Raw genomic sequence first — 107,930 nt, 5'->3', positions numbered from 1 at the left:
TTCATCCCTCAGGGTGGAAACACCCAGCTGGACAGATTCCCCAGAATTCTTCCTGGGTCCACAGTTTTCCTCAGAGTTCCATATGGGGGTGCGGGGGCTATAGGCCAGATTAAGTCACAGGGGTGTTTTAACTAGCTTTTGCAATGTCTTAAATCAATTGGTATTAGTTACCAACATTTTTACATCAAAAGAGATTTTATACTAAAATTCGGATTTGTGGATTCTCCTAAAAAGTCTGAACATCTGGCCACTTCGGTCCCATGTTCCCACTGGCCACACCAGCCCAGGTTGCTGGCTACTGGCCTTTTGCTGAAACAAGAATGTCCTGATTTGCCACTGCCCCCCTGGCCTGCTTACATACACCTCCCTCTCCCCCTGGCCCTGCAGGTGCTTCAGTCTGTGCAACTCATTTATGGAGTCAAGGGCGCTCTTTTCTGGAGGAAGGACACAAAAGGAGGGCTGGGCTTCATGTGGCATTTGGACATGAAAACCAAAGTTCTTTTTCCTCCATTACAACTGGTGCTGTAGCCACTGCTGACTACTGAGACTAAGCCCTGAAGCCTGGGTGCAGGTAGGAGCCCCTGTCCTGGAACAGACGCAAAGGTATGACAAAAGAAGGAGTTTTCATCCATCCGTGAAACTCTCTTTCTCCCAGCAGCTGCCCCTCAGATCCCTATCTGCTTTCCGGGGCCGAGAGCGGAGCAGCAGGCGTGTGTCAGTTTCCTGGATAGGGGCTATAATGGCATCATTGTGCGGAGAGGAACAAGAGAGGTTTTCATCCAGCGACCAGCACTGAGCAGACATTCGAGTAAGGGGTTTGGGGGCTTGCTCTGCACAAAGAAGCTTGGGAGAGGGGCCCTGAGGCGAGGAGAAGCCCCTTGGGCTGGGCTGCATGTCTACAGCAACGCGCAATGAGGGTGGAAAGCACAGAGGCATTGCTCCCAGAGCACCTTAATGCAAAATCATTTTCCTCTGCAAGTAAATAAGCAAACAAACAATCCTAGAGGGTAAATGACACCACCGCCCCCAATGACACATGAATTCACAGAAGCCTCCTGAATACTTGAGCATTTACACATGGGCTTACTCCACAAGACGTTACCACTTGCTAAGTGCCAGGCACTGCACGAAGGATCGAGCAGTAAGACACAGCACCTGCCCCTGCAGAGCTTGCAATCCAAGGGCCAGGGAGAGGCAAGGAGAGAAGTAAGGAAATTCTACATCGATGACCCAATGGAAGAACTGAGACTCACACAGCGACAGAGTCAGCTCAAAAATCCAGATTCGAACCCCCAACCTATGGTCTTCCAAGGTCTCCTGAGATCAATGTTTGTCTACTCGGAGGTTGGGGCTCAGTGAAGAAGGCACCCTAAATACCTAATAAGGAATGTGGACTCTACACTGAAGGCAAGCAGGAGCCACCACATATTTTAGGAAGAATCTAATTGGGATCATGGAATGATCACTCTAGTGGCCAGCATGGAAGCAGACCTGGGGACAAGGTGACAAGAGTATGTTTCTCTCACTGGGACAAAGAACCTTTAGCCTCCAAATATTCCTTTCCCATGGCTTCCCAGTTCTACCTGATAAGCTAAGAATGAGGCTGGAGAGTATCATTTGTTTTCACAAGACTGGCAGCATGAGGGAGTTGAAAGCTTTCTTCCTGGTATTGTTCCCGGGACCGAATTTGATATTGTTTTTTAACAGAGCTGAAGCTCTTCACCCAAAATTCTTTAGACAGCACCGGGCGAACCTGGAAGACTTGGTACTGAGCAAGAACGAAAAGGAAGGCATGAGGCAGATCCTAAAAATCCTTTCCAGGTAGTTGTACTCTTAACAGGGAACCGTGAAGGGGAGGCGAAAACCAGGCATTCACAGCCCCCCTCTCCACTCTCTCCCCAGTGCTTCCCACCCGACACCCCTCAGTCCAGCCAAACCAAATGGTTTGCAGATATAGCCTGCAGTTTTTCTATCTCTGTGTCTTTGCTCTTATGTTTTCTCTGCTTGTAATGTTATCTCTTCAGTGCAGACTCACCCAAGTCTGTCTTCCAATACTGTCACCACGATTAGTAAGAAATTCTTGCTTTGTTTTTATTAACTAAAAAGCACTTTATCTCTGCCCAGCCTGTGTGGAGAAGTGGTTGAGGATCAACCTATGAACCAGGAGGTCGCAGTTCAATTCCAGGTCAAGGCACATGTCCTGGTGATGGACTCAGTCCCCCCATATGGGGTGTGCAGGAGGCAGCTAATCAAAGATTCTCATCATTGATGTTTCTATCTCCCTCTCCCTTCTTCTCTCTGAAAATCAATTATAAAAACACCGTTTTTACAAAAGCACTCCATCCTACTCAGGTGATTTTCACATAATAATTTGTAATTAAATTATTTTGTACATATTTATTTCCTAGATTATAGATTACTTGAAGAGATTATTCCTACTTAGTATTAGTTCTCCCAATAGAAACCTACACAGAGGGCAATAAACATTCCTAAGTGAACTGATGATAAGTGAGTATAGCTGTAACTATAAAGTTCATTAAAGAAAAAAATATATATATATAGCCGAAACCGGTTTGGCTCAATGGACAGAGCATTGGCTTGGGGACTGAAAGGTCCCGGGTTCGATTCTGATCAAGGGCATGTACCTTGGTTGCGGGCATATCCCCAGTAGGGGGTGTGCAGGAGGCAGCTGATTGATGACTCTCTCATCAATGTTTCTAACTCTCTATCTCTCTCCCTTCCTCTCTGTACAAAATCAATAAAATATATTAACATATATATATATATATATATATATATATATATATATATGATTATTCCTTGCCAAAACCCACAAGCAGCCTCCTCATCCATCTCATTCCATTTTCCTGTCCACAACCAACCTGTAGTCAATTTAGTCAACACTGCCACCAAGTGGACATTAGTACCTAAACCAGACTACACCTTTTTGTTAATCCTTAGAAATGTGCACAAACCATGTTCTCCAGTTTTTTACACCTTTCCCAGACCAGAGTTCAATTAATTCATCACATAGATTCTCCTACAGATACAGAGAAATCCTTTTTAGCCCTTTAACTTTTCTTTCCAATTCTCTGATAAACCTCCAAAGACCCTAAAAGTTTCTCATTTCCCTCCTTGGCAAGTGTGGATACTCTTTCCAGACTTGTCTGGTGAGAACTGCTTTAATACCCAAGCCTCCATCTGTTTTTGCAATAGTGATGTTCTTTATTGTGAAATTATTTCAAGTGAAATAAATATTATGTTTTTAAAGTATTATCGGGCTAGTCTTAGAACTTTACAATTTATAGCCAAAACCAGTTTGCTCAGTGGATAGAGCGTTGGTCTGCGGACCAAAAGGTCCCAGGTTCAATTCCGGTTAAGGCCATGTACATTGGTTGCGGGCACATCCCCAGTGGGAGGTGTGCAAGAGGCAGCTGGCCGATGTTTCTCTCTCATCGATGTTTCTAGCCCTCTATCCCTCTCCCTTCCTCTCTGTAAAAAATCAATAATAAAATATATTTAAAAGAACTTTACAATTTATAACTCTAATTCCAAAAGTATCAGAGTTCAAGTACTGAACTTTTAGAACTTCATCCCCTTGTAAATTGTTGGTTGTCTGCTTTAGAATTTAAACTGACCTTTTCAAATTGGAAAAGTGGGCAGGAACAAAGAGGAAGTTGGAAACTAATAATGTGCACATTTTCATGGTTATTTATGGTTTAGAAAGTGGGCTTGTAGCATCATTTCATTTGCCTGCGAACAGTCTTATGAGGCCAGTATGAGGTTTCCTGCAGCACAGATGAGCAAGCAAGCCTCAAAGGCTGGATATTACACATTTAAAAAGTAGTGGAGTAAGACCTCACACACACGTTTGTTTCAGACTCAAATCCCATTGTTGTTTTTCACTACACCACATTTCCACCAAGTGCTCTCAGGCACACTAAACAAACTGCCCGGGCAATTTTGCAAAGCCAACATTAATTTCAACCTACCCATAAAAGCAATAAAGAAAAAGTCCCCAGTCCAGGAAAGGGCAGGATGCTCTTTCTCAGGCCCTTCCTCACTTCTCTGCCTCTGTACAAGGTATTGTTTTTCATTATTATTACTCCACTCCTCTTTCACACCCTTATGGACACTGGCATAGCACCTGCTCCACTGTCTGGCACTAGAAGTTGCTCAGGAAAGACTTGTCCACTGAAGATGATAAACCCAAAGCCAGGAAACGGATGCCGCCGCAGAGAGAGAGGTTTGGATTCCATGAGGGAGGCGGAGGCATGTCCTAACGCGCCTCAACAATCTGATGGGCTGGGAGATACGATAGTGAGCCCCCCATCGCTAATGGAGAACAAGCACCTCCTTGGTCCAGCGGACCGAAAACACAGCAACCGGAAAGCGAGTCCTCCGGGAGGGGCGGGGAGGGCTGCGGAAGGAGGGCGTGGCACGGGCGTGTGCGGGACAGGGGACACCACCGGCCCAGGGGGCGAGGCGTGCTCCGGCTATTCCAGGAGAGGCGTGGAGGGGCGGGCGGGTGCCGGGCAGGCATCCTGTCTGGGGGAGGGGACGCACGGAGGGCGCTCCCGCGGGGCGGACTGGAAAGTGCAGCCCGCCCGCCGCCAGCCCCGCCGGAGCCACCGCAGCCCGCACCGAGCGCCCAGGCCGCCCGGCGGCGATCACTGGCCGCGCCATGGACCGAGGCCGGGGTAAGAGGAGCCGCCAAGGCCGCATATGCTGCGCGGGGCGGGGAAGGGAGAACCGGGCGAACAGGAGGCCAGCGAGGAGGTGGGGGGAGAGGCACCGTGGGGCGGTGGGGCGGGCAGTGGGAGGCCGGGGGCTGCGTGTGCAGGTGCCTCCTGCTGTCCCCGGCAGCCCGGTTTCTGTCGGTCCTGGAGCTGAGTGGTCTCCTGTGTGTAAAACCAGTGTCTCGTGCACTCAGTCTTAACTTCTTAAAGGAATCCCCCACCAGATTCCCGAGTCCGGCGGGCTCTTCCACCCCATTTCCCTCAGGAGGGGTACACCAAGGTTGACAGGTTATAGTCCAGCAACACCCCACATGCAAGACCCCACTGTGCGCCTGGGGGAGGCCGGGGAGATGGAGCCCGCAGCTGCCCAGGGCACTGGGAGGGAAAGGGCAGGCGCTGGCTCTCTCCGTGGCTGAGCCCTGGCTCTGTTCCTGACACGCTGTGTGGCCTTAGCCCAATCCCTTCTGCTCTCTGGGCCGGTGCCAGAGGCTCCCAGACCCCTTCCTGCTTGAACTCTCAGATGAGTGTATTTGATAGCATTCTCATAGAAGTGGTCGGGGCTTGCAGAAATTAGAAGTGACCTGAGAAAAGAGAGTAGGGGCTGTGCTTAAGAAAAGGCCTGGACATCTCAAAGAGCATGAGGCTGTAAAGAGGTGGCCTGCTTGGACATAGGGACCGTGTCTGAGGCTAGGACACCAAGGTCCTAAACCCCCTGGGATCCAAAGAGACCGCCTGTGTGAATACACCTGATAAACTGGTGCGTGTGGGGCATTATTATTCTTGTTATTATGGTTAAATGGAAAATTCTTCCCCCTCCCTACAATCATCTTTCACACTTCCTCCGTCTTCCTGTGTGCTGTGCGGAGGCCATTAGGGGGGAAGGAGCGGCCAGGGGTGTGGAAGCAATTAGGAGGGCACTGGGGGCAGGGACCTGTGCATGGGCAGCCTCCCCTGCACTCGCATTACAGATAAAGCCAGAGTTCAGAGGGCTGCAGAGGACCCCTGGCTCCAGTTCAAGATTTATAAAGCAGTTCTCACCAGACAAGTCTGGATAGAGTAGCCACACTTGCAGGGGAGGAAAATGAGAAAGAGAAAAGACGCACCTCTGATGTCCCTCATTCCTTTGTCCCACCTCCCACATAACACATATAAAGCAGAACACAGCTCCCCCATCCAATTAGCTGTGCGCGCACACACACACACACACACACACACCCGCCGGCCAATTGTCAAATTCCACCCTGTCAGGCCCTGGTACAAAAATCCAGAATTACGGAAAGCAGACTATGTCTTCTTCAGACACACCAAGGGTGACAATAATTCACTTAGTTTTAATACTTAATAAACAATCGCTTCTCGGCCTTTTGGCTAAGATCAAGTGTAAGGACTTAATAACCGAGGCTTCACTTCAGAAGGCAGCCTCCGGAGCACACTCCCCAGGAAGCTGGACTTCCCGGGAATCTGTTAGGACTCAGAATGTTCCAAGGCTCTGACCCTCTCCCCCACTGCAGGCTTTCCAAGGCTAACTTTCCTTTTCCTTCCCAGTTCTCATCACAATGGGCCATAACTAAGTTATCCAACTACCTGTTAGCATGTACCTCCCCTGCCCCACTGTGAGCTTCTGGAAGGCTGGAAGTAGATGATACTCTGGCACACAGTAGGAGCTCACTAACAATGGTTCAGTTAGTTACATGAAACATAATTTACAGTGCACCTCAGGTTAACTGTAATGCTGATTTTTTTTAAAAGAGGATATTAATAAGTCCTCACATCAGAAAAGTTCTTTGTGACCTATAAAGGCTTTCTCAAAATGCCAGCAAAGTAGATGGGGCACACAGGCCCAGTTATTAGTTGTAATTGCCTGCCATGATAATTATTGCACTTTATCAGCAGAACATGACTAAGTATTAATTAGAATGCAAAATTTGTATGTGCTTTTAAGATAAAACATGAGACCTGAAAAATCATTCCAGCAAACATTTCTTGTGCCTCTGCCCCCAAGAGGGTGTGTGCGTACTCTTCCGTTCTCAAAAAGGTTTCAGAAGTGCAGGTCCAGTTTCAACCCCATACCTACATGTGGGGAGGAGGGCTATCATTGGCCAGGCTACTGTGAGGAAACCACACTTCTGTATTAACAACAATATCAACTGAAATCATCAAGCTCTTACTATGCACCAGGCACCACGCTCAGCTTTTTACATGGCTACTCTTGGAACAAGTGGTGGGATAGGCGCAATGATCAGGCTCTAATCATTATTCCCCCCGTCATAGGAAAGCAGGCTTGGCAGGTAAGGTATATTGGACAGCTAGGGTTGCCATAACAAAATGCCACAGGTTGGCTGGTTTAAACAGTTCAGGAGGTCAGAAGTCCAAGATCAGGATACTATCAGGTTTGATTTACGGTGAAACCTTTTTTCTGAGCTTGGAGACAAGTGCCTTCTCACTCTGTCCTCACATGGCCTCTTCTCTGCACACACCAGGGGTGGGGAACCTTTTTTCTGCCAAGAACCATTTGGATATTTATAACATCATTCGAGGGCCATACAAAATTATCAACTTAAAATCCTGCCTGCTATATTTGATCAAACATTTAATTAACTCAACCCTAATGGCTTGACAGGGCCAGACCAAATGTTTTCTCAGGCCTTACGGGTCCGCAGGCTGGATGTTCCCCACCCCTACTATCAACTAATACACCACCTTCTACTGGACAAGTAATTAACTTATCCTTATATAAGAATAAAATATGAATACTGATGATACCTATTTCTTGGGGTTGTTGTAGATATTAAGTGCATGGGAAATAACTTCAAACAATGCCTAGAACATGGGACCCACTCAGTAAATGCTGGCTCTTATGATAATTACAATCTTTTAAAATCAGATTTAACATAATAAGATTGCTTTACTTGGTCCCTCCACATGCTGGTCTGACTCTAATGACACTTTTTGAGTTCCTACTTTGGTCAGCTTTTGTATAACTCAGAGACTGGACCCATGTCATGAACTTCTCTGATTCTGGAGCCTCTTGGTGCTTGTCTCTTGCAAATCCAAGTTCAATAACTGGACCACTATTCAACTGACATTTCTGAGTGTCCATTTTCTCTTATTTATTCTACATATCCATACCTACTGACTGTGGTTGTGTCTTCACAATTTGCTTTTGTGAACTTTCCAGTGTTCTTAAGCCATCTTCTCTTTAAGATCTTTGGTCTAAATTTTTTCTGATTTTCCTTCTTAATGGCCAAGGTTTTTTTCTGATCTGCCTGGCTCATATAAAGTCATTGATTTCCCCAAGATTCTTTTCCTTTTCACTTCATACCTAGTTATTTTTCCGTTAATCAAATTCAACCCAAGATGGGAGGTTTTTTGCTGCATTCTATATCTTTTGGCAATCATATTGTCTACTGGGCAGTTCAAGAAATAATTTGATGCTGAAACCAGTTTGGCTCAGTGGATAGAGCGTCAGCTTGTGGACTGAAAGGTCCCAGGTTTGATTCCGGTCAAGAGCATGTACCTTGGTTGCAGGCACATCCCTAGTAGGGGGTGTGCAAGAGACAGCTAATCGATGATTCTCTCATCAATGTTTCTAACTCTCTATCCCTCTCTCTTCCTCTCTGTAAAAAATCAATAAAATATATTTTTTAAAAGAATTTACTCTAAAAGAAAAAAAAGAAAGAAATATTTTGAAGCTCTGCTTTTCATTAAGTAAAACTGTTATTGTTCAAGAGAAAATAGAAGACCATTCTAACTGTGTTTCGCCTTCTGTTGGATCAGCTTTGAGGTGATTAGGAAAGCCACATCTTCCCTATCCAAAGCTTCCATTGCCCCACCAGCCTGTAGCTACTCTATGATGAGCCTGTCCCCATGGCTGTGAATTCCCAAACCTCTTCCCTGACATCCGAGTTCAGTCCCTCCACCACTTCTATCAGTTACTGTCCTTCTGAAAGGCATACTCATCCAAACTCATCTTTTCCATCCAAACATCTGTGAGATCACCTTTAACAGCCTGGCAACTCAGTAGAACTGAGTGGGTCAGAGAATGGACAAACTAAGGTTTGAATGTGACTGCAACTTTTGACCTGTTTGATCTTGTATGAATTAGGTAAATTACTTAATTTCTATAAACTCCAGTTCCAATGCATTTGGAGTGTCATGAGAAAAGCTAGCACTTATGAAATATTCAATAAGTGATAGATGTTATATTTATCAAATATAATTATTGTACTTGTATTTTAGCCACCCTCTGCAATGGATATATCTGGTCACATGGCATTTAAGCTCACTCTCTTCCCTGTAAAGGCTTCTGCTGGTCATTGGGCACCACTTCCATTTCTTTGTCCCAGTCAGTCTTCCTAATGTTTGGCTTCTCCATTTTAGTCAGGATTTTTTCTGCCTCTCCCTCAAATATCAGTTTCAAGCACCCCTTCTCACATGGATGAGCACCCTGCCAAGTAAGTTCTTCCCTCCCTACCCTCTGCCAAAAGCATATCATTATTCCATTCTGATCTTTGGTTTGGAAAAACAATCTTGTTTTTGAATATCATAAGCTTCTCATACCCTTCTTACCCTTAAAAAAAAAAAAAAAACTTGCAACTACACAAAAAATCACACATACACACACACACACCACACACACACACCACACACACACACACACACACACACACACACACACATCCGCCACCCCTAAGCATTGTCTTCCTTCCTTTCTGGCCAAATTTCTCAAATAAATGATCACTCGTTGCTTCCTTCCTACACTCTTTCATTCCCTACCATCTCACTTCTAACCACACCTTCTGCTGAAAGCCCACTCTTAAGGGTTACAAATGATTTCTATTTTGTCTAACCTTAACCTATTCGAAGTCTCCTCTCCCGGATTTCTCTGTAGCTCTGCTGGCCCTCTACTTTTTTCTAAATGTATTCTCCAACTTTAAAGAGATGAGAAAAAGCATTGATTTGGGAATCAAATAAGTCTAGGTTAAATAGCCACTACTCTATCCCTCCAGGAAGCCTTTTCTGCCTTTACCATCCCCCAGTCCCAAGGTTATACCTGCTCATGGCCTCTGCCTCTCCTGCCCTAAGGCAAGTGACCCAACTAAGTATTGTTAAGCAATCTGTAAAGCAGCAAGAATGACACCCAGCACTAAGAGACTGAAATGTGGTAATATTTTCCCAGCACCAGTGTCTGGCCCATGCTGGGTGCTTACTCATAGTTATGTCCCATATTTCCCTCTGGCTCACTTGCTTTTTCTTCTTTGATGGCTCTTGCCCCTCTCTTTTCTTACCCCCCTTCCACCTCAGCTCACTCTCTACACTCACTTCTGTAGAAAACCAAGCCCTCTAAGAGGAGACTCTCAATGTCCATCTTCAGCCATGAGTTACTCCTGCATTACCTCCTGATTGTGGTACATTTCCATTCGGAGATCCCAACCCAACCTCCCAGTGACCCAATTTTGAACTCACTTTATTCACCACCAAATCAGATGACCCTTCCTGTTTCTCTTTTTCTGCTAACAACACAACCACGTGAGGAGCTACTGAAGGAAATGGAGCTGTTTGTGAATTACACTAAAATTGAAGGGGGGATCTAGGATCAGTCCTGTAGAGATCAGTCCTCCAGAAAGCTATTCAAGAAGTAAAACAGACGCTGAATTTGGGCTCGACCTAGGAGAAGCATACAAATGAAGAGTTATCAATAATAAATTGGAGTTGTTCAGGGACATCATGAAGCAGAGGTTGAATGGTCACAAATCAGAGAAGCCATAGAATGGCTCCTGTGGGACCACAGTAATATATAGTTCAAGAACACCTCTCAGTTAATATTCTTAGTGTTTCCATAGAGATGACCCTTTTGCAAATTATAGAGAACAGGACTTTGAGGAGTGTATACTTCAACCTAAAGCATTCATATTTTATTTAAATACTAGATGCCCAGTGCACAAAATTCATGCACAGGTAAGGTACCTAGGCCTGGCCAGTGATCATGGCCGATGGGGGCCTTCATTCCGCATCGCCCCCTGGTGGTCAGCACACATCATAGCAATTGATTGAGCTCCTGATCTCCCAAACTCCCAAGAGGACATTTTGCATATTAGCCTTTTATATACATAGAATAGAATACCTTATATCAGAGATTTTAATGGACTTATAAATTATCTCTGCTTGTGGATGTAATTTGGGAAGAGGAACTGATGCAATTTAAAACTATAGATCTGATCATGCTTAAACCTTCAGTAGTTTACCAATGTTCTTAAAAAATAGGTTACAATCCTTGTGGTGGCCCTCTAGGTTCTTCCCTGGCTGTCACAAACTTATTTGGGGGCCCTGTCCATCTCTTACTGTGGGCTCTCGACACTGGCCTTTGTACCTTCACCTGGTTAACTCCTATTTATCCTTAGTAATATGCTCAAACATTACTTCCTCAAGGCAATCTTTCCCAATCTCCAAAAACTACATCTCCCTTTCAAAGTGCTCTTAGCACCCTATTTTTCTCACTGGTTGCCATTTTCACAATCACAATTAATTGTGGGTTTGAATTAGCTGCTAATATGAGCTCTGTGAGGGCAGGACCTTTCTGACCAATCCACAGCTCTCTCCAGCACCTAGTTTAATGCTTGGCACATAGTAGGTACTAAAGAAATGTCTGTTGAGATGAATAAAAGAAACAAGGGGAGAAACAAAATTCACAGAATGGAATTGGATATGGCCCCTTTAAGCTCCAGGCTTCTTCTCCATTTCAATGATTCTCATTTTAGGGACAGAAACATAAACTTAATTATTATTCATCATTTCCTTTGCCTTCATCCTTTATACAATAAGACTCTGAATCCTACTGACTTTTATTGAAAAACATATCTTAGATGGCTTCTTCTCCTATATACTGTCATCTCCTATAGGAGCTTCCTCTTTCTACTCTGGTCTTCTCCAGCCTGCTTTAAGGACTACTCCTAATTTGTCTACAGCAGTGTTTCTCAAGTCCAGCTGGGCTCAGAATCATCTCCTATGAAGCCTACTGAAAATATATCTTACAATGGGTCTGATCAATGGAGGTTTGGGAATGTGCATTTTTTGCAAAGCTCCTAGGTGAGTCTGATTCCTTATTGTTCCAATACACTGTTTCTATCATGACCCTTGAACCTGATCAAACACCTATTGCTCACTCTAGCACTGCCTTTCACACTTTTCTACCAAGTGGGACTCTGGGGTCTGGGTCTGCTACACAAAGTAGCCTTCTGAAATGTCTCACTTCAACTTTAAAAATCCAAGCAAATTTTCTACTATAGTTCAGAATATAGGGTGCCCCAAAATATGAATGCACACATTTTGAATAATTATCAAGGCAGTGTTTATTAAAAATACATTTCATCTTCAAAACTGAGCCATCAGCTGCTAAAGTGTATATACATTTTGAGGGATACCCTGTGTATCTGAACACACTCCCACCCCAAAATCTTTGTGCAATGTTCCTCCAGAGATGCACTGTGTTTACCCAGAGGCTTCTCCTTCCCTACCTGCCCTGCCTCTGCCATGGACTCTGCCATAGGTAATATGAACTCTAGCTTGAGAAGACAAGCCCCCCACACCAATAAATATCCCAGCACACAGTGCCAGAAATGGACCTGGACTTGGAAGGAGAAATCCCACATCTTAGTCCTGGCTCATCCATGCCCTTCTGCAGTATGAGAACATACATTTTCATGAAGCTTTTAACTTTCAGAAGCATTTTCACATTTGCCAGTTCTGCCCATTTTGGCTAGTGTCAGGGGTGTGGAGCATCATAGCATGCTTCCTTCAGAGCCTGGCAACCTCTGGAGGTCACACATGCTCTCATTCAGTATTCATTCCCTGGGGGGTTGCTATGGGTAAGAAGGAACCTGGGCCGAAACCGGTTTGGCTCAGTGGATAGAGCGTCTGTCTGCGGACTGAAAGTTCCCAGGTTTGATTCTGATCAAGGGCATGTTCATTGGTTGCGGGCGCATCCCCAGTAGGGAGTGTGCAGAAGGCAGCTGATCGAAGATTCTCTCTCATCGATGTTTCTAACTCTCTATCCCTCTCTCTTAAATCAATAAAATATTTTTTTAAAAAAAATAAGGAACCTGGATGATAAGAGGAATTCACACAGAGAATTGACCACTAAAACCCTTCCTCTGGGGACCCTTCCAGCCCTTAACTTCTCCCCTGTGGCTTCTCTCAACTCGGCAAAAGTCCTGTGAAATGGACAGCTAAAGCATTCTTCCCATTGGACAAGAGTAAAAAATGAGGTTCAAAAAAATGATTCTGCTTCTCTGCCTCCCTGAAAGAGACTTCCTTGTGAAAACCCCCCTGCCACATACCCGCATTGACCTCTTCTCTGACTTTGGGTTACCTCCACCATCTTTTTTAAAAAATATATTTTTATTGATTTCAAAGAGGAAGGGAGAGGGAAAGAGAAACAAACATCAATGATGAGAGAGAATCATTGATCAGCTGTCTCCTGCACACACCCCACTGGGGACCGAGTCCACAACCCTGGCATGTGCCTAGACCAGGAATCGAACCTCGATTTCCTGGTTGATAGGTCAACACTCAACCACTGAGCCACAACAGCTGGGCCCTCTACCCTCTTTTAGAAGATTTCACTGCATTAAATGAAATGCATCCTCCATGTATATATGAGTCCTACGGTCTTAAACTGTCTTTCCATCTCATTTCCAGTGTCTAATACAGAGCAGATGTTTAATAATAATAGCCAATGAGTGTTCACAATGACTCAGGCAGTTTACATGTGTATGTAGAGCCATTTAATCCTCTCAACAAGCATGAAGTTGAAGCAATTTAGCCTTATGTCCATAAAATATGCCATTAATTTTATTGCAGGAGAAATTCCATCCAAAAATGCTGCATATTGCTATGAGTTCTGAGTGTCTGTACAATGTGTAGCTTCCATTTTCTAAAATCACAGATAGGGCGTGAGTATGAATTATCAATATACTAGAGGCCTGGTGCACAAAATTCGTGCATGGGTAGGGTCCTTAGGCCTGGCTGGCAATCAGGGCCAATCTGTGGGGCAATATGGGGCCCCCCCACTGGCTCCTGCTTTGGCAGCCCTGGCGCTGCCTGCTTGCTGACCCTGCCCCCTGCCGCCACCACCAGTTGCACCCCTCTGCCAGGCGACCAGCAGGGCCATCAGGGGCCCCTGCTGGTACCCATCTTGGCCAGCCTGGGGCCTGTGGGCTAGGGGAAGCTCCTGCGTTGAGCGTCTGCCCCCTGTTGGTCAGTACGCAATCATTCCACCAATCATTCCATCTTTCAGTCAATTTGTATATTAGGCTTTTATTATCTACTAGAGGCCCGATGTATGAAATTCGGCAAGAGTAGGCCTTCCTTCCCCCAGCTGTATGCACTGGCTTCCTTCTGGCACCTGGGACCCGGGCTTCCCTTGCAGCCTCAGCTTCGTCCAGAAGGTCATCCAGAAGGACATCTGGTCTAATTAGCATATTACACTTTTTTGCTGGAGGGAAGCCCGGGTCCAGGATGCCAGAGGGAAGCTGGTGCCAGCAGCCAGGGAAAGGAAGATCTACTCTTGCACGAATTTCATGCATTAGGCCTCTAGTCAATATATAAGCACAACTTTGTTTTAAATGTTATAGTTTTTGACAAAAATATGGTAGGCTAATGAGTACAGCCCCTATAGAGAGGTATTTATGGCTCATGTCAGTGTGTGAATACATAGACTATGATTAATATATTTATAATATTTTTTTCCTGCCATCCCCCCAAGGAAATTCAATGGAAATGTTTATCATGATTTTGTCCCCTCATGCACTTTCAAGTTATTTTCTGTTATTTATTTTCATTACATGATTATAAATACATTTTTTATATATAGTTATAAATTTAATTATATGTATATATTTCAATTTCCCCACTTTACAGATGAAGAAACTGGTGGTTAGAAAGGTTTATTTAACCACCCTGCCTACCCTAAGTCCTTTACATTCAAACTTAAGTCCTTTACCACTGCTTTCTATTGCTTCTCCATGAATGTTGAAGAGTCATTCCCAGGTCAGTATATGAAGGGCCTTTTAGAGAAACTGCAGGGACTTATCAGGTAAATATTTCAAGGCAGGGGCGGAAAGGCTGCCAAGAAACAGGGGAGAGAAAAGGGATCTAAACAATAGGGCCAGGCAGCTGCCAGTGAGATTTGATTTCTTAGCCTTCACATTACTGCTGTGGCCGTAGGAGTTCTGGTATTTAGAATTCAAGAAGCTCTGATCCTCCTGGAATTAACAATGAGACTGCCCCCAAAGGGTTTGTGCTCCGTCTAAAATTCCATTCAGGAATCCCAGCCGCACCCAGGTCAAGGTGGAGATGCAGAGCCAGCCAGGCAGGATTCATCTCCCTGACACAGTTGTCAGGCTACAGTGGGGGCAGAATGTGGCAGCATTGCAGTCATTCCAGCTCTGACAGCAGGTCCCACAGGAGGCGAGCTCCAGCTTTTTATAGCCCTCTAGGAACCAGGGAAAGCTGATCTCCTGAGAGGGAGAAGTGGGCACGTGCCTTTCCCAGGCACCATTCCCTCAGCTGTGTAGAACCAGGGTAGGAGTCACGGCTAAGTGAGCAATGCAGGGGCGAGGGAGCGACCTGCACTCACTGCCCGGGAGACGGGGATCCCAAACAAACCAGTTCCTTGAATCTCTTCCTTGCACTTCAGTTTCTTCACCTGTCAGGTCGAAGTATTATAGGGCAGGGATCTGCACACCTCAGGCCGTGAACCAACTCCAGCCTGCCACCTCTTTTTGTAAATGAAGTTTTATTGGAACACAGCCATGTCCATTCATTATGCACTGTCTATGGCTACTTTCTCACTACAATGGCAAAGTTGAATAGTTGTCATAGTGGTCATGTTTGGCCTGCAAAGCCTAAAATAAGGAAAAGTTTGCCAGTCTCTGGATTAGAATGTAGAGTTGGGCGTGTCTGTGTGAAGCACGTGGTGAGTAGGATTCTGAGGGTGTGTTCAGACTGAGGAATGAAGCATTGTCCTTAGACCATACAGGAGTTTGTATTTAAGAGTAGCATTGGCAGAAGGCCATTTACCAGTGCTTTTTGTACTACTTTTAGCCCCAGAATCCCTTTGCAAACAAAATCTTAAGCAATAGAGCTGCTTTGGGTGAAGTAGAAATGAGAACACTGAGTACAGCCCACGGCATCCCTCCTACTCCCGAGACAGCCCTTAAGGAAGCTACATAGATGCCACAGCTTCGTCAGAACAGCATTTGAAAACCACCTAATCCTAGGCCCCTCATTTTACAACTGGGGAAACCAAGGCCCAATGGGCAGCGTGTTGCCTAAGGTCACATGACCAGTTCCCAGTTGGCTTTCCATGGCACCACTAATGTGGTCATAAGGTATCAGTAGAGCGCAGACATATCTCTGTTGTGGAGAAAAAACCTGTCCACTGATATGCGGGCTCAGAGCTGCCACTAGTGCATGGATGGCCATGACATGCCCTCACTGACCCAGCAGCCCACAGGGATCCAGGGCTGGGACTTGGCCAGGACACATTGCCGATATCTGCTCTTGCTTCACAGTGGTTTGGTCAAGAGACCAACAGAGCCAAAAGAAAATAAAAATTGAATTGAACTATATTTTTTAAATTTCATTGATACCAAGACATATTTTTTTTAAATCAGAATATATCTGGTGCTCTCCCCCTCAGGAGCATGCTGGGGCCTTTCTCTTCCCTAGGCGTTTTGCCTTTGCCTTCCTCTCTCCTAAGCTTCTTTTTCTTCTGTAACTTGTTTCCTGAACCTGTGCAATACAGCTGACTCGCCCCTACTACCTCTATAATTTTCTAAATAAACCTTTCGCTTATCATTTGAAAACAAATCAGAACATAGCTTGTAAATGATATATTAATTTGTTCCTCTTTCTGTGTGTTTTCCCCAAAAAAGCAGTTTTTTAATATTATAGATAAGACATCTTAAAATCGGTGGCCTCTTAGAATGGAGAAATTATGATAATTTATACTAAAGCTTTCTTTTGAAGATGGAATCAGATTTATTCATTTGTAGAATAAATATTTATTCTTCCTGCCCATTCTTGTTGAAGGGTTTGCTGAGAGCAGATCCAGCTGATAAGAAACCGAAGGGGATTTTTTTTTTTTTTTAGCTCCACTTGAACCAAGAAGAAAACTGATCTAGGAGGGTGCTGGGAAGCCAGAGGCGGGTTGCATTTCCTCACCTCTCGCCAGCGACCAGGTGCAGCTCTGAGGGGTCACAGAGGAAAAATTCAGGGTCCCTGTACCCCAGAACCTGCTAGTGAGGCAGAGAAAGTAAGACTTGGTCACTAGTTTCTAGTCATGAACTCATACCTGGTCATTATCCATCAAAGAGAATATATTTTAAAAATAATAATAAAATAAAAAAACAGAGGGCTCAAGGGACACTTTCTAGCCATGAATCTCAGAGGTAGCACTGCAGGTGGAGGAAATGGCAGACTGGAAGGAAGGCACGGAAACGTGCTGAGGGTGCAAGCAGGGTCAGCGTACCTACAGTCTGGGGAAGCAGGGGCAGGTTAAATGGGACCTCTAAAGTCCTTCCCAAGAGAGGGACCGGATCCTCCAGGTCCTTAGCTTGGTGTGCCCCAGGCCCTGAGAGGCTGTGTTGCTCAGTGTGTAACTAATAATAGAGACTGCAGAGTGTGGGAGCTGAGTGCTCTGGCCCTGGTGTCAGGTTGCCTGGGTTTGAATCACAATTCTATTCCTTCCACTTAATCCTGAGTCTGAGTTTCTTCAACTAAAAATGAAGATGATAATCTCCTGCCTACCCAGGAGGATAACTGAATTCATGCAAGGAAAGTGCTCAGCACTAGGAAGCATTAAAAAAACAAAAAACAAAAAACTAATGCTTAAAATACAGCTTTGTAAATGATTGCCTTTCTTAACGAATTAGAATGGAATCCAAGTTCTTTCAGTAACACTTTCCCTCAGCTTCTGGCTTACCCCCAACTGCCCATCCAAAGGATGGGATTACAAAGGAGTTGGGATAAACCACAGGGATTGCACGCATGTGTGGAGCTCTTCACCTGTGTCACAGCGGAAACTGGTATCTGGCCCTAGGGAGTTCTTGCTGAGGTGTGAGCAGGTGGGGGTTATGCTAAGTGTTGCCATTTGGGGAAATAACTGAAGCCAGCAGTGAGCTCACTGCAGAGTAGACAGGGGGGAGCTTGGAAAGAGGTGACCCGTTAGGAGCTTCAGCAAATACTGCAGGTGAGCAGCAGACTATAAGAGTAACTGGCCTTCATGTTTCAGTTAAGAACAGGAGAGAGAAAACCTCAAACTCTGCCCATGTTCAATAGTGTCCACTGTGGAGAATGGTTGGTCTAATGAAGGCATTTGTCTGGGGCTCTTCAAGACTCAAGACATCCATTTCTAGGACCTTCAACCATCATTTTCTTGGTCCCCATCCCTAGTCCTGGAGGCAGGATTTGCCCCAGGATGGCTGGGCTCCCTAGGAACTGGATTCCTGGCTGCCTGGCCCAGACCAAATCCAGGGTTAGCAGTGGGAGGCTTTGGCAGGTGAGGGGACGGAAGGAAGAGAGGGACTTCTTACCTGGGCAGCAGTCAAGGTGGCCATTTTGAATCTGACCTTTAGCCTCCTACCTGGAACATTTAGGCTAGCCCTGGGTGACACTTGAATCCCCTGTGACTGCCAACATCAATAGTAACAACCAAACTTTTCAGAAGGACTCTTGTGCTTGGCACAATGCTTAACACTCTGTACATTATCTGAGGTGAGCAGAAGGGGAGATAATATATGTCAGCGCGCTGAGGTCAGGGCTCTCATTATCACAATTCTCATGTTAAAATGAGATTTTAACATGATTCTGGGTGTTTTTCACCCAGTCACCTAGTGCCTTAACTACCCACTGTTCTGATTAAATTCTTGGAAGGGACATCTGCTTCTTCTTAGTTCATATTTCTGCCCTCCAGTGCCCCCAGTGACCTAGTGCTCCACACTCCCCTTTTATCCCCTACACACATGAGCCCTTCTGCTCTTGGAGACAGTTGTCATAGGTAGGATTTATAGCCCCCTCCCTAGTCTTCGATTCTTTCTCTGAATTCAGGGTTGTCAATTAATCCCTCCCCAGTTGCCTGTTATATACTGTGCAGGCACTGGGTAGCAGTGGCAGGTATTAAATCAGACATCACCTCTGCCCTCATGGTTCACAGTTTAATGGAGGAGAACAAGTCATCTGCTCTGAAGGGTGTAACAGGATGACCTCACCTGTCCAGGAAAGCAGGATGGACCACCTGGAGCAGTGGTTCCCACAGGGGGGCAATTCAAGAATGAGTTATTAACAGGGAATTTTTTGCATTTCTTATGGTTCTAGGGGCCTCGTATACAGTTTGTAAGCATATATGGTGACACACTTATGTATTTCAGTTCTCTATTATATTTTGAAACTTTATTTGCTATTTTTTCATATCACTTCATATTATTATTATTAGGATTTTCTTAGTGATTTCTTCCTCAGTACTTCTACTGTCCTTTCATTCTTTTATTTTTCTCTTTTTTAGATGCCATGTTCTTTGGAAGCTTGTTTAGAACAAGTTAATGGACTTTTAGGCTTCCTCCATGTGAATAGAAATTCACTTTTTGAATAATTACATCACGGTGGTGGGGGGATCAAGATTTTGGAGATGCTTAGGTGGGGCATGGCCAAAAAGCGAGTGGGAACCATTGACCTGGGGAAAGTGGTATCAAAATCAACTCCCAAGGATGAGTTGGGAGTAGGAGAACATTTAAATAACAATAATAGTCTACTTGGTATGTATCGGAAACTGCTCTAAGCACTCTATATATTACCTTACTGAGTCCACATGACAACCCTATGAAGTATAGAGTTATTACTAACCCCATTTTACAGATGAGGAGACACGGAGAAGTTAAGCAACTTGCCCAAGCTAGTAGTGGATAACAGCTGAGAGCCATAGAGAGGAAATACTGTGAAAAAGAACAATGGGGTAGGTGGGGGTCTCAGATATTGAAAATAGATGAGAAAAACATAATTTTTAAAAAGACCCATCGAATATAATAAAGACAAATATATACTATGTTCCCTGAAGTATCTATGGATGATTTTCTGGTTCTTTATAACACTGAGGTTTCTATGGGCTGATCATCAGTCTAACCTTTGCCTTTCAGAAGCGGGATTCTGTTCATTCTCATCTCCTGAATCCTACACAGGTTCTGTGGTTTGACTGCAGAGAAGGGAGTAGATGGCACATTATACTATTAACCACAGTTTACCAACTTACAAAACTTCAGGGTACAGCGTGCTTTACTTTTCACTTTGTCGGATTTGCGTATCACAATAGGCCCAAAAGGTAGGCAGGACAGCTATCATCACCCTCTTTTATGTGAAGGAAACTGAGACACAGAGACATGAAGCCATTTGCCCTCACACAACCAGTAAGTGTGGAGCTGCGGCTGGAGCCCAGGCTTTTGACTGTAGCTCCTGTTTTCTCTCCTCTACACCAGTGTTTCCCAAAGTGTGGTACGCATACCCCCAGGGGTACGGGAAGAGTTTGGTGGGGGTACGCGTTGCCCCAGAGTTTGGTGGGGATATGCACTGCACTGTGCTTAGCTGCACCTAATTCTGCATTCTCATGAGTATGAGGGGTACTCAGTGTTACGAAAATTATAGAAGGGGTACACATATGTCAAAAGTTTGGGAAACACTGCTCTACACCAAAAAAAGGTGTAAGTAAGGTGTAAGTGGGAGCCAGAAAGATTCAAACCTGGCACCTCTGACTGCCAGAAAGGTCCCTCGCCTCTCCTGGCTTCAGCTGCTTGTCAGTAAAACTGAATGAGAAGAGCTCCTGTGACATAGGGTTGCTACAAAGTTTAAATGAAGTAGTCGGCACAGAAGATTAGGCATGGAGAATGTTCCCACCATGGAATGTCACACAAAACAGTGAATAAATGCAATGGCAGGCAACAACTAGGTAACTGTTTGTATAATAATAGTAAAGAAAAAGTTCACAAAAGATCACCCATAACATTATGCCCTTTTAATAAAGTGAAGAATGACTAAAAATGTTTAAACGTTTACAGGTTCATCTGTTGCAATAACACTTCAGGCAAGGGAAGGCAGGAGTGTGAAAAATATAGCATTTAAGATGGCAGCTACTAGTAGGTTGGTGGGGGACACAGAAGCATGGGATCATAGTGGGATGTAAGATACCGTCCAGATCTTGGCTTGCTTTGAATAGTAGATTTGTGGGTGGTTACCACATTAGCAAAAATAACTAAGTAAATAAATAACTATTTGAAAGAGGAGTGTGCATGGAATGATAATGACAATGTCTCATAAAGCAAGAATTGAGATTAACCCAATTTTTGTCTACCTGAAACCCTACTTGTAAAAAAAGGGTCAGACACGGTGCCAAGTGTTCAATAAATGTTCTCTGTCATTCTTGGATATCCTTATTATTATCAGAATTATCTGCATACCCCTAGCCAGCTGTTCTTGATGTCTGCCCCAGGCTATTGGTGAGATGGGTCCTCAAACTCAAACTTCTCAGGAACAGAAAGCCCAGCCCCATGTAGGCTCAGGCCAGGTGCCCATCCTGTGAGCGGACACCAGTGGGGAACGGTCATGGTCATGAGGTGCTCACTTTTGGTTTCAGCAGTGAAAGTTGGAAATCCCTGTTCGAAGAAGATGGCCACCAGGAAGCTTGGGCTCTAGAGTTAGGTCTACATTTGAATCTTGGTTTTGTTATCTATGTGACTTTAGACAAACGACTGTGCCTCTCAGAGCCTCACTTGGTTCATGTGTAAAACAGGGCAAATGACCTCACAGGTCATTACCAGGACTAAAGGAGGTAATCAACACAAAATGTTTAGCACAACATCTGGAACATCATTTACAATCTCAAAAGCACTACCTGCTTCATCATTGGGTCTCCCAGGCCACCCATGGGACTGCTTGTTTCCTAGCTTCGGATGAGGGAGGTGGTACGGACAGCTGAAAGTGGAAACAGCTGCCATGTTGCGTGGGGGGGGGGGGGGGGGGTGAATGTGTGTGTCACAGTTTTCCACTTCCTCCTGGAACCATTTCCTTTGTGAACTAAACAGGGAGGAACTGGCAGACAAAGGAACAATTCTGGGAGAGCCCAGTCCCATAGCCTGAAGTTATTTCCTTAGAGGTCGGTGGCTTGCCCCACCCCCTCCTGTCTAAAAATGCTCCTTGAAGAGGGAGCTACAATTCCTGGTGCCCAGGGCGAAGGCGCTGCTGGTGGATGACAGTAGCTTGGCAGAGCCAGAAAGGCCACTAAGATGCAGGGCTTTCACTGACCCTATCACCCTGCCTTACCACCTGCTTCTCTACTGACCTGTGACCTCCCTGACTTCTGGCCTCCTTGTCTTCCAGTAGATGAGAGAATTGTACTACTCTACTATCCCTAATTATAATCCCCATGGTTGACAAACCCTTTCCTAGCCATTCCCAATGCCCCCTAGCACAGACCTACACATGGGGATTCTACACCCCTCATTACAGAATAGGAAAATGACACTCAGAGGAGCTACTGACTTACCTCAAATTCAACACTAGTAAATGGCAGGAGTTAGAACCCAAACCAGATCCTTATGCCAAATCCTAAATCTTCCAACCTTTCTTTACCACCTCCCTTCCTTGGGATTTTGTGTTTCTGTCAAACTTGTACTATTCTCTTTAGCATAGAGGATATTCAGTTTCCTGCCAGAGCTTTAATTAACACACACGAAAGTCTTCCAAGGTGACCTCGCTCCCCCTTGCCCTCCCTCACACCAGCGCTATATTTAACTCCTGGAAATCAGTCGGCACTGAGGCACTGGCATTGCAGCTGGGATTTCTTTGCTACTCTTTTTTCATTCTTTTCCAGCCCCATGAACCACGGTCTCCCCTGTGTACTCTGAGACAACAGGAAGTGTTTGTTTTAGTGATCAACAATGCTAGTCCAACTGGTGTGATCCCCTCCAATGGCCTTCTCTTGGACTTAGAAAAGTGCCTGTAAATTCAAAGGAAGGAAGTGGGATGTCCCCATGGCTCCAGATGGGTAGATCTGCAGCAACTTGGAAGAGACCGTGGGCAGGGGAAGGAGAGATTTCTGCACCCCAGAAGTGAAGGGGCAATTCTACTGGCCTCACCTGTATTGCTGGGGCTTCTCGGCTGCTTTACCCACAGCTGGACACAGACAAAAGTAGCATCCTGAAGGAGCATGGGGAGAGGCATCCCTTAGTAGCTCCTCAGTATTTTTCCCATTCCACAATCCTCAGTTTCCACACCTACAAAATGGGGCTAGTCTACCTTGTCATAAGAATGAAATTACCACTCCGGCCAGTATGGCTCAGTTAGTTTGGTGTAGTCCCCTGCACCAGGAGGTTGCCAGTTTGATTCCTGCTCTAGGGCCCATGGCTGGGTTTCAGGCTCAATCCCCAGTTCAGGGTATGTAGGGGGCAGCCCAATCTCACATCGATGTTCCGTTCTCTCTAAAAATCAATAAACTGCTGGGACCGGTTAGGCTCAGTGGATAGAGCGTCGGCCTGTGGACTGAAAGGTCCCGGGTTCGATTCCGGTCAAGGGCATGTACCTTGGTTGCGGGCAGATCCCCAGTGGGGGGTGTGCAAGAGGCAGCTGATCGATGATTCTCTCTCATCGATGTTTCTAACTCTCTGTCCCTCTTAATTCCTCTCTATGTAAAATCAATAAAATATATTTTAAATAAATAAATAAATAAAAATAAATAAACTATTTTTTAAAAAGAATGAAATTATGTAAATAATACATGTAACTCTGTTGAAGCAGAATATGATAATTATGAAAGAGTAATATAAATAGCTAACATTTATTGAGTACTTACTATGTGCCAGATACTGTTCTAGGGACATTCTCATGTAGTAGGGCCCCTTCACACTGATGAGGTGGTATACTCACAGGTCACTGACAATGTACATGAGGAATGGGTGGTTATGGAAGTGTCCCAAAGGTACACAGCTAGGAAATGCGCCAATAGGACTTGAACTCGAGTATTTTGGGTCACTCAATATATGTTAGTTTATGTTAAGATTAAAATCCACCAACTACAAAATGGGCATCACTAAATAATGGGCAGCCATACTCACATGAGGGATACAAGTTCAACCAAAACAGGGTTTGGGGAGCTTGGGCAGTTAGGCTTCTGGTTCCTTTTGTTACCCAGGGCTTTTGGTTCTTCTTTTTTCCTTTTTTAAGCATCTTTTTACTATGCTGAGCCACTGTGAGGACAGACATGGTCTTCAGATCACATTAACCAGTCATTATACTTTATCAACTCTGAAGAAAAGTTTGCCTCAAGAATTCATTCATTCCACAAATACACACTTATCTGTGTCAGGCACTAGCAAAAGCAGGCACTATTCCTGTCCTCAGGGAGTTCAGGCTCATGTAGGGCAGTGGTCGGCAAACTGTGGCTTGCGAGCCATATGAGGCTCTTTGGCCCTTGAGTGTGGCTCTTCCACAAAATACCACGGCCTGGGCGAGTCTATTTTGAAGAAGTGGCATTAGAAGAAGTTTAAGTTTAAAAAATTTGGCTCTCAAAAGAAATTTCAATCTTTGTACGGTTGGTATTTGGCTCTGTTGACTAATAGTGTGCCGACCACTGATGTAGGGGAAACGGACATTAATCGAAGACAGACATAAGTAAATATAACATTTCACCATGAAAAGTACCACGGGAGAATGGTGCTATGATAGCATAAGTAGGAGAATGGTTGTGGTCCGGAGAACAGGGAAAGTTTCCCTTAGGAAATCAGAAGTGAATTGAGAGCCAAAGTACTGGTTTCAGGAGAAGGGAGCTCTAACACGCAGAAGGAACAGCACATATAAAAGTCTGGGTTAGGAGGCTGAGGGGCAGAGGGGGGAGGTCTCTTTGGAAGGGCTGCAGGGGTGGCAGGCCACAGAGAGATTCCTTTTTTTCCCTTCCCCCACCAAACATGGAGGTCACACCTGTTACGTGCACTGCTTTCCTTTCCAGGGAGACCTGCCTCTCCACTGCTATCACGGGTCATACCTCACTACTCTGCTGGGTCGTTAACACATCTCTCAAATCATATTCAAAAATGTTTTAGGTAGTGCACTAGTTCTTTCTCCAGGAGCCTTTATGGGTTATTTTGCTCTGCTGTTTAGAAATGAGAAAGGAAAATTGAATATACCAAAAGAAAAATTGTAGGCCCTTCATAAAACCACATCCTGACAACTCTTCCTATTTTCCAGCTTTAAACCACGCTGCTTGCCACTCCTCTGATTATCAAAACACAGAAGGATGAGTTATCTTTGTCCTAAAGATGCTTGCCAAGTAGTGAGGTGGTCAAAGGAGAAACTGTGTTTCCTCCCACTGCTTTGCAGTGGCTGAAATTCTAACTTGCAAGCTTTTCCAAGCATTTTTGTAAATTCCAGGCTGAAAGGTGACCAGGATGAAATCTGAAGTCAGAGTGTCCTCTGAGCCTACCTGGTAGGAAGCAAAACCAAGGTTGTTATTCTGTGGTTGGCTGAAGTTTAATTGATTCACTTCTCTCTTGTCATGGAAATTACACTCATTACCTTTGGGTTCTCTAAATAAGTCTGCCTTCCCTGCACTGGAACTGTAGGGGCAGTGAGGAGCCAGTTTCTGGAGGGTTTCACTCTCAGGCCGCATCAGGGGTGTGGCCTGGGGATGAGGTCCTGGCAGCAAGTAACAGTGCTTTTCTGCCTGTGGCTTAATTTCTGCTCTGTTCCTTTTGATTTCAATTAGGTGGGAAGGGTGGAGAAGCAGAGAGAAAGTTGATCTTAGCCTTGGTTGGGTATCCACGAGGAACAATAAGCACTCTGTGGCCTAATCTGAGATATATTTTTAAAAACGTTTCTAATTTTATTTGGCAAACTTTTTTGCATCCCAGAGAACAATTATCGCCCATCTTGGGTTTCTGTCCCACATAGTGAAAGACTGAAGACTTATAAACAATGATTAAACCATTTCTTCCTGTGTTTTTTCCTCATTGGGATTCACTATATCTCCCCAAGGCTCAACTAAACCAAACAAGATCAATGAAATTTATTCGTGGCTCTAAATAAACTTCAGACATAAAAGACAGCCCTGTCCTTGGTGTCCCTGCCTGTCCTCAGAAAGCAGGAATGATTTAGACCAGGAGCGAAGACGAGAGGGGTGGAATAGGGGTTGGTGAAGGAGATCTTTCCTGACAGGATGGCAGAGATTTCTGGGTTGCATTACTGTCCCCCCAAATGGAAGATGCAGTCCCCTCACCTGACACGGAGGGGTCCTTAGAAAGTGAGCACTGAGGGAAGTGGATCCGCTGCCATAGGCACCCCAAGCTCAGTGTTGGGCCCAGGGCTTGCAGAGTCCCCTGGTGTCCTCTTGCCCCCACCTACCCCTTCCCTTGTGCCTACCACTGCACCTGAGGCTGCCGGAGTCACATATGAATGAATAGAGCATCTGCTGGGTGCATTGAATGCCACAAGCATCGCTTCATCCCATCTCCATGAAGCAGCTACTGTTACTGCCCACGCTGTTTGCAGGCAAAGAACTGGAAGCTTAGCAATGCTAAGGCGTTTCCCCAGAGGCCCACAGCTAGGCCACGGCAGAGCTGGGAGGGGCCCCAGGTGGTGCACACAGCGCTGCTCCTCTATGACTTGGACTGGATTTAACACAAGGTACTTTAATTTTCAGCTGGCTGTGTGACCATAACTAAGTCAACCTCCCCGACCCTCACTTTCCACCTTGTTAAAAGGAGGGAGTTAGAATCATGTTCACAGAATAAATGTTCTCTGGGCATCTTCTGAGGTTGAGGCACAGTCCCTGTCCTCATGGACTTGTCACAGCAGCTGCAGCGGATCTGTTGCTGAGTACTCTGATCAGCACTGTGGAGTCTGTGTTGTTGTGGGGAGTTTAAGAATAGCAGTTTAAGTACCACAGCTTCACGGAGTGATTGCTGGCTCCAGGCACAGCACCATCTGAGTGCTTCCAAGCATGGCCTGACCTGGTTCTCCCAGCCTAGGAGGTCGGGTGCTATCGCTCTCGTTTTACAGGTGAGAAAAGCTGGGCTGAGTCTCGAACATGCCCACTCTGTGCAGCGTGGACATGGCAGCACAGGAATTCTGATTTGCACAGGTCTGACCCTAAAGCCAATCATTGTGCTCTTCTAAGCAAGACCCCACGCCCAGCTAGTTACAATTTTCTGTAGGGCCTCTTCTTCCCACCTTGCCTCTCCGTCTTCTCAGGAGCAGGTATCTACTGATATGTTTTTAAGGAATGAGAGAGTTCTTCCCACAGACCTTCCCCGCAGTGTGTGTTTTGGTGAAGTAGTTCTCAGAGATTGGACCTTGGCCTGCCTGCATCAGAATCACCTGGAGTGCGCGTTAAAGTGCAGATTCCTGGGTCCCAGGACAGGGTCACTGAATCCGACTCTCCTGATAGCAGGTCTGGGACTCTGCCCTTCCAACTAACCTGCTCGGAGAGTCTTAGTCTTGCTAAGTCTTTTTTTTTTTTTTTTTTCCTCTTTTTTTTTTTTTTCCTCTTTTTTTTTTTTTTTCCTCTTTTTTTTTTTTTTCCTCTTTTTTTTATTTTTATTAAGGAATTATATCTGTACATATCTTACCCCACCCCACCCCGTCTTGCTAAGTCTTAGTCTTGAGCCTTGGGAATGTATGAGCCCTAGCAGAACCATTTGTCATATGCATTATATGATTTTTCTACAAATCCAATTCTCTGTGGTTTAAATCCCTGTGGCTTGGATTATCTGGCCTTAAAGACAAAGCTGCCCTCAGAGGCACCTCTGTGTTCGCTGCACCTGAAAGCCAGCTTCCTGGGGGAGTTCCGTGTTGTCCCTGAAAACCCGTGTCCTGGCTGAAAGCTTTCCTGCCTGAAGAACAAGGTTCTCTCTGGGATGAGATCCCACTGTTCAGTCAGGTGTGTGCTTTGAGTTACTTGTTTTTCTTCTATAAGATATTCATAGTTAGGGCTCAAGTTCAAAGGGCCAGTGGGGAGAGGCCCACTGGGCAGGAATTTCAGACCCACAGTAAGGGGCTCTCACCCACCCAGTAAGGGGACCCCCAGGTCAGGGGCCCCAGTGAAGTCATAGCCCAGAGCCCTCAGCAGGAGGGCTTTGAGGGGCTGCCTGCCTGCTCCCCACCCCAGCCTGGCCTCTGCTGCTCTGAGCCAAAGTCTTCTGATGGTGGATTCAGGAGCAGGGGGCAGGCTTTGAAGTCGGACAGACCAGGGCTTAAGGCCCAGCCTTACTGTTTACTGGCTGGATGATCTCATGTCTCCAAGCCTCTGTTTCTGGCCTTGTAGAGTACAGATGGCAATAAAGCATACCTCTTGCGCAGTTTATGAGGATTAAATGAGATGATGCAGGCTAACTCCCAACACACGATAACGGCTCCATTCTAGGGAAGCGTTCTTACCCGCTTCCTGCCTGCAAGCGGATCCCCCGCCCCACCCCCTGCTCATGCTCCTGGGCAGCTGCACTTTGGAAGGAAATGCCATGCGATGCTCCCGCTGCCACCTGCTGCCTGCCAGCTCCTTCCAGGCGGCAGGACCAGCACTGGGAGCTACTCGCGCCCCCTCTGCTTCACCCAGATTCACTCAATCCCCTCAGCCTCCTTTGCATTATTTGGACTTTCATGGTCACATCTCAGTTAAACGAAAAACACTTAGAAGTCAAGATTCCATGTTCGGAACCCCATCAAGGACCAGGAGAAAAGCAAACAAAAAGTGTTACAAAGCCTGAATACCATAGCTCCTGTTTTTATTTTTATTTATTTATTTTTTATATATTTTATTGATTTTGTACAGGGAGGAAGGAGAGAGATACAGAGTTAGAAACATCGATGAGAGAGAGTCATCGATCAGCTGCCTCTTGCACACCCCCTACTGGGGTTATGCCCGCAACCAAGGTACATGCCCTTGACCGGAATCGAACCCGGGACCCTTCAGTCCCCAAGCCGACGCTCTATCCATTGAGCCGAACTGGTTTCGGCTAGCTCATGTTTTTAAATGCAGAGAACTCACTCACAACCTAATTGGTATTGCTTTAGAAACCATCATAACAAACCTTAAGTTAGAAGCAGGAGAGTTTGAGAAGCAGGGATGCTGCCACACTTAGGCGCTTGCTGAGTGCAGCAAGAAGAAATCCTTGAAAACTCACAGCCAAGAGAAAGAGAGGATGGAAAAAAAGGGAGGGAAAGGGGAGAGAAAGGAAGGGACAAAGGGGACAACTGACTGGAATACTATTACCAATTAAAAGGAATAAAATATCGATTCACTTACATAAACTTTGAAAACTTTATGCTACCTGAAAGAAACCAGTGTCAGAAGGCCACGTAGTATTTTTTTCTTTTCCTTTAACTGATATGAAATGATCAGAATAGACAAATCCATACTGATAATAAATAGATTAGTGGCTGTTGGGGCTGGGATGTTGGGAGTAATGAAATTATTCTAAAATTGTGGTGATGGTCTCACAACTCTGCGAATATAATGGGAACCAATGAATGTACACTATTAGAAAGAATAGTCTGAAAAGTTTGATGTCATTCATTAAAGAACAGTAATTCTCTAGAAGGTGTGGTGGGGCAGGGATGGCTAGGAGGTCCCCAAGATGTTTTCAGAGAGTCCCTATGGTCAAAACTATTATGCAGTACTAAGGCCTTATGAGGCCTTTTCATGCTCATTGTCCCGTGGCTGTACAGAGGAGTTTTTGCCATGTGATGGTTACATGGCTTGTGATATCATGTAGCTCTGAAGGCTAATGGGATATGTGCCTCTGTATTCTTGTGTTTTAAATCTCTCTCAGTCTTAATTCTTAATACAGCCAAAGTTGACAGATATAAACCACATAAAACAAAAGCTCATTGGGGTACTTGGTAATTTTTTAAAGTGTAAAGGAATCCTGAGGCCAAAACATTTCAAAACCACGTGTAGAGAGAGAAACTGCCACTGCACCCCATAGTCTTAGCATTCCTGTCTGACAGCAGAGCAGTGTTGTGGGTTTTCAACTATGAACTCTGACTGCAAACCACAGAAAGCTCCCATGGTACCTTCCCCTCAATGCCCTCCCTGTAGAAATCAGCATGGCCTCCCTTGTGAGCATTTACTATGTATGGGCACAGCGTTTTTCATGCCTGACATACTCATCTTCACAAGGACCCTACTAATAAAAGGCAGGTACTGTTATTACCCCCCCTTTACAGAGGAGTAAACTGAGTTATAGGCTAAATAACTTGTCAAAGGTCCCACAGCTAATGGATGATGGAGCCTGAACTTGAACCCAGGCAGTCTGGCTCCAGGTTTAGCTCTCTTAAGCAGGATGTTATAGCCCCTCTGAGCCATCCAGATCCTGTAGCTACAAGTCAGCCTCAACACTTCCCCAGGAGAGCCTAGGGTGGGAAGAACCTCATGGAGTTGAAAGTCAAGAGACTAGAGTTGAAGTCCTATCTCCTCTGCTTGCGTCTGTGTAATTCGAGCAAGTTATTTATCTTCCCTGAGCCTTGGATTCTTCATCTAAAAAGTTAGGGTGATCATGGGACCTATCCCAAAACCTGTTGGTAGGATTTATAAAATACTGCAAACCAATGTGGTGCCATGAGGAAAGGAAGAGAGTGAGGGAACCAGGTCCAGCCAAGGCCATGCTAGCTGTGTGACTGAAGAAGTTATTTAACCACTCTGAGCCTTAGTTTCATTCTCGGTACAATGGCAATAATGAAATTCTTGATAGGAGATATAAATAAGACTGCAAGTCTGAAAGGGTTTAGGCAGCTCAGCACAGGTTAGCTGTTATTATACACAAGGGATTGGCAAGTTGCAAAGCAGGACAATACTAGTATTGTAATGAGGTCTTTAGCTTTAAGGCAAACCAAGTTCCTGTTACTATTTGGGACAGGGAGACATCAATGACATCATGGTCTTGGCACGCTCCAACTTTTAAAGGATTCTGTGCCCTAGGATTTTGCAACTCCATGTGGTCTCAACCACCACCAGCAGCAGCAGCAGCAGCTGGGAGCTTGTCAGCAATGCAGACTCTCAGGTCCCACCCATACCTCCCGAGTCAGAATCTGCATTTTGACAAGATCCCCAAGATTCCTATACACACACAAGTTTAAAAAAACACTGGTGTCTAATGGAAAGAAAGAACGGTAATGGTAGTTTTTGGCCTGGGATAGAAAGGGTTAATGTTTAGTTTGGCTCCTGCCAAGGCACCGGATACAGAAGGTTCCAGAGATTGAAGCGTATAGACTGATGGGACAGGAAGGCTCCCTTCCTGCCTGTGTCCTGGACCGCCAGGGCTCCAGCCTGGGGCCTGCACTGAGCCTCGGGCTGTGGTGAGCAAGGGCCCCAGGCCTGCAAAGCAAAGGGCATGCTGGGACAAAGGGAGGCCTAAGTGCCTCTCCTCGGGCCACCTGGACTCAGTTGCCAGAATGAGCCTGGGAGGTTCAGTCCTCAGGCTAAGGCCATGTAAGGTCTGAGGCAGAGTGGAGAAGCCCAGAGGAATGTCCCAGTTAACTAAGCAGGGCTCTCCCAAGGGTGGCCAGCACTGGGGCAGCTGTGTGAAGGCCTCTGAGGCCTCCTGTTGCACCCAGCCCCACCCTCTGACCCCTGGCCTCTAGGAGATGGGAGCAGGGCTGGGTCCCGGGACCCGGGACACAGCGCTGTGACCGTGCTTCCTCCGCAGTGCTGGAGCAGCTGCTCCCCGAGCTCACGGGGCTGCTCAGCCTCCTGGACCACGAGTACCTCAGCGACACCACCCTGGAGAAGAAGATGGCCGTGGCCTCCATCCTGCAGAGCCTGCAGCCTCTCCCAGGTCAGACATCAGCACTCTGCCCAGAGCCCCTCAGGACCCTCAGGAGCTCCCAGGCTGCTGGCAGGAGGAAGTTCACAGCATAGCATTCAACACTTTGCGTGGTCTGGCCAATGTCCTCATCCACATCGGCCCTTCTCCACCACAACTCTGCCTGTGCTCTTTGTGCTTCTCCATCACCAAGGCATCACAAATCCACACACACAATGCAAATGCCACACACATTTGTAAGGTACATGCCACATACCACACTCACACACACACCACATTCTCACATACACCTCACATGCATAGCACATCCATAACAAATATACACAACATGTGACACACATCACACTCTCACCAACAGTATGCACTCACATACACAGCACACATGACACATTTCTCACACCCCACATGCTCTCATACACAACACATACACATCACACATTCCTGTACAGAGACGCACACTGACACACACCATCTTTATGAGTTGGCCCCACATCATTATTCATTCCCCACCCCATTTCCCACAGCTTCTCTGCCTGTCTTCCCAGCAGCAAGGCCTCCTCACCTGCTCCAGCCTTTCCTCTACTCCCATCTGCCCCCAAGATGATCTGTGTACATCAGGAGCTCAGTGAACTCTAATGGGCTGGCCCCGTGTCCCGCACTACTGAAGGGTGTCTGAGTGATAGGCTGGGAGGTCACTACTCAGTGATTCTCTGAGCCTCACTTCCCAGTGACAAAGAAGGTCCAAGTCACTGGCTGCCCTCACAGGACTGGGTGGAGGAAGGGGACAGTGGCCGTTGAGCTGGCTGGAGCCCCTGCCCCCAGCCACTCCAGGGCGCCCCCTGTATTCTGTTTTCTATAATGGGCTCTAAGCATCCTTTCACTTGGAGGAGGACCTCAGTAACAATGTAAAAATGAAAGCAAGGTTTGAAAACTAAAGAAATCATTTTGGTTGTGCACAAGCTTTGCAAACTGAATCCTGTATCCTATGCAGTGGGGAGATCTAGCCCCTCCTCAGAGTCAGCTTCTGCCGATCCCCATCCTCCTCACTGTTAGTGTGTTCTCCTTCCTCCCAGAAAAAGAAGTCTCCTATCTGTATGTGAATACAGCCGACCTCCACTCCGGGCCCAGCTTCGTGGAGTCCCTCTTTGAAGAATTTGGTAAGTGACCCTCTCCTGACCTCAGTCTCTGGAAAGGCCCCTGACCGGGCAAGGAGATAACTGCACTTGGGCCTGACTCCAACATGACAACAATGGTCACTTTAGGCAAGTTCCTGAGCCTCTCTGGGCCCTGTCACATCCGCAAGTCTAGTCAAATGTACGGTAATAGGAAGTCATCCCCAAAATGTGAGGAAAGGAAGGGATGAACGTGCAGGCCAAGGAAGTATGGCACCTGGGGCATTGTCCTGCCTGCTACCTCACGTTCATCAGCAGTGGCCGCTTGGGACCCTGCGTTGAGCAGTGCAGTGGCACCATGGGCATGGGAGCAGCCAAGCAGGGCTGGTGCAGTGTGTGCGTAATGAATGTTCTATCTCAAGAGGAGGCTCAACACAGGGAGACAGCTGTGGGTCAAGTGAGGGAGTGTTAGAGGCTAATGGACTTAGGGAAGACATTGCTTTCGTGACATAACCCTTACAAATCTGCACAGCACTGTACCAAACGGTATCTCATTCGATCTTCTCCATAACTCTGAGAGAGAGACAAGGGCGGTTTACAGATAAGAAGATTGAGTCTCAGAGCGATGAAGTCACTGGTCATTAGAGTTACTAAGAGAGTTGGTATTGGAGGCCTTCTGACCCCAAATCCAGCCCTCTTCCTGCTCTGCCTTGCTCATCCTCGCTTTCTCTGCCCCACGGCCTGACATTTCATAGACTGTGACCTGGGTGGCCTTCGGGATACGCCTGAGGACGAAGGGGAGCCCAGCAAAGGAGCCAGCCCTGAGCCAGCCAAGAGCCCATCTCTGAAACATGTGAGTCATGAACTGGCTTCCCACACCCTCAGGCCCTTTGCTCCTCTGGAGAGAGCAAGGGAAGCTGCCCCGATGCTGGGGACGCTCCCGGATGTGGAGGACCCTGTTCTCTCTCCCACGTGGTAGCTAAGGGCAGAAACTGACTCACGCTTGCTGTGCCCCTGCTGAGCAGGGATAATGTGGTAAGCTGACCTGTCCCTTTAGGCCCAAAGAATGACCCAAAGGGTTCTGTCATGGCTTGTGCTTGCAGTAACACAGATGGAGTGATAGGGAAAGCTCTGGGCCAGAAACTGAGTGGCCTTTACCCTCTTCCCTACTGCTGTGTGGCCTCTGAGTCTGAGTTTTTCACGTACAAAATGAAGGTTTGGACCATATCTAGCGTTCCTAGCCTTAGGGCCATAGAATTAGGGCAAGGGACCCATAATCACACCAACCTTTGTTTCTCAGCTGCATAATTCACTATCATCAGCATCAACAGTTCCAACTGTTGACAACTTACTGTGTCCTTTACATGCACACCGCAACTGAGTGAGTTATCCTCATTTTACAGGAAAGGAAATGACGCTCAGGGAGAGTAAGTGACATGCTGGTGTCCCACAACAAGAAGGTAATAGAGTGTAGCTGTAAAGCCAGGGTTCCCTGGCCCCAGAGCCTAAGCTCTTGGCCACGAGGCGATACTGCCTCACTAAATAACATCTCACATTCACTTGTCCCGCTGTCCTCATGTGTATGTAGAGGTGGTTATAGGGTACTGCAGCACTCACAGTAGCTTTTAGTAATTGTGCGCGTGTTCACTCAAGCACATAACTCCTTTTATGTGACAGTCCTCAAAACTTTTAGACATTACAGAAGCCCTGCTGCCTAAATAACCTGGATAAAAACACAGGGCCAAACAAACACTCTTAAGGTTTCCCAGCTTTGCCCTCCTGCAAGTCTGTTAGATATTATAGCTACTCAGTCAGATCTTGCCTTCTGGGAGTGCCTACTCCCTCTCCCCAGCTTCCTTCCTGTCATTCTGCTGCTCTCCTCTGCTCTCCTTACCTTCTTAGTCTCACATACCTCTTCCTTCTCCTTCCAGGCAGCAGACTTGCCTCCACCGCTCCCAAACAGGCCTCCGCCTGAGGACTACTATGAGGAGGCCCTTCCCCTCGGGCCAGGCAAGTCCCCTGAGTACATCAGCTCTCACAGTAAGTTCTGGTCCCCTTGGGAGTAGAGGGCAAAGAGTAGGAGGCTCCTCTCCTGAAGCTCCAAGCCTGGCACCCGCCAGCCATACGCACCTCCTGAGGAGTAGCTGCCTGAGGATGTGGCCTCTTTAATGACGTCCTGGGTACATCAGTGGGTGTGGAGCCAGGGGTCAGGAGTTTGGGCTCTAGTCCCAGTTCTGTATAGCCTTGGGCAATCCCCTTCCCCTCTCTGGGCCTCTGTTCCCTTACCCTTAAAATAAGAAAGAGGGGTAGATACATGCATGTAAATGCACTGGGGTGGATGTGCACAGATGGCCACTATAACCTTTGCCTAGCCCTGAAGCTGGTGCTAACCTCAGTGCTCCTCCTCAGTGGGCTGGTGAACTAACGCATGTTTCAGCAGAGTCACATCTCACAGGCGGATTAGGTTATGTAGGTTATGAAGTCAAGGCATAGGATAAAAAAACACACGGTCAAAATCAGAGGCCTTCAGCGGAGAGTGTGGACACCCCAGGGGATTTATGAAATGATGCAGGCAGAAGTATTAAAAGTGTCATTTATATTTAGGTCAATACCTTTTTTAAAAAGTCCTATGTGAATGTTTTATAGAATTTATAATCTAATAATAGCATGATGTTTCTAATTAGTTTAAATATAATTATATATATATATATATATATATATATATATAATATGAACACATATAATCATTATTTATGTGTGTAATTTATACATAAACAAATACAACTATATTTCATTATTATATTTTTACCAGTAGGTGAGCACAATAAAAAAGAGGGCACTAGTACAAATTATCTTTGAAAAATCTCAGCCTGGCCAGCATAGCTCAGTAGTTGAGCATTGACCTATAAACTAGGAGGTCATGGTTCGATTCACAGTTAGGACACATGCCCAGGTTGCAGGCTTGATCCCAAGTGTGGGGCATGCAGGAGGCAGCCAATCAATTATTCCCTCTTATCATTGATGTTTCTATCTCTCTTCCTCTCTAAAATCAATAAAAGTATATTTTAAAACTAAAAAAAAAAAAAAAAAATCTCTTAAGTTGGCCACAAAAGGAGAGTTTGGTTTTGACTTGTTCTCAATCGATCTCCTCCAGTGTTACAACAGGTGGCTGTTCTTTTGAGGATCAGATAAGTCACTGGCTCAGGTGTAGGGACTTAGCAATCCATATAAAAAAGTACATGATGTTCAGTTGCCTAGATCACATATGGTTCTACTGATAACTTGGGAGAACAGTAACCCCGACTTGGATAGTAGGTTGGTGAGATGGAATTGAAGGAAAGGACTGTCATAGGGTGCCACTCACTGTTATTGCTTTTGTGCTGTAAAGTAAGAGATTAAGAAAAGGGTAGCGAGGCCCAGAAGGGGCTTTCATCTCAAGTGCTAAGAAATGACAGCAATTTGGTGGAGTACCACAAGGTACTATGATGTACATTGAAATATAATCGTCTACGCCTGAAAATATATATATAAAGAAAGTACATGATGGCTTTTTGATTACCCAGCATAGTAGCTGCACATGTATGTGAAAATGTTTATGTGCTGAGATATTTTCCAACCACAAAAAAGTAAATAGCCCTAACTGGTTTGGCTCAGTAGTTGAGCTTTGGCCTGAGGACCGAAGGGCTGCAGGTTCAATTTCTGGCCAAGGGCACATACCTTGGTTGCAGACTTGATCCCTGGCCCGGGTCAGGGCATATGTGGGAGGCACCAGTTGATGTCTCTCTTGCATCAATGTTTCTCTCTCTTCCCCTCCCCACATCATCTCTCCCTTCCATTCTTCCGGAAATCAATGGGAAAATATCCTCAGGTGAGGATTTTTTTTAAAAGTAAATAAAATAGGTCTCCTGTACTGATCAGAAATGAACTCCAAGATACATTCACTGAAAAAAATCAAACACATAATACTGTATATGACATGATTCCACTTATTTTTAATAGTATATATGCACAGACATTCATTTTAACAATTTTTCTAGGATATGCAAGAGACTCAACAGTGCTTTTCTATGGGAAATGAATAGAAAACTGGGTGAAGGCCGAGACCGGTTTGGCTTAATGGATAGAGCGTCGGCTTGGGGACTGAAGGGTCCCGGGTTCGATTCCGTTCAGGGCATGTACCTTGGTTGCGGGCATATCCTCGGTGGGGGGTGTGCAAGAGGCAGCTGATCGATGACTCTCTCTCATCGATGTTTCTAACTCTCTATCTCTCTCCCTTCCTCTCTGTACAAAATCAATAAAATATATTTTTAAAAAAAGAAAGAAAGAAAACTGGGTGAAGGGAACATATATTCCCACTCAAATTCTTTGGTGATTATGCTTTTTGCCATGGGCATATATATATTTTTTATTATAGTAAAACACACATAACAGGAAATTGACCATTTCAACCACTTTAAAATGTTCAGTCAATGGAATTTAATACATTCACAGTGTTGTGCAGCCATCACTATCTAGTTCCCCAACATTCTCATCACTGCAGAAGGAAGGCCATACCCATTAAGCAGTCACTCCCTATTCCCGTCTCCCCTGAGTCCCTACCAGTCACCAATCTGCTTTCTCTATGGATTTGCCTTTCTTGATACATCATATAATAGAATCATACAATGTGAGGCCTATTGATTCTCACTTATTTCACTTAGCATTATGTTTTCAAGGTCCATCCAAGCCATTGCATCTATCAGTACTTCCTTCCTTTTTCTGCCAAATAATATTCCTCATTTTGTTTATTCATCCATCAGATGGACATTTGGGTTGTTTCCCTCTTTGGGCCCCTGTGGCATAGTATTTTTATGATTGCTAAACTAGTTCAAACAGTGAAACAGTGAGTTTGGACAGGTGATCAGTGGCTTTATCCAGCCTTCATAGTCGTGGGGGTCTAATGTCACTGTTAGCAACTATCTGTCTGTAGAGCAAGTGACTTTTATTTTCTTCACTGGAGAATGGGGAGGGGGGGGGGGGCGGACAGCGGGTGAAGGGAATGAAGTGCTCTGTGCCCTGAATCCCAGGTCAAGCCCCTCAGATGAGGCTCCTCCACCTCCCTACAGAGCTCACCCCCCTCTCAGCTGGCACAGAGAAGCCGCCTCTGGAAGCAGCAGGCATCCTGGGGCAGTAAGGAAGGGAGGGCCTCAGGAAGGGCCAGGGACCTGATCCAGGGAAAGAGTGCCAAGCCCATCAGGGAGTATCCTTCCTTTCACACAGTATCCAGGCCCATGTGTCTGAGCACTTTGGCCAGGCTGTCCCTCCCTCTTCTCCCTCACACCTCTTCCTCCCACACCCCCACACCCCAGGTCCCGACTCTCCCAGTCCACCTCACAGGGCATGCCACCAGCACGTGAGGCCTCAGAGTCCTGCTGGGAAAGGAAGGCTCTGAGCCTCACTTGGGAGACAGAACTGGCTGTCCCAGTCGCTGAGAATGCGAGCACCGCCATCCTCCGGAAACAGATGGACAGCAGGGTCTGGGAGCCCAGAGCAGTGCTCAGAATAGTGTGGTGTGAGAGCGAGCTGGACTGGGTGAAGAAAGGCCTTCTGAAGGAGGGCTGTGCCACTGTCCCCTAAGCTGGCTGCCTTGGTCTCATCTCTAGCAAATTGTGTGTATCTCAGTTTCCTCGTCTGTAAAATGGGGCTGATGCCTATATCCCTGCACTATGGGAACTGGAGGAGACAATAAGAATAATGTGCCATGCACTGTGCTGAGAGTTTATATGCATGATATCACTAATCCAAGGTGGGAACTGTGCTTGTCACTTTAAGATGAAGAAGGTGAAACGCAGATAAAACTGTTTTCTTTCCAAGGTCACTCAGCAAATGATGGAGGCCGATTTACACTGAAATCTGATCAATCCCAACACATATGCCCTTCACCCACTGAACTTCAGAGTGTGCTCCAGAGACGGTCTACATCAAAATAACCTTTTTTTTTTTTTTAAATCCAACTCCTTGGAGTTCAATATAGTTTCTATTTTTACATATGTTTTAAAATGTCCTGTTAAATAGTAGGGAGATTTTAAAGTGCAGAATCCTCAGCCCCGTCCACACCAGTGAATCCTAGTTTCTGGGGATATAAGCCAAGGATCAGCAATTTAAAAAAGATACCTGGTAATTCTGAATAGAATAAAATGCGAGATAATCCCACCCCTGCTCTGTGCTGCAGCCCTGGGTGGGATTGTGCTGTGGAGATTCAGCACAGGCCACGGCTGTATTCAGTCTGACGTGCATTAGTATTACCTCCTCTGGTCCATTTCCTCCTTTGTAGTCACAGAGGCTTAGGAGGAGGATTGCTTTGATACAAAGAGGGGGATGTATCAGGAAGTGAGCAGAAGGGCTGAGGTGGCAGAGAATGCGGCCAAGGCGGAACAGGAAGGAGGCTGGGATACCACTCCGTGCAGTACAGGGACCAGGACTCACGTCCACACACACCACTGTCCTGGGGTCATTGAAGAGGGGCTGACCATGCTCTGCCTATGAAGGTCAGAGAGAAGAACTTCGGGCTGGGTCTTGAAGGGTGAGTAGGAGTTCTCTGAGAGAAAATAACAGAGCACAGGGAATAGCGTGAGCGAGGCCTGGAGGTGTGACAAGGCCCACCAGGACAGTTTGTGGTGACAGGAGCACAGAGGGCATGTGGGGAGCTGCAGCAGATGAGACACACTGAGGAGGCCCACACCCTGGCCAGGAGAGCTACAGGGAGGGCCACTCTCTCCCCTGAATGGGCAGTGGTATCCAGGGACTCCCCTAGCCCTGGCCCCTGGAGTCTGCCTACATTTTTCCAAAGTGTGGCTCCTTCTGCCAACCCCACAGATGGCTGCAGCCCAGCCCACTCCATTGTGGATGGCTACTACGAGGACGCAGACAGCAACTACCCCTCGACCAGGATGAACGGAGAACTGAAGAACTCCTGTAAGTACCAGGAGGGCCTTCTGTCCCCTTGGCCTGACCCTTAGCATGCATGTGCCCAACCCCCTTTAAGGTCCCCATAGATGCCCCAAACCCCTTGTCCTCCATGATCCCGGGATTCAGGGGAAAGATCACTGGCACAGGAGTTAGGAGCCCCCGATGGAGCCCTTGCCCTGACTCGTGGTGACGGACCTTATACAGTCATTCATTCTCTTTGAGCCTCCAGTTTCGTTATGTATAGAATGAGAACAGCTTGAGTGTCATGAGAATGACTTGAGACAGTGTATGCAAAGATGATGGGGTAGTGACAGTCACTGATGTCTACAGAGCTCTCACTAACTGCTAGGCACTTAGCCAAACACTCCACATCCACTGACTCTCACGGCAACCCAAATGGGCAGATGCTATGATACTGTGTTCACTATGATGGTTTTACTGATGAGGAAACTGAAGCTCTGAGAAGTTGCCAAGGCCACAAAGCTAGAGGCAAAGATAGAGGACAGCACCCATGTGGGTGTGTGGCCATTACCATAACCACACCTCACACGCACCCCTTCGCGGTCCTGGGGCCCCAGAGCAGGATGCCTTGGAAGGGGTGGGGAGGTGAGACCCAGCTGATGGCACAGTGGCAGGTCCTTTCCCATGGCGCCTGCAGACAACGACTCGGACGCAATGAGCAGCTCTTACGAGTCCTACGACGAGGAGGAGGAGGACGGGAAGGGGCTGCAGCCCACGCACCAGTGGCCCTCCGAGGAGTCCTCCATGCACCTGGTGAAGGACTGCAGGATATGTGCCTTCCTGCTGCGGAAGAAGCGCTTTGGGCAGTGGGCCAAGCAGCTGACTGTCATCAAGGAGGACCAGCTCCTGGTGAGTGGGCACAGGCGTGTTCCTCTCGGCCTCTCGTGGGCTTGTGCACGTGTGTTTATCTGTGTGTGTGCAGGCATGTCTGCCTCAGTTACCCTGAGCTTGCTTTGTGCGCAGAGGCTCAAGGCCTGGTGCTTTGAAGATCGGTGTTCTGCCACTGGAGTAGAATTTTAAAAAAATAAAAATAAAACCTAGCCAAAACCAATTTGGCTCAGTGGATAGAGCATTGGTCTGTAGACTGAAGGGTCCCAGGTTCAATTCCAATCCGGGGCATGTACATTAGTTGTGGGCACATCCCCAGTAGGGGCTGTGCAGGAGGCAGCTGGTAGGTGTTTCTCGCTCACTGATGTTTCTAGTTCTCTATCCCTCTCCCTTTCTCTCTGTAAAAAAATCAATAAAATGTATTTTTTTTTAAATATTTTGTAACTGTTATGAGAGAGATTAGCCTATAAGTTTCCTTTTCTGTAATGTCATTGCCAGGTTCTGGTATCAAGGTTATGCTGGCCTCATAATAAGAACTGGGTAGCGATAATCATTACTGATAAACTATTGACTTCCCAAACCCAACCCTCTATCTCTGCTAGAATTCCCTCTCGCAAATTCCTAGCATGCAGCCCATTAGTAGCAAGGAGCCAACTTCCTCCCAAGCCAGCCTGTTTCTTCTCTTTAAAGAAGTTCTTTAGACTCAAATGGTCTTCCTAGTATTGTGCTAAAATTTATCTCTTCCTAATAAGTAGTTGTGGCCCATGGGTCCCCTCAGTAGCCCTTGATATCTGAAGATTGCCCAAAGATACCCCCTCTCTTCTCGGGGTGAACAGCCACAGCCCGTCTTTGCACAGTGCCCATGGTTGGGCTGGGTGGGGAGGAGAGATATCTGTCGGGTAGGTAGAGCTCCCCTTTGTGCAAGGGTGTCTCCCTCCTCTACCCTCCACTCCAGGAGACCCTGACCTCTTCTCTCCCTTTCCAGTGTTATAAAAGCTCGAAGGACCGGCAGCCACATCTGAGGCTGGCCCTGGATGCCTGTAATGTCATCTACGTGCCCAAGGACAGCCGGCACAAGAGGCATGAGCTGCGCTTCTCCCAGGGGGCCACTGAGATCTTGGTGCTAGCACTGCAGAGCCGGGAGCAGGCCGAGGAGTGGCTGAAGGTACCGGGAGCTGTGCCCTCCTTCCACCTGCCCTCCCTTCCTTCCTCTTTCCCAGGACCAGCTCTCAGTGGGGTGGGCTCCTGCCTCTGGAAGAGCAGGCTTTGCTCCAGGGAAGGGGCCAATGCCGGTGCATGGCTAGGGCTTCTGTGTGGAAATGGGCCTCGGGCATCTCCAGGAGACAGACCTCAGGCTGGAGGCCTGTTTCTTCTCATCATCTGAATTACCGCCTAACCTACTGTGGGCTTGTCCAGCCTGCACTGATGCATCTCCTGGAATGGAGAGCTTAATATCTACGAAGGAAGCTGATTTTACCATTAGATAAGCTAATCCTTTTTTTTCTTTTAAAAGAAGGAAAATCCTTCCTTGTCTTATGTGAAATGTGGATCCTTGTCACGTCCACTGTGGCCCAGCTTCTGCATCTTGCAGCTGCACCGAACCATTAGAGTTAGTGTCCTGGGCACATACTGTGTGCCATCTGTTGTCCTAAGAGCTTCACACACATGACCCCATTTACTCTTTGCAATGGAACTATTATTGTTTCCATTCTACAGATGAGGAAACTGAAGCACAGAGAAATTGTGTGGTTTGCCAAAGACCACACAACCAAGTGGATGGGGCTAGGATAGAAGCTAACAGGGAACTCTACACCAAAAGCCATAGGTAGTGCGGCACAGTGATCATGAGGGAGGCCTTAGGGGACACACAAACCTGAGTTCAAGTCCCAGGCCTGAGAGGCTGTGGGACCTGCAAATGACTTGCCTCTGTTTCCTCCTCTAATTAACGGTTCTTGTAAGAATTCTAGAGAGCATTTGACATAGTATCTGCCAGGCAGTAAGTGCTTAGTAATTATCAGTGATTACTGTGCCGTGACAATGAAGGCAGCGCCCCCAGTCTCTTTCAGTGGGCCCTCCAACCCTGCATCCTGCCTCCATTTCACTCAGACACCCTTTTCCCTCCAAGTGTGATCTTCCTGCTGGAACAAAGAAACCAAACCCCTCCCTCCCCATTCTCCCTTCCTTCCTGTGATAACCAGCTCTTCCCCAACACTCCCTTCCCCCAACCCCATGTTTAGAGTTTCTCTTTACTGCCTTTGTCTCAGGAAGGAAAGGGAGAGAACCTGACTGCTAGTGGAGCCTCTGCCCTCAAGGGGCAGGTGAGTCAGAGAAAGAAGCCCTAGACTGGGAGTTAAGCAGCCTGTCTTTACATCCGGCTTAGGAAGCCATTGGCCCAGAGGTTGAGGGCCTCTTGGAGCCTCATCATCCTAATCAGTAACTTAGAGACCACAGTGGTCCCTGCCCCACAGGACTGCTAAGAGAATACAACGGGATATTCCATGCAAAGTCACCTGACTTTGTAAACCACAAATGGTGACCTTTGTTATAGGATCTGGGTGCTTATGCTGTGTGATCTTGGATGAGCAGGTAAATGCCTTGGCGTCAGGAGTGTCCATATCTTTGAAACAGAAGCAATAACCCTGGCTGCCCCCCAGGCTATTGTAAATGTCCAACAGTCACCCGAAGTGAATCTCCCAGCCTTGTGCAGGACAGTGCAGTTCACGTGGTCCTTCACACCATCATCTCGCTGGTCCTCAAAAAACCTCATGAAGTTATAACCCATGTTACAGATGGGGAAATTGAGGCCCAGACAAGTGGCTTTCTCAAGGCCACACACTAATAAGCAATGGAGCAAGGTCTAAAAGCCAAGTTTCTTGATTCCCAGCCCCATACCTTTTCAATTCAAGGGACAGATACAGAGGAAAGCTTCTTTAAACCCTGATGTGCCCACACATGTGGCAGGAAGCCGCATTAGCCTGGCTCTTCTGTCCAGTGGCCCAGCCTCTCTGCTCACTGGCCCCGACCACACAGACCCCATTCTTCCTTTTGCTTCCACAGCATCCCTGCCCACCTGTTCACAGCTGTGTGTCCTCCCACAGGTCATCCGAGAGGTGAGCAAGCCCATCACAGGGGCCGAGGGGGCAGACATGCCCAGATCCCCCGTCCTCCTGTGCAAATTGGACCTGGACAAGGTACAGCCGTCTCCACGAGTCTCCTCTGGGCCAGACAGTGAGGGCTCAGCACAGGCTCTTCCATGGGGGACTCTGGGGCTGGTGATGAAGCAGACACCCACAGTGGTGTCACACAAGCCAGGAGTGCCCAGTACAGAGCTGGCCCCACAGTAAGCACTTGATAAATTTCTAATGAGTGAATGAATGAATGCCTATATCCAAGTGCAACACAAGCCAGAGGAGGGCGTGACTAACTCTGCCAGGACAGGAGTGGTCACATTTGAATGGAGCCATGACAAAATCATAATTGTCTGTCAGAGTGTGCCCCATTAAGACGTAGGTGCAGCACTCACATAGTAGTTGGTCAGACCATTGGAAAATACGTGCCAGTGTCTGTTCTTTGCCCAGTACTCTGGGTGATAAAGGGTCTCAGCCCCAAACCCTAGGGGAAGGTTTAAGAGCTACATAGATGAGTCTGACGTGATATAATACAAGCTGGCAGTTATAGAATGTGACTGTGGGGCCAGCATTGTTCTAAATGCTTTGCATGTATTACCTAATTTAATTTCTACAACAGCTCTTTGATGAGTTACACTTTCATATAGGGAACCTGTACCCAATAGGCACTTGGTTGACCTGTCATGACTTTATAAAATGCAAATTCATCTATTTTTCTCCATCCTCACTATCATCTTGGTTCATCCTGTTACCCAGTCTCACCTTGCCCAGCATGACACTCTCTTAAGTAGCTCTTCAGCTTCCAGTCTTGCTCCCTCTTATCACATCCTCCATGATGCCACTGGAGCTAACTTGCTAATCTGGTTGCATTACATTAGTCTCCCACTTAGTAAGTATCTCCCCAGATCCTTGTCACCTAGTCCAAACTCCTAGGACATTTATCTCAATGTGTTATAATTAATTGCCTTGCTCCTCAAATAGACTGTGAGAATCTCAAAGATACAGCTATTCTAACTCATCATGGTTCACCCCCATACCTGGTATGGTATCAAGTACATAACAGTTGCTGACAAATATTTGTTAGCTAATCCTCCTGTGGAGGAGTCTGGGGGAGACTGAACCAACAAGAGGACCTCTGACGAGGGGCTGTCTGTATCCTTCTCCAGAGGTTATCCCAAGAGAAGCAGACCTCAGACTCCGACAGCCTGGGCATGAGCGATAACTGTTCCACGCTTGGCCGCAGAGAGGCCTGCGAACACGGTAGGAGCCTTTGGGGGATTAGGTGGGGATGCCAGAGCTGGGAGGGGCAGGGGGCTTGCCACACGCATGCAATGCAGAGCAGGTCCTGACCACTCTGGAGACCTGTGAGGTGACCTGGCCTGGGCCCATCTGGAGCTGTGGGCAACGCCTCTGGGAAGGCGAGGGGTGGATAGACCAGGGGAGGGCCATGGGTCTCCCTCCCCTCTCCTGACCCATCTCTACAGCAACAGGCAAAGGGAAGAAGAGCAGCCTGGCAGAGCTGAAGGGTTCGATGAGCAGGGCTGCAGGCCGCAAGATCACCCGCATCATCAGCTTCTCCAAGAGGAAGGCGCTGGCCGATGACCTGCAGATGTCCTCCACTGAAGAGGCGGTTCCGTGCTGTGGTGGGTGCTGGGCAAACTAAGCATTCACCGGAGAATTCAGACCCAGCTGATCAGGCCCCTGGGCCCAAGCCAAGAGTCCTTCCAGGCTTCCTCCATCTTGCCCCCAGGACAGAAGAGAGGATCCTGCCACTGGATAGCTAACCCCCTCCCCATCAGTTTTCCATGTCCTTCCATTTCTACTCTCCTGTGAGGACCTGACACTCAGCAGGAGGAAAAGCCAAGTGACCCATATTTCTGTAACCTTAATTCCAATTATTGCCTGTCTCCAGGCCTCAGTTTCCTCCACTGTGACCAGAGGAGAGTATCTTATTTCCCAGTATATAACATACCAGGTGTATAAAAATACTAAAGTTCTTTTCATTATAAATGCATCCAATGTGAGTTAAAAGTGGTTTGAGAGGGAGAGCGTATTATTCTGCTCATTTAAGTGCAGTGTTCCATGTGCTGGGATTCAACAGAAAATCGTATATTTTAGATATACAGTGATATTCTAACCCTGGAAGAATAGCATAAAGGCACCTGTCTATACAGAAATATTTTGTAAGCAGAGGGATTTCTAAGCCCATGGGTCACAGGGCTGTACCGCCCTCATTTTATAATTCTTTATCTTGGTTAGATGCTTTTACTCCCACATGCTGCCACCAGGGGTCAGCATGATCCATTATTTTACAGAGAGGAAAGGCAAGAGGGAGAGTTGTGTCTCTTGTTCATTGTGTATAGCAGCCCATGCACTTTTCATCAAGCTTGGGATGGTCCAAAGGCTGTGCGGAGAAGTACAAATGTGATCATCAGTCCCCATTTTGCAGACAGGAAACAAACTCAGAGAAGAGGATGCCTGAGATCACAGACCAAGAGAGAGCTGATCGGAAGGCCTTCTAGCTATAGTTCAAGGGCTGTCCAGGCACGGTGGCCCTGGGGCACACTCCACCTTGGGTTTCCACAAGGCTGGGCTGTTGGGAGGTCACACTGCCACTCTCCCCTCCCAGGCTACCTGAACGTGATGGTGAACCACGGCTGGAAGGAACGCTGGTGCCGCCTGAAGTGCAACACTCTGTATTTCCACAAGGACCGCACAGACCTCCGGACCCACGTGAATGCCATTGCCCTCGGAGGCTGTGAGGTGGCCCCGGGCTTTGGGCCCAGACACCCATTTGCCTTCAGGATCCTGCGCAACCGCCAGGAGGTGGCCATCCTGGAGGTGAGAGACGAGTCCTGGCGGTGGAAGTAAAGGGGGCGATGGCCTGGGTGAAAGAACCTCCTCTATTGAAAAGCAAATATTTTTTAAGAATATTCAGGAAGACTCAAATGTTCTCATATCTAAATGGTCAGGAAGGCTATAAGTCTAATGAGCAGAGACCTGAATGGAGGGAAGATGGGAGCCATTTGGATTTCTGGATGTGTTCTAATCTTGTTCTTCTTGGATCCCTAAGTATTGGGTACATAGCAGGTGCCCCCCATGTCTATATAAATATGGGCTGAGTGAAGTGAGCAGCAGCCAAAGCGAACTCAGCTTTCCTCCTCTCCTTCAGGCAAGCTGTTCAGAGGACATGGGCCGCTGGCTGGGGCTGCTGCTGGTGGAGATGGGCTCCAAAGTCACCCCCGAGGCGCTGCACTATGACTATGTGGATGTGGAGACCTTGACCAGCATCGTCAGCGCGGGGCGCAACTCCTTCCTGTAAGAGCTGGCACCTGACAGCCCACAGCCACCCAGGGCCTTTCCCGTCTCAGCTCCCTCTGAGAGGCTCTGAGGCCAGGCCTGGGCACTGGGTGGGAAGGCTGAGGAGGGCTCTGTTCCCTTGGGAGGTCAGAGTGGGTGCATTCCTCTTCCAGCAGGCAGGAGTGAGCTGGCTAAAGGAGGCGGCCCAGGGTCGGGGGAAGCCTTGGGTGGAGTGAGCACAAGTGGAGAAGTCCTTTTTCATATTGACATGGGTTCTGTTCACAGGCTGGGACCTTAGGCTCTCACACCCTCAAGCCCCGGGGCGGGCAGGCACGGGGCTGGTACCGTATATGGAGCTGGTACTAGAGGAGCTAGGCTCACGTCACAGCTCTCTCACAATCATCAGCTTGGCTGGTTCCTTGCCAGTCTGGGTCCTATTTTCTCACTTATATAATTGGGGTTGATGCATTACTTGTTTCCTGGGTTATGATAATCACGTGGGTCCCTGTCTAGAGAGCCCTGAACGTTGCAATGGCCCAGCACTGCCTGGAATGGTCGTATGACTAACCTTCCAATATCCACTATGAGCTGCTGCCAGAATCAAATGAGAGTGGACAGGAAAGCACTGTAAGCTGCAGCGTGCCATCATCATCATACCTTGTATTCTCTAGATATGCAAGATCCTGCCAAGATCAGTGGCCTGAGCCCCGTGTCTATGATGATGTCCCTTACGAAAAGATGCAGGTACGATCCCTCAGGGATACCCAACAACATGGAAAAAGCCACTTCTTAGATCTCCCTCTCTCTTTCCCTAACTACAGTCATGAGGTGCTTAATGTCAGGGATACATCCTGAGAAATGCATCCTTAGGCAATTTCGACCTTGTGCGAACATCACAGAGCGAACTTAACACAAACCTAGATGGTATAGCTACACACCTAGGCTACATGGTATAGTCTCCTATCCCTAGGCTCAAGTCTGTACAGCATGTTACTGTACAAACCAACATGAAATCAAATGAAACACAAGAGAAAATGATGCAATCAGGACACAGCAAACACAAGATGTATGAGGCTGCTTGCTGCAGGTATAACACAGTATACTGTTTTATAGCACACTTTTTTTATAAGTAGAAAGAGTACGCCCTAAAATAACATTTAAAAGTATAATAAATTTTCAAAGTATAGTAAATACATAAACCATTAACATAGTTATTTGCTATCATCAAGTACTATGTACTATACATAACTGTATGTGCTATACTTTTTTTGTTGTTGTTAATCCTCACCCAAGGATATTTTTCCATTGATCCTTTGGAGAGAGTGGAAGAAAGAGGGAAAGATAGAACGATCAATGTGAGAGAAAAGCATTGATTGGTTGCCTTCTGCATATGCCCTGAACAGGGCCCAGTTTGGGGAAGGCTCTGCAACCAAGTTATGTGCCCTTGCCTGGAATCAAACCTGGAACCCTTTCATCCACAGGCCGACTGCTCTATCCACTGAGAAAAACTGGCTAGGGTTGTGCTATACTTTTATAAGACTGGAAGCACAGTAGGTTTCTTATACCAGCATCACCACAAACACTGAACGATGCATTACAATGTTAGGACGGCTATGATGTCACTAGGTAAAGTAATTTTTCATCTCTATTATCTTATTAGAGGCCTGGACTACTCCCTCTCACAGTCTGGGAGCCCTCAGGCGATGTCCCACTGACGGCTTAGGCCCTCTCCCCACATCCTGTACGGGAGGCAATCTGGCTGATCAGGGGAAGGTGCCACCACCATCACCCTGCTGCTGCTGCCACTGCCAGCCATGTTAGCTGCGAGGCCTGAGTCCTGGGCCTCGTAACTGCCAGGGCTCATGACTACCTGCGCTCTGGGCCTCGCAGCCACTGTGGTTTTGTCCAGATGGACTTTCGGATGGACATCTGCCCTAATTAGCATATTACCCTTTTATTAGTATAGATGAGACCACCATTGTATATGCTTTCGACAGAAACATCATCATGCAGCACATGATTATACTCCTTTTTTCCTTTGCCTCAGAGAGGTTGTTTTCATTTAACCAGTAGCTGGAAGGCGAGAGATGACCCTTCTTATCACAGATCATGGCTCAGGATGAGGAACTCATGGAAAGGAGGGTAGATGGTACAGTGAAAAGCTCCCAGATCAAGACGAGGAAGGGATCTGGACACTAGAAAGCTCTATTCCAGCTTGAGCAAAGTGTTGGGCTCTCCCCCATTTAACACTCTGTGGACTAAGGCTGCTGATTCAGTGGTGTCTGGAGGCGGAGGCAATAACAGGGTGGCCACACTTGCAGGCCTTCACCTGGTGGCATCCACAGTCTGGGTTTCAGCTCCCAGAACTGTCTTGCTCACTAAACTGAGAAGATGTCAGCTCATTAATTACAGTGAGGCCTCTGTGGCTATAACAGTAACCAGAAAACTACATTCTGATCAGATGCTGATGGGTAGGTCAGGCCCGACAGCATGGGGAGGGAGGGGAACCAAGCTGCCAAGGAAACAGACATGCATCAAGACCCCTGCCTTGGGGAGTGCTAGGTCACATTCTGAGTCCACACCTCAAGGACTCCCTTTACATGGTCTTTCTTTAGACACAGATGAACCAATGGATGCAGCTTGAGATCTTTCTCAGTTGGAGAGTTTAGGAGCAAGAGCTTAGTACTTAAAGGAGCAAACTTTGGACTCAGGGCTCAATCTGAGTAACCTTGGGTTCACTTCTCCGATCTTCACTTCTGGGCTTCAAGCAGATATGATCAAACTTAACTGACAAGACAATTGCATGAGCTAACTGAAATATTTTAAGGAAAGAACTTAGCACAGGGCCTGGACAGGAAGTTCTTACACAGAAAAGTAAACCGCACTGCTGTTACTAAAATCACTATTATATTACATTATTATCATATTCCACTCGTGGTTCCTGAGATTTGACAGATTCTGAGTGTTCTTAATACTCTTCATGCACAAATGTATTGTCAGTCTATGTAACTTCTATCATTAGTGCCCATCATCCATAACTTTTTTTAACGACTCAGAAAACTTTTACGATACTTCGAAATAAGAGGACAAAATATCTACCCTGTTTCCCCGAAAATAAGACAGTGTCTTATATTAATTTTTTCTCCCAAAGTTGTGCTAGCTCTTATTTTCAGGAGATGTCTTATCTTTCCATGCGCTAGGTCTTATTTTCGGTGGATGTCTTATTTTCGGGGAAACAGTATGATAAATCAAATATGTCACCCACAATCTTTTCAGACTTCTTCATTTTCCTCTCGGCACATATTCCAATTTAGGGCTATCTTCTGCTGTCCCCACCCCACAGAATGGTAGGAGAATCCAATGATATACTGCTAGTGAAAGTGGTTTATAAACTGTTGTGCTGCACAAGTTTTAAAATGTAAAGCCAAGATCTCAGAGGTCCCACGGCATTCACCCATCGAGCATGGACCAGGATACACCCGTGTTGATGACTCTGGGCCTACCTGCACTTCATCTTCTTCCTGCATCTCCCTCCCAGGATGAGGAGCCTGACCGTCCCACTGGGGCCCAGGTGAAGCGCCATGCGTCCTCCTGCAGTGAGAAGTCCCATCGAGTGGATCCGCAGGTCAAAGTCAAGCGCCATGCCTCCAGTGAGTTCTGTGGGGGAGGGGAAAGGGTGAGAAGCAGCCCATGAGTGGAGAGAGTCTCAAAATCATATTCCTCCAGGGATCAGGCAGATAAATAAATGAGTGAACTGATGTGTAAGAAAAATCACATCATAAGTTCAGTGATGAAGGGCAGCTTGCATGTGGCCTCAGAGGAGAGACAAGGAGTGGGGTGGGGGAGACTATAGGAAATTGGAGAAGCTTAGGAGTGGCCACTAAGCTCCAGCCAATGGCCCACACACAGCAGTGCCAATTATTCAAGAGAGTTCAGAAATCTAGACTTTATATGAAATCTACATACTCATAAAGAACATACTAAAGAGAGGAGAGAAAGCATAAATATATATACATATATATATATATATATATATATATACATATATATATACATATATATATATATATACACACACACATACATTAAAAGAAATAATGGCTGAAAACTTTCCAAGTTTACTGAAAACATTATTGATATATCCAGGATACCAGTGAAGTCCAAGTAATATAAAAGCAAAGTGATCCACAAAGGACACATCATGGTCAAAATGCTACAGCCAAAAGAAGAAAGTTGAAGAGAAATCTATTTGTCACCTACAAAGGATCTCCACTAAGGTTAACAGCTGATTTATCAGAAACAGCAGAGGCTTTCCTCTTAAGATCACCTGAGCCCAGCCGGGTGTGGCTCAGTGTTTGAGCATCGACCCAGGAACCAGAAGGTCACTGGGTTCAATTCTTGGTCAGGGCACATGCCTGGGTTGCAGACTCAGTCCCCAGTAGGGCATGCAGAAAGCTGTCAATCGATGATCCTCTCTCATCATTGATGTTTCCTCTCCCCCTCTCCCTTCCTCTCTGAAATCAATAAAAAATATATTTAATTTTTAAAAAGATCACCTGGAATACTATTCAGCAATAAAAAGGAAATAAGCACTGATATATACATTTGTGCATTAGTTACACTAGTAACATGGACATTAAATATTCCTTATTTTCCCCTCCACTATGGAAGCCCCGATTTTTCCGGAAGATACTTGGGCAGTTCTGAGGCAAATACTTTATCATCACTACTAGGAGGCCCACAGAATTATAGCTCCTTGCAACAACCTAGTTTGCTTCTTCACCACCCTTTGAGTGACTCGAGGATTACAGGGTCGGGTGTGAGATAAGCTGTTCCCCATGGTGCCAACATAGTAAGGCAAACCAGGGCAGAGACTCCCAAAAGTAAGTCCACTCATTGGTTCAGACCCTAAGAAGTTTTCACTCATCTGCAATTGAAATATAAAAATAAGCACAGTGCAGGAAGTTTTTCACAAATCTAAGTCTATTCAATGTAAATGACTGTTTTATTCTGCATTTGTGTTCTCCCAAATCTGGGGCTGTTACAATATTATTTATTTTATAAAATATGTGGAATAGTTAGATGGTAATTGGGATTTTTTAAGGGCCTTATCAGTTATATTAACAACCCTTTGTTGGTTTACCCATTTTCTTTATTTTACCAGTCTAAAAAATTCAAAAGTCTGGGAGCCAGCTCCCCTGATATGCTATTGTATATCTGGAAAGCTGGAGGAAGTAAGGGTCCCTTTCCCTGCCCTCCATGCTTTATTTACGATCTGGTTTGACTTGCAGAGTAGTTGTGGCAGGAATTGATTTTTGCATGAGTCACTGGGTAATCACTGCAATTCCTATAAGAACTGGAGAGATAAGACCCACACAATTACCAGTAAATCATGGGAATTACTCCACTTCCCACCAACTTACAAAGGGCTGTGTGTGGCTGACTGTAGCAACAGCATACATCAAACTTTCCCTGATAGGTTTGACTATGGCCTTGCCCCAACTAGAGTACTACTGCATGGCATGGATCTGGAGTAGGTGGACATGGGTTCAAACCTAGGTTCTGCCATCATTAAAAGAAAGATATAACCTCTCTGTGCCTGTTTCCTCAACAATAAAATAGAGCTAATAATAGTTTCTATGAAAAGGAAATGGAAATGCATATAGGTGACCTAGTACTTAGTAAATACTCAATAAAATTTTGCCATATTTATTTGTTTTTATCTTTTGTTTTTTGTTTTTTATTTCAGAGAGGAAGGGAAAGGAAAAGAGAGATAGAAAAATCAATGATAAGAGAATCATTAATCGGCTGCCTCCTGCACATCCCCTATTGGGGATCTAGCCAGCAAACCCAGCATGTGCCCTGACAGGGAACTGAACTGTGATCTCTCAGTTCATAGGTCAACACTAAACAACTGAGCCATACAACCCGGCTGTTTGTTGTTTTGACCCATCATCATAGTGTTGAGTCCATAGCAGACTACTAGATCCCTCTCTACCCCTACCCATTTCCTAGTAATAAAATGGGCAATGCCTGACTTTAGCCCAAGGTCTTGATTCTCTATGGATCTGAGTTAAATCTACCAGTCTCCTTGTCTTACACATACCTGAGAGTTGACTATAAAATATGCCCTTTTAAAACCAAAGTGTGTTATACATCACAAAATTTGTTTTACCTTATTATTATTTAACCTTTACTAAGCACTTATTATTTGCCATGTACTACACTAAGAACTTTTCATGAATTATCTCTTTTTAAACCTACCACAGTGCTAAGAGATAAATTTGATCAACATACACATTTACAAATGTGGAAACTATAGCTGAGGAGAAGACACAAAAACATCACTCTTCTCTTTTGCCTGATGTCACACAACCAATAAAGAACAAAAGAGAAGGCAAACCTTGGTCTGGTTCCAAAGCCCTTCCCCTTCATCCCTGAGCTCTACCACCTCCCTTTGCTACTTGCTTCCTTAGAGCAGCCACATTAACTACATCTAGGGATATAGCTCTAAATATCCCCATTTTTATAGATGGAGAAGTTGAGGCTGAAAGAGAAGCCAACACTACCCAAATGCCCTTTTCCTGCCTCCTAACTCTGCAGGTGCCAATCAATACAAGTACGGTAAGAACCGAGCTGAGGAGGATGCCCGGAGGTACCTGGTAGAAAAAGAGAAGCTGGAGAAAGAAAAAGAGACAATCCGGACAGAGCTGATGGCACTGCGGCAAGAAAAGAGGGAGCTAAAGGATGCCATTCGGAACAATCCAGGTACCTACATGGTGTGGTCCTGAGCGCTCTTGGAGGGCTTGGCCTTTCCCTAGAACAGATCACCTGCTTTCTTACCCAAGACAGGTGAGCTTCTCCCTCCTTTCTCCTTTTCATCATCATCACCACCATCATCATCATTCCTCCTGACTAATGGAAGGACCACCTATTTAATAACTGCTTTTGGGGTAAAGGGATGAAAAAGTATCACAAAAATATGTACACTTAATGTAAGATGCAATCTGATTTTAGAAATGTTAAAATGTGAAAAACAGCATGGGTCTTAGAATCAGAGAAATAAAAGGTCATTTGAACCGCACATTAACTCATTCATTCACAGATAGGTGCTGAGCATGGCTATTTGAGCATAGACCCAGGTGCTAGGGATGATGGACAGTGCCTGGTACATAGCGAGCATGCAGTATGTATTCACTGAATGAACAACTGAATGGATGAAAAGAACCCACCATTACTAGAAAACTCTCCAGTGCAGCCTCCCTCAGGGCAAACATGGACTAATTTTTAAACCTACCGATAGTAAGGCCCAACATAGATAGTTCTTGGTACCAAGAAGGCTCTAATTTAGATATGTTGGGTTAAACTGAATAAACAGCAAAATCCTAGTAAGAACACCTGGTCAGTGTAAATCTCTATGTTATGACTCTTGGTTACAAGGAACAGAAACCAAAGTTCAATTGGCTTAGTAATGAAAAAAAGAAAAATGCACTTGAAAAACTGAACAATCAGGTATATCAAGGTCAAAGGACTTACATGATGTCACCAGGAAGTACATTTCTCCAACTCTTGCTTTGGCCTTCCTCTACACTGATTTCATTCTCTGCCTCTCGTGGTGACAAAATGATTGTGCATCTCCAGCCCTCACCTAATCCTCTCGGTCACCCCAGCAGAGAGAACTTCTCTTCCTAGTAGCCTCCCAAAACATATCACCCTGACCAACTTTGATCCCTAAGCCAATCACTGTGACTCTGATTGATATAGGATTACGGGCCAGGATTAAGTTATGTGCCAACCCTTTGAACTAGGATTGAGGTTATCCCATTTAAACTATCCTATATAATAGAACTGTAATATGCAAATGGACTGAATGGCAGAATGACCGGTTTGTATGACACGCACTGACCACCAGGGGGCAGACGCTCAATGCAGGAGCTGCCCCCTGATGGTCAGTGTGCTCCCACAGGAGGAGTGCCACTCAGCCAGAAGCCTTTCTCACCACCTCCGCTGCAGGGGGGCAGTAAGGAGTGAGGGGTCCCGGACTGAAAGAATCCCAGACTGTGAGAGGGATGTCTGACTGACAGCTTAGACTAGGGGTGTCGAACTCAATCAGAGAAGGGGCCAAAATCTAAAATCCAGCCTAAATCGCGGGCCAAATGGTTTACTGAACAGTCATAAACTGTCATTGTGATGGAAACGCAGCAGAGTGCAGTGATGACAGCGCGGTGCGGGCCACATTGCAAGGCCTGGCGGGACGGATTTGGCCCGAGGGCCTTGTGTTTGACACATGTGGCTTAGACCCAATCCCAGCAGGCAGACATCCACCAAAGGGTTCCGGATTCTGAGAGGGTGCAGGCTGGGCTGAGGGACCCCTCCCCAAGTGCACAAATTTCATCCACTGGGCCTCTACTAAATAATAATGGAGGAAATGTAGTTTCCCAGGGGGAAGAAACAGGGTTCTGTATCCAGAAGATGGGGAAATGGGTATTGGGAAGGTAAAAAACACACTACCTGGCATAGAGCTGGTGGCCCGAAGACCACCTCTTAACCAGGACTGAGGATAGGAAAGGCCCTCTGGGAGGGGCAGACTAGGGCCTGAGGCCCTGCCAAACTGCTTGATGCTTTAGGCCAGGCTCAGCTGTTTCTCATGAATGTCTTTGGAAACAGGAGCCAAGTTAAAAGTTCTGGAGGAGGCCGTGGCCACCCTGGAAGCTCAGTGCCGGGCGAAGGAAGAGCACCGGATCGACCTGGAACTGAAGCTGGTGGCTGTGAAGGAGCGCTTACAGAGGTCTCTGGCAGGGGGCCCAGCCCTGGGACTCTCCATAAGCAGCAGGAACAAGAGTGCGGTGAGTCCGCTCCCTGCTACACCAGGAGTAGCTGCTCCTTACTGTCCTCACATGCTACCGATCTTGATCATCCTTTGGGGCTAGGAGTTATGCTTGCTTACAGATGACAAAAGAGGCCCTAAGGGACATGCCACTGGTGGCACAGCTAGGAAGGGGATTCTCGCAGCAAGTTCTCTGGCCTGTGTTCTCTCCAGGGACACACCCATTTCAGCCGTCATTAGCTTATTCCAAGGCCTTCGAGTGCCTTCCTCCCTCATCCTGTTTGATGCTAGTATGTGTGGATAGTGCTCTCTATGTGCATTCTTTGGAGGGCAGGCTGGGTGTAGGTAGCCAGCATTAGACTTCACCTGTGTAATTATTTCTTGTCATTGACAGGAAACTGCAAATAAACCCCAGAACAATCCTCCAGAGCAACCTCTCCCTGTAAACTGTGTTTCTGAGCTGAGGAAGAGGAGCCCATCCATTGTAACCTCCAACCAAGGAAGAGTGCTGCAAAAAGCCAAGGTACAGCTCTAGATAGTTTTCCTCAGTAGTAAGAGCGGCGACCTGTGAACTGAAGGGTTGTGGATTTGATTCTGGTCAAGGGCACATACTTCGGTTGCAGGCTCAATCTCCAGCCCCAGTCTGGGTGCATGCAGAAGGCAACCAATCGATGTGCAGTGAAACGTTTTTATCCTACAAGTCACACTAGACTATTCAACAAACTGATCTGTCTTGTCTTTCTGTACTTCAGGAATGGGAAATGAAGAAGACCTAGAAAGAGGATGAGAATTTTCTCCAAAGGAAATATCAGCTTGTCCCTCTAAGGCGGAATGCTTTTTTCACAAGGAGCTATCAGAAGACTGAAAGTAACCCCCACTCTCTGGGGCACCCAAAAGACCAGCCTTTATTGTCTGCATGATCAAAAGGGGTATAAGGAGGGAAGAAGTAGAAGGGAAGAGGGAGATGATGCCTACATGCCTATATAACTTCACAGAGGGTGGGAAATGGGGGTGGAGGGAGGCAGACATCTGCACAGTTGTAAGGGTTTTGTTAAATGTCTTTGCCTTCCCTTGGGAAGAAATGAAAGCATGTGTGAATAAGCCATTCCATCCCATTCCCAGTCCTTAGGGCAAAGGAAGGCAGTGCTGAAGCAGCAGTGATGCAATAGAGAGGTGACTTGATCATCCAATCACATTTGTGTTGGGCATTATTGACAGCCTTTGGGCAAGATAAAGAGGCTGAAAAATCATCTCTTTGAAGGCCGCCCAGAGGAGGAGAGGTCCCAACCCCACACCAGACCCCCAGCCTAGGGTCCCAGAGCTGGGAAAAGAAGTCCTTATAGGCAGTAAGAACTACAGGCTGTAAAAACCAGTGCAGATTGGGGCTCAGTAACACAAAGGCTGCTGGAGACCCCAGCTATTCCTCTTAAAAGGCTGGCACCATGAACCGAACTTACAAGATCCCGCTTCCTCTGAGCTCCAGCACCAGGATGAGGCTCTAGAGAACACAGACATATACGAGGAGGAACTGGATTGTCTGGCATCGGGACAGGAACTCCAGGGTAGCTTTCTCCCAGACGGAGGTGCTTGCAGGGATCACTGTTCCTATGCTGGGACCTCCCCAGTAGATCCCAGGGCTGACTGGTGGTCATGTCTGTTTGCTCCGCCCTAATGATTCCCTAAGACCCCTCCTCATCCAGTTTATAATCCCACTCAAGCTATGCGCAGCAGGTTTTGCATATAAATGGTCTCTCCTTGTTCAGGCTAAATTCTCTCAAACAAGTGAGAGCTGTGTCAGGGAGCAACAAACCTACCAATAAAAGGCCCAAGACCCAGCACCTGCACCAGCCTGCCTTGCTTCAGAGCTGGGCCCCATCTGAGCATTTCCAAAACCAATACAAAGAGGAGGAATCTGCAGATGTCTCTCTAGTTCCTGCTGGATTTTTCAATATGCTTCTTTTTTGTCAATATGCTTTTTAAAATGTGAATCTGAAATGTCACCTGACAACCCAATTGTGTCATTGTTTCCCACATAGTTATTTTGAGATTGTCTTTTTCCACCAATAAATCTTAAGACTCTTTGAGAGGTGGACCCTAGAAAATTAAAAATTAACATTTTGAAAAGAATTTTTATTTATTTACTTAAATATAATTTTATTGATTTCAGAGAAGGGAAAGGGATAGAAACATCGATGATAAGAGAGAATCATTGATTGGCTGCCTCCTGCAAGCCCCCTATTGGGGAACGAAACCTGGGCAAGTGCCCTGACAGGGAATCAAACTGGTGACCTCTTGGTTCTTGGGTCAATGCTTAGCCATAGAGCCACACCCAGCTGGGCTAATTAACATATATTGAACACTACCATGCATCAGGCACTATGCTAGCCAGAGCCAACTTCACAGGCATGCAACCTGTGCAGTTAGGTTTAGCAGGGCTCTGTGCTTGGTTGATTGCTCTGCTGTTGCCCTCTTAGTAAGTTTAGAACAAGAGGTTCCACATATTCTTTTTGTCCTTTAAATCAGCCATCACCAACTGGTGGTCTGGGAGGACTGAAAGATTGACAACTGTTGCTTTAAATTATGTAGGCAGTTCTGGTGCTAACTAATCACTTTTCTAGGCATTATCCCTTTGGTCTTCACTAAAATCCTGTGACATAGATACTGTTATCCAAGTTTTCACAGTTCAGGAAATGGAAACCAGAACAGTTAGATAATTGGCCAAAGCCCACAGTTAGGAAGTACTGTGGCTAGCACTTGAATGCAAGGTCTGACCCTACAGGCCTTCTTCTCAGTTCCAAATGGATAAAGGCTCCATTTCATTCATTTCTCCTCCTCCCCTTGCATTGCAGCATTCAGAAGCACAGTAGCATTCAATAAATAGATGAATGAATGTATGCAGCATGTTTGGTCTAAGTTGAACAACTAAGAAAAGTGTAAAGAAAATGGCTAGCCCTAGCTGGGTTGGTCTTCGAACTGAAAGGTCCCAAGTTCAATTCCCATCAAGGGCACATGCCCGGGTTTCAGGCTCAATCCCCAGTAGGGGGCGTGAAGGAGGCAGCCGAACAATGATTCTCATCATTAGTGTTTCTATCTCTCTCTCCCTCTCCCTTCCTTTCTGAAATCAATATACATTTTAAAAAAAAAATGGCTAAAGCATAGATGCTATAAGTTCTTGCTTGCTAAATGCTTTGTTTGGTTGTTTTTCAAAGTATAGACCTATGGATCTGAGGTGGACTTGAAGCTCCAACCTTCCCAACACTCCCAGATGTTTGGACTATCAAATTTCTAGTGTCAGATTTATACCTTGGGCATGTTCACTTTCTGAGCCTCAATTTTCTTAAATGTAAAAGGGGATCATAATTCCTTTTTAAGTCATGTTGCTCTGCCCCTAAGGCCAAAAGGAAACATAAGGTGTTAACTTCTACACATCTGAGTTGGGCCTTACATAGAATATAAACATACAAGACTCCAGTTCTGTCCTCATGGAATTCACAGACAAGCAGAGAGAAAATCTGGTCCAAATATGTACAGGTAACCCATGTTCTGGTGAATGCACTCAAATAAGGAACATACACCTCTCATCCTTTAAAAAATACTTTTTTAAAACCTTGGGGACTATTGGTTAACTAGTCTGGATATGCCCTCAACTCCAATCACACTCACATCCTGCCAGCTTTCCATACTAAATCTCTCTAAAATACATCCACTTCTTCCTATCTCCTCTTATTCCATCAAACTTCATCAATTCATTCAACAAATATTGAGTATCTGTTGTACTACATCACAGCTCTGAATAAGGCAGCCTCATGAAGCTCATACTCATTAGGAGAACAAGCAAAAAGAAAACAAAGCCAATAAAATACTAATATGGAAACAAAAATGTGCTGGACACACCTAAAGTATCAGCGACTTTAAATAATGTCTTTGTTGAGGTGACCCTAGAACCCTTGCATGGACTATTCCAACAGCTTGTCTCCCTACCCGTATCTCACAACCTGAAATCTCCTCCCTACAGCAAAGTGACTCCTTTAAACATGCACAGGCTTTGTAGCATGTTCCCATTGCAATCAAAATAACTCATTCAAAAATGTTTGAATTACATCAGGGTACTGTTCACAGACCAAAAAGAAATCTTTACCCTAATGGAACTAACATTTTAGGGAAAAGGGTAGAGATGAGAAACTTGGAGGAAGAAAACCAGGGAACAGTGATAGGGGAGAGGGGGGTGTCGGGACCCAATATTTTATTTTCAACATAGTATATTGTTATTGATCAGCTGCCTCCCTGCATGCCCACCAGGGATTGAGCACACAACCCAGGCATGTTGTGTGCTCAATCCCTGGGAATCGAACCACAGAGCAACACCTGCCGGGTTGGATTCTATATTACTAATTCATTCAGGCGATCTGCCAATGCCTAACCAAACGTTTTATGTTGTCACCTCCACTTCCTCCAGTATTTCAGTCCCTTTCTCGCGGTACTCTCCCTACTGGATCATTGCAGAAGCTGCTTGCTACTACCTGAACTACTTTCCTGTCTCTCACCTACTCACTCCACAGCTTTCAGTCCAAATATTATTTCCTTTAGGAAAACTCCCCACATTCGGCCATACTGTATTAGTCTTCCGCAACACCATAACCCTCACCTTTAAACTTCGGTCCTATTATGACTTTATATCGCGTTTGCACTCGTTTGTTGTTTACAATTTCACATAAGCTCCAAAAGAGGACCACCTGGGACCCCCGTGGAACCCGCGGCTAGGACCGCGCCTACGTCGTTGCAACAGAAACACAAACAACGCGCAGAACGCACTGAGGACCGGAAGTGTCGCGCCGTGGCTGGGCAACAGCCTGGCGCACCGGAAATGAACATTCGCTTCCGGCATCCGGGAGGAGGAATCGCCCGCGAAGGCTGCCGGGAAGCGTGGTTTTTTGAGTGGGCGTTTCTTGCCACTTGGAGCCAGTGCGCGTGCGCTGCCTCTGTCGGCCTAGGTCGGGGACATGGCCGCGCGGTCCTTGTGGGCAGTCCGGCGGCGGGTGCAGCACCTCCTGGCCTCGGTTACTGCGTCCGACGGCAGGTAAGCCCGCGGAGCCGGCCGTGAATCGGGGACGTGAGGAATAATGCGGGATGAGCGAGCCGCAGGGGCAGTTGTGGACAAAAGGACTCATCCAGCTTCTCGGCCACTCCGATCGGGCGCCCACCGCCCCGTTATACAGAGCGGCAAACTGAGGCCCACAACGGCGCTTCATTGCCAGGCGGAGAAGGTGGGAAAACCCGAGGTCACGACCTCGGAGGTGGGAAATCTTTTCAGCCCCGAAAATAGGTTGAATTGGGCAGGTACCTCTCCCGCCCCTTCTCGGCGGCTGTGGTGTCTGTAGGGAGATGGGGATTCTCTCCCCCGAGTCCTCTGTGACTTTGGGCCAGTCCCTTCCCGGTGTTCCGGGCTTCACTTTACCTGTCAGGAAGAGGAGGGCTTGGAATTGGTGTCTCCCCAAACGGCCCTTTTACCTGCCTTTGGGGTCTGTGAGTTCCAGTTGCTGTTTTTATCTAGGGGCTGAGGCTGTTCTTTAGTGATCACTTATGCCCATTGTAAAACTATGGGTAATTTTTTGTATTAGTCCCGGTTTAATTGAGGAAACTGAGGTTTGGAAAGGTTGAGTAACTTCTCGGAATAGTATTTCAGACTGGAAACCACGGGGCAGTGTTAATTATTCTCAGGAACAGCTCCCCGGGACTACTTCTTCCTCGGAATGAGGAAAATGGCTGAGTATGTGGGTGGATAAGGTTGGGCCTCTGAAATGAAAATTAATCCTCGGGGGAATCCGAAAACTTACTGTATGCAAAACTATTTGTCATCTTTTTATCTTAACACACCTGATCTGGCAAGCACCCCGCCCTAACAGCTGGGTGAGAGGTTGAATTCGGGCCTTTTCTGAAAGTCTTTGTGGCAGTTTGTGATGTAGGGAATAAACAGAAGAAAAATGGCTCCTCCTGATAAAATTCACCCCCACTCCAGTTCTGAAGCTGTGGGAATTGGAGGGGTTGGCCACAGCTCCCTCTCTCTTTCAGGACCACTTTGAGTTCTGGCTACTTTCCCTTTAAACGGGCCTATAGAAAATTTTGACCTACTTTCTACTGAATAAATATGGTTTGGTAGGGATTTATGAGGAAGAAGTTATTTCATGTGCATAATCTGACACCAGTGAATTCAGGACTGGCCTGAAAAGTCTGGGAATACAAAAGTCTTGCCTACACCTTATACTAGCTATTCCCTCTTCCCTTTCTTTTTTTCTTTTTTTTTTTCTTTTTTTTTTTTAATATATATCTTATTGATTTTTTACAGAGAGGAAAGGAGAAGGATAGAGTTAGAAACATCGATGAGAGAGAAACATCGATCAGCTGCCTCTTGCACACCTCCCACTGGGGATGTGCCCGCAACCAAGGTACATGCCCTTGACGGGAATCAAACCTGGGACCTTCCAGTCCGCAGGCTGACGCTCTATCCACTGAGCCAAACCGGTTTCGGCCCTCTTCCCTTTCTTAAAGCAAAACTCTTTTACCTCTTTAAACCTTTGCTCATATGTCATCTCAATGACCACTCCTTAGTCTATGCCAGTTTATGTGAATAAACCATTTTTAAGAGCTTTTTTGTACTCACAGATTGATTTTCTTGATAACTTTACTTATCAAATTATGAGGATCCAGGAGGTGTATTGGAAACCTTATTGAAGAACGGGTCAGAGGTGCTACAATCCAAGATCTACAAACTAGCCCCTACTCCAAATTTCCTCCTATATAAACGAATGCAATGGCAAACATTTTAGCTATATAAAATTGTAGATTATAAATATAATTGAATGCAAAGATCTTTCTTATTCACCTGTTTATAATTCAGTCCATAACATATAGTGTTTTTTACATATTTAATTGACTTGATTTTGCATATAGGTGAGTTACCATCTCAGAATTTTTCTTATTGAGCGCAAGTTCGTTCTCTCCCCTAAAAGCCTTACTTACAGTTTGCTATCTAGAAGATTTAGAATTCTAGATCTAACTCCAGTTTGATAAAGTCCTTGTACTGGGCTTTATTTTCCCCAACTATAAAATCAAGGATTGAACCAGCTTTGTGGCTTTGTGTTTTGAATTCCCCCAACTGATAAAAGCCCCCACTGATTCTGAGTATCAGAACTTGGTTTCTTCTTGTTATTTTTGTGTCCCTATTTCTGGCTTTTTCTACTGCCTGGTGCCAGTATCCTGACTCCATAGAACACTAGCTATGTGATCCTGAACAAGTCTTAAGCCTCTCTGAGCCTTGGTTTTGTCATCTGTAGAAAAGGAATGATCATAGTACTTATCTCATGCATTGTTATGAAATAAAAAGATGATTTAAGTAAAATCTTGAAAACAATCTGTAATAAGCTTTTATAATTGTTCGTATTGTTACTGTGACTGAAACACTTGTCTTGAGTTCAGTCTGGAAACTTCCAGTCTCTGAACTCTTGTTACAACTGTTGACTATTTATGATGGCATGTCTTCATTATGCACTATCGCTCTCCTCCTACAGGGGATGTCTGCATCCTTTCAGCACTGCCACCCAGAGAACTGCTGGTGAGGACTGCAGTTCTGAGGATCCTCCTGATGAGCTGGGGCCCTCTCTTGCAGAAAGAGCCTTAAAGCTAAAAGCTGTTAAACTGGAAAAGGAAGTCCAGGACTTAACAGTGAGTAGATTTTATATTAGGTATTCTTCACATTCTCTCTCTGGTTAAATAGCCAAGTAAATTTTTTTACGTCAATTATCACTAAGGATAGCAATCTCTTTCAATTCCCTATTTTATTACATTATTTAGATATTGTACGTTTTGGTAGCTTCAGAGGAGGTACAATGGCTGGCATGTGATTGACAATAAATATTTGTTGAATGACAGGTTATTATTATACTTTGCTGATCATATTACATTTGGCATACTGCTCCCAGTACTGGGTTGGCAAACACACTTTGATGAAGATAGATAAAGCAAGACCAACCATATGGTAAGGAGGTTGGAAAGCATGTTTTATGACAGCATTTAAAGGAACCAGGGATTATAGAAATTAAAGAGACAAAGACTAAAGAGACTAAAATAATTGCCTTCAATAGATGACACATTTTTTTAAATGTACATTTGTTTGTCTTAGAGTTCATTCAGTGAACAAAAGTTGGACAGTGGTAATGTTGGCTGAGTATGAAAAGAAAAGCTTTTCTCAAGATGAGTTGAAAACTGTTGATATGTTCAAGTTAGCGGGCTAAATGACAGCCTTTCAGGGCTTCTATAAAGAGTAGGTTCCTGCTTTGACTGGGCATTTGGAGTAATTGGTAGAAGATTCCTACAAATCTTTTTGTATTTTTTCTTTTTTTAAAAAATTTAAAAACCTGTCACAGGCTAAAATTTGTAAAGTATGCAAAAACATTCTTTCCTACCAAAAAGCATTTGTTTTCTCATTGTATTGACTTTGCTTTTGATGGTTAGGTGAGATACCAGAGAGCTCTAGCTGATGGTGAAAACATAAGAAGGCGAACCCAGAGATGTGTAGAAGATGCCAAGATATTTGGTGAGAGATTTATTCACAATAAAGAGTACCTTGAACTTGAAGGCCACTTACTAGCAGTTCTGCAAACTGAACATAAGGAAAACACATCTGAGTACTTAACTGATCCCTTCCATTATTACCATAGGCTTTCTATGCTGCTTATGGGCAATATTGTCAAGTGAACCATTAACTAAAATAACGCTTGTCTTTAGTTTGGCCAAACCTTTGTTATTTCCTTTTCAAGCATGTACATTTAACATTCTAGTGCTCATGCAAACAATTGTGTTTAACCTATTAACAAATGAATCATTAAGATGGTCACAGAAGAATCCATAGAACAGACACATTGGCAATCAAGCCTGCTGAAATTTGCTTCATAATAGCAAAATTGGTCTCTATAGTGCAATAATCAATTGTATCTCCACCAAAAAATTTTTACGAGTTTGGACAAGAATTATCTGCATTATTCTCAGTATTCTTCACCTTGCTAAATTATAAAATAACTCAGACAAAAGCTTGGTCCATATGGAAGCAGATAACCCTGGAAGCTGTGTTAGGTCACATTAATTTCTCTTTGGTCCATTTCAAAGACTTTCAGACATTTTTCTCTACATGCATCTTGTTCCAAAACGTGTTCATAACAGGGTTAGTTGAGTAACAGGGCTTCAAAGGTAAAGGGCAAATCTGTGATTGTTTGCTGTATTCACAATTTATTAGGTAACATTATACTTTCACTACACATAGAAGGAAAGTGCTTGAAAGGCCCTTGGATTCTATCTTGTCCAGTCTTCTTTTACAGATAAGATGAAAAAAGTGAATTTGTGATAGATGTAGACTGAGTTCATTGTCTCCTGACCCCTAACCTATTATTCTTTCCCTTGTGTCACACTACTTTATAGCAGGCAGTTGGAGAATCATTAATGTGTCTTAATTTTCTTTCCTATTTAGCCAATCCTCAAAATAAACCATTCTTTTGACTCACCTGTAGCATGGTCTTTTGTCAACTAATTTTTTTATTATTGCCTCCCATGAAATGCTAATATCTTGTCCCCATAAGAATGCATGCCTCAACATAACTGAGACAGAAATGTTCAAAATTTACATAACTCGCTGCTGAAAATGAATAGCAACAAAAATACAAGAAGCATAAAAATGGTTTTAAAGGACTAATTCCTGAGCCCATTATAAATAGTCTTACCTAGTTCTTGGGTTCTACATCTGCCTACCATCCTAGTAGGCTTTCTAGTCATGTGCCTTCCAAGAAAAACTGGCTTGTCCGTTGGGTTGATGATTATCCCTTAGTCCTTCCTGTGTGGCGATCTTCCCACTTCCTGGTGTGGCCAGTATACTAGTCACCTCTCTGGACCTTCCCCAAACTCTACCCCCAAAGGCAGAGTGATTTCCTCATAAACACTAAAAGTGTCTGGTTTCTCCGTAGGAATTCAGAGTTTCTGTAAGGACTTGGTAGAGGTGGCAGACATTTTGGAGAAGACTACAGAGAGCATTTCTGAAGAAACAGAGCCTGGGGACCAGAAGCTCAGCCTTGAGAAGATCTTCCGAGGATTGTCCCTTTTAGAAGCAAAGCTGAAAAGTGTGTTTGCCAAGCATGGCCTGGAGAAGATGAGCCCCATTGGTGACAAATACGACCCACATGAGCATGAACTCATCTGTCATGTGCCGGCTGATGGGGTGCAGCCTGGCACGGTGGCATTAGTAAGGCAAGACGGCTACAAGCTGCATGGCCGCACCATTAGACTTGCCCAGGTGGAAGTGGCAGTGGAGTCTCAGAGAAGACTGTGAATGGGCCACGAGGAACTGAATGTCCTTCAGAGTGCAGTCACCTGTGTTTCCTTTATTTATTAAACTAGGTTTGTATTGTACATGAGCTACTTCATGTGATCTTTTTGGGTTTAGTCATATTGGCTTTCTTTCTAAGACACTCTGTTGATATACTGTGACCTGTTAGGTCTGTCTCATCAGGAGTCTTGCTATTGGGCATTTGAACAATGTGACAAGTGTTCCTATGGCCTTTATCAAAATATGTTTAAGAAAATTATCTTTACACTTGTACTCTGATGACTTTCGACCCAAAATCTTCTTAAAAGTTGGAAATGAATATATGTTTATGTATTTTCAACTGAATATTCCTTTCTAGTAGACCCCATAACAGGAATTGTATAGGAGCTTGTATTTTATGGGGAAAGGGATTGGTTCAACATTTGGTACTTAGATGATAAAGCTTTATAGTTGTATGAATCTAGATAATTTGGGTTAATTTTTATATACATAGATTTTCAGGACTTTACCTTTTTAAATTTTATTTTCCTGTAAGCCGTTTTTGTCCTTAAAGTTTCTGCCAGGTAGACATTATGTTCACACTCATTGTCTTTTTCTGATTTCCATTTATAAGGGCTAAAGACCCCGGCAAAACTTGGAAGGCACGGAACATTGAGAAATTAAGATACCCAGTTCCCTTTATGTCACATGTATGGAAACATATCACCCCTTAAGTATATTGACTTCCTAGAGTTAATGAGCCTATATGTCTATCTATTATTCTTTCAGTTTTGCTTCTTATAAATGGTGCTCCATAAAATGTGTTCAATGTATGAGTCAGTGAATGGATGATACAACAGACTAGAAAGAAGTCACGCATGGCTATTTTAATGCTAGAAGTTACGCATGGCTATTTTAATGCTAGTTCAACCTTCATATGAACTAATTTCACCCTTTCCACTTTTCCTGACATATGAAAACAGTGTTTTTAGAATTGGACTAAAAAAAATTCTCTAAAACTAATAAACTAAATTTCACTGAGAATTCAAATAAGGAACAACAAGATAACTTCAATTATTTAAGATTTAACAGCTCTTTAATGAACATACAAAGATGTTCCCAGCGGACAATTATGTGTTTTCTGTTCAAATTGCATAGGTTTAGGGTTATTGGGTGGTTTGTTTGTTTTTTCCCCTTCATTGTTTTAATTGTGTAGGTTTAGTTTAACTTAATTACCCATAAAATAAATCCATTTCTACTGGAACTCTATGACTGCTTTCAGTGGAGTGGTAAAAGTTATCCTCTTAGACTTGCATAATTCTAGGACACTACACAGACTTATATCAATAAATCCATCTGCCAGTGAGCCCTACCATCTCTATCAGATTTAGACACTTTTAAAAAGAATGTATACTCTTAAAATTCGAACAAAACACTGGTGGTAAGATTTTAAAACCAGAACCTCTCAGCATCCTGCTAAGTGCATAGTATAAATTTAATGAGCATTCAGATTTCACAATAGGAATTTGTCTTTGTTGTGGCCTGTGTTCCTTTGAGATTGACAGATGGTGACAATAAGAAAATGACCCAATTATATTTATTCATGTGCCCTTGGATTACAGGCTGTCATTACCAGTGAATTAAAATGACCACAATTTTAGGTATGGAATGTTCTGATTACTTGAAAAGTTTTCTAATATTCCTTGTAAGCTCCTGTTTTAGCTATTAGTTTGAGAATAATTTTTTTAAAAATTTTATTCAGTAGTTTTATGGACTTAAAAGTATAAATTTAGAAAATGGAGCCAGACAGAACGAATCTCTAGTTGAAGGGCTTTTGAGAGCCAGAGCAGCATAACCAAGCATAGGCTTGGTAGGCATAGACCTGAACATAAATCCCAACTCGGTCATCCTTGTAACCTTGGGCCCCATTCATTTCACCCTTCTGAGCCTGCTTCCTTATTTGTAAAAATGGTTATAATCTCACAGTATTGTGAGGATTAAATGTAATGTGTAAATTGCCTATTTTAGTAGGCCCTCAAATATTTATTTTTATTGCTTTTTATTATACACATTGTTTTTCCTGTTTTTATAGCTGCCTAAAGTCTAGGGAAAGGGGAATACTGGTTGAGAGGTACTTAACTATTCAAACTTACAAGCTAATCAGAGGGACTTACTTTCCTTCCAACTTATGTTGTTTTGGCATTTGCTTTTGTGTTGTTTGTTTGTTTGTTTGTGTTAACTATAATGCAAGAAACTCACATTTTTAGACTGAATGAGCAAGAAAATTGTGTTGGTGCTCTGAATCATTTTCACCTTGATGGTAATATGAAAAGACATTGGCTTACAGTGGCTATGGGACAAAACTTTGGCTTATGTAAAGAAGGGGTCTTGGTGTTTTAGTACTTGGATTCTAGCGGATTTTCCTCACTTCCATAAAGGAATCAGTCAGTACAATACTGATGTACCTTATTTGATTTCCTTAAATTTGAACTTTATGATTGATCAATGCTTTCATGGTAAAGGATTTGTTAAGTGAAGAAAGTCTAAACACTAAAGCAAAATCTAAGAGGGAAAACTAAGCATGATTTATGATATTTGGAAATAACTAATAAAACCCAACTTGAAATAACTGCAGTTCACATGTGTAGTGTTTTTGTTTGACTAATTCGTATTATGTTTTGATATGCTGCGATCACTTCAGTAACTGGGACCCACTGTGTTTGATCTCAGTGGAGGCACCTTGAGATTTCACAGCAGTCCAGCCAAATGGATGCATGAAGGTATTCCCCACCCTCCCCTGGTGATGAATTTTGTCTGTTTTTATACCTCTTTGACTTGCTTCTTTCTGATTCCTTCATATTTTTTAATCTAGACTCCTGTGTTTGCCTTCCTCTCTAGAATTGCCTTATTTTCTTGTGCTTGCTTCTTGATTCTAATTGTCTGCTTTAACCACTTAGCTTGAACTGCTGGATTTTTTACCATCCTCAACCAGATTACTAACATGTGACTTGTCCTTCCCAACCTCTGCCTGGCCTTGTTTTTACCTCTGCTCAGCTGACTTCCACATACCCAGCCTCCTGGCTGATGGCTTTCTTTGGAGGTGGCCTTTCCTGCACACCCTGTCTCCAGGATCTGCTGTTTCCCACATTCCCAGTGTTGGTAAATTCTTGTTCCTATGTACTCATAGGCTTTGTCCACATTCTTAATTTCACATTGGAGGTTTTAAAACATGACAACCTGGGTCCAAATTTCCTTGAATTTGACCTTTGCGGTTGATCAATAAAATATAGTAGAAGTGACACTGCCAGTTTCTCAACACAAAACTTCCTTCTCTGGATGCTCACTCTTAGAAGCCAGCCACCAAACCAAGAGCAAGCAGAAGCAGTTTGTGGGTAGAACTGAGGGCCCTAGCTAAGCTGGCCCAACCTAACTGACAGCCAGCACCGTCTTGCCAGCCATCTTGAAAGTGGATACTTCAGCCTCACCCAACACCACGTGGGATAGAGAAGACCTGATCTCACAGTCCTGCCCAAAGTGCAGGTTTGCTTTTAGCCACTACGTTTTGGGGTAGTTGGTTATGCAGCAGTAGATAACTGATAGAGGCACCCAATCTCATCCCGAGTCTCACTAGTTGTTTTAACACCCCTGCCTCTAGAATTATGCCTCTGCTTTCCTAGTACAGTTTTTTTGAACTCATCCTACTACTTCATGCCCTCACAATGCCAATGTGTTGTTAGGATTGGAAGAACTTCCTAAGAGAAGAAAACACAGCTGTAGATTCTAGAGTTTTCAAAGACCCTGAAATTACAAGCAAAGTGAAGAAGTTGTTTTAAAGTTAATATGATTTAACCCACATGATTAAGTCATCACAGAAAAGAACTTCCCAGTTATCAATGAATGCTTTGCTCAAAAAAATTTTTAAGGAATTTTTTGAGCCTTTAGAAATAAAAGGAATACGGATTTTACTTATTTATCTGCAATTTATTCCCAATTTTATTTCCTGCTAAAGGAACTCTGTCTTTCAGTGTTGCAAACTACCCACACTGACTAGTCTTGTTTTCTTAGAGGGTGAAAATGGAGGTTTATCCCTTCCTTTTTACCTTTCCTTCACTGTGAGTAGATGAAATCTTTCCCTTTTGTTTGTTTTGTCTTGTTTTTAAGTAGAAGGCAGAGCTACTAACTCTGTAGAAAATAAACATAGTAGCAGTGTCAGAAGCATCTACAGAGGGTAACCCCGGCTGCATGCTCGGTCAGCAATTTGCAGACACTACCAAGCATTTTCACATTCTTTGTGTCACGTGGTTATCACAACCACCTAGAAAGGCTGAGCAGGGAAACTGACTGAGCCACAGAGGAGGCACATTACAGAGCTAGTCCCTCTCAGAGGCTGGACTTGAACCGAAGTTTTGGTTCTTCCTCTTCCACCCATCTTCCTGCAGGAAGACCCAGGTCCTGATGCTGAGCACCCGAAAAGTGCACACCTGGATCAGCTAACCAATGACGAGCCCAGATCCAGGAGGCGGGACGGGGAAGCTGCCAATGACAGCGCCTGCCCGGGAGAGATGCAGCCTGTGCCGGAGAGGGACGGCTGCTCGTCCAATGAGAGGCCTCGAGCGGGGCGGCTGGGAGGCGGGGCGGCCCATGCTGCTCCCGGGCGGGGCTCACGGCGAGCCCAGCACCAACGCGCCAGCCCCGGACCCGGCGTGCTGCCCCCGCCGCCGCCCGCCATGGCCCGCGCTGCTGGCCTCCTCGCCGCGCTGGCCGCGCTCCTCGCCGCCGCCGCCGCTGCAGGCGGAGACGCCGGGCCTAGTAAAATCGGTGCGGGAAGGACGCGATGGGGTGCCGAGCTGGGGGCGGGGAGTTAGGGGGGTGCGCGGGAATGGGGTGCTCAGCCGGCAGCTGCTGGGTGGGGGATGGGGAAGGCAGCTGGGCGACGGAGGGGTAGCCGGGAGAGGAGCTGGGTGGAGGAGATGCGAGGGATTGCGCCTGGGCGCGGAATGGGACCTCGGCAGGCAAGGTGCTGTTGCGGGGGGTGGCATGGGCATGGGTCCAGGCTCTCTGGGGTGGGAAAGAGGCTTGGGCAGGACTGGCCCGGGATCTCACCGAAAGACTCAGAAATAGTGAGCATCTGCGGTCCATGGACCAGGCTCTTTGTCAAGTGCCCTGACAACAGAGGTCAGGGTGTGGGAGATTGGCAGTCACAAAGGCTGATGGAAGGAAGGCCTGGTGGCAGGCAGGGCGCTCCTAGTTCCTGCAGAAGAAGGCTGTACAATACCGGGAAGTTAGTGCTCGGGCTGTAAGTACCCTGCTATAGAGGAAGGGCGCTTCACCCCAGCCTCTGATGGCTCTGGGGGTGGGGGCCCTGGGCCCTTCTGGAAGCAGCACCTAAACCAGACCTCTGGGAGGAGAGTAGGAGGCAGCCCTAGTGGAGACAGAACCCAGGGTAGGTCTGCTGGAGATCTGCTGAGTGACAGAGTGGGGAACTTTTTAAATAACAGTCATTTTATTTGTGTGTGTTGTGTTTTGTGGGATTTACCTGTCTCCCCCCACATCCCCTCCCCACCCCATTGTTTTATTTTGAAAAATGTCAAATGTCCACTGAAGTTGAAAGAATTACGCAGCAGTCACTCCTCTACCCACCACCTGGTTCCTGCCATTAACAGACTGCTACTCTACTGGCCTTTCCGCATACCTGTCCACACCCAGGAACCCATCTGACATTTTAATGGATTTCAAAATAAACTGCAGGCATCAGGACACTTTGCTACGTACTTCATCATGCATCTCGTGGACTAGCATTCCATATTTGTTTACAGGTTTTTTTTCTATCTCTTAACAATTGTCATTTTAACTCAACATGACTCAGAAGATTGTCATGTCCCGCACATAAAACTTCCACAGGTAGGCAGAGGGGGTGGGCTTCTGGTGTGGGGGAGTAGGCGCCCCCTACTCCACTCGTCTTCCTTCTGTGCGCCCCACTGGGCAGGGAGGGGTGTCCTATGGGAGCACCACAGACTTAAGGTCAGCTCAGTGCTGGGGCACCTTGGGTTACAAAGCCACAACTCAGGCCACAGAGGGTTAAGACTGACTGAAGCATGTCAGAAATCAGTTTGGGACCGAGAGTTTAGTGTTTTCTAAAGAAAGCATCTTGAGGGACATCGTGGCCAAAGAAGACCTCGAGGAGAAGGTGGCTTTTGAGCTGGGCTTTGAAGAAGGGGAAGGAGTTAGGCAGGCAGTACCTGGAGGTGCTGGGCACGCTTCCTTCTCTTGGGAATGGACAACAGAGCAGGACACCCATTGGCCACTGGGGAAGGCTCAGGGCCTCCTCCAGGCACTATTGTTCCTGGCAATGCAAAGCTTGCTGCCGGCCTCGTTCCAGCTGGCCTTCCTCCCTCGCCCCAGGGGTCATCTAAAGCAGGACAGTTGGCAATGCCCAGCTGCCCTGTAGCTTCCTGATTGTCCTCAGCTCTCTGGCAGGAGCCTCCGTCCACCCTTGGTGGTTTGAACTCTACCCACACGATAACGAGGAGCTGCCTGTTAGCGTGGCTTAACCCTCAGACTGCTGCAGGATCACCTCTGAACTCGGTGTGGCATTGGACCCTTTAAGGCCTCCGTAGTTCCACACACTGCCCTGCTCACGCTCTTCTCTGCAGACAATGTGTTTCTGCTCACGGGCTTCCCCGTTGTCCTCCAGGGTCTGACCAAACGACCCTTCCCCTGTGAACCTGTGTCTCTCCACCCCCCCCCCCCCCCCCCCCCCCCCGCCCAGGGCAGAACTCATTGCTTCTGCCTCAGCATTCCCTGGACCCTGTTGTCGCCCTTAGTCACACATTGTCGTAGCTGATTGTGCATGAGTCTGTCTGCCCCCTCTCTGCCCTGTCTGATCCACCGTGTGCCCCACCACATCTCACCACAGACCAGAGAGTGGGTGTCAGCTCATGGGTGTTGAGTGAGCGAAGTGTTCTTCCCTCTGGCCCTTGGGCAGCTTCCAGGCTCTGTTGCACATGGAGGGGAGGGGAGCACACGGGTTCAAAAAGGTTAGTGGCGTTCTTGGAAGTGGCTTTGTAAATACTGAGGAGGAGGAAGTGGTTTGGTTTTTTTTTTTTTTTTTCAAGGTACAACAAACACTTAACGAACTCTGCCTGCCTGCCAGGCTCTGGGGGGCATAGTGACCCGCTCTCAGTCCTTAAACTGACCATTTGAGCAGGACGTGCCAAGGCCCAGGCCCAGGGTAAAAACAGTGTGATGCGGAAATGTGCTGGAGGGACCCCTGACTAGTCAGGGGGGCCAGGCAAGCCAAGCAATGGCATGAGGGCCATAGAGGCCAGCCAGGCACAGGGTGACGGCGCATTCCTGGTAAAGGGAGCAATGCAGTCAAAGGCAGAGGCACGAGAGAGCCTTCACATGTTCCACAGAGATAAGAAGGTGTGGAGGGTGGCAAGGGTGGGGCAGGGGATGGAATAAGTGGAGACCCTATGATAAAGAGCCTTGTGTTTTTGCCTACTGGACAGGAGCTCGTGGCTCTGGGGTCCGCCGTAGGTCCAGAAAGGAACAAATCACACCAGATTTATCTTATTTTCTTTTTGACTAGAGTAACTAGCTGGACTGTCAGATGAGAAGATTAGATGCATGGCGGGTCAGGTGTCAGGCCAGTTCAGTAGCTTCAGAGCTGCCTTGCTGTCCTCTCACAGCCCTGTTTTGGATTCATGTCTAGATTAGTATCTATCTGGACGGTGATTCCCCGTAGCACCTCAGAGCTCTGTGCAGCGAGACGTGTTTTATCAGCGACTGGAATGAGAGTACTGACGGTGAACCAAGTTTGGGAAGGGAAGAGGTGTAGGGAACACAAGGGATGATAAGACCCAAAAAGACCTCAAAAGAGCTGAAACTTTGTAACGAGAGTCTAAACTGGAATAAAGTGCCCTGTACACTTCTGAGCAAGCCATAATGGGTGCTTTCCAGTCTTTCTGGCCAAGACAGATATAGAAACGATGTATCAGGTGATAGGCTGGACTAGAGTCACTAGACCAAGGGTTGGCTGACTTCTTCAGTAAAGGGTCAGAGAGTAAACATTTTAGACTTTACAGGCCTAGAATCTTGGTTGCAACTACTCAACTCTGCCTCACAGGCAAGCAGCCAGACACAATAAGCTAAAGAACAGGTTTGGCTGCGTTCCAATAAGACTTTGTTTGCAAAAACAGGCATCTGCCTAGGTTTCTCACCCACAAGCTCTAGTCTGCCAGACCTTTGGATTAAAGAATGGTTTCCAAACGCTGATCTACCTCATAGTCCCTGTCAGTGACCAGGTTTTCATGGTGAAATAAAAATAAGGACAATGTAATGAGTTTGGTAGCAAACCAAAGTTGTTCTCTTTAAATGATTATTCTGAAATTTGAGGTTCCTGCTTTTTTGCTGTTAATGTGACTTTTTTCTTTTTTATACAAAGTGAAGGTTATAGTAGATGGCAGTTTTGCACTTTAGTAATCGCTTTACTAAAAACTAGTCTGCAGGTTGCCTTTTCGAGGTGTTCCCCGCATGCAAGTGCCTGGGAATCACTGGCCTCGGAGGCCGTGAAGCTGTGTCCTGCGGTCTCATGCCCATATTCTGTCTCTCCTTGCCTGCCCCCCGGGCCTGCTGGCAGCCGTGGTCGGAGCTGGAATCGGGGGCTCTGCCGTGACGCACTTCCTTCAGCAGCATTTCGGCCCCCGGGTGCAGATCGACGTGTTTGAGAAGGGGACGGTGGGTGGCCGCTTGGCCACCATCTCAGTCAACAAGCAGCACTACGAGAGCGGGGCTGCCTCCTTCCACTCCCTGAGCTTGCACATGCAGGACTTCGTCAAGCTCCTGGGTGAGTGCCCCATCCTGCGGCTCCATCGTCCAGCCCCCGGGGCTGGCAGCAGCCATCAGGCCCTTCCCACATTGCCCACCCCTGATGGTCAAGGCCAGAAGGTCATGTAGCTCAATTTTACAGATGGAGCAGCTGAGACCAAAGAGGGGAAGGAACTTGCCTGAGGTTACACAGTGAGTTAGTTGCAGAGCCGGGATTACAACTCAGGTATGACTCCCAGGCCAGTTTCTCTCCCTTCCAATCTGCTGCCTCTTCAGAATCACAGTCGTAATGGCTCACACTGCTGCGCACTTGCCAGGGACCTGGCATCCTTGGAGGTGATACATAGCCATTACCTCTAACCTCCTTACCAGCCTGCAAGATGGGGGTCATATCTCCTCCTGCGGAAAGTGGAGCTCAGAAAATGTATGCGCCTCGGCTAAGGCCATGCAGCTCATAAGTGAGAGAGCTGGCATTTAACCCACAAAACCACAGAAACCTATACTGTGGATGCAGAAATTCCACTTCTCAGAAGTGATATTTGCACATGTGCAAAAAGAGGCAAACACTTAAGGTTATCATCACAGCATTGTTTAGAATAGCAAAAGGTGGAACGTCTACCTGCCCACCCACTGGGATCTGAGGTTAAATAAATTATTGTTTAGGTACACAGCCTGGTCAGCCAGAGGAGGACGTCCTTTATGTCCAGGTATAGGACAATCTCCAAGACATAGCATGTCGGTAAAGGACAGGACAGTGTATAGTATGTGGGGGGAGGGGCTAACCCAGGAATATACACATTTATGAGTATTTGCACACAAAATATCTCTAGAAGGATGCCGAACAAAGAAAGGCACTGGTGACGCAGAGACAGGAATGGGAGGGTGGAGACAAAAAAACCTGTGACTTGGGGCAGGTCCTTTAGCCTGTAAACCTCGGTTTCACCTCTCTTATGCCTGTCCTGCCTCTTTCCCGGCCGTGAGAGGAAGGAGTGAGATACACCAGTGCCTGTGCTCTGCAAGCTGCAGAGTGTGGGTGCTTCAAGGAGCTGAGATTCTTCCCGTGTGGTCTTGGTGCCCAGGGCTGCCTCCCCTGACATTCAGGATGGCATCTGAATTTCACTCATGGCTGAGTCGATCCCTTTTGAAAAAACGAAGTAAAATAGTATATTCTTTTCATATTTTTCTCCTTATGGACCAACCAGCCCCAACCTTTCCCCAGTGCACTGGGTGACTGTTTTAAACAAGCAGCACGGACGGATGAACCATAGAGTTCCTAGTCCCTTCAAGGGAGCCAGTCCATTTGCATCCTTCGGAAAGGCCCTGAGTTTCAGTTTCAGGCACTGCTAGGTCTCCTGGGGGGCCCTCTGAAGGGGACCTGAGGGGACCCTCCTTATCTCCTCAGGGCTGAAACACCGGCGAGAGGTGGTGGGCAGGAGCGCCATCTTCGGTGGGGAGAATTTCGTGCTGGAGGAGACGGACTGGTACCTGCTGAACCTCTTCCGCCTCTGGTGGCACTACGGCATCAGCTTCCTGCGCCTGCAGATGTGGGTGGAGGAGGTCATGGAGAAGTTCATGAGGTAGGGCTGGGCGGAGCTGTGGGGCTTCCCCGGGGTGAGGGGGAGAGTGTTATACACTGCCCAAAAGGGAGGGGCACTTGCTGGGCCTGAGAACCCAGCACCATGCCACCCAGGCCCCAAGCGAGCACCCCGTGGTATAGGCATGGTCTCTGGTATAATCAAGATAGCATCCGCTTTATCTCTGCTAAGCTAAGCAGGGGTTGTAAACTCAGGCACCTAAAGGGGATATAGAGCAGCAGGTGGGAGAGAGGGGGTGGGGTGGGGCACCCTGAAGAGTAAGACCTTCAGTGGGGGCAGCCAGCCCTCTGCCACCACCACGTGCGGCTGTGGGGAAAGACCTACCTCATTTGGCTAGTTCTTCCCGTTTTTTTCAGAAGAAGCTGAAAATCTGGAGTTGCATGTGAAATCTCCCAGCTTTTCCAATTCATCTTATTAGCCAAAGGAGACGTACCTGCAGGCCGTGTGCAGCCTGCGGGCTAACCCTTGACACTCCTGTCTCCAGTTTTCCCACCGCAAACAAACACCTTTCTTCACCCTTCTCTCCTCCTTGGGTCTCGGTCCCTCCCCATCACTTCCAGAGAACAAGGTCGAGTCACCTGTGGTCACTCTGTCCCCTTCTCGCAGTTCATCTGCTTGCCCAGCTGGCCCTCCAGCTCTCCTTCAGAGTCCCTCCCGAAGGGTCCCCCTGCCCCTGGGCCAGGTACAGAGGTGCCTCCTTCCCTGTCCCTGGCACTTCTCCCCTCTCCCCACTTTCCTAACTGTGCTGCTTATGGCTCCTCCTCCGTATATTCTCCAGGTAGCCCCGACACGTTACATCCAAACGTTATATCCAGCTGGGTATCCCATTAATAACCACACTCCACAGGTTTACACAGCAGCCCAAGCTGAGGCAACATGTCAAAGGCCAACCCATCCGGAAACCCATCAGTGCGTGCTCCCTGCAATTGGGGGAGTTATGGGGAGAGGGGCAAGATGCGAGCTCAGGGAGTAGGCAGTCCTGTTAGATCAAGCTAAAGGCGAGGACAGGCTGGGCTGGCAGAGAGGGTGACAATATTGGCATGAGGCAGCTGCCTTCGGGCCCAATGTGGTCCTAGAAGCCAGGGCAGAGCCAACACTACTGGAGAGGGCGATGCATCAGTGGGGCAGCAGCCTAGTGCCTGGCAGTCCCAGCTGCGTGAGAGGAGGACTGTGCCCTTGACAGGAAGTGGCTCAGCGTGTTTGCAGTTGTCTTTTAGCAGAGCCACCAGGCAAAGCCAGGTCTGGTAGGATTCCAAGAAATTGCCCTTCCCTCTGTGCTGTCCCTGTAGGTGGGCCAGGCCCCCCACAGCCAGTGGACAGACCAAGGGGAATGTAGGTCATGGAGAGGAAGGTGGGTCCCTGCCGGGCCTCCCGGGAGCAGCGGCCCAGGGGCAGGTGGTCTGCACAAAGGCCTTTCTGCATAAGGACTCCGGCTCCCCATGTCTCCCAGGATCTATAAGTACCAGGCCCACGGTTACGCCTTCTCAGGCGTGGAGGAGCTGCTTTACTCGCTGGGGGAATCCAGCTTCATCAACATGACCCAGCGCTCCGTGGCGGAGTCCCTGCTCCACGTGGGCGTCACGCAACGCTTTATCGACGACATCGTCTCGGCCGTCCTGCGGGCCAGCTACGGCCAGTCAGCAGCCATGCCCGCCTTCGCTGGTGAGCCTGTGGCCCTCAGCCTGCCCTCCTGCCCTTCCCTGCCCACAGTGTGCCCAGCATGGGCTGGCTGCCCATAACAACCTCACACCTATCTGGCTCAGTACGGTTGCCTGAGCACTTAGTTACCCCATTGGATTCTGGCATCGGTCCTCCAGGCTGGCAGGAGATGTATTTACCCCACTTTACAGATGGCAAAAGCGAGGCTCATGTCTCAGGTCCAATGTGTGTCTGCTACTGCCTTTTTTTCTTTTCTTTTTTTTAAAATATATTTTATTGAGTTTTTACAGAGAGGAAGAGAGAGGGGATAGAGAGTTAGAACATCGATGAGAGAGAAACATCGATCAGCTGCCTCTTGCACACCTCCTACTGGGGATATGCCTGCAACCAAGGTATATGCCCTTGACCGGAATCGAACCCGGGACTTTTCAGTGCGCAGGCCGACGCTCTATCCACTGAGCCAAACCGGTTTCAGCTTTGCTACTCCTGACTAGGTTAGTTTCAGTAAACTACCCAGGGAGCCCCTGGACCCTGGCTATTCATCTACTAGCTCGCCAAATCTTCCCAGCTCTTGACTGGGCCTGTGAGCATGTGCACAACCCACTGTCCTCCAGCACAGGCCACAAGAGGGGGCATCACTAAGTCTGCCTGCAGAGCCATTGGCATGTCTTCCCCCCGGCCTGGCCACCATTCCGGGCCTGGAAGATGTGGGAGGGGCAGTGGGAGGATGGAGAGCTGGGGCATTTAAGGCCAAAAAGTTGCCTGGCCACTTGCTGGCCTCTCCTCGCGGCCTGCTTGGCTGGGCCCCTCTCTTCTCCCGGCCTTATAACATGGAAGGGCCCAAGCTCGGTCCTTGGTCCTCTTCTCACACGCCCTTGGTGAGCTCAGCCAGTCTCAAGGCATTAAATTCCACCCCCCTGCCTCCTAAGCATGACCTCCAGCCCAGACCTCCGTCCAGAACTGCAGTCTCACATGTCAGCTGTCACCCTGATGCCTCCCCTGGGACATTTAATGGATGTCTCAAAGTCAGCACGGCCGAACCTGAGCTCCCGGCCTTTCCTCCTGGAGCCTGCCTCTCCCAGCGGGGTCGGTAGTAACTCCTTCTGGCTGCTCCTGCCCAAATCCTGACTCATTTCCTTCTCTCATACCCTCCACCTGGTAGGTCAGGAAATCTCATTTGCTTTACTTCCTCATCTATCCAGATTCGGGCAGGTTCCCACCAGTGCTTCCTCCCCGGTGTAAGGCAGTGTCATCCCTCAGCTGAATTACTGCAGGTCTCCCACCAGGTCCGCCCACACCCCGCCCCTTACAGGCTATTCTCAACACATCTGCTGGATGATCCTTTTGAAATAAAAGACAAATTGTGTCAGGTCTGCCTGCGAAAACGCGTCAGGGCTCCTGTTTTCCTTCCAGTGAAACCCAAAGTCCTCTCAGTGACCTGCAAGACCCTACATGGTCTAGGCCCCACCGCCTCTCCCCACCTGCTCACCCCAGCCCAGCCACTCTGGCCTCCTCACCGTGTCACCAGGGTTCCAGGTGTGCTCCTCACCTTAGGGCTTTTGTGTGGCCATCCCTCTGCCTGGAACAGTCTTCCCTGAGACGCTGTCATGCTAAACTCTCTCCCCGTCATGTCTTTGTGCAGGCGGTGCCTTGTCTTGAAGCTACCCTACCTCCTTATCTCACCCTGCCTCTTGCCCCAGCAGCCCCCGGCTCCCTCCCCCGCAGGCATCATCTTCTAGCTTATTTTACTTATTTTTCTCCTACTAGAATTTATGCTTCTGGAAGACAGGAATCTCTCTCCCTGGTTTACTAATGTATCCCTAACACTTAGAAAGTGCCTGTACCATTGTAGGCACTCAGCCCATTTTTGGTGAATAAATGAATGAAAAGGTTTGAAATTAGCAAGCTCCTTCCCAGTCTTCAGAACCTGCTACGTGTCCCTTCTCGGGGCGTCCCTGTTCCCTTTTTAGTATTTCGTGTGTATCCTTCAGAATATAATTAACATACCACACAATTCACCCAATTAAAGTATATAATTGAGTGGTTTTGATGATTTTCACACTTGTGCATCCATCACCACAGTTTTGAACATTTTCATTGTCCCCCAAAGAAACCTCATACCTTCATCTTTAGCTGTCAACTCCCCGATACCCCCAGCTCTCCAGCCGTAGGCAACCACGAATCTACTTCGTGTTTCTATAGATGTGCCCATTCTGGATAGTCTGTATAAATAGAATCATTACAGTCCGTGTTCCTATGTAGCTGGCTCTTGCATTGAGCATAGTGTTGTCACCTCATAGCATTGTCCATTTATTATATTTGATTTTGTGTGTTATGTCTCTCTGTGCCCATGGTTGGGGGGAATCTTGGCCTGGAAGGGAGGCCAGGTAGGATGGTAGTGGAATCTTCAGCCCTTCTTACTGCCCATTGTTTCTGAGAACCTACCGATTCCCTTTCCCCTTTGCCCAGGAGCCATGGCACTGGCGGGGGCCCAAGGCATCCTGTGGTCCGTGGAGGGAGGCAACAAGCTGGTTTGTTCCAGCCTGCTGAAGCTCACCAAGGCCAACGTGATCCATGCCACAGTGACCTCGGTGACCCTGCAGCATACAGGTGAGCAGACGGCAGGTGGCGTGGCCACCCCACTCCTAGACAATGAATACTCACACCTCTTCTGTCCCCAAAGTCCAGTTTGATCTGCCTGGGAGGATTCCAAAAAACCCAATGGGAAGTCCCAGCATTGTCAAGTGACACCAGAGGGCACTGTTGTCCCAATTCCAATGTCAAGGCCAGAACACAGATTCGCATCGGTCTAGCTCTATTCATTTGACCACTAAGGATTTTGAGCCACAGTCAGCAGCGGAAGCAGAGCCATAGTTTGAGACTCCCGGCTCCCAGTCCAGTGCTCGCCCGCAGCCACACCTGCATGGAAAGACGATCCCCACCATCTGGACAGCCCAGCCACCCCCAGGGTCTCACACCCTCCATTCTGGGCCCCAGATGAGAGATCCATGGGTAGAAGCCAAGAAATAAGTTGAATTCTGTGCTCTCTTCTCTCCTTCCAGAAGGGAAACCCCTGTACCAGGTAAAGTATGAGAATGAGGCGGGCAGTAGCTTCGATTTCTACGACATCGTGGTCATCGCCACCCCCCTGCACCTGGACAACAGCAGCACCATCGCATTTGAAGGCTTCGACCCACCCATTGAGGTCATGCAGGACCCTTTCCAGCCCACCGTCATCTCCTTGGTCCACGGCTACCTCAACTCTTCCTACTTCGGGTTCCCTGACCCTAAGCTCTTCCCTTTCGCCAGCATCCTCACCACAGATTTCCCCACGTTCTTCTGTGCCCTGGACAACATCTGTCCCGTCAACATCTCCACCAACTTCCGGCGGAAGCAGCCTCAGGAGGCAGCCGTCTGGCGGGTCCAGTCCCCCAGGCCTCTCCTCCGGTCCCAGCTCAAGACCCTTTTCCGCTCTTATTACTCAGTGCAGACAGCCGAGTGGCAGGCCCACCCCCTCCACGGCTCCCGCACCACTCTGCCTCGCTTTGCACTTCACGACCAGCTCTTCCACCTCAATGCGCTGGAGTGGGCGGCCAGCTCCGTGGAGATCATGGCCGTAGCTGCCAAGAACGTGGCTCTGCTGGCTTACAACCGCTGGTACCAGGACCTAGACAAAATTGACCAGAAGGACTTGATGCACAAGGTGAAGACTGAACTATGAGGGCTACGGGCGAGCCTGGGAATGTCTGTCCCCGCTGAAGATGGATCACCCCCCACAGCGGCCATGGCTTTGCAAGCCATGCTCGCCTGCCCAGCCTCCTTCCGACCTCTCCCAGGTCGAGAGAAATCTCTCCAGGGGGTTCGGGTGGCCTGCTCTCTGCCTCTCTGTCTTAAGGATTCTTGGAGTGATTGTTCCTTTTTTTAAGAGAGAGGGTAAGAGAAGGGAAGGAAATTCAAGCCAGTGTATTCATTTTATTTATTTTTTTAAAGGAAGAAATAAAAGTCCATCTTCTCCAGCTACTTCTGACTTGGTTTTGTAAGTAGGAGACAGACAGAATGATGGGAATGAATAGAAGGCAGAGAACTCTGAATCCAGTTTCTTTGCTGTTTATCACGGCCTACCCCCAAAATGTACCTGTGGCAACACCAACAATGACACGTGTAACCAGATGGTCACAAATCAAGAAGAAGGGGAAATCAGGAAACAGAAGACATGATATTAGCTCCTATTTACGGAGGGCTTGTTGGATGTGAGGTGCCTAGTTAAGAACTTATTGCCCCCTGGCCAGGTAGCTCAGTTGATTAGAGCATCGTCCCAATATGCCAAAGTTAGTTTGATCCCTGGTCAGGGCACATATAAGAATCAACCAATGAGTGCATAAATAAGTGGAACAACAAATTGGTGTTTCTCTTTCCTTCCCTCTTGCTCTTAAATCAGTTTAAAAAAAAAATAACTTATTAGACACCATCCAAGCCTCTCAGCAATATCATTTGTTGGAGAGATGACTGTGATAGGACCTAAGGAAGAGCTGGTTACCCCCCAAGGGGCTGTCAGTGTAGCTCCAAGCTTCCTGGCAACCACTGGAAAATGGGAAGCATACCAGGCCATAGGAAGAGGAAAACTTGCTTGGCACTTGCAGGACTTGACCATTCTGTCCATTACGCAGGGGATGAGGAATGTCACAATGATGTGTCTTGCATGGAGACAAGTCCCTAGATGGCAGAAGGCAGTCAGACCTGACCCCCAAGCATTGACCCCAGCAGAGTAAAATCAGAAAAGGTGTTGGGATGGAGTTCAGAGGTTAACATGATTAGGATGCCCAAGTCCCACCCAGACCTGCTAACTCTGGCTCTGGGGTTGGGCCCAGGAGGACATAACATTTGCTAGGGCAGTGTTTTTCAACCTTTTTTGGGCAAAGGCACACTTGTTTCATGAAAAAAATCACGAGGCACACCACCATTAGAAAATGTTAAAAAAATTTAACTCTGTGCCTATATTGACTATATATAAAGTAATTCTCTTGAATAGGAATCAAATAAACACAAAGAAAGTATTTTATAATTACTTTATTATGAAATATTAAGTAAACAAAAGAGTGAAAAATTATAAAATTCTTGTCTTGTCTGCACCTACGGCACACCAGGCAACATCTCGCGGCGGAACAGCGGTTGAAAAACACTGTGCTAGGGGACACTGATGTTGTGGCTAACATCCCTTATTTTGAAGAGAAGGAGATAAAAACCCAAAATGAGGAAGTAATTTGCCCAAGGTTTCATGGTGAGTTCACAGAACAGAGTTAAAATCTGGAGCTTCTCCTAATTAATTGAGGTCAGCATGGGGCAAAATCCCCTTCACGTGGGCAGAGGCCCAAACTGGCTCTGAAGTTTTATCCCAGGAGGTGATGGGAGCGGTCATTAAAGAGTTGGTGCCTTTAAAGTTAGAGAAACATGCCCTTGGTTACTACAGGAATTTTGAAGTTGATGTGTCGGTAAGAATGCGTTTGGTTGACGCAGTAGGAAACCAAACTCAGACGGCCTTAAGCAATAAAAGGGTTTTACTGGTCCCAGCTCAGGGCACTGTGCAGTGCCAGCGCCATTACTTCGCTCATGGTCAAGGACGGCTGCCAACAGCTCCCAGAGCGACAGGATCTTCTCCCACGACCCCTGAGCCAAAGTCTGGGCTCTGGGCCAGTTGGGCCCCTGCTGAACCAATTCCTGTGGCCAAGTGAATGCCTCAGGCTGATTGGCTTAGGACAGTCAGGCCCCACCCCTGGAGCAGAGGTGGTCTCATCCAAACTACAAGGGCAGAGGGGTGGAAGGGGTGTTGGGGAGAAGCACAATGTCAGCCACGGGTAGGATGGGGCTGTGACCTTCCCCTTTTATCAAGTCCAGTGAAATCAGTGTGAAATGGCATCCTTTCACAGTTTATAGTCAACATGAAGATGCTTTGGGTTTTCATGGAGTAACCGGTGATCACAGGTGTTGGGCCAGAGGATCAAGACCAACAAATGTGTCCCTGATAACCACCACCCCCCCTTGCATACCTAAGGATGCGCACAAAAGAGGCAAACCAGGGCAGTTACATTTGATCCCCGAAACTGGCCTGGCTCCATGCCCAGCTCGAGTGCTGTGGAGCTGGCTGTTGCTTCAGAAACTTCCTTTGTCTGGGTATGCAGGCCTGAACAGCTCAGAGCCAAACTGGGCCAAAATGCCCACGCAGCCCACTCCCCCAGGCCCAAACCTGAGAGCTGCTTCTCACCACCTTCCCACCTGCAAGGAGAGGGCAGAGGTTCCTGAAGGCAGCAGAAGGGAGCATGAGAACCAGGGGGAACCTTTGTCCCCAGGCCCTCCAGAAGCCCCCCAGGGACCCACAGCCCCCTGGGAGAAGAGTGAGCATTTGCAAAGACAATCCTATCATCTGCCAAAGAAAACAGGAAGGAGGTCCCCACATTCCCATTCGTCCTGGGGGCAATATAATATGTGTTCAGAACTCCTCAAAGGAACTTCACCCCTGGAGCAGGTGGCTCAAGCAGGATTTCGGCTCCTTGGTGGGGAGAGGGCTGTGGAGGGTGGAATTGGGAGTGGGAGAAGAACGGTGGGGAGGGAGAAATGCCTTGCTCCTGACCCACCTTTGAAGGAGCAACAGAGAGAGCTAGGGGCAGATCTTTCGCGCCCCTCCCTGCCCTTTCTCCCCCTCCCCCCCGCCAGGCCTCCTGGCATGAATGCATGCATGCATTCATTCACCAAGGCCTGCACCCCTATTTTGCATGTGGCACTGTGCTAGGTGCTGGGGATGCAGCACTGAAGTTGACAGATGAGGCCCCTGTTCTTACGGAGTTGGGGGACTCTCACCAGAGAGTGGAAAGCAGGAGACACATTAAAACTCAGACCAGCCAAGACCGGTTTGGCTCAATGGATAGAGCGTCGGCTTGGGGACTGAAGGGTCCCGGGTTCGATTCTGGTCAAGGGCATGTACCTTGGTTGCGGGCATATCCCCAGTAGGGGGTGTGCAAGAGGCAGCTGATCGATGACTCTCTCTCATCGATGTTTCTGACTCTCTATCTCTCTCCCTTCCTTTCTGTACAAAATCAATAAAATATATTTAAAAAAATAAAATAAAATAAAATAAAATAAAATAAAACTCAGACCAGAGGAGGTCAGGGGCACCGTGTGGACCCGGTTCTCCAAAGGCCCCGAGCTCCCTGTCGCTGTCTTTAGACCAGGAGGCAGGGGAGGGCCAGCTGCCCACCCAGGCTCCTGAGACCAAGCTCCAGATGAGAAAGCTGAAGCCTGGAAAGAGAAAATGCCAATCTCCATATAAAACCAATAAGCAGGCTTGTTTATTGAGGATCTCTGTGTGTCTGGCACTCTGGGAGGGTCCCAGCAGGTGAGGAGTTTCCCCGCCCAATCCCTACACCCCAGGGCACCCGGGGTCTCCCCCCCAGGCCCAGAGCTACCGTCTTGTCTCTCACATCTCCCTGCGCCCTCACCTCACAAACAGGCCTTGGAGGCCACGGGTCCCTCGTGTATGGCTCAAGTCTTGAGGCCTGAAGAGCAGGCTGTGGGGGCCTCAGAGACAAGTACACACACACCCCCCCACCCCACTCCCAGGGAAGAGACACCACTGCTGGAGGCATCAGCTTGGGCTGGCACAAGAAGTCTGTTTTCCATGTGCCTGGAGCCAGGCCAAAGCGTCCTGGGGTAATTTTAACCAGTATCCACTCTAGAACGATACCAAAAAAGGTAAGTTACTTACCACCCTGGACAGACACATACTTAACCTATCCAGTGCCCTTTCATGAATGATGAAGCCTTAATACATTCAGAGCTAAAGCCGCTGTAAGCATTGAAGTTAGAGCAGCCGTATGTTTCTATACTGGCCGATGGCCCTCTTACCGAAATGCACTCTAAAGAGCCAGCTATTCTTACCCTCAGAAAACAGCCTGAGCCCCTCAGCTGTCCTGGGGGCAGGAAGGTATTTTTAGACCTGAGAGCAGCTGATTTAGGATTTGGCGCAGGGGCTAGAAGGGCAGGGGGCGGATTGAGTTGCAAGGGGCCGATGGGTGGGTGGGAATTAGCATCGCAGCGGGGAGCTTTCAGGCAAGTCGACCCACCCTGCCCTTATTATTATTTTTTTTTTATCAGTAAAGCGCTTTGATATAAATCAGTGGTTCTGGAAGGGTGGTCCCCAGACCAGCCCCAGCAAACACTGCCTTAGACATGTGAGGCTCAGCCCCCATGTCGAACCTACCGAGTCATTTCAGAACCACTGCGTGTGGGGCCCAGCAAGCTGCTTTTCAACAAGCCCCCGGGTGATTCTCATGCTAGCTACGTTTCAGAACCACTGGTGTCAGCAAACCATCTCACCAGATCCCCTGGTGGATGCGGCTGGAGAAAAGAATGGTCTATGTTGATGCTTCTCAACTCTCAAGTGTTTGTTCAAAGCCAGAGATCCCCAGACCAGAATAAATGCATTCCCATGTGCACATTTCAGGGGTTCGATGGCCCAGGTTTAAAAAAACAAAACAAAACCCTGCCCTTTGGCAAGCCCAAGCTGAGCCAGCAGAGAATCTGAGTTGAAGGAAGCCTTATTCCTCCCAGAGCAGATATTCCTGCTCTGCAATATTTATATTGATTTCAAAGAGGAAGGGAGAGGGAGAGACAGTGAAAGGGCAGGGTGGGGCGAGGATGAGCTCCCGGGGCGGAGTTATCCCTAGCCCTCAAAACCCCTGGACTGGGAGAAATTCTCGCTCTTCCGCCATGCTGCCGGCATTGGTGGGAGGGGCCCATGCTAGCATGGTGAAGGCTCTTTTGTTTATTGCATCGGACTTGGCTCCCTGGTGGTCCTTGGGGATCACGAAGTCTGGGCATAACAACAGGAACATCAATGATGAGAGAGAATCATTGATCGGCTGCCTTCTGCACGACCCCTACTGGGGATCAAGCCCACCTGGGCATGTGCCCTTGGCCGGAATTGAACCTGGGACCCTTCAGTCCTCAGGCAGACGCTCTGTCCACTAAACCAAACCGGCCAGGGCAGCTCTGCACTATTCTTGAGCGGCTCAGCCTTTGCTGGACCTTTACAGAGACAGGGGGCTCACTGCTTCCCAAGAGATTGTTTGCAGTGGTCCCGGGCTCACCTGGGAAGATTTAACGCTTCGTCACTCCTGCAGACGTTTACAGCAACCACGCTCCAATGGCATGACTGAAATAAGGCTTACAGTCCCAAATTAAAGGAAATTTGTGACTCTCCAAAATGGTAGAAGTAAATGCAGTATTTTTTTTAATAACCCATTTTGGGGTTGGAGAACGCTGAGTGGTAGAGAGTCCTCCTTTATATTGAGACCTACCTCCCAGGCACCTCCTATCCCCCCACCCTGGTTTTGGCTTCAGAGCCACAAGGAGCAAACCCAAGGTCTTGCTTTAGAAAGACAGCGTTTACTTTTCATGGGCCTTGTGTGGCCTAGGGGTGCAGGGCGGGCGGGGGGGGGGGGGGGGGGGAACACACGCGCTCCCCAGCTGCCCACAGGCTCTGGGCCCAGGCCATTCAGAAGATGCAGGTGCAGCCCACGGCGATGGTCTCCATGACAGCGCGCTGGCGGCAGGGCCCGGTGCGGGGCGGCATCGGGCAGAGGCGGCGGCGCACCGGCACCTGGCTGAACACGGGCACGCTCACCATGCTGCGGTCCTCCTGCATGGTGAAGGGGTTCACGCAGCCCAGGCACAGGCACCGCGCCTCAGGCAGATCTGCCGGGATGCGGGTGGGGTCGTGGTTGATGCTGCAGGAAGACGAGAGAGAAGCAGGTGCTGCTGCTGCTGCTGCTGTGTTAGGGATGAGGGAGGGGCAGCACATTGGCGCCCACGCCCCAAGCCTTTGCTTTTCCTAAACCCCCGGGTTTTATGCCATAGGAAGGACAGTGATCAACTCCCAGTACAAGGTGAGAAAAGGAACCTTGGAAGGCAAGTCGGGCACCCCAAGGTTATCCAGGTTCAAGGATACCCGTCAATCACCCAGTTTTCTTCTTTCCTCCAGCAAGATCCTTAGCCTGATACTCCATGGTGCTGTGGGGTCCCAAAGAAGCTAAGGACCCTCTATCTCCCCACCCCCTTACTTACAGTCTTGAGAAACTTAATTTACTAGAACATTTATGCCTAATTCTCACTCAAAGAGGAGTCAGGAGGCCTGGGGTCTATTCTAACTTCATTTCTATTCACACAACAATTGTTTTTCATCCACCCACCATGGGATTGGCCACACGTCCAGTCCCAGCCCAGTAGGATCGACGACATCGTCTCTGCCGTCCTGTGGGCCAGCTACGGCCAGTCAGCAGCGATGCCCGCCTTTGCTGGTGAGCCTGTGGCCTTCCCTGCCCCACAGTGCCCAGCAGGGGCTGGCTGCCCATCACATCGGGTCCTCGACACAGGGCATTCACTGCTGGACAACACACAGGAGCTCCCTCCTACAGCTGAGAGCACAGGGACTTGATTTGTGACCCTGTCCTCACTGTGCCTCAGTTTCCTCATCTGCTGAATGTGAGGGGTCACCTGGACCTGTGGATCTGCAGCGTCAGGATCTCATCGAAACTTGTCAGAAATATGGAATCTTGTGCCCCGCCCATCCCCCCATCCCCTCTTGATCAGAACCTGCATTTTTATAAGATCTCCAACAAGTCAAGGGCACAGTAAAGTGAGAGGCCCAGCTTTGGAGGATCTTTTTTTTATTTTATTTATTTTTTTCTGAGGGGGAGGATCTTAATGGCCACTTCCAATGGCCACATTTCAGAGATGGTAGCCACTAGCCACATGTGGCTATTTACACTAATCAAAATGAGCTCCCCAGTCACACTAGCCACAGTTCAGGCGCTCAAGAGCCACAAGAGGCTGGTTGGACTTGACACCATCACAGAATGTTCTACTGAACATGTTATTCTGGACACCAGTTGTGTGGCCTGAGTGTGAGAGGACCTTCAGGGTTAGCCTGTTTCGTCATTATTCATTCAGCACATGTACAGGTGGCCCCTTCTGGGTGCCAGGTGCTGTGCTGGAAAGTGGAGCTACAGGCAAGCCAAGATGCCACCCCTTCCATCAGGGGCAGCAGGTTGAATCACAAACCTCACTGTGCATCCTAGTCACGTGGAGATGTATAAAATCCCACCTTCTGGGCCTCCGCCCTGGAGATTTGGATTCAATGGAGCATGAGAACCCATAGAAGGTCCTAGTCTAGCATGAGACAGATAGGGACACAGTCAACTCAAGACCCCCTGGAAGTGCTGTAACTGAGAGGTGGGCATGAGGCACCCCGAGCTGGAGGAGGTGACCCTCAGGGAAAGCCTGGCAGGTATCTCAGCGGGGACGTGGAGAATAGTAACAGCAGTGTTCTGCATGGGTATCTCGTTTAGTGACAAACCTATGAAGTAGGTACTTCCATCACCTCCACTGAAGAAACCGAGAGGCTAAGCAACTTGCCTAAAGCCACACAGCAAGTAAGAAGCAGAGCCAGGATTCCATCCCAGGCGTTCAGGCCTCTGCATCCAAGGTCTTAAAACTCTTACGACGATGGGGACAATGGGCAAGGTACCCCCCCTCCCCATGCAACCCTCAACGTGCGAAGCAGCCCACCCACGGCCACCCAGCCTGGCCTACCTGTAGCCCCATGGTGACAGGCTTCTCTTGTTGGACAGCCACAGCTGCAGGTTGACCTCACACTTCCTCCTCGCTGGCTCGGAGCTATTCCTCAGTTGGGCCACCATCTCCCCAAGGTTTCTCTCGTATTCCTCCATGCGGGCGTATGGTTTCGCCCTCGATACCAGGTCCAGTGGCACCTGATGAGGCCCAGGGGCCACGGTTCCAGGCCGCCCTTGCCCCTTCCGCTTGCTTTTGGGGTTCCTGGGCTGGCCCAGCCCCAGGAAGATGGAGATGGTAAGAAGAAATAGCTGAGGAGGAAGGCCACGGGTCAAAGGTCAGAGAGCCAGGACTCCCTCTGGGCCAAGCATCAGGGCTCAGAGCAGGTAAAGAAAAGAAGAGAGGCCTTATGGGAGTGACTCTTACCTGCCATGCCCTGTCTTGGTCCCACCAGCCCGTCACTCCTGTGTACCAACACTTTTGTGCACCACACTCATCACTAAGTCTTATCTATTGCTCCCTTCAAAAATCTCCCTATCCATCTGAATTGATGGAGAAGTTTTTAAAGGCCAGGGATGGGTCTTTTCTAAATATCATTACTTGAAAATGAAGTCTATTTCCCTCCTATGGAAAAAGAACAAAATCTCCCACCCATCCACTTCTCTCTATCTGCACCCCTGTTCTCACAGCCCTGAACAGCTCAACAGTGTGTCTCTCCCCCCAATCAATTCTCCACATCTAGGCTAAGAACAGCTATTTGAAATGCAAATCTAATAAAGTCACTTTCCTGGGCCTGAGATTCCTCTCACATCTGCATTTCAGCCTCTGGCCTTCACTCCTTCCCTTCCTCTCACCATGCTCCTTCCTGCCACAGGGGCTTTGCACAGGCCACTGCCTGCAGAGGGCTGCTCTCCTCGCCTTCTAAAAGCCTCTCCAGTGTCACTTCCTTACGGAGGCCTTGGTGCACCTTCTTGGGCTCTCCACACCACATGCCTCTTGCATGACTGCAGTCTTACAGTCTCTGCGTGTGATGCTTTTCTATGCCTGACCCCCACTAGGCACAAACTCCATGAGGACAAGCATTGTGTCAGTTTCCACATGCTGTTTTAGCTAGCCCCTGTGTTCGAGTGAGTGAATGGCTGCCACCATCCTTGCCTTCTGCAGCTCACAGTCCGGGAGAAAGAACAGATGGTGAACCAGAAAACAAACACCTAAATCTCTCTGGAGACAAGTGCGATGGCGGGACCCTGCAGCACGTGGTTAGAGAAGAACAGGGCCACCCGCTTAGCCAGGGGGCAGGGTAGGGTCCCCCAAAGCCTTTCCGGGGTGCAGGCATGTCAGGTGAAGTTTGAAGGATAAGAGGGGGGCAGATGTGTAAGAGGAGGTTTGAGTTCGTTAAGAGCTTTGCTAAAAGGAAACAGTGAGGCTGAAGTTTGGTAATGGGGGGCGGGAGAAGAGACCATGAGATGAAGGTGGGGAGGTGGGCAGGAGGAGGCCAAGGATCTCTGTTGGACTCCATGGCACCTGTGCTCTCCTCCTCCACCCATAACCCTCTGCCTGCCACCCCTCGTCCTTCCTCACCCACTCCTCTCCATCCTCACCTGCCGACCACTTCTGCCCTCAGAGCCAGGAGTGTCAGGAAAGCCTTTGGCTCACACAGGAGAGGACCCGGGGGCCAGCAGAACCCAGACTTCTCAGGAAGTCGGGGAGAGAAGGGCCAGGGCCTGGGTGAGGGCCAGGGCTGGCCAGATGGGGGGAACCTTCAGGGGGAGCTTCATCTCCTCATGGAATCTAGCCAGGCTCCTGCCTGCCCTGGGTCCCTCACCCTACAGTTCACACGGCCCGCGCCTGACTTCTCCAGGCTACCCAGCAAGTCTTGACCCTTGGAAACAAGTTTGAGCATAGTCCCTCTTGGCAGAGCCATTTTTTGGAGCAAAACCCACGACAGAGATTCAAATCCCTGAATTCTTCCTTTTGGGTCCCAGATTCTGATGCAGAAAGATGTCTCCCTAACAATAGGCTTCCTCATTGCATCCGAGTTTCTCACTCGGTGTTCTCAAACTCTGGCAGAGGGACACAGAACAGAATCAGAGCCCCCTCCGTTCACGTGGCAGGTGGGACACGCAGGCACGGAAGGGCTTGCCCCCCGGGTCACACAGCCTGGCTCTCAGGACCCAAGGACTCGTTGGAAAAACCCCGATAACCGAGTTTGCCAGGATCTCCCCAGATGCCTTTGGCCTGAAAGGGCTTCAGTGTGGACGGGCCCAGTCCAGGAGCCTGAGCTACTGGCCATGGCTGCAGGCTGTGAGACCAGTCTGTTCCTCTCCAGCCCTGGGGGAGAGGGCAAGAGGGAGAACTCTGCAGATTCCAAGCCAAACAGACCCAGACATTAATCAATAGGAAAGAAGTACCGAAACGCTCAGGCCCTCCCAGGGGTGGGGGTGGGGGAGCGCCACGTACCAGGTTGTACAGCCAGTCCATCCCGACGAGCCAGGCGGCCGGCCTGCAGCTGCCGCCGTCCTGGAACCCCAGATGCCTCCTCCAAGAGAATGGCAGCAACAGGACGGAGCGAAGCAATTATAGCTCATCAGGGGGCTGCTGGGGGTGGGTGGGCTCATCCTCGGCTGGGGCCCCCAGCTGGTTGGGCCTGGCGCAGCGGCAGGCGGTGAGGGGCGTGGGGGCAGGCCAGGAACCAGCCGAGGTGCCCAGGGGCTGTTGACTAAGGGACAATGCCCTGTGTGTCTGGTGGGGCTCTGGCGGGTGGCACCTCCGTCTGTGGCCTGCGGCCGGCCGGCCGGCCAGCACCCACAGGGCCTGCTGAGACAATCAGCTTCGTTTGCTTTGGGGATAGCAAGGGGGTGAGGGTGGAGGAGGGACAGGCTGTCCGTTGGTCAGGAGAGCAAATGTTCTCGGCGTGTGCTGGCCAGGAGCGGGACACAGACCCCATCTCTCCCAGGGAAGCGGACTCCTGAGAGTCTCAGGTGAGCTCAACGGCCTTTGCTTCCTTAGTTCACCGGCGGGGAAACCGAGGCTGGAGCAGGAAGGGACTTGTGCAGGATCACACACACAGTGAGTTACAGATGACAGAGCTGGGGCTCATACCTGGTCCTGTGCAGGGCTCTAGCCACCCGCCCAGGCTGTTTTTCTTGGGCCATTTTCGGCGCAAGGCTGGCCTGCTGGGAATGTGTTTCTGAATCTGTGTTCTCACACGAGCCAAGTCTCGGGTCCATGAGGACTTCATGGCCAGTCGTCTGGCCTTCCTTTGCTTAGAGAAGGTCTCCACTGCAGGGACCTGGCCTCCCCCCTCCCCCCGAGACTGTCTGAGACTTTGATTCTCTCGCAGCCTCAGTTTCCTTTTCTGTAAAATGAGTGCCGTGCCCAGGAACTGGCAGAGGCCTGGCCCATTTCTCCCTGAAATCTTTCCAAGGCTCAGTTCCCACATCTCTCGAAAAGGGATCATCCCAGCACTCACCTTTAGGGGCTGTTATAAGGAATAAAAGAAATAGCCCATGTTAAGCACCTGGCACAGGGCCTGGCACGTAGTAACCACTCAATAAACTCTTAGCTGTTTATTATGAAAATGGCTGTAAAATAATTTTATTATTGTTTTTTATAAACATTATCTGTTCTTAGAGCTAGCCCAGGTTGCATTGCTCAGCCGAGTCTCCTTCCTACCCCCTCGGGCCCACCCTCCTCGCTGAGAGAGCCCTGGCTTTCACAGGCTCTGGCGACAATTTTGTGAGCTCAGGTGACCCCAGGGTCTATGTGTCCTGGAATCACATGCTGAAATGGCCAGCCCCGCTGGTCGAGGTCTCTCACTCAAGTGAGCAGCCCAGCCAACTGTGAAGGAGAGTAGTCCGCCCACGGCAGCAGTGGGAGCTGTGGGGGAGGGGGGGTGGAGAGGGCAGGGGAGGGACACGGTGAACAGACATCCAGGACCACAGCGCCCTGTTGAGGGGCCACTCTTGGCCATTTACAGGAATGGGCCAGCCGCTGGGGGAAGAACGCGGGGTGTGAGGCGCTCCTGAATGTCACAAGATTAATCTGTCCAGGGCAGGTTTCCACAGCATAACTGAGAAGCTGGCTGAGGCTTGAGCTCATCTAGAGATACCACCTTATTTGGTCAAATACTAGACAGGGCTCCATTCTATCGCTGGAAACTCCGGAGGGAGGGGGACTCTGAAAATACCTCTTCAGGCAGCAGGCCCCACTCCCACCCCGGGCCGTCCCAGCCCCACCGCCACTGTCCTTTGAACCAGAGAAACAGCCAGGGTGGCAAGGCGAAGAATGGGGCGGCAGGGAGTCAAGGATAGGCCTCGTGACCATATTGGCCAGTTCAGGCCACAAAGGAGGCCCCTTCCTCCAGCCTTGGCTTCTAGAAACCATCTGCCTTCACGGATGCCCTGAGTGTGGATTGTGGCAGAGTGTGGTCAGAGCCAGGCCTGAGAGGGAGGCATCGTGACTTCGACTTCAGGGGCTTCTGCCTCACAGCAAAGTGGGGGTCCTTAAGTCTTTACACACGGGCGGTGGTCAGTACATGGTGCTTCTGAGTGAGGGAAGGGGCGGATGAGCTGCAGAGCAAGGAAGGGGCAGAGGGTGGAGGCACTTGGAGGTTCAGGCCTGGCCAGGAGCAGTGCTGTGCTCGCCACCAGGTGGCGCCACCAGACATCCCTGAAGATCTGAGCAAAGCCTGATGGAACTTCCACACCAGCTACTTCTTTTCTCTAGGATAGGCCCTGGAGCTGAAAATGAGGGTCTGGGGGAGTGGGTTTGGGAGTGGGTTTGCCTGCCCCTGGATGCCCGCGTGACCCTCTTGTTATTGAGGACCAGTGCCCAGGACACCTTCCTCATTAGAGCAGGAATGGCACAGCCAGCCAAGAGGGTGTGGGGTAGTAGTGGGAAGGATGAGCAAGGGGGCTTCTGTCTGCTGTGTGAGTGATTTACTTCACTTGGAGCACCTACTATGTGCATGCGAGCCTCTTGCCATTTGACACCCGGACACCATAATTTCCAGAAAATAACTAGTAGTAATAATAGCTGTTGCTTAATATCTACTTACTGACTAGCAGGCATTGTGCTAAGTCCTTCATGCAGTTTCATTAAATCCTCCCACCCACCCTGTGGTGAGGCCCTAACTTTTCCCCAAATATAGAATGGGGAAACTGATGCTCACGGAGCCAAAGCTTGATTCATGCACATGCTGTTCCGTACAGCGGGAGAAGAGGGCCATTGCAACCAGGACAGGAGGGGGGGAATGTCCAGCTGGTCTCTTGGTCATCAGACTGGTATGCTTGCCTCAGCCTTACCCTAATATTCTCAAACAAACTGGGCCCTGCGTGTTGGGGAGATCACAGCCCAAGCCCAAATAAGAGTCTTCAAGGGGATCTGAGGACTCCCAGCCTCTGGACATGGCACCCAGTAATGCTCCTGACACGTCGCAGGCATTCGCTGTTCCATGCATTGAATCACGCCAGTGGTCTGTCACGCAGGGTGATCACGCTGGGATGGAGAATGGGAGGCCAGAACAGCAGGGAGCTGGGGGAGGTGGGGAGGTGCAGCCCGAGGGCTAAGCCTTCAGACCCCAGAGGCTAACAGGCCCGAGTTTTAATCCTGTCTCCACCAGCTCAGGGCTCTGCTGCCTGGGGAAAGTGACTTGACTTTTCTGGGCCTTCGTTTATTCTGCCCAGGGGAGATAAGAATAACTTGGCTCCCCATGGATGCTTGTGAGGATCAGATGAAATCATGCATGTCACAGCACTCAGCAGTGTGCCTGCCGACAGTAAGCCCTCAATGAACGGCAGCTGCCATTGTCACTGTTATTGTTAAGACGGATTTGGAGTTGGGCCTTTAGAGGTATTTCTGGGGTGTTCCCAGGTGGGAAGGGCATTGTCAGGTGGGCTCAAGGACAGATCCAGCAGAAGAATGTAGAGGCCCCCTGGTCATAGTGGGCTTATCCGGGAACCTCGGCTGGGCCAGGAGGGCCCCTGGCATTCAGTCTAGAGACCAGCCCGAGTGGACCCAGCAAGGCCAGGGGAGGCGGGAGGAGACTGGCCGGCGCCTCTGCTGCAAGATGGAGGGGGGCTGTGGCCGGGAGGGCGCATCCTCCACAGGAGGTCTTGGCTCTCCTGCCACGCTGCCCACCCCGCCCTCCACCCTCCTGGTAGGAGTCCTTCTCCCAGGCCCATATTTGCACAAATGCCTGCCTCACTGCTCACTCCAGAGCCCCCGCCAAGAGGCACTATTTTAAGATCCCTGGACGGGAACACTGTTGGTGGGAACAGACCCAGCCAGCAAGCTCCCAGTTCTCAAAAAAGGGAAAGGCCTCAGCGCATGGGCGGCCCCCAGGATGTACAGAGGGGCACTGCGTCCACATGACCCTCTGCCCAGGCCAGGTGCCAGTGCCTCCTCCCCCACGGGGAGCAACGGAGGAAGTGTGAGCTGGGGCAGGATTCTCAGAGGTGGGCTTGTGCTTGGGGACTGGGTGGCCAAGGCCTCCCTTCTGCCCGGCACCCACTCTTTTTTTTTTTTTTTTTTTTTTAATATATTTTATTGATTATTTTTTTACAGAGAGGAAGGGAGAGGGATAGAGAGCTAGATACGTCGATGAGAGAGAAACATTGACCAGCAGCCTCCTGCACACCCCCTACCGGGGATGTGCCCGCAACCAAGGTACATGCCCTTGACTGGACCTTCCAGTCCGCAGGCCGATGCTCTATCCACTGACCCAAACCGGTTTTGGCCGGCACCCACTCTTGAAAAGGCCGAGTTCGTTTCTGGGTTGCATACAGACTTTGCGCTGTCGCCGATCTCTTGTTAATGGTCGCCGCCCATAGAATCCTGCGTAGCTCCTTCCAGAGGAGAAAACCCTTCCCCGGCACCTTCAGTACAGGGAGGTCCTCTCTCTCCGAAGATGCACATCTCACGTTTTAAAGCCCTGGTTGCTGAGAATGATCATTATCATTATGCACGTTTTCTCCCATTCGGCTGAAGTCCCCCCACCACACCCCGTGATGCACTGTGGCATCGTGGGAGTCTGCAGACTTCAGAAATGGTGGCTGACCACTTGCTCCGTCCCTTCTGACGTGACCATGTCCATGTCTTCTAACCTCAGAGAGCCTCAGTTTCCCCAGAGGGTTGTTAACATGGATTTGTCATAAAAATCATGACTTGCCTGGCATACAACTGGCATTTAATACTTGGCAAGTGTGGGCTGTTTTTCTTGTAACTTGGTTGGTTTTGTGCGTGCCTGTTTATTGTAGGGTGCTCTGCGGGTGTATGTACTATTTTTGGTTTTGATTGGGAAGGCCCAGTATAGACTAAGATTTAAAGCACAGACTTTGAACACAACAGCTGGGTTACCTCGGGCAAGTGCCTAACCTTTCTGAGCCTGTGGGTCCTCCTCAAAAAGGATTTCAGGAGGTAAGTGCCTGTCACAGAGCGGTGCTCAGCCAACGGCCCTGCTGCTATTTTGTTGTACCCGTGGTTTTTAGCGCTGCTCAATCAAGTTGCACAAAACAATTCTAGTCAGCTCTTTTCTAGCATTTTCTAACTGCCAAATCCCAATAGTTGAATGGATTGCCCTGGGAAAGAATGAATTCCCTGTCAGCCAAAAAGACCAGAGGTCAGAAAACCAGCTGGGAATGCCGGGAAGGAGATTCAAGGAGAAGGAAGGGTTGGACTGGTGGAGCTTTAAGAGATAGTTCCTCTCCAGCCCTGAGAGGTTGAAGTCTATGCTCAAGGCCTTGGACCCCTACATAGGGCTGATCTGTCTGCCTTGACTTGCCCAGACCTGGGGCCGGAAGGAACCCAAGAGGGCTCGTGAGGGACATGGAATAAACAGCGTGTCCCCAGGGCAGACAGAGGCGCCGGCTCCCCTGCCCACCAGCACATCCTCCCCTCCATCCAGGGGGATGTTTATACTCTGGTCAGAGTTTACAGGACATCTGGACTTACAAGATCCAGAGTTCTGGCTTTCCCCCCAGAACTGTCAGCCCCTCCTCTCGCAGAGTGGGTCTGTGTCTGTTTCGGGTGGGAGGCTCCATCCTCCAGTGGAAGCAGGCAGAGGGTACAGGATGAGAAATGTTCTCTGCGGATCCCCTCAGTGTGGCCCCTGGTGGAGGAGGAGGCCTGGGCTGTGGAGGATGGGAGAGGAAGGGGGTCCGTGTCTTCCTGCTGTTTATAGGAAAGGAGTCCTGGGAGGGGGAGAGGAGATTTCCCTTGCAGCGTGGGTTCAGAGGCCTGCTCCCCGGAACCAAGCTAAACACGGACAGAATTTATCAGTCTGCCTTACACGTTAGCTTCCACCACTGCCGCAGCGGTGCTGTTTTTATTGCTCTTGTTCAGTCTGTATCTGCATGGGTGCAAATTCGTAGGCGGGAGTCTTATAGGTGTGTGTTTTGTTTTGTGATGGTTTTGAAGGGTCTTCCAGGCAGCCACCATCTCTAATTGGCACATGTGCTTCTCACTGCCTGTCTTGGGGACCTGTGACCAGGGCAGGTCTTGCTGAGGGAGCAACTACTCACAACCCACCCCTTGAGGTGACAGGCAACATCCCATCGCACTTCAGCAAGGAGCCTTGATGGCGTAGCCAAGGCCTCCATCCCCATCCTTCCTCCCTCAGAAAACAGCCTCAAAAACATGCAGGCTCTGAGGGCTCCAGTGTGTCCCAGCCCTGGCCTCCGTGCAGAAGCTTAAACTTGTCTCTGTGGCCTGAACCTGTGGAGAGATGATCTTGAGAAACCAGGGGATGGTTTAAGTAGGTTGTCTGGGAAACGGTAAGTTGCAAAGTATGGGCAATGAGAACCCTTGAGAGTTCATTTGACACAAATCTGTATTTGAGCATTTATTAGAAGCACACAGCTGTGAACAGCTAACCAGGTCCTGAGCTGATGCTCTTATAGAAGATGGCAGACATCACGATTCTGGTGTTTTAGGGTCAGCCTATGGTCGGTATAGGGACTCTTGCGGGGCCCCTCTCCCCTCAGTCTCCTGTACCTCCCGCATCCTTGGGAACTGCAGGATCTCCTGGGAAGCCCATGACCTCAGCCCTCGGGGCGTGTGGAGGAAGGTACACTGTCTCCAGAATGTGATAGCTTGCCAAATTTCCATTGGAAGGTCAGTTCTCATAAATATTGCGTTTGTGAGGAAAGCGGAAGAAATGGCTCATGCGGAGTCTGACCATTTCCAAAGTCTGGTTCCCAGGAAAGAGGGCTCCATAATTGTTTTTATGTCACAAGACAGTTTCAAGGTTTCTGGTCCTGGGAGACAGAAATGGTCCAGCCCCGGGAGCCAGGCAGATGCTTCCGATCATCGCCCCGGTGGTAAGAGCGATACCCTTGGCGTGGGTATAGCCCTCGACAGTTTACAACGCACTTTTATATCCAACTGTATTTACTGTTTGTATCAACCCAGTGTGAATATAAAGATTTTACAAAAGAGAAAATTGAGGCCCATGGAAGGGAAATAACCTGCCCATAGTCATATAGCACAGAAAAGGGGGCAGAGCTTAGGATGAAAGCCTGAGGCCACTTTTGACCACCACCCATGCTAACCTTTGCCCCAGCATAGGAAAGGAGCATTGAAGCCAAGCAGCAATTACTGGTGGGCAGCCTTGCCTGTCATTCAGTGTACACAGAGTGCCAAAGGTCATCCACGTGATTTCTGACATGGCCTAGCTGTGTTCTATGGGTAAATCTTCTTAGAGGGAAATGTGTTTGGCGAGAGGCCTTGGTGCCAAGGAGAACGTTTCCTGAGTCAGTTCCAGAGAAAATTCAAGGGTTGGGATCCCGATCTCTTTCTCTCCAGTAGTGCGTTGTTGGAAAAGCTGGGCTGGTTTGGCTCTTCAATCTGGTGATCACAGAGCTATCTATGTCTATAATTGTTGTCTTCCAGGTTGGGATTCTCTTGTATTCTATCCCATTATCTCAACCACAGAGCTAGCTCTGACCTCATCACTCCAGAATCACTTCCAAATCTCAATTTTTAGACCATTTCGTAGAGTCCCAGGCTCAACGAGACCTTACTGGTCGTTTTGCTGGCTTCTCAATGATGCTCCTATTCAATGCTCCTGAGTCTTTTATTAATCTCTACTTGTTTTATTTTAAAATTTTTTTTTATTTTTTAAATATATTTTATTGATTTTTTTATAGAGGGAGAGGGATAGAGAGTTAGAAACATTGATGAGAGAGAAACATCGATCAGCTGCCTTCTGCACACCCCCTAATGGGGATGTGCCTGCAACCAAGGTACACTCCCTTGACCAGAATCCAACCTGGGACCCCTCAGTCTGCAGGCCATTGCTCCAGCCACTGAGCTAAACCAGTCAGTGCAGTCTCTACTTGTTTTAAATGTCCACCTCCCTTTCCTCTGCTGGTGATAAATTGGCTCTTTACACAAAACTAAACTGTTCCCTCTACCCTATTACAAGGAGTATCAGTCAGGAGGGGCCATGTTGTGCTGCAGTAACAAATAGCCCCCAGATCTTGGAGGCTTAGCCCAGGGAAGGTGTCTTTCTCACAAGTTGGCTGCAGGGCATACTCTCTTCATCAGAATCACTCAGGGACACAGAGTGATGAAAACATCATCACGACATTGACTTCCACAAAGGATCAGAGTTTGTAGACAACAGATTCATAGAGGTCAAAAACGGATTTTGGAGTCTCTGTTCCAACCACTTATTTCATTTAGGAAAATTCTATCATCTCTTTAACTGTCCTTTTCTTATCTGTACAATGAGGATGGTGAGAAAGTACCTACCTCCCAGATTTGCTATGAGGTTTATTGAGAGGATGGATGTGAGTCCTCAGAAGACTGGTTCATAGAAAGAACCCAATAAATGTCAGCTATTATGATGTTAACATAATGTTAAAGCATGAAGTTAACAGCGACTACCATCTCCAGGCAGCACAGCCCTGTTCTTTTTCCTGTTCCTCATATTGACCAGTTTGAAGTCCTTCAAAGAATTAAAGAGTTCTTTCTGTTGTTTTATTTTCCACAAGTTATTTTAACATTATTTCTTGTGCATTTTAGCTCATGAGAGAGGCCCTTAGGTGTTCAAAGCCGAGGGAGGAAGAGGTTTATCTATGGATCTTGCCAACCCCAAACTAGATTTACCCAGTTCAAATTTCATTACCAAGTGCTTTTGTAGAGTCTAGAAAAAGGAGGTCGAATTTGGAGAAGAATCCTTGATTGAGACAAACCCAGTGGCAGAGAGGGTTTGAAACTGCAGAAAGTCAGTGTTTGAAGGGACTTTTAGAACAAGCAAGTCTTATCATCTCTTCTCTTTTCCAGGCAGGGAGACTGGGAAAGTATTTTACCAAATTCATAAAGATTTGCTTTTAAAAATAAAGTCCAGTGAGGGAAAGAGACTGATACAATGTCACACAGCAATTCAGGGCTAGATTTGGGGCCAGAACTCGCTTATTTTAATCCCAGTCTTAGAGCTTTCCACATATCCCATAAGGGGACAACATTCCTCTCCATTGGGACAGGGTGGGGTGCGGATGGGGGTAGGGGGTATCTCTTTGGAATCACGGCTTTTCCTTGTTTCACAGAGTTGTATTCCAGTGGAGTTGTAAAGTTAAGAACTTTATAAACATTACCTTATTAAGGCTTCTTGGAAACCCAAAGTCACAGCTCCTCTGGGTCATGGGACATGCGTTGAGCATCCAGTGAACAAACAGAGGATAGCGTTACATTTTTCACTTCGTTTAGGAAACCTGGCTTCTAATTATAGGATTTGTTTAACAGTCCTGGGTGGTTTACAAAGGCTTGGAGTCAGCCTGCAGTCCAAGGGCTGGCTGAGGAGTGTCAGATGGAAAGACATGGGTGGGGTGGGGGCAAGGAGGTGGGGAGGCAGGGAGAGGGCCTCAGCAGCAAAGGGGAGAGATGAACACGCAAACTTGAAGCCAAGGCCAGAGGGTACATTAAAGTAATATTCCCTCATCCCACCAACCAGGTTGCTCGTAGTTGGAAACTGTCTCCAATAACCCCCCTGTTGCCATAACCCTCCCACACATAGGCAGTGAATATGAATTTGTTCTACAGTGAGCAATTGAAACAATGATTGCATTACTCTTGGGTTCCCTGTCAAAGTGAGCCCCCTGCAATAGCAGTCATTGTTAGCACATGCTCTCCTCCCTCTCCTGAAAAATGGGCTAGGGGCTAGCTGGATCGCCATGTTTATTTACATGAATACATTTTAAGTAGGTTATTTTTTTAAAATAATTCTTTTCAAATTCTGTAAAATACTATTGTGCTATTATGTTATATTCCTTTAATACACACACACACACACACACACACACACAAAATAGAAATTAGAAAAGATAGAAATAAAAACAGAAGTCTCTAAAGTGATACACAGTATAATTATAATACATAACTAAGTCCCCATGGTTAGGCTCATTGTTTAAGGTGGCAAGGGACTTATCTAAGGGGACTCTGAGGGTGAGGAATGGGATCATTATGAAGCTGAAAGGCTCCCCTACTCATGCAGCCAAAGTTGGGGTACAAGGATCTTGCCACACTGCTCCCAAGCCAAGACAATGAAGGCCCAGCCCATCTATTACAGAACCATGGCCCCCTCCTCACTCAGGGCTCCAGTGCAAGCTCAGCCCAGGCCCCTGCCACTCAAGAAAAGCCCTCCTATGTCCCAAGCCTCCCAATTCTCCCAGCACCTCCATTCTTGAGTTAGTACATGTGTTCTCGCGCTCGCGCGCACACACACACACACACACTTAGGTTCTAGAATGCGATCATGAGAGTGAGCACCATGGTGCTTGTTGAGTGGCTGGTGGGTGGTGGCACTTCCTATCAGTGAGTGTTGGTTAGCTGTGCTGTCACTCCACAAGTTAAGGGAAAGGCTAGGGCTCCGACTCCTAACCCCTGGTTTCTGAGGACAGTGGTGTTCCTAGTACCCCAAGTTCTTGTGCTTGGTGGTGTGAACTTTTGCCAGCCACAAAATGACCAGGAGTGGGGTGGTGGGTAGAGGGTGTTGGATTTAGGAGTGTGGTTTGGTGGGTTGACAGAACATCCATTCCAACCTACTCCTAGAATGCCTTCATTACTGCAGAGCTTAAAAAGCTAAGAACATTTCCCAGACTCTCTCTGGTTCTGAATGAAGGTCATATCCCTGCTTCATGTAGTTGATATCAAGCAATAGTATATGGGTTTTTCCACAGCAATGTTCCATTACTCATGTATAAGCTGAACCGTGTTCTCTCCCTGTCCTCCCGCCAAATTCACATGTTGACGTTGTAACCCCCTTATTTGGAAATAGGGCAGTTGCAGATAGGATTCGTTCCAATGAGGTCATACTGAAGTAGGGTGGACTTAATCCAGTATGACGGGTGTCCTTATAAAAGGGGGAGATTTAGAGGCAGACAGACATGGGGAGAAACCATGTGAACATAAAGGCAGACAGCAGGCTGATGCATCTATGAGCCAAGAAACGCCAAAGACTGCCAGCAAACCACCAGAAACTTCTAGAGAGGCCTGGGACAGATTCCCCCTCACAGTCCTCAGAAGGACCTAACCCTGACACACCTTGATCCTGGAGTTCTTGCTTCCAGAACTGGCAGACAGTCCATCACTGTTGTTTAAGCCATGCAGCCCTAAGAAACTAGCTTGAGCCATCGCTGGCTTGGTGGGTGTTGAAGGACAGTCATGGCAGTGGCGAGGATGGCTTCCTGGCCCCTGCACTCAGCACAGTCTGTGTTCTCAAAGCCCACAGCCAAGTGGCCTTTCTGATCCCAGCAGCTGCTCTAGGGGGACAGCTCAGTGATGAGGCCGACCCAGTCCTGCCCAGGGCACTGCCTGGAGCTTCTCCGACCTCTCCAACAAGTGTGTAAGCCCCCGGGTCCCTGTTGGAAATCCCTTTCTGCTTAAACTAACAAGAATGGTTTCCTACAACTGAACCTTGACAGGTCCCTCCTTGTCAAACAGCCTGTGTTGAAGTTTCAGTTTTGCACACTCGGCATCTGTGAGTTCTAACACAAAGTAAGCTGTCAAGGACCCTTTATGTGCCTTTTTTAAAATGTGATAATTGCCTCTTTTCTGATAGCAAGAACAGCAAATGCTCAATGTGAATTAGGGAAAAAATCAAGTACAGATAGCAACAATAGAATAAGCCAGAATTACCCTAGTTCCCACATTCTTTTAAATATCTAACCACATTTTCACACACATGTACAATCTTATGCACACATACATGCTACTGGGGTGTGTCCTTTTGTGTCTGACTTATTTCACTTATCATGTTTTCAAGGTTTATACATGTTCTTGAATGTACTAGAATTTATCCTTTTTATGGCTGAATAACATTCCATTGTACATATATATATATATATATATATATATATATATATATATTGTTTATTCATTCATTTATTGATGGACACCTGGATTATTTTAACATTTTGGCTATTATAAGTAATGCTGCTATGAACATCAATGTATAAGTATTTAAGTAACTAGGAGGTTCTTCTTCCATTATTATTATTATTATTATTATTGCCATCCTAATAGGATTGTAGTGGCATCTCATTGTAATTTCACAGACACATCCTTTTACTTAAATGGGATTATACCATATATCTTCTTCTGGACTATGATTTCAACTTCATTCATTTGCTATGCACAGCTTTCTATTATGTTTTAAGAAATTGGTTTGGATTTACAAATTATAAGCTCATCTTCACTAATTGATTATTACCTCTCAGAATCAAATTAAATCAATGAAACAAAAGTCTTACACTCATCAAAAAAAACACATGGAGCTTGATTTTTAACTCAGAGCTCATGACCCTTTCCAGTACATAACAGTCTCCCCCTGACCCCTCTGAGCTATGCCTTATGGGTCAAATTGGTGTGAAGTCAGGGCTGGTGGTTGGGGACAGGTTGGGTGTGAGAACATGCAGTGTGTGATGAAGTTCATAGGAGGGACTTGCAAGTTGTCATTCAGCCTCTGCTTGTATTCCTCCGAGAACAAAGGACGCATAACTTTATCAAGATGGCCCTTTAGTCCATTTCATCCTTGAGTAGCTCCACTGACTTACAAAGTCCTTTATTCATTTTTAAGAGTTACCAATTTTGCCCAGCCGTTGTGGCTAGGTAATTGAACGTCAGCCTATGAACAGGAGGACACGGTTGAATTCCCGGTCAGGACACATGCCCAGGTTTCCGGCTTGATCCCCAGTAGTGGGCATGTAGGAGGCAGCCAATCAATGATTCTCTCTCATCCTTGAAATCAATAAAAAATGTAGTTTAAAATAATTAAAATAAAAATTTTTTAATTTAATTTAAAAAGAGTTATCAATTTCTTTTTTACTTAATTGAATTTATTGAGGTAACTGATTAATAACATTATATAAGTTTCAGGTATACAATTCTGTAATACAACATCTGTATATTGCATTTGTGTGCTCACCACCCTCCAAGTCCTTCCTGTGTGGATCTGAACTCCATCTTCTTTTTTATTTTTTTTAAAATATATTTTATTGATTTTTTTACAGAGAGGAAGAGAGAGTGATAAAGAGTTAGAAACATCGATGAGAGAGAATCATTGATCAGCTGCCTCCTGCACACCCCCTACTGGGGATGTGCCCGCAACCAAGGTACATGCCCTTGACCGGAATCGAACCTGGGACCTTTCAGTGCACAGGCCGATGCTCTATCCACTGAGCCAAACCGGTTTCGGCTGAACATCTTAAAGGTTGTAATTGTTCCAACGCAAGCTCTTCCTTGATCACCTGTAGGAGTGAGGCGTCTCTCCCAGAGCCCATGAGTGCCCTGTTCTTCAGGCCCCTCCTGTTTGGGGTTTCCCCATGCCCTGACTGCACACACTCTCTGAAGACACAGAACTCCCCGCACACACACTCTCACACCCAGCTCCTAAGAAGAGGCCTCCCTCGGCCTCCCAAGACGCCTTACCCACACGTACTAGGAGTATCATTGACCTGTTTCCTCTGGGAAAGGACGGATTTCAAGGCTGCTTGCCACAGTCTGGAAAGAAAAGCCACTTCACACAGTGATTAATAAACCTAAAGCACTCATAACTCCCAAGAGGGGGTATGGGAGGAAATAAAAACGGCTTTGAAATGTTTGAGACAGATTTATGACACTGAGTCACAAATGGCTGCTGTTAAGCTAGCTTTTGAAGATACGTTGGTGCCAGAACACCTCCTCTCCCAGGATGTCCTGTGCTCTGTCTCTCGGTGGCTTTTGTTCCTTGCCTTGACCTCTGATAATGAACTTTTTGGTAACAGCCTGGCGGTGTTTAGCCAGGCCCCGAATTTGGGGCATTGACATGGTGGCTCTCAATACAACTTAGACCGGAAGTTTTTCTATTTTTCCTTTGAATCTCGATGAAAACTCTCTGATGCTCAGACAGCAGCAGAACTGACAGAAGCATAGGTTACATTTCACAATCTCCAGAGTGAACGTTCCATAATCTTGATGGTTTCATTGAGGGGGTTTCATCTTTGCCCTGGGATCTGCTGCTGGTGCCTGGAGTGTTAACCTGGCCCCCTGAGCGTGGAGGGGAGTGGGGTTCCACGCCATCCCTGCCCATGGTCTTACACCCCGGGCATGGGGGGAGGGTGGGGCGTATGAATGGAATCCATCTCCTTGGTTCAGGAAGGAAAGGGATGACACAAATGGCGAGTCTGCCGTGTGTCAGCACTGGAGTCACATCACTTAACAACATCGGATGCTCGCTGAGCACATACTTTGAAGTGGGCCCTGGGCTAATGTTTCGTCAGCACAGTCTCGCCTCTTGGTCATGGCCAGCCTAAAAGGGGGTGCTGTTTCTCACTCCATTCTACAGAAGAAGAAAATAAGGTTCACAGACATTAAGTGACTTCCCAGGCCCCCCTCCACCCGTGGACAGTAACAGAGCCCCTGCCTGACCCATCCCCAGGTCAGCAGGGGCCGCCCCACTGACCCTCAGGGCAATGCTGCAAGGCAGGCCTTAGCATCCACTTCACAGAGGAGGAAGGTGAGGCTCAGAGCCACAGCTGACCGGCTGGGGAGCACAGGGCAGTACCAGGCTCACAGGCCTCCCGCATCAGGAGGGCTGTTTCCTCAGAAGGAAGGAAGAGGTGGTGAGGATGCCCTGCTGAGCCAGGGCCTTGTAAGATCAGGGACTGTGTCGGGTTGAGCATCCCACAACCCTCGTGGCCACTGGCCCCACCCAGAATGGCACAAGGTCCTGTGCTGGAGGGAATCCGGGCCCTGAGGGAAGAGAGGGAGGGGGCAGCCAGGAGCCAGGGGACCAGGAATTAGAATGGGGATGGAGGTAGCTCTGGTCCAGCCCCCTGGCCACAGAAGGGAAGTTCTGAGCAACAAAGGGCAGGGATGGGGTAGCAGCCCTCAGCTCCGGGCGCCGCTGGCCACTGGGAGGAGCCCTCGTCCAGCCTCAGAGCAACTGCTCCAGTGCTGGCGGCCGCCCCTCCATAAACTGTCTTTCTGGCCATCCTGCACCAGCACTGCCGAGGTCTGGGGACACAGACCCTGCGCAGGGGCTCACTTCCCTGGGAGAGCTAGACAATAAGCAACTAGCCCAGGAAATACGTGAAATAAGGGCGTACATGTGGCAGGCTTGGAGGGCCATGAGGGGGGCAGTGGTGGGGAATAAATCAGTGGCCAGGTCAGGCCTCATCTAGAGGTGACTTGAGCTGAGACCAGAAGCAGGAGGTGCCCTGACTGGTTTGGCTCAGTGGATAGAGCATCAACCTGTGGACTGAAGAGTCCCAGGTTTGATTCCAGTCAAGGGCATGTACCTTGGTTACAGGCACATCCCCAGAAGGGGGTGTGCAGGAGGCAGCTGATCAATGTTTCTCTCTCCCTCTCCCTTCCTCTCTGTAAAAATCAATTATATATATATATGTGTGTGTGTGTGTGTGTGTGTGTGTGTGTGTGTGTATATATATATATATATATATATATATATATATATATTTTTTTTTTTTTTTTTTTTTTTTTAAAGAAGAAGAAGCAGGAGAAGCCAGCTCTGGGGAAAGGGCACTTTTGGCAAAAAGAACTGCAGTGCAAAGGCCCTGAGGCATGAAAAAAAATGCTGAGATAGCTCTAGGAGGCCAGAGGGGCTGAAGCGTGAGAAAGGAGGA

General features: G+C 47.7%; 4 protein-coding genes across 9 annotated transcripts; 3 read left to right on the top strand and 1 right to left on the bottom strand.

The window, feature by feature from the left end:
- Positions 1-4,461: 4,461 nt before the first annotated feature.
- On the top strand, positions 4,462-56,996 carry AFAP1L1 (actin filament associated protein 1 like 1). 4 transcript variants are annotated; one of them, XM_045576548.1, is made up of 19 exons: positions 4,462-4,700; positions 31,475-31,603; positions 32,665-32,748; positions 33,459-33,556; positions 34,635-34,743; positions 39,559-39,657; positions 40,310-40,521; positions 41,486-41,665; positions 43,599-43,610; positions 44,795-44,888; positions 45,113-45,271; positions 46,258-46,469; positions 46,801-46,946; positions 47,600-47,672; positions 50,467-50,578; positions 53,532-53,696; positions 55,596-55,774; positions 56,150-56,278; positions 56,508-56,996. In XM_045576548.1, exons 1-19 carry the CDS (start codon positions 4,685-4,687, stop codon positions 56,529-56,531), a joined length of 2,232 nt encoding a protein of 743 aa, XP_045432504.1. In that variant the 5' UTR covers positions 4,462-4,684; the 3' UTR covers positions 56,532-56,996. The 4 variants fall into 4 exon arrangements, with proteins under 4 accessions (XP_045432504.1, XP_045432503.1, XP_036279804.1 ...); XM_045576547.1 differs by having other exon boundaries at positions 43,599-43,691; positions 45,119-45,271; XM_036423911.2 differs by having other exon boundaries at positions 4,463-4,700; positions 43,599-43,691.
- A 3,685-nt stretch (positions 56,997-60,681) lies between these two features.
- On the top strand, positions 60,682-68,734 carry GRPEL2 (GrpE like 2, mitochondrial). Of its 3 annotated transcripts, none has more exons than XM_036423925.2 (5): positions 60,723-61,019; positions 62,302-62,376; positions 63,321-63,474; positions 64,264-64,345; positions 65,763-68,734. In XM_036423925.2, coding segments are annotated over exons 2-5 (600 nt in total). In that variant the 5' UTR covers positions 60,723-61,019; positions 62,302-62,374; the 3' UTR covers positions 66,125-68,734. The 3 variants fall into 3 exon arrangements, with proteins under 3 accessions (XP_036279817.1, XP_036279818.1, XP_036279819.1); XM_036423926.2 differs by having other exon boundaries at positions 60,735-60,832; XM_036423924.2 differs by lacking the exon at positions 62,302-62,376 and having other exon boundaries at positions 60,682-60,832.
- A 2,018-nt stretch (positions 68,735-70,752) lies between these two features.
- On the top strand, positions 70,753-82,554 carry PCYOX1L (prenylcysteine oxidase 1 like). Its single transcript, XM_036423922.2, has 6 exons — positions 70,753-70,918; positions 74,742-74,948; positions 76,332-76,506; positions 77,975-78,186; positions 80,653-80,793; positions 81,246-82,554. Exons 1-6 carry the CDS (start codon positions 70,828-70,830, stop codon positions 81,902-81,904), a joined length of 1,485 nt encoding a protein of 494 aa, XP_036279815.1. The 5' UTR covers positions 70,753-70,827; the 3' UTR covers positions 81,905-82,554.
- Positions 82,555-87,697: 5,143 nt separating this feature from the next.
- Positions 87,698-92,732, bottom strand: IL17B (interleukin 17B). The gene is made up of 3 exons (XM_036423977.2): positions 92,266-92,732; positions 89,827-90,116; positions 87,698-87,962 (listed from the first exon to the last, which is right to left on the bottom strand). Exons 1-3 carry the CDS (start codon positions 92,284-92,286, stop codon positions 87,731-87,733), a joined length of 543 nt encoding a protein of 180 aa, XP_036279870.1. The 5' UTR covers positions 92,287-92,732; the 3' UTR covers positions 87,698-87,730.
- Between the last annotated feature and the right edge of the window lie 15,198 nt (positions 92,733-107,930).

Source organism: Pipistrellus kuhlii, unplaced genomic scaffold, assembly GCF_014108245.1.
Source record: "Pipistrellus kuhlii isolate mPipKuh1 unplaced genomic scaffold, mPipKuh1.p scaffold_m20_p_8, whole genome shotgun sequence".
Classification (NCBI taxonomy): domain Eukaryota; kingdom Metazoa; phylum Chordata; class Mammalia; order Chiroptera; family Vespertilionidae; genus Pipistrellus; species Pipistrellus kuhlii.
This window is presented reverse-complemented; position numbering and strand designations above follow the sequence as displayed.

Excerpts from the sequence above, each read along its gene's own strand:
- AFAP1L1 (XM_036423911.2), top strand. Across the intron at positions 32,749-33,458 it reads GTCCCTCTTTGAAGAATTTG|ACTGTGACCTGGGTGGCCTT; the intron begins GTAAGTGACCCT and ends GACATTTCATAG. Across the intron at positions 43,692-44,794 it reads GCAAATTGGACCTGGACAAG|AGGTTATCCCAAGAGAAGCA; the intron begins GTACAGCCGTCT and ends ATCCTTCTCCAG.
- GRPEL2 (XM_036423924.2), top strand. The coding sequence starts at position 60,756 with ATGGCCGCGCGGTCCTTGTGGGCAGTCCGGCGGCGGGTGCAGCACCTC. Across the intron at positions 63,475-64,263 it reads AGGAAGTCCAGGACTTAACA|GTGAGATACCAGAGAGCTCT; the intron begins GTGAGTAGATTT and ends TTTGATGGTTAG. Across the intron at positions 64,346-65,762 it reads AGAAGATGCCAAGATATTTG|GAATTCAGAGTTTCTGTAAG; the intron begins GTGAGAGATTTA and ends GTTTCTCCGTAG.
- PCYOX1L (XM_036423922.2), top strand. The coding sequence starts at position 70,828 with ATGGCCCGCGCTGCTGGCCTCCTCGCCGCGCTGGCCGCGCTCCTCGCC. Across the intron at positions 76,507-77,974 it reads GTCATGGAGAAGTTCATGAG|GATCTATAAGTACCAGGCCC; the intron begins GTAGGGCTGGGC and ends CATGTCTCCCAG. Across the intron at positions 80,794-81,245 it reads GGTGACCCTGCAGCATACAG|AAGGGAAACCCCTGTACCAG; the intron begins GTGAGCAGACGG and ends CTCTCCTTCCAG.
- IL17B (XM_036423977.2), bottom strand. The coding sequence starts at position 92,286 with ATGGACTGGCTGTACAACCTG. Across the intron at positions 90,117-92,265 it reads TGGACTGGCTGTACAACCTG|CTATTTCTTCTTACCATCTC; the intron begins GTACGTGGCGCT and ends CTTCCTCCTCAG. Across the intron at positions 87,963-89,826 it reads CTGTCACCATGGGGCTACAG|CATCAACCACGACCCCACCC; the intron begins GTAGGCCAGGCT and ends GTCTTCCTGCAG.